We start from the raw sequence: 128,340 nt of genomic DNA, 5'->3' as shown, positions 1-128,340 counted from the left end.
TGGATTATTGCCTTCCAAATACAAGAGATGCAAATTTTGCCCTAAAGCAGGAGACCTGGTTTAGTGAAAGGGTTAACAATGTCAACACTAGAGAAAGAGAGAGTGTGCTCAAAACTAGTCCAGAAGCTGCAAACTCAAAGGGTGACCGGCAGATTAATATTGAGACATTGCTTAAAATGCAGTTAGACAATGTATTATTACAGTGAGACCTGAGGTGTACTGTAGTCCATGGCTTTATTTATTATGCAAAACAAGTTCAGATTCATGTGAATTCTCACCAACATCTGTTGCGCATAGAAACTGCCAAATTCTTAGCTAAAGTCGTGTGCACGGCAAATCCCTGCCTCTGGAATGAATTGCAGTAAAGTATAATTAACATCAAACTGTCACGTTTGTCAAAATAGCTGCTATTCTATACGTTTCTTACTCGATTATTTCTTATATCTTGCAAATGTGGTCATTTGTTTTCTCATCCTGCCTGTTCCCTTGCATAGTAATCCAGCTCAATGAAAAATAACTGATGATAAAATGTAGTGTGTGCACGTGACAGTGTTATGTGACAGAATTGGGAAAGAACCTCTCTATCATGGACTGGTTTGAAACATAGAAAATAGATAGAGGAGGAGGCCATTTGGCCCTTCAAGCCAGCACCGCCATTCCCCCTGATTCCGCTAGCCCCTAGAGCTCTATCTAACTCTTGAATTTGTAACTGGCTCCTGAACAGAGGTGGAGCTACAGATACGTACAATATATTACCATCTGATTATTATTTGAATCTTTGAAAAAGCACGTACTGTAAATGTTAACTGCTGCAGATGTTGAGGACTGATATTTGTGCCATTGTTGGAGAAACAAAGCCTATGTTGATCCATTCACTAATTTTTGGTTAAGGTGGATACTTGTGTAAAATGTGACATTTTTTCTTATCATTATCTGATTAAGGTAAACATATCTATGGGAGGATCCATTTCACATTAGAAATGTCTCTTATTCATTGTATGCAGCAATTTCCACATAAATCTATTTGTACACTCCAATCACGTTCCAGCAATTAGTGATGATCGAAATCCGTGTAATTTTTCACAGTAGAATCTATTGATTTCGTCAACAATGGGAGCTGTCAAATAACATTTGGACACAATTAGAGCCTTTCCTTCTAACTGCTTCTGTGTGCCCAAGATTGGTTCTGTGCATTGCTGTTGATAAGATTATCTCACAACCTCAAGTGTTCTGTTGATTGAGACTTACATCGAATGTCCACTGAACTATTGAAGGGGAAAAATGTGAAACAAGTTACAATGATTAGCGTGTAATTTATCGGCTTATCTTAGGCAAGGGTCCTTTTCTCTGTATTCTAAATGCACCAATCTATTTTAACCGACATTCTTCCACTTAGCAATAATAAGAATCCTGACCTTATGAGTACTTCCAAGTGAAAAAATACACATTCAGAGGCAACTGTACAAGTTAGCCAAAGTTCTGTTCATGAACTCTTCTGTGGACAGTGGTCATTGACAAATCCACACCTGATTCTGATCTGTCGGACAGGTGTTTGGTGGTGTTTATTATAGAGAGAATTCTTCTGTCATCAGCTGTGGAGGTCTTCCTTGTCCTGCCAGTCCCATTGCGATTAGTAAGCTCACCAGTGCTCTCTTCTTAATGATGTTCCAAACAGTTGATTTGGGTAAGCCTAAGGGTTGGGTGATGTCTCTAACAGCTTTATTCTTGTTACTCCGTCTCATAATGGCTTCTTTGACTTTCATTGGCACAACTTTGGTCCTCATGTTGATAAACAGCAATGAAAGTTTCTGGAGGAAAGACTGGGTTCTGAGAGCTCTCTTACACCTGCATTAAGGAGGCAATTAAACACACCTGAGCAATTTCAAAAACATGTGAAGCCATGTGTCCCAAACATTATGGTGCCCTGAAATGGGGGGGGGACTATGTATATACAGAGCTGTAATTTCTACATGGTGAAACCAAAATGTATAAAAATGGCCTTTAATAAAATCTGACAATGTGTACTTTAACCACATGTGATTTTTTTTCTATTACAAATATTAAATTGTGGAGTATAGAGGTAAACAAATAAATGATGGGTCTATGTCCCAAACATTATGGTAATTGCTTCTAGTCAAATGTTACCTGTTGTGCTCAGTGATTTGACACATGGATGCAGATTTATATGTGTAGGAATCTGTCTAGGGACACATTTATCAGCACCAGGCATTCATGCAACCTGCAGCTTATGGAAACTCATTAAGTGACTGAAGCTGTAAGTCTGCTTTTCAAAACAACTGAAGTCACAAAGGGAATACTGAAAATAGCTGACATAAGATGGACTAAACACATTTTTAAGGGTAATGCATTCTGCTGCTCTGTAATGTGAGATTTGGGTTTTCAAACATGATGCTCAGGTATTTGGCATATTAAGAACTGGTAAATGTGATTTATAATTATAATAAACCTCTTTGATAATTCTGCTTCAGAGAGACCATTATGTGTTTGCAATTGCAGGAGACTTAAGACAAAATACAAAATGAAGATATTGCTGACAATGCCACCACCGTGCAGTGTTTGCTAAATGTACAATTTCTTCATTCCGAGCGATGCTGGAATTTACTTCAGGTGAATAAATGGTAGTTAGTGTAATTGCTCTGTGATAGATGTTTTCCATGATATTGATGATGATCTATAAGGTTCTCAATATAAATTCTCTAAGGTCAGCAACTATAAAGTATTCACATGAAATTGACTCAATTATACATTTCAATGGTGTATGTGCGTAAAATAAACATTGCAGAGCCACATAAAATGACAGCTGGATCATTCCACTGATTCGGGAGATTGGTTATCGTAGGATAAAGCTTTAAATTTCCTTTACTGATCTATTAGCTGATCCTAGCTTGAATTCAGAAATTCTATATTTGATTTCCATACATCATGCAAAATAGTGTAAAAGTAATGTATTAGCCAATATTCCTGCTCAGGATTGCTAACAAGTAAATAAATTTGAAGAAGGGTCTCTACCCGAAACGTCACCCATTCCTTCTCTCCTGAGATGCTGCCTGACCCGCTGAGTTACTCCAGCATTTTGTGATACAGTAAATTCATTTAATACTCCAGCATTTTGTGATACAGTAAATTTCATTCACTAATAAGTTATAAACGGTACTTGCTAAAACTGATATAGTGTTTTATTTCAGTAGGACCAATACAGTAAGAAATAAAACATGAATGTTTCAGTTTTCAAAAGCTGTGAAAAACCCTGAAAAAACATTTATATGAATGCTTTGGTTTTAACAATAGTACCTTGTAAAATTTGAGCTCGGAAGATGTAATGATTTGGCCCAGTAATTATCTTTAGCTAAATTGTTCCATTGTCCCAGATTAAAGATGCAATTTTATAATTTTTTGTTATTATTCATGTTGATCTTTAATAGATATTGGTACTCTTTCTATATCTTACCAAGTGGCAGTATTTCATTGAAATAATATAAGTGAAATACCATCAAAGAGACAAGGCACTGGATTAAACTACTAATGTAAGAAAATAACTGCAGATGCTGGTAGAAATCAAAGGTATTTATTCACAAAAAGCTGGAGTAACTCAGCAGGTCAGGCAGCATCTCAGGAGAGAAGGAATGGGTGATGTTTCGGGTCGAGACCCTTCTTCAGACTGCTAATATCATTTCGCATTTTACAATCAGATGCCTTTGGAATGCCAACTGTCACTTGTTTAGCCCATCAGGTTTTATGTGGTCTGGATGCTTTAATGAATTGTTAATAACTACATTCTGTATACGACTATTTTTTAATTTCTTATTCTGCTGCAGCTGCAGATTATATTGCACTTATTGCATATTGCATTAAAATGTTCTCCACAATTTGATATTTGTACTCCACAATTTGATATTTGTAATAGAACAACATCACATGTGGTTAAAGTACACATTGTCAGATTTTATTAAAGGCCATTTTAATACATTTTGGTTTCACCATGTAGAAATTACAGCTGTGTTTATACATAGTCCCCCCATTTCAGGGCACCATAATGTTTGGGACACATGGCTTCACAGGTGTTTGAAATTGCTCAGGTGTGTTTAATTGCCTCCTTAATGCAGGTGTAAGAGAGCTCTCAGAACCCAGTGTTTCCTCCAGACTTTCCATCACCTTTGGAAACTATCATTGCTGTTTATCAACATGAGGACCAAAGTTGTGCCAATGAAAGTCAAAGAAGCCATTATGAGACGGAGTAACAAGAATAAAACTGCCAGAGACATCACCCAACCCTTAGGCTTACCCAAATCAACTGTTTGGAACATCATTAAAAAGAGAGCACTGGTGAGCTTACTAATCGCAAAGGGACTGGCAGGACAAGGAAGACCTCCACAGCTGATGACAGAAGAATTCTCTCTATAATAAACACCCCCAAACACCTGTCCGACAAATCAGAATCAGGTGTGGATTTGTCAGTGACCACTGCCACAGAAGACTTCATGAACAGAAATACAGAGACTACACTGCAAGATGCAACCACTGGTTAGCTGCAAAAATAGGATGGCAGCGTTACAGTTTGCCAAGAAGTACTTAAAAGATCAACCACAATTCTGGAAAAAGGTCTTGTGGACAGATGAGACGAAGGTTAACCGATATCAGAGTGATGGCAAGAGCAAAGTATGGAGGAGAGAAGGAACTGCCCAAGATCCAAAGCATACCACTTCATCTGTGAAACATGGTGGTGGGGGTGTTATGGCCTAGGCATGTATGGCTGCTGAAGGTATTGGCTCACATATCGTCATTGATGAGACAACTACTGATGGTAGTGGCATAATGAATTCTGCAGTGTATAGACACATCCTACCTGTTCAAGTTCAAACAAATTGGCTGGTGGTTCATTCTACAGCAAGACTGCTACAGCATTCTACAGCAACAAGTACTGCGAGGCCCCTTGGGCAAGAGTGATCATAATATGGTAGAGTTCTTCATTAGGATGGAGAGTGACAAAGTCGATAGAGAAACAAGTATTCTGAACTTAAAGAAAGGTAACTTTGAGGGTATGAGGCGTGAATTGTCCAAGATAGACTGGCGATTGATGCTGAAAGGGTTGACGGTGGACATGCAATGGAAGGCATTTAAAGGTCGCATGGATGAACTACAACAAGTGTTCATCCCAGTTTGGCAAAAGAACAAACCAGGAAAGGTAGTGCATCCGTGGCTAACAAGGGAAATCAAGGATAGTATTAAAACAAAAGATGAAGCATACAGATTAGCCAGAAAAAGTAGCATACCAGAGGGCTGGGAGAAATTCAGAGTCCAGCAGAGGAGGACAAAGGGCTTAATTAGGAAAGGGAAAATAGATTATGAGGGAAAACTGGCAAGGAACATAAAAACAGACTGCAAAAGCTTTTATAGATATGTCAAGAGAAAAAGATTAGTTAAGGCAAATGTAGGTCCCTTGCAGTCGGAAACAGGTGAATTGATCATAGGGAACAAGGAGATGGCAGACCAATTGAACAAATACTTTGGTTCTGTCTTCACTAAGGAAGACATAAACCGTCTGCCGGAAATAGCGGGGGACCGGGGGTCTAATGAGATGGAGGAACTGAGGGAAATCCAAGTTAGTCGGGAAGTGGTGTTAGGTAAATTTAATGGATTAAAGGCAGATAAATCCCCAGGGCCAGATAGGCTGCATCCCAGAGTGCTTAAGGAAGTAGCCTCAGAAATAGTGGATGCATTAGTGATAATTTTTCAAAACTCTTTAGATTCTGGAGTAGTTCCTGAGGACTGGAGTGTAGCTAATGTAACCCCACTTTTTAAAAAGGGAGGAAGAGAGAAAACGGGGAATTATAGACCAGTTAGCCTAACATCGGTAGTGGGGAAAATGCTAGAGTCAGTTATTAAAGATGTGATAGCATTACATTTGGAAAGTGGTGAAATCATCGGACAAAGTCAGCATGGATTTACCAAAGGCAAATCATGTCTGACGAATCTTATAGAATTTTTCAAGGATGTAACTAGTAGAGTGGATAAGGGAGAACCAGTCGATGTGTTATATCTGGACTTTCAGAAGGCCTTCGACAAGGTCCCACATAGGAGATTGGTGTACAAACTTAAAGCACACGGTATTGAGGGTTCAGTGTTGAGGTGGATAGAAAATTGGTTGGCGGACAGGAAGCAAAGAGTAGGAATAAACGGGTCCTTTTCGGAATGACAGGCAGTGACTAGTGGGGTACCGCAAGGCTCAGTGCTGGGACCCCAGTTATTTACAGTGTATATTAATGATTTGGACGAGGGAATTGAATGCAACATCTCTAAGTTTGCGGATGACACGAAGCTGGGTGGCAGTGTTAGCTGCGAGGAGGATGCTAGGAGGCTGCAGAGTGACTTGGATAGATTAGGCGAGTGGGCAAATGCATGCCAGATGCAATATAATGTGGATAAATGTGAGGTTATCCACTTTGGCGGCAAGAACAGGAAAGCAGAGTATTACCTGAATGGTGACCGATTGGGAGAAGGGGAGATGCAACGTGACCTGGGTGTCATGGTGCACCAGTCATTGAAAGCAAGCATGCAGGTGCAGCAGGCAGTGAAGAAAGCGAATGGTATGTTGGCATTCATAGCAAGAGGATTTGAATTTAGGAGCAGGGAGGTTCTGCTGCAGTTGTACAGGGCCTTGGTGAGACCGCACCTGGAGTATTGTGTGCAGTTTTGGTCTCCTAACCTGAGGAAAGACGTTCTTGCCTTAGAGGGAGTACAGAGAAGGTTCACCAGATTGATCCCTGGGATGGCGGGACTTACATATGAGGAAAGACTGGATAGACTGGGCTTGTACTCGCTGGAATTTAGAAGACTGAGGGGGGATCTTATAGAAACATAAAATTCTTAAGGGGTTGGAGAGGCTAGATGCGGGAAGATTGTCCCCGATGTTGGGGGAGTCCAGAACCAGGGGTCACAGCTTAAGGATAAGGGGGAAGTCTTTTAGGACCGAGATGAGAAAACATTTCTTCACACAGAGTGGTGAGTCTGTGGAATTCTCTGCCACAGAAGGTAGTTGAGGCCAGTTCATTGGCTATATTTAAGAGGGAGTTAGATGTGGCCCTTTTTGCTAAAGGGATCAGGGGGTATGGAGAGAAGGCAGGTACAGGCTACTGAGCTGGATGATCAGCCATGATCATATTGAATGGCGGTGCAGGCTCAAAGGGCCGAATGGCCTACTCCTGCACCTATTTTCTATGTTTCTATGTTTCTAAGACAATGATCCCAAACATACTGCTAAAGCAACAAAGGAGTTTTTCAAAGCTAAAAAGTGGTCAATTCTTGAGTGGCCAAGTCAATCACCCGATCTGAACTCAATTGAGCGTGCCTTTTTATATGCTGAACTCCCCATTGGATTGCAACCTTGTCGTGGTCGGGGAGCTTGTGTGTCTCAGTGACCCCTAGAGCTATGCCAGCGGGAGATTCGTCTCCTGTTAGGGTTACCCAGGCTGGACAGGTCGAAGGGTAGAGACAAGACGAAGAGCGATCCATTGGTCCTCCAGGTTGGGGGTTGAGCACAGGGCTAACAACCCCGCCTCGTAAAACGAATATGTTACGGAAACACCAGCTGAAGGAATCAACACTACTGGGCGTGACTGACTTCCAGGGCTATCGACAGACGCTAGGATGAATGTCAATGGTGAAAGCCGAAAGGAAGCTACCGGCAGGAAGGTGAAAGTTCTGAATGCCAAACATAAGACTAGGATAGGATTTTGGAATGTACGAACAATGTACGACACAGGGAAACTAGCACAAGTGACATCAGAGATGAGATGCTACAACCTAGACATTCTTGGAGTAAGCAAAAGCAGATGGACAGGATCAGGGAGACTTAGGACCAGCACAGGAAGACAGTGTTGTACTCGGGAAGGGATGACAAGAATCATAGAGAAGGAGTAACCATCCTTTTAAAGAAAGAAGTAGAAAATAGTTTGATAGAGTGGGAACCTGTCAATAGTAGACTCATGAAGATCAGAATGAAGGGGAAGCAAATTAATACAACCATCATCCAGTGTTACGCCCTTATAAACGATAGTGATGATAGTGTTAAGGATGAATTATATGAGCAACTACAGGCTGAGTTAGAAAACGCACCAAGACATGACATGAAGATTGTGATGGGGGACCTAAATGCAAAGGTTGGAAATAACAACACAGTCCAGGGCAGAGCTATGGGCACAGAGGGCTGTGGTTTTATAAATGAGAACGGTGAGACTAATAGAACTCTGCACCAATTACAATCTAGTAATTGGAGGGACCCTCATTCTGCACAGAGATATCCACAAACTAACATGGTACTCTCCAAATGGAAGGGATAAGAACCAGATAGACCACCTGATGATAATGGCACATGGAGACGCTCATTACTTGATGTTAAGGTTAAACGGGGAGCTGATGTTGGTAGCGACCATCACCTGGTCCTGGCTGTTCTCAAAATTAAACTGAGGAAAACAGGGAGCAAAAAGACAGGCAGGCAACAGTTTGTCGTTGAGAAATTACATGACCCAAAAGTGAAAAGTTCTTTCGTGCTACAATTAAGGAACAGGTTTCAGGCACTAGTAGATATGGATGATCACACAGAACCAAATGCAAATAATATTAATATTAATACTGTGTGGGAACAAACCAAAATAGCTTATGTGAAAACCAGTGAAGCCTGCCTGGGGTTCAAGCAGAAGATAAAGAACGAATGGATAACGGAAGACACATGGCAAACCATTAAAAATAGGAGAAAATTAAAGGAGCAAATAAATGAAACAAAATCCAAACGGCTGCAAGACAGATACAAGATGTGATATCAAGAAGCAAACAAAGCAGTTCAGAGGAAAGCCAGAGCTGACAAACGGGCGTACCTGGAAGATCTAGCCGATCAAGCAGAAGATGCAAATAAGAAAGGAGAGCAAGGGAAGGTCTACAAGACAACCAAAATAATCTGTGGGAAACATCGTCGAACCACTGAGACACCAATTGTAGACAAAAAGGGCCGACTCCTAACAACAGAAACGGAACAAGTCGCCCGCTGGGTGGAACACTTTAATGAAGTATTGAATAGAACACCGCCCATAATAGAGGCTAACACTCAACAAGCAGAGGATGACCTAGATATTAGCACTGAATCACCAATTAAGGAGGAAATTGTTATAGCTATTAAGTCCCTTAAAAGTGGAAAAGCCCCATGCCAAGATAACCTCAATGCAGAACTGTTTAAGGCGGACCCAGAACTTGCAGCCAAAGTATTTGTACCACTTTTCACAGCTATTTGGGAAAGAAAGGAGATACCTGACAACTGGTCAGAAGGAGTCATCATTAGGATCATGACCAAAGAAAGGCAACTTAAGAGAGGGTAACAATTGGAGAGGGATCACTCTTCTATCAATTGCAAGCAAGATTCTGGCAAAGATTATAATACAACGTAACTCAGAAGCAGTAGACAAACAGCTCAGGAAAGAGCAGGCAGGATTTCGTGGTGGGAGGGGATGCATTGACCAGATATTTGCCCTGTGAAACATTATAGAACAGTGCACAGAGAGGCAGAGACAGATATACATCAACTTTGTTGATTTCGAGAAAGCATTTGACAGCATCCACCAGGACAGTCTCTGAGGCATTTTACGAATGTATGGGATCCCACAGCACATAGTTGAAGTAATTAAGAGCTTCTACGCCAACTTCTCTTGCAGAGTAGGGAATAGTAACCACACATTCCAGGTGAAGACAGGAGTTGGACAAGGGTGTGTGATGTCAGCGCTACTCTTCAGTATTGCTATTGACTGGATGATGCGTCAGACAACCAAAGATCAAGCAAGAGGCATACGATGAACTTTCTTCTCAACATTGGAAGATCTTAATTTTGCTGATGACATAGCTCTGGTCTCCCACACTCACAAACACATGCAGGAAAAAACATCCCATCTTTGCACAACAAATTGGCTTGAAGATAAACCAGAAAAAATCTGAAGTAATGACACTAAACATCCAATCCAAGTGAATGGAAACGACCTTCCCATAACTGAGGAGTTTATTTATCTTGGTAGTAAAGTCAGATACGATGGCAGAGCACAAAATGACATTAAGAACCGGCTAAACAAGGCTAAGAATGTTTTCAGAATGCTAAACAATGTATGGAGGTCCCAGCAATACAGCACCAAGATCAAGCTGAAGATATATGCCTCTATATCTGAGTCCTCTCCACCCTCTTATATGGCTCGGAATGCTGGAGAATGACAGCGAGTGACATCAACCAGCTGTCAGTCTTCCATACTAAGAACCTGAGAAGAATCCTTAGAATATTTTGGCCAAACACCATAACTAACCAAGATCTCCATGCTCAATGCCAGCAAGAGTATGGATACCATCATCATGAGAAAGCGCTGGAACTGGATTGGCCATATACTGAGAAGAGAACCAGACAGCATCCCAAGAATAGCCCTGCACTGGACACCAGAAGGGAAAAGGAAAAGAGGGAGACCCAAAACCACATGGCGTCGAACTGTAGAGGAGGAAATGAAAACTATGAAATTGACCTGGGGTTTTCCAGAAACTAGCCCAGAACAGACAGGAGTGGAGGACCTTCGTTGTTGCCCTACATGCCAGGAGGGAGGCATAATGGGCAGTAAGTAAGTTTATATGCTGAAGAGAAAACTTTAGGGGACTAGCCCCCAAAACAAGCATAAGCTAAAGAAGGCTACAATACTGGTCTGGCAGAGCATCACCAGAGAAGACACCCAGCAACTGGTGATGTCCATGAATCGCAGGCTTCAAGCAGTCATTGCATGCAAAGAATATGCAGCAAAAAACGAAACATGACTACTTTCATTTACATGACATTGCTGTGTCGCAAACATTATGGTTCCCTGAAATGGGAGGACTATGTATAAACACTGCTGTAATTTCCACACGGTGAAACCAAAATGTATAAAATGGCCTTTATTGAAATCTGACAATGTGCACTTTAGCCACATGGAATTTTTTCTATTACAAATCTCAAATTGTGCTGTACAGAGGCAAATAAATAAATGATGGGTCTTTGCGCCAAACATTATGGAGGGCAATGTGTGTTCCAAAGGACACCTCAATTATCTAATATTATGTGGTGACATATGTACTTTGTGCTTTCTTGGAGTTATGCAGTCAAGTATTGCAGTCACTGATGGTAACTCTCACTACTCTGTTGGCTAAAATACATGATTGTATAATTCAGCTGTAGCAATTTACTGCAAAATATTACCCTGTGGGGTGCAATTTAATTTGAAGCACTGGACTTCCCTTTACAGATGTTCTGTCTGCCTGATTATAACCAGTAAAAATATTTGCATTAAAAGGTGATACTCCAATTTCATCCTTTCACAAGTGCACATAGTTGGGAATTTTGGCCATGGAATTCCTATTAAATAAAGTACGACTGTAAAAATTAAAAAAATCATATAAATATAAAGTATATATGTATACCTCTTCTCTCTGTGGTTTTGAACAGATTTATAGATATGAACAATAATGTTCTGTTCCATGGTAAAGGAATTATTCCCCAATTTAGCAACATTGCCACAAACACTAGTTTAGCAGGTAAATCAACATCTGACACCTATTCAGAGGGATGGAATTGATCTCCATCTGGAAAGGCCAGGATTGATCAGGATTGATTGGACCCCATCCAAAAAATTATGCTCAGTTCTGGATGCCAACTATAAATAATGTGATTGAACTACAGGCAGTATGGAGAAGATTCATATGGAGGATGTTGAATTACCTATCCATGTTCACCAGAGATGCTGCCAGACCCACTGAGTTACTCCAGCATTTTGTGTCCATTTTTTCACGAGGTTGTTGCCTAGAATGGAATATATCGGTTATGTGAAGAGTATAGACTGGGCTTATTCTCCTTGGAGCTGAGGAGACTTGATGGAGGTATATAAAATATAAGAAGCCGAGAGAAGATAGGTACTAAGAAACTTTTCTCCATGGCTGAGGTGTCTATGACCGGAGAACAAATGATTAATGGTGCACAATGGGATCTGGGTAAGATGCTTTTCACTCGACAGATGGTTGCAATCTGGAACGCACAGCCTGAGAGTGTGGAAGCATCACACCATTTGAGAACTGCTGAATGAGCACATGTGTTTCCAAAGCATTGTAGCATTGGATCATGTGTTGGAAATTGGGATTGGTATTGATGGGTACTTGGTGGTGAGCATGGACACGATGCTTCAGGTGTACACGGAAACTTCAGGAAAGCAGAAATCCATAGCCACAATAAATTGGGAACAGACCCAGAGTATAAGTATAAGAAAATAACTGCAGATGCTGGTACAAATCGATTTATTCACAAAATGCTGGAGTAACTCAGCAGGTCAGGCAGCATCTCGGGAGAGAAGGAATGGGTGACGTTTCGGGTCGAGACCCTTCCTCAGACTATTTAGCTAGTAGTTTACTACGTGATCACAATTCACTCTTCCAATTTGATCGTGCTAACATTTGCTTTGATACTTCTGGCCAGCGGGAAGAGATGGAAGAATAAATTAAGTGGAGAACAAGCACCTGCTACTCCTGCTGGGCAGAATTAGACTTAGTTGAAATGTATCTTACCAAATTTCAGGTTGTCACGTGAAACATGGTCATTAAAGGAAGCTGAGAGGATGACAGGACCCAACAGCAGAGAAAACCAGAGAAAGATATAACATTACAAACACAGACAAGCGGAAACAGAAATACAAGTCATTAGATGCATTTTCTTTATTTGAGCTTGCAGGCACTGGCATTAAAGTTACATTTAACTTCTACAAGAAGAAAAGTATACAAACCATTATTTTCACCCCTCCCTGTGTACAGTAATTTAACTCTGAATTGGAATCAATTGAATTCCAGAACTAAAGGTAGCAACAGTAGCAATGGAAACATATTTCCTCATTCAAGTTAACCAGTGTCAAATATAGTCACACTGAAAGGAAAAGCCTTTGCACTGTTTGCTACCAATGTTATCATTTTCAGAGGTCCAAATTCTGGACAACTGAGTCTAGTCCAATAATGTAAATCAGCCTAAAATCTGGCATCTGTCCATTTGCCAAGATCCACAAGCATGGGCATCTATAATATTTATTCAGTTGCACATTGCTTTGTTTACAGTTGCATCTTATACCCACATTCATGAACAAATCATGAACTGAAGTGCGAGTCTCCTGGAGTGGAACAAGTAAATATACAATTTAGAGGTATAACGACAATGAAAGATTAACATAACTCCAACATACAGATATGGTGATTAGACTTAAAGTAAAGTACTAACAATTTCTAAATTAATCCTTTTAAAACACATACAAAAGTATTTACAACCCTGCTATAAATTAACTGTAAAGGAAATTATATTAGATGAAGCTGCATTTCATTTCTCCTTTCCCATACAAAGTAGACTGCACATGCTAAACTACAAAGACTTAGTGGGCAACTGCAATTAAACAAATCTCATGTGATGTCCCCACATGGAATAAAAACCACAGCCTAGTCTCTCTCTTGTTACAGCCAAAAGTTTTATAAAATATCTTAAAGTAAAAACATTTTGAAGAAGCAAGTTATAAGGGACTTTTTGCAATTAATTACTTTTACCAGTCTGAAAAACAAATGTATTTTATTATAGAGAGGAGCTTTTACACCTTCAATATCTGTTCTCTAATTTTGCATTAGGATAGCGTTTTTAAGCATAAACTTTTTATAATACTTCTATGGTCAACAGAACTGGCCATGTGGGTTTGTCATATTCCATTGGTGTCAAAACATTTTCAATTTTATTTTCTGGTAATTCGTTTTAATTGATAGTTAAAAGGATACAGCTGACTAATTCCAAAGCCGCTTGAAATTTAAACTCGCCAGAGAAATCACCAACAATTGAGATTTTTGAGGAGGATAATGGAAAAGCCACAACCAACTAATATCATGAGCAAGAACATATTCAGATATAATTTCAGAAGCACCTTAATGGCAAACAAAAGGGCAAGCCCACCCAAACATCCAAGGAAAGAGGATTGGTATTAATGTGGGTATAGGAAATGATATTTGTTAAGAAATCCTGCAGAAAATGTATATTAGTTTTTTTTGGCTATAAACCAATCAAAATTAATATTAACACCAAGGGACCACTGGAATTCAATGAAAAAATTGTCACTTTAGAAGGTTTATGTTATTAAGCAATGATAGGGGAGATTCCACTTTAATCAAAGAACATGAATAAGAAATGTTTTCATTTTATAAAGTGGAGAGTGCAACTGTTTAATATGTTATGCAATGCAAAGGGAATTGAGTTTTATATATTGTTTTGTGGCTTTGAATCTGGAGTCTAAGAAAAGCTGTTCTATATTAAAATATTTAAAATTATTTTTATTGACAAACAGACAAAGAATATTTTCAGGTTTTTTTCCAAGAACTAAGAATATTTTGAAGAGCAATTTAAAAAGTAGTTATCCTATTTTAAAATCAGTGAATTAGATTTATCAACTTTTGATGCATGCTATTTTATATTGTATTCAACTAGTCTTTAGCAAAATGCACTTAACAGAAATGAACAAATATCAGCTTCAGGGTGCTCTTCCAAATCAGGTACTCATAAAATAAAACAAACCTTTATAACAAAGTAAAATTAGCCACATCTAAAAGAATCAAGTCTAAAGTTTTGATACTTAAATAGGAATTTGTTGTTTTCTGCAGAAACTGTACATCAAAGCAAGCCACTGCCAATCACTAGCAAAGTACGTATCTGAAGCTATTTACCAAAAATGTGATAAAAAATATTAAGTACAATTTTAAGCAGCTTTATTCTTCCTCATATAGTCAGTTAGCTTGGCACTATGAAGTACTGCAGTTAAAAACCCCCAATTCATTGTTACATATCCTGCAGTTCCTGCGTTGTACGTCCACTGCCATAAGCAGAATAAACTGCTGAACAACGAAAGATACATGCCAATACAAATAAAGCATTACTTAACACTACATATCCTATTTTCTACAGTAAAAGGAAAGGATGAACTGCACTTTGGTTTACCATGTAACCCACCCTAAACGGTCTATATCTATTGCAAAATCTAATAAAAATAATATGCACTGGGTTACAGCAACAGCAGTATTATGTCGTCTTGTGCATGACTGATTCGATTTATCTGCACAGCTGCACAATGACATAATTATGCTTTTTTTGTAATGATTCCACTTTCACTGAAAGTTTACGTAGGTAAGCTGAGAGCTTGCCAAGACTGCACCCATACAAAGGTGCTTCATTTATCACAGAATTCTGCAGATTTTAGTCTTTTCTATTCACATGCCATTTGTTTATTTTTCAAAGACAGGAATGTGAATTATAGTCTGAACAGGATAAAAATATCAAAGCCTTTATCAGTACAAGTACTTGTGTGCTTGGTGTATGTGTATATGTGAATGAAGTCCAGTGAGATAATCAATATACCATGCAAAACTTCAGCTCTTTTCATTTTCTTCTAGATGCTCTGAGCTTAGCAGTATTGGAGCAGGAGAAGTCTCTTTATTATTTTCCTCTGTAGATGCAGTTCCCTTTCTCTTGGTGACCGTCACCACACTCCCTTTCTGTAGAATCTCAGTCGTTTCATGTTCTAAAACTTCAGAAGGAGTGAGTGGTTCCAGCTGAATGCTGCCCTGCTCACTCACATCAGAACCAACAGCTTCTGGTTCATCTTTGCTCCTAAAAAACTGGTCAAAGCAAACATCTTCTTTGGGATCCTTATTCTGTTCCACATTTGCATCATTGCTCTTTTCTTGAGTACATTTTTCGTTATCAATTCCCTCATTCCTTGTCTGTTTACATTTCAGTATTAAATCCGTAAGAGTCTTGCAATCTTTAGGTTCATCACAAGCATCAATTCCCTCAACCTCATCTTGAACTATTTCTACATCATTATCCACTGATTTGAGATCTTGTGCTTCATTAGTATCTGGAGGTGCGAGTGGTCGGTTGGAGGAATTATCCAGAACTCTCTCTCCAGCATGTTCTTTCTCCGTAGTCAATTCAGATATCGGGCCATCTGCTGTATTCTCAATATTTTTATTACTTTCCACATTGTCATTGGAGTTTGTTTTGTCTTGTTGATCACTTAGTTTGTCACCTTTTGGTGAAGGCACAGCTTCCACAGATGGATTCTCAGCCTTGTAGTTTAAAGGCTGATCAGTTTTCTCCTGGTTTCTGTTAGAGAGAGAAAAAAAACAGGCATTTCTGATTTTCAAAAGTACAATCAGTGGACTTACTTTCTAATTATAAAAAAATATTTTCAATAATCCATGCACAGACCGCCAATTACTCTATTCAAATTGTACAAAATATTTCAATTACCCATCAGCAGTTAAATCAACTTCCAAAGTTTCTATAGCAAGTAATGCAGAAGATGAATTCGCCTGAAAGTTTGAACATAAATGGAAACTTTTAAGAACATTGAATTAGAAAAATGATTGCTTTACAATTTTGACCAGAACAAAAATGTGATATTTAGAAAATTCAGTTAATTTTAAATTAACAACCATTTTAATAATTTGAATTAAACAAAACAAATTATGCAGTTAAAGGGGGAACACAAAAAACTTTAATCTGCTTATTCAAATAAACAATTTTGACTCTTGAAAAGATAATGCTGCATAGTCTCAAGGATTAAAATTAGAATGTTAGTACCTTTTAGGTGGAAAGTACATATCTAAAATAACTATCTCAGCACTCTCTATCCCATAATATTTCTCATATGTAGATATAACTTTACTTTCCACTTGGCCACTGTTTAATGCAACCTCATTAACTATTTTCTTTTTCCTTCAAGGCTGTTTTGGAGGCGGGGCATTTCCAAAATGGGCCATCTTCTGTCAGCTCCAATGTTAATTTTCCAGCCAATAAAATGCACTGTGGTGCAATTGCCAATGGCTGAATCACAAGCATGACTGAGTCAACCTTTAAGATGAAAAATCATGCCTTAAAGCACCCAGAAATTTTAATTCATCCAGTATGCTGTAAGAATAAACCAGTCATACATGTAAAGAGTAAAAAATAATAATTGAATTTTTGCCACTTCTGAATACTCCACAATTATTTAATAGACAATAGACAATAGGTGCAGGAGTAGGCCATTCAGCCCTTCGAGCCAGCACCGCCATTCTATGCGATCATGGCTGATCACTCTCAATCAGTACCCCGTTCCTGCCTTCTCGCCATACCCCCTCACTCCGCTATCCTTAAGAGCTCTATCCAGCTCTCTCTTGAAAGCATCCAACGAACTGGCCTCCACTGCCTTCTGATTGTGAACTGTAATTTTAGATTTTCATTACTAATGAGTCCATTTAAATGAAGGGTTTAACCATTTGCAATGTATCAGACACAGAATTTTCATTAGTAGCTTGTCAGGTTTCGATTATACAATGCAACAGATACAAAATGATCAAAATTACCTCAGTCTTTATTTCGTCAAGTGTTGAGATTTGCTCACTCCTCCTGTGAGATGAAAAAAAGTTTGCCTTAAATTGTTTTAATGTGGCTACAAAAAACAAGAAGCTGAGAGCTTAAAGAAATGCATCATCTTTCAAAGCAACAAAATATGAGTATTTTTAAGATAGTTTTAATCGGCTAAAAATCACTGCTTCTTCAAACCTACATTTTTTTAAAAAAGTTTATTTATGCCCACTTACTCCTCTTCTGTTCTTTCCTGTTGATCAGATAAGCCAACTTTCAATTCCTTTTACTTCTTGTCCCCCAAATTAGAAAAAAACAGACCTTTCAGAGTGCCTACATGCAAAGTTGTCATCTTCACCCAAACATCCCTATGCTGCATGGATAGTTAAAGTTGGCGCCACTGGTTTGGAGAGCAATTTACTACACAGATGTTGGTCTTTTGACTTCCACTGAAGCACTTGCAGAACTTTACATCATCTGCCCACCTACAAGATCTTAATCTATTCTTTGGCTTCTATAAGCTCCTTCCCATTTCGCTCTAACTCCAAGACAAACATAGGCAGCATCTCAAGTTCCTCTTCAATATATCAGCCTTTTTCCCTCCAAATCTATACACTATGACTTTATTCTGAGCGATTTAAATCTGTTTTGTCTCCTCCAATCATTCCTAAAATGCTGTTATAAATTCAGTCTTGTCATGACCACAAACTGAAGTGTATCATCTTATATGGCCTCTTTATTCCCACGCTGTTGATCCCTGATGTGGCTATCTCTGACCACTTCAACCTTTCACCATTCCCATCCCCTGACCTTGCTGCCAACCTAATTTCCTACTACATCCCCTACTGAATGAATGAATTAATGAATGAACGAATGTTTATTGGCCAAGTATGTGCATATACAAGGAATGTGCCTTGGTGCTCCGCTCACAAATGACAACACAAACATACAGTTAACAATTAAGAATAAAGAATAAACACATCAAAACAATAAGGATACAACATTACGGTTTAAACATGAACATGTGGGTGAAAATAAACCAGAGCAAAAAAGAGACTACAGGCTTTGGTTATTTGAGTAGAACTACAACTTGTGGAAAAAAAGCTGTTTTTATGTCTGGCTGTGGCTGTTTTGACAGTCCGGAGTCGCCTTCCAGAGGGAAGTGCTTCAAAGATTTTGTGGCCAGGGTGAGAGGGGTCAGAGATGATCTTGCCAGCTCGCTTCCTGGCCCTCGCAGTGTACAGTTGTACTGTGTTCACATTTCTAAGAACAACGTCTTTGTCATCCAATGCACAACACCGCTCCAGCTGTCACTATGCAAATACTCCTTCACCTAGTTTTGATACATTTAGTTTCTTATCAAATCTTCATCCATTCCCAATTTCAGCCATTCCATTTTCTCTCAATTTTCAAGAGATTTAAACCTGAACAAGTCATATTGGCACAGATAAGCAGATACTCTGGACACTGTCTTTCTCTACTTTCTGTCCCCCTTGTGCTCTTAGAGATTAACTCCGTAAAACCTAGTTTGCATATACGATCTCATCTATATACTAAAACGCTCGTTTGTTTGTTTGTTTGTTTGTTTGTTCCTGAACTACAACAAAAACTATACACGATAGCGCGGCAATTTTAGGCCCACCTTACTCACCGTTGTTCCTTTGGTGTTAATGGAAGAAGTTTAAATCTATCTCCGAGGGAGGGGGGAGGAAGGGAGGAGGGATGGAGGAGGGAGGTGAAGGGAGGGAGGGAGGAGAAGGAGGGTTGAGGGGGATGGAGTGGGGGGGAAGGGGGATGGAGGGAGGGGGGAGGGGAGGGTGCTGCACCAATGCAGGAGACATTTGGGCCCAACGGGTCCTCTTGGTCTAGTTCCTATAAAATTGCTGATCAACTGTTCTCTTCCTAGTCTGAAAGGATACTATTACTTAGATCATAAATCCAATAACCACAACCAGTGATTATCCACAGCAAACTTGTTTTCTATTTATTTTCATGTCTGATCAACAGAAAGTTTTCCTCTAAACTAATCTGACATGTACTGTACAAATGCAGACTACATGTTGCCTGATTGTATTTCTTGTATCACTACAGTCAGCCAAAAATTCTTAATGTTAAAGCCACAGGCCTCTTTTTCATTCATCATGCACTCCTAATGTTGTACAACTAGATATTCTTTACAAACCTACTACAGATGCTGAAATTAAAACAGAAATACTGGATATACTCTGTAGTTAGACGTATTTGTGACAATAGAGACAGTGTTAACGTGTCACGGACAAGTTGGGCCCATTTCCGTGATGTATAACTCTGACTCTAAAAATGAATTTCTGCCAAATATAGATTTCAGAAGCAGGTATTTGAGTTACAAGGGATGTAGTAAGGACCCGTGCTAAAGAAAGACATCAAGGAAGTGAAGTACATACTGAGATTTGGATGAGAGAGCATGAACAGCACTGAACCCAAGACAGTTCATTGGAGTTTAGGTTTATTACTGTCACATGTTCTGAGATACAGTGAAAAGCTTTGTTTGGCCTGCTATCTAATCTGATCACATAATACAAGACTTAAATATCATATCATGTCATATATATACAGCCGGAAACAGGCCTTTTCGGCCCACCAAGTCCATGCCGCCCAGCGATCCCCGTACATTAACACTATCCTACACCCACTAGGGACAATTTTTACATTTACCCAGCCAATTAACCTACATACCTGTACGTCTTTGGAGTGTGGGAGGAAACCGAAGATCTCGGAGAAAACCCACGCAGGTCACGGGGAGAACGTACAAACTCCTTACAGTGCAGCACCCGTAGTCAGGATCGAACCTGAGTCTCCGGCGCTGCATTCGCTGTAAAGCAGCAACTCTACCGCTGCGCTACTGTGCCGCCTACAATCTAGTCAAACTTAGTATAATAGGTAGAGTAAAGGGGAAATATGCAGAGTGCAGAATATATTTCTACAATTGTTCTGTAGACAAAGTCCAATGTCCACAATGGGGTAGAGGGTAGAGGCAGTATCATAGCCTATGGTAGAACTGTTCAGAAGCCCGATGAAAGGGGAAAGTAGGGAAGTGGGTTCAGGGATCTGTGAATTGACAGACAAACATAGAACATTATAGCACAAGAACAGTCCTATCAGCACATGATTCCAAGAAGGAAACATTATCTGGCTTGAGCTTGAGTGAACAGCTATTTCAGGTTTGAGAATGCCTGTGCAAACTCGTAAACAAGAGCAGCAAGGGCCTCAAGAGGCAAAGCTTAACCCTCTCTTGGGACGTAAGACTAGACAGCTGACTGAAGTGTTAGTAAGATACAAAAAAGGACAGGACAAGTCCAAAAGTTGAAATATTTTATTGGGGTTAAGGCTAATTTTGATGAAACTTTGATAAGTTGACTGGGGGGTGTTGTGTTTGCAGGTAAAGGGACGTCTGATAAGTGGGCAGGTTTTAAACATGAAATACTGAGAGTTAAGGCCAACGTGTTCCCGTTATAGTGAAGGGCAAGGCTAACACAAGAGATATTGAGGCTCTGATCAAGAAAAGGGAGGCATGATATAGGCAGCTGGAATCAAGTGAATCCCTTGAGTATAGAGATTGAGTGGCCAGAGATCCTAGGGTGACAGAGGAACTGGAGGAAATCCACATTAGGCAGGAAAACGTTTTGGGTAGACTGATGGGACTCAAGGCTGATAAATCCCCAGGGCCTGATGGTCTGCATCCCAGGGTGCTTAAGGAGGTGGCTCTAGAAATTGTGGACGCATTAGTGATTATTTTCCAATGTTCGATAGATTCCGGGTCAGTTCCTGTGGATTGGAGGGTAGCTAATGTTATCCCACTTTTCAAGAAAGGAGGGAGAGAGAAAACGGGAAATTATAGACCAGTTAGTCTGACATCAGTGGTGGGGAAGATGATGGAGTCAATTATAAAAGACGAAACTGCGGAGCATTTGGATGGCAGTAACAGGATCGTTCCGAGTCAGCATGGATTTACGAAGGGGAAATCATGCTTGACTAATCTACTGGAATTTTTTTGAGGATGTAACTAGGAAAATTGACAGGGGAGAGCCGGTGGATGTGGTGTACCTCGACTTTCAGAAAGCCTTCGACAAGGTCCCACATAGGAGATTGGTGGGCAAAATTAGAGCACATGGTGTTGGAGGTAGGGTACTGACATGGATAGAAAGTTGGTTGACAGACAGAAAGCAAAGAGTGGGGATAAATGGGTCCCTTTCAGAATGGCAGGCAGTGACTAGTGGGGTACCGCAAGGCTCGGTGTTGGGACCGCAGCTATTTACAATATACATCAATGACTTGGATGAAGGGATTAAAAGTACCATTAGCAAATTTGCCGATGATACAAAGCTAGGTGGCAGTGTGAACTGTGAGGAAGATGCTATGAGGTTGCAGGGTGACTTGGACAGGTTGTGTGAGTGGGCGGATGCATGGCAGATGCAGTTTAATGTAGATAAGTGTGAGGTTATCCACTTTGGTGATAAGAATAGGAAGGCAGATTATTATCTGAATGGTGTCAAGTTAGGAAAAGGGGACGTACAATGTGATCTGGGTGTCTTAGTGCATCAGTCACTGAAAGGAAGCATGCAGGTACAGCAGGCAGTGAAGAAAGCCAATGGAATGTTGGCCTTCATAACAAGAGGAGTTGAGTATAGGAGCAAAGAGGTCCTTCTACAGTTGTACAGGGCCCTAGTGAGACTGCACCTGGAGTACTGTGTGCAGTTTTGGTCTCCAAATTTGAGGAAGGATATTCTTGCTATTGAGGGCGTGCAGCGTAGGTTTACTAGGTTAATTCCCGGAATGGCGGGACTGTCATATGTTGAAAGACTGGAGCGACTAGGTTTGTATACACTGGAATTTAGAAGGATGAGAGGGGATCTTATCGAAACGTATAAAATTATTAAGGGGTTGGACATGTTAGAGGCAGGAAACATGTTCCCAATGTTGGGGGAGTCCAGAATCAGGGGCCACAGTTTAAGAATAAGGGGTAGGCCATTTAGAACAGAGATGAGGAAAAACTTTTTTAGTCAGAGAGTTGTGAATCTGTGGAATTCTCTGCCTCAGAGGGCAGTGGAGGCCAATTCTCTGAATACATTCAAGAGAGAGCTATATAGAGCTCTTAAGGATAGCGGAGTCAGGGGGTAAGGGGAGAAGGCAGGAACGGGGTACTGATTGAGAATGATCAGCCATGATCACATTGAATGGCGGTGCTGGCTCAAAGGGCCGAATGACCTTCTCCTGCACCTATTTTCTATTGTCTATAGTATAGGAGATATAGCAATTCACTTTAGAAGGAAATCAGGAGATGAAAAATGGGACATGAGAAAGCTTTGGTGGGGCTGTCTAAAAGTAGAGGACATAGCTTTAAGATGAGAGGGGAAAGATTTAGAAAGGACCTGAGAGGCAACCTATTCACACAGAGGGTATATGGAATAAGCAACCAGAGAAGTGGTAGAGGTGGGTAAAATGACGGCATTTAAGAGATAACATTTAGATAAATACGTGAATAGGAAAGGTTTGGAGGGATTTGGGCCAGGCGCATATGGGTTGGGCAATTAGCACGGTTAAGAAACTTGGTCAGGATTACAGGTTGGGCCAAAGGGGCCGTTTCTGTGCTCTATGACTCTATGGAGAGACAATATCGTTCAGTGAAGCAGAATGCCTTTCTGTAGGAAATGGGTGAAGAAGTGAAGAAAATAACGGACTTGTTATATTAAGTATGTGCAGTAATCTAAATGCCAATTCTTTTTCCTCTTATTTTTAACATTAAACATCCCGAGAAATAAGGATGTATTTAAATTACAATTTTGGTTAATTTTAACATTCTAAGAGTTCCGAGTGAGCAGGTCTGCTGAAAAAAGACATATTATATGATGCAGCACCGGAAAGAAATTACATTCCTAAATTTGCTACTTACAATAGGTCAGCTGATTTGGGAATTTTGTGAGTCGGGATTTTGTATGAATTTATCAAAATGAACTCAAAACTTTGAACGAAAACTAAATAACCAGTTATAGTCATCACACCAGAAGGTTTGGTTTGATTCCACCTATTGTCTAATATATTTAGTCTCACAAAGCTTCTTACTGATTCTTGTCAGAAAATGAATATGAAACACATTCCAATTATAAAGAATATTGCTTCCTTCTTGCATGTATTGAATTCACATTTGTCAAATTGTGACTTGGGAATTAGCAAGTTTTTCCTAAGTATTTTCAACCTGTTCATTCCACAAGGCCAGATACTATCATCTGAATAAGTACAAAATTAAAATTAAACAAGTAGTACAAAATCCATTCACATAATTCTGAGATTATTTTCCTCAGCGTTAAAAAGTTCAGAAATCGAATTGGTGAGTCCCTCGCCGTAAGCAGAGTTGACAAAGCAATTTATGTGTTATGTAGAGATGACACAAAAAATGAATGAGTATTTGTTTTAATGTTCTGTTATTGTTTACATCTTATTTATGTAAAGATATATTTCAATTCTTGCTTCTAATAACTTTTACATTTGCTTGGAAAATAACAGAGAAAGCACCTTTTAATTAAACAGAATCCAATTTGTAAGCATTACTGCATTAAAAAAAAACATTGAATTAATTGAGCTATTGGGAGAGATTTGGCCAAGACTTTAGTGCCTCAATGCAGGAGGCTAAGGGATGATCTTCCAGAGGTGTATAAAATCATGAAGAAAATAGAAAAGGTTATGACAATCTTTTTCCCAGGGTTGGGGAATCAAAAACCAAAGGACATAGGTTCCCAGTGAGGATGTAGCGGACGTGTCTTTTTTGGACTATAGGCTTGTGACGAATGGTATGCCTCAGGATCCTGGTGCATCAGGGTCCCAGAAATGGTGCTGAGACCATTGCTGTTTGTGGTTCATATGAACGATTTGAATGAGAATGTAGAAGGCATGATTAATAAATTTGACACTAAAATGGATGGTATTGTAGATCGTGAAGATAGCTATCAAACATTACAGCAGCCTCTTGATTGGCTAGACTAGTCGGCTGAGGAATGGCTAAAGATGTTTAATGCAGATACATGCGAGGTGTCGCTTTTTTGGGAAGTCAAACCAGGGCAGGACCTTCACAGTGAATGATAGGGTCATGGGGAGTGTTGCAGAGCAGTGGGATCTCGGAGTACAGGTGACATAGTTTGCTGAAAGTGGCATCACAAATAGAAAGGTTGGTGAAGAAGGCTTTATGAACATGGACTTTCATCAGTCCAGGTATTGAGTAAAGAAGTTGAGATGTGATGTTGCAATGGTGCAGGATGTTGGTGAGTCCACATTCGGAGTACTATGTTCAGTTTTGGTCACCCTGCTGTAGGAAGGATGTCATTAAGCTGGAAAGAGTGTAGAGAAGATCTATGGGGATCTGACCTGGACGAAGGGCTGAGCTACAGGGAGAGGTTGGGCAGGAGGCTGAAGGGTGATCATATAGAGGTGTATAAAATCATGGGGGGGATAGGGTGAATGCAGCAGGTTAGGGGAGTCAAAAGCAGAGGACATAGGTTTAAGCCTGTGAGAGGGACAACATTTAAAATGAACCTGAGGACAACCTGTTCATTCAAAAGGAAAAAGTTATGGAACGAGCTGCCAGAGGAGATGAATGAGGCAGGCACTATAACAGCACTTAAAAGTCAGGTACATGACTAGGAAATGTTTATGGGGATACGGACCAAGCATAGGCAATTGGTTTAGTTGAGGCATCTTGATCAGCATGGAGCAGTTGGGGCGAAAGGCCTATTTCCTTGCTGTATGACTTTATGACTCTTGGACTCAATGACTCTGAATATTTTCAATTTGCTGGACATTGTTATACCAACATATTTATTTTTCTATTGGCAAATATTTCAGTGTAAGTCTGTGTTGTGGGCAAAGAATAGCTAATGGTTACATGTCCTTTCAATGCAAGAGAAACAGTGGATTTCTTTTAAGTGGCTTTAAGTTTAAAAATAACACCTTAGTTGCATATAACAAACAAATGTAAAGATAATTTTATTCTCATATACAGTGAATGTGTTGGCAATGTTTCAATTTTTATCTACTATAGAAGAGCAGAGTATAAATTCCAGATATTAATCATTTATTGCGTGATTCATGACCCTCTGTGTCTAAATTATAGCTCTTTTCTGCCCTATATGCTACATTAAGCATAATAAACAGATACATTGATTTTGTCTACAAGGAAACCTGGATAATGCATAAACATAATATCTGGATCACTAATTTGGTAATAAATTGGATCCTCAGTAAGATGTCTAGTGTAAGAAAAATAGTACAAACTAACCCCACCTTTGAAATTTATTGTAAATCAGCTCAATGGATGAATAATAAAGTAAATTTTCATTAATGATTTCACTTCATTTACAGCAAACGGTAGTCCTTTTGGTGCTATTTTGTAATCCATTCCCATTAGCTAATTTTAAATTGCTTGATTTATGATGCAAAGCTGTATATTGAAATTTAAAAAATTACTCAACCCACATCTGTTGCTGTATTGTCAGGTAGATTATATCCTACAGGTAATTAGCAGTACAAATCATTTATAAAAGTAAAAATAATGAGGAAAAGCAAAATCAAAACAAAATAAATGACACACTCCAGCTATTTTTGGGTCAGGGAATTAGAATCCCCAAATGTACTTAATCATGAACATAATCTTCCAATATGTTAAAAAGCAAGAAGGAATGATATAGGTATGGATTACCTGTTCATTATAACCTTACTATTATTAATCGATAACAGCTAAATGACAAATTTCTAATAGTAATCTATTTCACAATATGTTCTGAAAATTTATGACATAAAAGGTATCCATGCTGGTGGAAAGGGCACAATGGTGCAACGGTAAAGATGCTGGCTCACTCACGGTGCCAGAGACCCGGCTTTGATTCTGACGGTGCTGACTGTGCAGAGTTTATATGTTCTCCTAGTGACCGCGGGGGTTTTCTCCGTGTGCTCTGATTTCCTCCCACATCCCAAAGACGTGTAGGTTTGTAGGCTAATTGACTACTGTAAATTGTCCCTCGTGTGTAGGATGCAAAAGTGGGATAATATAGAACTGATGTGAATGGGTGATTGATGGTCAGCGTGGACTCGGTAGACCCTGTTTCCATGCTCTAAACTAAACTATAAAGGAATTATCCAGCTTAATCCCATCTTCCACTGCTTGTTCAATAGCTTGGAGAAACAAGGAACTGCAGACACAGGAATCTTAAGCAAAACACGAAGTACTGGAGTAATTCAGCAGATGAGGTGGCATCTCTGGAGTTCATGGATAGGTAAGGTTTGGATCGGGGCCTTGTCAGACTGACCACATTTGGTTCAAAACACACATCGCTAAAAGAACTCAGCGGCTCAAACAACATCTAGAGAGGCAAAAGGTACTACATCAGGACTGCTTGACCTACTGAGTTCCTCTAGTGTTCTGTCAACTTTGTTTCTAGGTCTGCATAATTTACTCTATTTAGGCTTCTCAATTTTAGACCACATAGGAACCCACTGGTAACAGTTGTCAAATTGAGAGCTGGTGTTGCCAACTGAAGAAGGGTGATAAAAGTACATCCGGAGGATGAGTTCACAGGAAGAGGCAAATGAAATCTGAAATACCATATCAGAAAAGAATTGAATGTTGGAAATACAAGATGAGGGATGATTAAATGTGGAATTCAGTATCGAGTCTTAAAGGATATAGCATGCCTGGTTGGAGGTGCTGTTCCTTGAGCACATGTTCAGCATTATCACAGTCACTATCCTGCAGAGAAGTCAGAGTGGGAAAGTGACGTGAGTACAAGCTCAAAGTCATTCTTGCGGCCTGAACAGAAGTTTCTGCAAAGCAGTCACCCAAAGTATGATTACTATCCTCCATGCAGTCCACCTTCTAAACACTGAATATATGGGCATTCAAGTAAATCCTTGCTTCACCTGGAAGGAGATCCTAAATGACAGGGTAAATGTTGTATATCATGTGGTTGCATATGAAAGTACTCTAAGTTAATTGGGTGTTGGTGGAAACAGGAAGAGTGCACCAGAATTTTCATGGTGATCTGCCCCTTTCGAATACTGAAAGAGGAGAGGAGGGGAGGGAAACGTTGTCTATGTTCCCATTTTATTAGGAATGTTAGCTGTCTGTCCGTGGGCGTGGGGAAGAGAGTGGAAGTTTTGTTGCCTCCATCACAGTGAGGGGGTGTTTGGAGTCACTGTGATGGACGTTTGTGTTGGGGTCATGTGTCTTGTGTTCTTTTTTGTGTATGACTGCTATGTAATTTCGTTCGGTACCTTGGTACCGAATGACAAATAAAGCTCTGTTGTTGTTGAACTGTTGAAATTGTGGAGAATGGTCTGTGGTAAAAGCTGGTAAGAGGAAGGTGAAGTCAAGTAGAATTCTATCCTGATGCTGAATTGGGGAAGGTGAGAGCAGAACGTTAATAAGTGAAATACGAGTAGTAACATGGTTTCTTAAGTTATCCCTGCACCTTATTACACTTTTCATGATTTATAAAACAACGATCAAATCTATTCAAATTAGGTTACATCGACGATGAATGTTCAAAATATATTATATAAAATGACATTTTTTATGACATTACATCAACTGTAAAAGATTTCCACATGAAAAAAAGAAGCCCCATTGTTTCAGTTTAGTGTGAAAATATTGAGAATATTGCATTTTAATACCTATTCCATGAATCTGTTCTGTGAATGTTGTGATAGATAAATATTCAAAACAAATTGTCAAATGCAGATTTAAGGTGCAAGTGTTTGCTGAATGCAAAATATAATTACTCTAAATAAGTCATATCGTGAGTTCATCCATATTACCTTTTATATATTCCCAGTAGCCAGCTATTGAGGCTTGACAACGAGTCTCCCTTTTCTAAGCTGCTACTCTTGTGCAAATTAAGGGAATTGAATGTATTTATCTATGATAACCAAATAATTGGTTGCAAAACTCTTAAAATAAATTTGCAGTACAACCAAATTAAAAATATACCTATAAATCATAAGCAGTAAGTTTTCCAAATCGGTATTGAAAGTGAAGAAATACCATCCCAAATTTACATGTTGATATTTAAGTTGCTTACAAATTATTTACATGGAGAAAGAAATAGTCACTCAAAACCAGCTAATCCCAACTCTTTAAAATACAATTTCACAGAAAAACATTTCCTCAAAATTATTTGAAGGGTCCAAAATACATTGAAAAAAAGCATACTTACTGGACTATGTTGTCAATAATACTGGAAGCTGAAAGAAAAAGAACCAGAATTATTTTAAAGAGAGTTTTCCTCTCCATCTTTTGTGGCCTTGGATACAAGGCAATCATGGAACAAGGTTGTTCGTGATTCACTGCAACTCCTGTCTTCACAGAAAAGGCTTGTTGGATGTTTAAGTAACTTATTGTGTACCTTATCTTTCCTGTTCTTATTTACATTTTTAATTTAACCATGTTGAATTTAGCTTTCTTTTTCTTCAACCAAAACTATACTCACAATCAGCTCATTTATCCTATCTATCTGAAAATATTGATTATTTGACGATAGGTTATAGAGTGATATTTACTTTAGCTGTGAAAAATAGTAGTAGAATCACAGTTATCATTGAAGAAATTCTGTATATCACTCCCCATAAAAAGAATTATGATTCCAGTAATAGGATCATTTTTAATATTTATCTTTCAAATAAAAGGAACTATACCTACAGCATGCACATTTCCAGATTTACAATCACAAATATCATTTTTAAAACAATTTAATAGTAATCTTTATTAATATCATTTTGCCTATGAGGTAAAATAACATACATCAGGAATGTTAAGCTTTTCCACTTACCATTGGATTTTGAAACAACATGACAGACATGGAACTTGTTTTGATCAAGATGTTTTGCCATATCATCTGAATCAGTAACATTGGCTTCAAATGGACAACCAGAACATACTAGTTTTATATCTCTGAAACAATATGAAATACAGTAATTTACCCTCTGAAAAATGTTCTTAAATTATGGCACAGGTATCACTCAGTTGTACACACGTGGCAGGTGGAAACTATGGTCTCATAATAGAATTGGCTCGATACAGCAGAAAGATGCACTGACTGCATTAATGTGTAATTTCAATAAGGATGACTATGGTTACTAGTTAGGAAAATAGGAATCAATGTACTTTAATGAGATGATGATTGACCTGTTATGCATTGTTTAATTGAGGTATTATTATTTTCATTGTTCATTAGTCAAGATCACTTTATGCATTCATTTTAATATAAAATTCACGAATTAGTCGCAAAATTATATTCTTTTAAAGTCCATATTTTTTCATTGATAGATGTAGGCTTAAAATTATAATGCATTTCCTACCTAAGTTTGTTTGAATACTCTTTGAACATCCAAAAATTCTTTTTACTTGGGACAGTGTGAAAGCTGCAAAACACAATCAACATTTAAAAAACATTTAATCCATTGCTTAATTTTTTTCAATTGTACATTCATGACATCATAAAAACTTAATACGCTTCCATATGATAGCACCCAAGAATAACGTAATATTTTCAAATATACACATTGTTGACACAGAAATTAATGTAAAGTATTAGAAAGTTAGTTTGTCATAAAAGTAACCCATGAAATGGCAAGAAATAAAGCCAGCTTTGAAAATAAGATACAAACTGTTCTCTTGATTTTGCTTTTAACATAAAACTTAAGAGACACTATAGGAATTCAAGGTAAGTGACAGCAAACAACTATGGGTGTATGAAAATAACTGCAGATGCTGGTACAAATCGAAGTTATTTATTCACAAAATGCTGGAGTAACTCAGCAGGTCAGGCAGCATCTCAGGAGAGAAGGAATGGGTGACGTTTCGGGTCGAGACCCTTCTTCAGGCTGATGTCAGGGGGGGCGGGACAAAGGAAGGATATAGGTGGAGACAGGAAGATAGAGGGAGAACTGGGAAGGGGAGGGGAAGAGAGGGACAGAGGAACTATTTAAAGTTGGAGAAGTCAATGTTCATACCGCTGAGCGAAGGTGTTGAGCGAAACGATCGCCGAGCCTGCGTTTGGTTTCGCCGATGTAAAGAAGTTGACATCTAGAGCAGCGGATACAATAGATGAGATTGGAGGTGCAGGTGAACCTCTGCCTCACCTGGAAAGACCGTTTTGGTCCTTGGATGGAGTTGAGGGAGGAGGTAAAGGGACAGGTGTTGCATCTCGTGCGGTTGCAGGGGAAAGTGCCTGGGGATGGGGTGGTTTGGGTAGGAAGGGACGAGTGGACCAGGGAGTTACGGAGGGAACGGTCTCTGCGGAACACAGAAAGGGGAGGGGATGGGAAGATGTGGCCAGTTGTGGGGTCCCGTTGGAGGTGACGGAAATGTTGGAGGATGATTTGTTGGATATGCTGGCTGAAGGGGTGGAAGGTGAGAACGAGGGGGATTCTGTCCTTGTTACAAATGGGGGGAGCAGGAACAAGGGCAGAGCTGCGGGATATAGAAGAGGCCCTAGTGAGAGCCTCATCTATAATGGAAGAGGGGAAGCCCCCGTTTCCTGAAGAATGAGAACACTGATCCGCCACAACACCACTGATGCCCAAGGGTGAAACACCTCATCCCGGGCGCCGATGCGACGTAGACAGAGGAATTGGGAGTAGGGGATAGACTTTTTGCAGGAGACAGGGTGGGAAGAAGTGTAGTCCAAATAGCTGTGCGAGTCAGTGGGTTTATAGTAGATGTCAGTCACTAGTCTGTCTCCTGTGATGGAGATGGTGAGGTCCAGAAATGGTAAGGAGATGTCAGAGATAGTCCATGTATATTTAAGAACAGGATGGAAATTGGTAGTGAAGTGTATGAAGTCAGTGAGTTCTGCATGGGTACAAGAGGTAGCACCAATGCAGTCGTCGATGTAGCAGAAGTAGAGTTCGGGGATGGGGCCAGTGTACGTCCGGAACAGGGATTGTTCGACGTACCCGACAAAGAGGCAGGCATAGCTAGGGCCCATGCCAGTGCCCATAGCTACGCCTCTGGTTTGGAGGAAGTGGGAGGAGTCAAAGGAGAAGTTGTTAAGGGTAAGAACCAGCTCTGCTAGGTGGAGGAGAGTGTTAATAGATGGGGATTGGCTGGTTCTACGATTGAGGAAGAAACGGAGGGCTTCAAGACCATCCTTGTGGGGGATGGAAGTGTAGAGTGATTGGACATCCATGGTAAAGATGAGGGAGTGGGGGCATGGAAACCGGAAGTTATCGAGGAGATGGAGAGCATGTGAGGTGTCTTGGACGTAGGTGGGGAGGGATTTGATCAGGGGGGATAGGATGGAGTTAAGGTAGGTGGAAATAAGTTCGGTGGGACATGAACAGGCAGAAACAATGGGTCTGCCGAGACAGTTCTGTTTATGGATTTTAGGTAGAAGGTAAAATCGGGCCGTGTGGGGCTGGGGAACGATAAGCTTGGAGGCATTAGAGAGTAGAGCGCTGGAAATGGTGAGGTCCGTGATGGTGTTGATGATTAAGGTCTGGTGTTCGTCGGTAGGGTCATGGTCCAAGGATAAGTAGGAGGAGGTGTCTGAGAGCTGTCGTCTGGCCTCGGTCCGGTAGAGGTCAGCACGCCAGACTACCACAGCACCTCCCTTGTCAGCGGGTTTGATGACTAAGTCAGGGTTGTTGCAGAGTGAGTGGAGGGTTGCACGTTCAGGAGGGGAGAGGTTAGAGTGAGTCAGGGGAGTGGAGAATTTGAGGCGGTTAATGTCACGCCAGCAGTTGGAGATGAAAAGTTCTAGTGAGGGTAGTTGGCCAACCGGGGGGGGTCCAAGAGGAGGGGGTCTGCTGGAGACGGGAGAAGGGGTCATCAGTGGGGGGCGAGGACTCCTTCCCATGGAAAAAGGCTCGGAGGCGGAGGCGACGGAAGAAGAGCTCCACATCATGGCGGACCCGGAACTCGTTGATGTGGGGGCGGAGGGGAACAAAGGTGAGGCCCCTGCCGAGGACAGACTGTTCGGTGTCTGAAAGGGGGAGGTCAGGAGGGATGGTGAACACCCGGCAAGTGTGGGAGTTGGGGTCGGATGAAGGCAGGGGGGCAGGCAGAGGTGGAGGGGATGTATGGTGAGGGGGTGGAGGGTTAACAGAGCAGAGGGGGGCATGAGGACCGATGTGGGGAGTGGTTAGGGTCGCCTGAATAGAGGTGGAAGGGGGAGACCCAGTGGAAACCTTGCTGTAGTTCCCAGTAGTAGGGGGTGAGCAGTAGGACCCAGCGGTGCTGTGGGACTCTGCCTGGTGGGGGCTGTGGGCCCAGCGCGGTGTCTGTGAGCCGGGTGAAGTGCGACCTGCTGTTGAGCCTGGGAGCCCGGTACAGCGGCGGCTGCGACCTGTTGCCGGGCGGTGGAGCGGTGTGGGTCGACACAGTCACTGGTGGAGGCCCGTGGGGAACTGGAGCCCGGGTAAGCAGCGGTCGGCCCGGTCAGCGGATGGCCGGGGAGGATGTCGGCGGCAGCGGCGATGAAGAGGTCTGGAAGGTCGGCAGCAGCGGCGGTGAAGAGGCCTTGGACGTCGGCGGCCTCGGAGAGGCGGTGGAGGTCGGCGGCGGCGGAAGCCTCACGTAGGCCTAGGGAGTCAGTGGTGGCGGCCCCGGGGAGACGGTGGAGGCAGCGAAGAGGTTTGGGAAGCCGAAGGCAGAGGCCCCGGGGAGGCAGTGGAGGTCAGCAGCGGCGGCAGTTGTAGCCTCACGTCGGCCTCGGAAGTTGGCGGTGACTTCTTGTCTCCATCTTCCTGTCTCCACCTATATCGTTCCTTTGTCCCGCCCCCCTGACATCAGTCTGAAGAAGGGTCTCGACCCGAAACGTCACCCTTTCCTTCTCTCCTGCGATGCTGCCTGACCTGTTGAGTTACTCCAGCATTTTGCAAACAACTATGAGCACAATTCTAGTAAATAACTTTTATGTTACCTGCAAGATTTTAAAAAATAGAAGCAGCATTTAATTATTTTTTTTAGTGATGAGGCTCTAGCTATTTACCTGGTACTATGAGAAAACTTCAAATATTGTTGTAAATTATGCACACAAGAACAGTTACAACACAGCATATAGAAAACAGCATCTTTGTGCATGACCAGAGTTAAATTTTGATTGGTGGTTTCAGTCTGCAGAGGTCTATCAATTTGATAACTATGTCAATGCTTAACTTTGAACCTTGTTCAACAAGGAATGAATGCTAAAATTTGCTGCAGTAGCAGATTTCAGATCACATTTTAAAGATTACCCAGATTTGTATAAAATGGTAAATTCCTTAAGGCACAGATTTAATACCTTATTCCTGCTAAACACAAAGTCTAAAAATGCATGTGTATCACATCTGATAAACATAACAAGCAAGCATGCAACACATGGGTATTGCAGTTTGTGAGCATGGAAGTCTTGGGCCTGACTTTACATTGTAATGGAGGATTGGTGGTGGAGAAGCAAGAATAGGGAAGCAAAAATTAAGAACAGTTGAAAATTTAGAAGAAAAAAAATGTGATAACTTATTCACGAAAATTGATGAAGAAATAATTTTCATAATCCCTCAAGTCTAAAGTATCCAATTTGAGATGCAATTATTTACTAAAGAAAAACCCTTTACTTCGTACCTCATCACATGGGCTACATAAGATTTGTTGCAGCTACTTCTGAATCGACAAAGGGAGCAACGGGTGTAAGTGGCAAAGTGACTGGTGAATTCTTTAATTTCTGTGTCACATTCAATACATTTGTGAACATCACAGCTTGCCCTGCAATTAAACAAGAAAGTTCACCATTAATGTTGTGATTCCAAAGTACAGAAAAGCATGTGCACTAAATACATGACAAACATAAAATGCAAGCATCTGCACATGTATATGCATTTTTGATCTTATCTCTCACAAATGCATTCTAGGTTCAATTATAAAATAAAACAACTGCATGCCTTTTCCACAATGCTCATTTTATCTATTTTTAAAATGATTCAAATTGAGAACAATCTCTAAACAACCACAATACCATTATTTATGATATTTTAAGTTTGACTTGTCAGATGTTTTGGATGGTCGTTAAACACCCTCTTGAATTATACAAAGAGAGGAATGTTGGTCATGATCTGTGTCTTAATAAAAACTATTTTGATTTGATTAGCCAGGCATTTTTCTCATTGGGAAATTTGTGGGATTTTAACTTTTCAAAATATAGCTGTCACACTTGTCCACATAGGAATAATTTAAAAGAAATAAGGGTTACGTCATGAAAGAAATCGGTGTGTAATTACAAATCGTTCCTTCTTCATGGAAAACTTATATTTTTACTGAATGCATAACAATTTTACATGAATGTATACATGAAAAATGCTGGCTGACAATATCGTATATAATTATTTCTTAGGCTTTAAAGCTCTTATTTAGACAATGGAGTGAAAATGATGTAAAAATTACCCAAAATAATTTACCTGAAAAACTGAAGATCAATATTAAAAGGTTTTGTTACTTTTTTGTTTGCTTGATTTTTCTTCTTTTCCTCTTTAATGTATGGCAGTTGTTGCAAACTTCCCATGGTAGTAACTTGGTTTATAGTTGATGAGTATAATTTAGTGTTTACCGTTACTGATGATGAGCACTGGAGTGTGGAACTAGCTGCAGAATTAACTGAAGGCAGGGAAGATGATCCAACTGGATAAGGTGTCATGGAAGCTCTAATGGTAACCTGCCAAATGAAATAGGCCATCAATCAAATGAAACTGGATTTCCAGCACCATTAAATGATACCATTAGACAACCAAAAAAACGAATAAGACAATTTCAGAAGGCTGTTTTCTTTCATACAATAATACTTATTTCAAATGCAATTCTGCGTTCTCAGCTCCCTACTATACTCGTTATATATTCATTAACTTTGCAGCCAAATACCAATCCAACTCAATTTACAAGTTCATAGTTGATAACATTTGCAGATACAGGTAGTTCTGCCATTATGTGACAGTTGCGTTCCTAAGAAATGTTGTATTACATGGGATGGTACAGAGGCATAGCAGTAGAGTTGCTGCCTTACAGCGCCAGATACACAGGTTCAATCCTGATTACAGATACTTGTCCTGGAACATATGACAATGAAAGACTCTTAAACAACAATACGGCTGCAAATGTTGCCTATGTGGACCAGCATGGCCTTTGATAAGGTTCCAGATGGGAGGCTGCTCTGGAAGGTTAAATCGCGTAGGATTGATGGATGCAGAAATGACAATGGAAGGAAACAGAGGGTGGTGGTGGAAGATGGTTTTTCAGACTATAGGTCTGTGATTAGAAGTCTGCCTCAGCGATTGGTCCTGGGCCCACTGCTGCTTGTGGTTTATATTAACGATTTGGATGAGAATATACTCGGCATGGTTATTAAGTTTACAGATAAACACAAAAGTAAGTGGTATTGTAGACAATGAGGGTGGTTATCAAAAATTACAAAGGATCTTGGTCAGCTGAGCAAGTGGGTTGAGGAATGGCTAATGAACTTTAATACAGGTAAGTGTGAGATGTATTTTGGGAAGTTAATCCAAGGCACGACCTTCATAGTGAATGGCAGGGCCTGGAGAGTTGTAGAGCAGACAGATCTAGAAGTACAGATACATAATTCCCTGACAGATAGAGCGAGTGGTAAAGAGGCTTTTGGTACATTGTCCTTGGCCTTCATCAGTTCGGGTATTTACCAAACTGATCTCCCGGTGGCCGAGCACTTCAACTCCCCCTCCCATTCCCAGTCTGACCTTTCTGTCATGGGCCTCCTCCAGTGCCATAGTGAGGCCCACCGGAAATTGGAGGAACAGCACCTCATATTTCGCCTGGGCAGTTTGCAGCCCAGTGGTATGAACATCGACTTCTCCAACTTTAGATAGTTCCTCTGTCCCTCCCTTCCCCTCCTCCTTCCCAGATCTCCCTCTATCTTCCTGTCTCCACCTATATCCTTCCTTTGTCCCGCCCCCCTGACATCAGTCTGAAGAAGGGTCTCGACCCGAAACGTCACCCATTCCTTCTCTCCCGAGATGCTGCCTGACCTGCCGAGTTACTCCAGCATTTTGTGAATAAATCGATTTGTACCAGCATCTGGAGTTATTTTCTTATAGGGTATTGAGCATAGAAGTTGGAATGTTAAGTTACAGTTCTACGACACATTGGTGAGGCCACATTTGGAGTATTGAGTTCAGTTTTGGTCACCCTGCTAGAGGAAGAATGCAGAGAAGATTTATGAGGATGTTGCTGAGGCTCATAGGCCTGAGCTTTAGAGCTTGGTCAGGCTAGCATTTTATTTCTTGAAATGCAGGAGGCTGAGGGGTAATGTTCCAGACATAACTAAAATTATGAGGGGAATAGATAGGGTGAATGCAGAGTCTTTTACCCAGGGTAGGGGAATCAAAAACTAGAAGACGTAGGTTTTAAGGTGAGAGGAGCAAGATTTTGTAGGATCTTGTGGGGCAACCTTTTCACTCAGAGAACCTTTTTATCTTATTTATCCTTGGAATATTACTGCTGGTGACCCGTTGTCTTGTCAACATTTCATTGTATCGTTGACCCTGTGCCAACCTACATATGACAAATAAACTATTATTATTATTATTATTATTATTAACATGGTAGGTATATGAAATTAGCTGCCAGCAGAGGTAATTGAGGCAGGTACTAGAACAGCAATTAAAAATCACTTTGACGGGTACTTGGATAGAAAGGTTTAGAGAGATATGGGCCAAACGTGAAGAAATGGGACTAGTTTTGATGGGCATCTTTGTAGGCACGGATGAATTGGGCCAATGAGCCTGTTTCCATGCTGCATGACCATGGCTCTTGAATTTGAACTCCTACCCAAGCACTCGTCATGAGAGGTAAGAGTACTCCATTAATTTTCTTTTTCAAAGAAATAAAAGATCAAAGTGGTACACATTACATGTGTTTGTTATATATCACAAATACTTGAGCAAATTGATTGATTGATAATTGATTTTCTGTTTTTACAAAGTACAAACCAATCATATCCAATGAATGTAAAACAATGTTATGTTGAAAACAGGTAAAAAGCCATGAACTTATCAAGTATTAAATAACTATAACATTCAATTAAACAATCATACATTTCAGATCTGTAATCCTACCTTTGTGCCAGGAGGTAGACCTTCTAATTGAGTAGGTTTTCGAAATGTCCTATGGTGTTGAGTCTTATGATCCACCTTTTCTTTACAGGTTAAAAACTGAAGCTTACATTTGCCGCAACGGTAAACTCCTTTTTTCTGGACAAGAATTTAAAATGTTTTAATCGTTTGTTTGAAATTATAATAATAGATTGCCAAATCTACACAATGCTAATTAGAAGATAAATAGAATGCAGCAGATGCTTATTATAAAATAATTAATTGTTTGTGCATTTCAAATTCTAACTATGCAGAAAAGAAAATTCCATCTACTTCTCTTAAAATGTCCTAGTCCAAAATATACATACAAAACATATGAAAGTGGAGCACCAAAAGGCCAAATAGCCCCCCATCATGCAACAAGATCATGCATTATCCAATCTTGGTGCCAGCTTCAATTTCCTGCTGTGACTGCTATGCGGATCAAAAATGGGCCTCAAGTCCATTTAATAATTCAGCACACTCTCTGAGGTCAAGTATTGTGATCATTTGAGAGGAGGAAACCCTCACTTTAAATGGGTGATCCTTTATTGTGAAATTATATCCCCTATGTTTGGATTCCCTCCATCTAGCCTGTCCAGCCCCTCAGACTTCTATATGGTTTCCACAAATCACTTTGTTTCTTCTCAACTCCAACAGTATTTTCCCAACTTATCCAAATCCAGAATCAATCAGCGCACCTTGGTTTATTGTGAAGTTTGCTACCAGTGAATTGCATTTAAACAAAAGATGAGTTCGCATCCGCTTAGCTAAATGTTTTTTGTTCACGGTAACAAAGATGCAACCGAGTAGACACAAAGACACTGCAGTGTTCAATGGATATAATGTTAAGAAAATGTTTAATCTACAAACATTTTTAAATTGTAATGAAAGATATATCTCTCTGATTAAAAGGAATTGACTAAAAGCCTGATACTTCACTTTCTCAGCAGTTTTTAAATATCAACTGCATCCACACAAGATTTCCTTGTGCTGAAGCTGTGCTGTTGCATTTCATTCTCATTAAATTGCAGGATCAAAGTAAATTAGTACACCTTAAATACAAAATATGTTTTGTTTTGTGCTGAATTCCCATTTGCAGCTTGGCAGTCAAGAAACAAAAATATTCAGGATTTGAAGAAACTTTGTGTGTGATCAAGATACGTATAGCTATTTCTCAATGGCGCAGTTTATGAAATGTAATTAATTCAAGTAAAGTAGATAAGTGAACACAGCAGTCTTTAAGTGGGTTTCTGGTTATGCTGACTATCCAAATTGTTCAGCTATGAGCTACAAATAGATTTCTCCCCTGACAGTGACAAACTGAGATGTTCAATAAACCCAACAAAGAATGTCAAAAACAACAATAATGCTATAACTGATTACTGACCTACTTTTTTCATTTAAGTACATCTTCTCTTCTATTCCCCATTTTCACGTGCATTTTAAAATTCAAAGAAAGTGGCGTCCCTTTGCTGAATTTATTTACCCAACTGACCCTATTCGCTGTTCAAAATTCTTCAAGCGATCATCAAATCATACGGTACATATAAAGATCATTGCTTATATCACCAAGTCAGTTACTCACTTTTGGGAAATGTTTTGGAACCTTTGGGAATTTGCAGTGTTATTGCAGAAAGCCACTTGTAAAATTCAATGTAAATCAACATTAATACTATACCTGATGCCTCAGGTAATGCTGGACGTAAGCATTTCCACTTTTAAGGACTTTAAGGCAAAACGGGCAGAGTAACTGCTTGGTATTTTCATGAACAATGCGGAAATGGTTATCAACATCTGAACATGCTGATGAGCGGAAGTTGCATACCTAAAAGAGGGGTGTACAAAAAAGCAAGAGTAAGAATAAGTGAAGGCTAATTTGACTGGAGAATACTTATCATTTTTACATTGTTTTAATTAATTTTTCTAATTTAAGAAATGCACTGACATATTCTTCACGCTAAGGGACATATACATTCCCAGATTTTGCTTACTTATACTAAACATGGAGAATGCTCAGTTGTCCTCTATGAATGGGAAAACTGGAGAATTGAGAGAAGATAAGGTGCTTTCCTATGGTTCATTAATACATGGAAAGCACACTATGTCTTATTAGTTGTTAATGTGTCTGTAGCTGCAACTGACAGAGTTTGGGAGGGATGCATAATGCGGAGTCAACAGTCAATGAAACTCACAGAATGTTCATGACAAAGGTAAATAAATTAGTTTCATAGTTCTTGTAGATTCATGCAGCATGGAAACAAGCCCTGCAGCCCAATTCGACCATGCCGACCAAGATGCCCTATCTAGTGCCATTTCCCTCACATCCCATTTGACACATATCCCTCTAAACCTTTCTTATCCATGTATCAGTTTGTGTCTTTTAAATGCTGTTATAGTATCTGCCTCAACTACCTCCACTGGCCACTCGTTCTTTATACCCACCACCCTCCTCCCTGTAGCTCAGCTCTTCAAGTCCTGGTAGCATTCTTATAAATCTTCACTGCACTCTTTCCAACTTAATGACATCCTTCTGATAATGGGGTGACCAAAATGGAACACAATACTCCAAGTGTGGCCTTACCAAAGTCTTGCACAACTGTAACATAACACATCAATGTCTATACTTAATACCCTGACTGATGAACACCAATGATTCAAAAGCCCTCTTGTTCACCATACCTACCAGTGACACCACTGTCATGGAACTATGTTCATGTACTAGATCCCTTACTTTACAATGCTCCCCAGGGCCCTGCCATTCCACGTGACGGTCCTGCTTTGGTTTGACTTCCCAAGATGCCACACCTCACACATATCTGTATTAAACTCCATTAACCATTCCTCAGCCCACTTGCCTAGCTGTTCAAGAGCCTGCTGTAATTTTTGATAACTATTTTCACTGTCTACGATAACACCCACTTTGGTGTCATCTGCGAACTTATTAATCATGCCTTGTACATTCTCATCCAAATTGTTAACACGAACCACAAGCAACAATGGGCAATATTTCTTGCACATACAATTTCTAGTAATTGGAAAAATGACAGGGTCGATAGGATTAATTTCATGTTTTACGTGAGGATTCAATAATCCTTGATGAAATGATTGTAAGTAGGTGTAAACAAAATCAGTTAAGAAGAAAAACAAGAGAGAGAGAGAGAGAGAGAGAGAGAATGAAATGTGGAGGAAGAAATAAAGGAAGAAGGGACAGACAGAGATCTAGCTGAGGTAGACTACATCAACCTGGTCCAAGAAAGGGATCTGAAGATTTTTTGTAACTGCTGAGCATGATTCAAGTGTTGGAGCCATAATACGCAAAACACACAACAGCTTACCTATTAGAATTTTGCTTAAAACATAAATTTGCTTTTTATTCAATTAAGTGCACTCAGCTGAATATTAACTGTACTCTTGAATTCAGGCATAACTCATCACTTCTAAACAAAAACCTTTAAAAAAAAATCATATACAAATAACAAAAATTACCTGACAAACATATGGCATTTCCCCCGGTTTATGATTGTCCTTCATATGCTGTAGAAGGACTTGCTCAGATTCGTAGGATAACTCGCAAATTTTACAAATTGCTAGAAAGCAACCAAAGAACAAATTACATCTCCTCTAAATTTGATCCTGCAGATACCTTGAATCTTATGAACAATAAGGAAAAATAGAACATGATGCAACTTGAAAAAACAAGCTTATCTATTTTTTTATTATGAAGTGGCCACTTAAGCAAGATCATGGCACCCTCCCTGAGGCACAGGCAGAAGTCTTGTTGGTATTCTACGCGATTGAAAGCAACAAACAATTCTAAATATAAAATATCTTTTGCATTTTAAATGAATTAATAAGAGAAAACAGATGTCAAGCAATTTTACTATTTTAAACCTACGAAAGGCAACTAAAGACTTACTTGTTGACTCGTATGGACAGTGAGCCGTTTCAATGTGGCATTGTAACTGGAAAGGTGTGGGGAACTGACGATGGCAGTGCTGACAGGTGGTGTGGCTTTCCCAGCTCTCACTACTTTGCTTCTCCAGTTCCATATGATGCTTCATGTGGTTCATAAACCTAACAAAGATGAAGCAGTAACTGAAATACTTTTGCAGCGCCTAACATTTCTGTGACATGTATGTAAGTAAATCTAGACAGCTAGTCTAACTTTGCAAAAAAAATCAAGCAATTTTGTTGATAAAATGCACAAAATGCAAAAGATTATAAATTAATGAATTTATAATCTTTGTTCATAACTACAAACTTAAAAAGACATTGTTCTCTTAACATGGGTAAAAGGGTTCTGTCCAGAGTGTCTGCCCATAATGTTAACTCTTAATACTGTGCTGAATTTACCAACTAGGTTTCTTGCAAAATTTATATGGACCAGATGCACATTAAATAAAGAGAATTATATAATGATGAATAATGTTCCATAGTTGCAAGAATCTGGTCCTGCAACATTTTGATATTTACTTGAATGGGATTATGAAGCCAGGGTGGAGTAATTTTGGTTGTGAAATGCAGCATCACAACTCCACAGTTTTTTCCCCCAATAAATCCAGGTTCCCAACTTCAAAACCAATTTGACAAGCTTGGCGGTCTGCCAGACAAGAAATACTCCAGAAGATGATATGAGATTGGAGCAGAATTTGCATTATTTCTTTGCGAGTGGATGAAGGAGCTCAATGTGATTTGGATATGCGAGTGCGATTATGGTTGCTGGGGATAACAGGTATGTTTGGCAGGACTGGGGAAAACACTATGCTTGCTGCAAATTTAAAAATAGTATTTCAAAAACACCTCTTTCACAACACTGGCCCTGCCCTTTCACTGTGGAATTTCTCAAACACGAGAAAGTTTGAAGTTTAGTTTATTGCAAAGTATACCGAGGTATAGTGAAAAGCTTTTGTGTGACAATAGACAATAGGTGCAGGAGGCCATTCGGCCCTTCGAGCCAGCACCGCCATTCAATGTGATCATGGCTGATCATTCTCAACCAGTACCCCGTTCCTGCCTTCTCCTCATACCCCTGACTCCGCTATCCTTAAGAGCTCTATCCAGCTCCCTCTTGAATGCATTCAGAGAATTGGCCTCCACTGCCTTCTGAGGCAGAGAATTCCACAGATAACCAGTCAGCAGAAAGACAATACATGATTACAATCGATCCATCCACAGTGTACAGATACATGACAACAGGAATAATGTTCAGTGCAAGATAAAGTCCAGTAAAGTCAGATTAAAGATAATCTGAGGGTCTCCAATGAGGGAGATATTGCTTTTCTAACAACTGGCAATTTTCAAGGTGTTTATTCTTAATTTTAGATCCTTGTAACTCAGAAAAAAAGTTGGAATAATATTTCTAGAATTTTCTTTTTTCCTTCTATTGTTTTTATTAAATGACAGATGAACATTGGCTATTTTCCAATTTAATGGAGTGGTTTTATTATGTTTCCTTTAAAACCAGAGGACAGAAACCCCTGGACTGGGCATAGGTCGCTATTATGTGGTAAGGCCATGTCCATGGTTCAATTTTAATTTGCTCAGGATAGACTCCTCCAGTTATAAACATTGACACAAACTAATTACACAATTTAACAGACATTTTCTTTCGCAGTACCGTATCACCATTACCCATTTTTTAAAGGCTCGCGTTATTCCGAGCCATTCGTTCTCCTCTGTCAAAAAATAAAGTTTATTTTGATATCCTTTGCAAGATTTTTTTCATGTTTATTATTTCTTTCCAACTATTTTATCAGCTTTTACAGTTCTCTGCAACTCTGCCACTTGCCAGAATTGATGTTAGTTTTGCTCTTTGTCCCAGTTTTGTCTTTATTAATTTATTTCTCTTAACATACCTAAAGAAGCTTTTACTATCCTTCTTTACAGACTTGGCCAGCTTACCCTCGTACTTAATCTTTTCATCCCATATTGGTCTTTTTGTTACCTTCCGTTGTCCTTTGAAAGTTCCCCAATCCTCTGGCTTCCCGTTACTCTTTGCTATGTTATACATCTTTCCTTGAATTTTATTCCATCTAGAACTTCCCTTGTCAGCCATGGTTGCCTCTTGCTCCCCTTAGAATCTTTCTTCCTGCCATATCATGCCAAATGATATGCCATCTCATTTGCAACTTTATATTGAAATGATCGGCAAATAACCTTGATGTTGGTGGCCATGGACATATCATATCACACCTTTTCCAAAAATGGCAGACAAATGACCATAAGCAATACAATAAAAAGTCTGAAGGGTCTCGACCCAAAAAGTCACCCATTCCTTCTCTCCCAAGATGCTGCCTGACCCGCTGCGTTACTCCAGCATTTGTGTCTACCTTCGATTTAAACCAGCATCTGCAGTTTTTTTTTCCTATAAGCAATACAGTTAAAATGTGTGGAGTGGGAATGATAATAGTTGATTACTAACAAAAAAAATTACAGTGTAGTCGGACAGAAGAACTGCTTTCATATTCAATACTTTTCATACATAGAACTCACTAAAGTATTCATTAGCTTTCAGCTGCTCTCAAGACAAATCACTAACACAACTACAAAGGCCTTTGCTTTTAAGTGCATATAATATAGAGATTAAAATTCCGTCAATTATATATAGCTTTTGCGTTATTTAAGAAAGCTCACCTCACCTTTAATAGACACACAACATTTTATCATGCAGGCAATGCTCTCAAAAGCCATGATCATATTTCATTTTTCACATTTGCAATTTCAGCTTTCCTTTAAGGATTTTTATTCAAGGCAACTATGACCTTAACTGCCAGCAAGTGGCTGTGATACAAACGGGTTTGGCTGTTAAAACAGCTTACAAAAGCTTTTTTGCTGCATCTTACAGTAAAGTTATTCAATCACAAGAACAGTTCTTACAGTGTATAAAGTCCCAACTATTTTTCACCATGCTTTCCCAAAGGGAATTCCAACAAAATCTGCTGATAACACCATCAGTCTGTTTAAAAAAAATTGGTAATGAAGATTGTGGAATATCGCACCATCTCCTAAGAGTGAAGCACAATTACACCCTGATGTGCCTCTAACTATACTCACCAGATTTGGTTTTCTGAAGGTTTTGAGTTTTATTCCCCCAAGCGAAATAAGGCTATTTTATTTTTTTGCACTGTACTACTTTTATAGAACAATGCCAAATAAACTAAAAAGGGAAATATCCATGCTAATTGCGATAAAACTGAAACACACCTTTAACATGCGGATGGTTCAACGGCCCTGACCGCGGTGAACAAAGAGGAAGCTGATTGAACTTTATTACCTTTCATCACAGTGAGGAATGTGGATTCCGCTGTGGTGGATGTTTATGTTAAATGTTATTTTATGTGGATGGGTGTCTTGTTGCTTTTTACTTAGTATGGTTGTATGGTAACTCAAATTTCATTGAATCTTGAATCTTGAACATTTTAGTTCTCACTCACACACACACATATATGGCCCTAGCTACGCCTGCCTCTTTGTCGGGTGGGCCCTAGCTACGCCTGCCTCTTTGTCGGGTGGGCCCTAGCTACGCCTGCCTCTTTGTCGGGTGGGCCCTAGCTACGCCTGCCTCTTTGTCGGGTGGGCCCTAGCTACGCCTGCCTCTTTGTCGGGTGGGCCCTAGCTACGCCTGCCTCTTTGTCGGGTGGGCCCTAGCTACGCCTGCCTCTTTGTCGGGTGGGCCCTAGCTACGCCTGCCTCTTTGTCGGGTGGGCCCTAGCTACGCCTGCCTCTTTGTCGGTTGGGCCCTAGCTACGCCTGCCTCTTTGTCGGGTGGGCCCTAGCTACGCCTGCCTCTTTGTCGGGTGGGCCCTAGCTACGCCTGCCTCTTTGTCGGGTGGGCCCTAGCTACGCCTGCCTCTTTGTCGGGTGGGCCCTAGCTACGCCTGCCTCTTTGTCGGGTGGGCCCTAGCTACGCCTGCCTCTTTGTCGGGTACGTCGAACAATCCCTGTTCCAGACGTACACTGGCCCCATCCCCGAACTCTACCTCCGCTACATCGACGACTGCATTGGTGCTACCTCTTGCACCCATGCAGAACTCACTGACTTTATACACTTCACCTCCAATTTCCATCCTGCCCTTAAATATACCTGGACTATCTCTGACATCTCCCTCCCGTTTCTGGACCTCACCATCTCCATCACAGGAGAAAAACTAGTGACGGACATTTATTGCAAGCCCACCGACTCGCACAGCTATCTGGACTGCACTTCTTCCCACCCGGTCCCCTGCAAAAAGTCTATCCCCTACTCCCAATTCCTCCGTCTACGCCGCATCTGCACCCGGGATGAGGTGTTTCAGACTAGGGCTTCCGAGATGTCCTCGTTTTTCAGAAAACGGGGCTTCCCCTCCTCCATTATAGATGAGGCTCTCACTAGGGTCTCTTCTGCATCCCGCAGCTCCGCTCTTGCTCCCCATCCCCCCACTCGCAACAAGGACAGGATCCCCCTCGTTCTCACCTTCCACCCCACCAGCCAGCGGATCCAACATATCATCCACCAACATTTCCGACACCTACAACAGGACCCCACCACTGGCCACATCTTCCCATCCCCTCCCCTCTCTGCATTCCGCAGAGACCGTTCCCTCCGCAACTCCCTGGTCCACTCGTCCCTTCCTACCCAAACCACCCTAACCCCGGGCACTTTCCCTTGCAACCGCACGAGATGCAACACCTGTCCCTTTACCTCCCCCCTCAACTCCATCAAAGGACCCAAACATTCTTTCCAGGTGAGACAGAGGTTCACCTGCACCTCCTCCAACCTCATCTATTGCATCCGCTGCTCTAGATATCAACTTATCTATATCGGCGAAACCAAGCGCAGGCTCGGCGATCGCTTCGCTGAACACCTGCGCTCGGTCCGCATTAACGCAACTGATCTCCCGGTGGCCCAGCACTTTAACTCCCCCTCCCATTCCCAGTCTGACCTCTCTGTCATGGGCCTCCTCCAGTGCCATAGTGAGGCCCGCCGGAAATTGGAGGAGCAGCACCTCATATTTCGCCTGGGCAGTTTGCGGCCCGGTGGTATGAACGTCGACTTCTCCAACTTCAGATAGCTCCTCTGTCCCTCCCTTCCCCTCCTCCTTCCCAGATCTCCCTCTATCTTCCTGTCTCCACCTATATCCTTCCTTTGTCCCACCCCCGACATCAGTCTGAAGAAGGGTCTCGACCCGAAACGCCACCCATTCCTTCTCTCCCGAGATGCTGCCTGACCTGCTGAGTTACTCCAGCATTTTGTGAATAAATCGATTTGTACCAGCATCTGCAGTTATTTTCTTACACACATATATATATATATATATATATATATATATATATATATGTATATATATATGAGGGGAAAAGAATACAGTTCCCATAGATAGAGTCATAGACAGCACAGAAATGGGTCCTTCGACCCACTACATGCATGCTTATTATTTTTCTCATCTGGACTAATCCCATTTGTGACATATCTAAATCTTTTCTATTTGAGTGGTTAGCTAAATGTCTCTTAAACATATTGTTTGTATGTGACTCTACCATTTCCACTGGCAGCAAGTTTCAAATATTTGCTGTGTAAAACAAAATTTGCCCCTAAAATTCCCCTTATAACTTCTTCCTCTTAAATCTATGTGCTTTTGTTTTTGATACCCCTACCATGTGAAAATGATTTTGCCTAACTACTCAATCTGTGCCTTTCTTAATCTTAAATACGTTTTTAGTCACTCCTCAGCATCCTTTGCTCCAGCGAAAATAAACCCAGACTATCCAATCTCTCCTCAAAACTAATGTCCTCCAATCCAGGGAAAAACCTGCTAAATCTCCTCTGCACTATCCCCAGCAGAATTAAATTCTTCCTAAAGTGTGGCAACCAGAACTACACACAAAAATCCAAATGTCGTCTAACCAACATTGTGTAAAGTTGCAACATAGTATCTGAACTTTTATAGTTTAAGCCCTGATCTATGAAGGCAAACATGTGTAATATGCCTTTTCCACTATCCTATCTATCTGTTAAATAAACAAGTATATTGTTGCATGTTAAATAAACATGTATTTATTTTCATGAATATAAACTATTGTGCAATATTCTGAATAGTTTTTTTGAACTTCATCAACCTACAATTCTCTAGGGATGACAAAAAGTTAAATATACTACAGGAGTACCAAAGCAAGACGCAAAAAATCGAATTAAAAAATAAAATTGCTGTTAATACCCATTAACATTAATCTGAAACATTAACACTGCTTTGCTCTCCACAAAGGGTGGCAGACCTATTGAGCAATACCAGATTTTTTTGTTTTAATCTCACTTTCCCGGGTTCATCCATCTGTCACTGTCATCTGGAAGTACTCAAAAATAATCCATGGTCAAGCACTTTTGAAGACTATCCTGTGGTAGAGAAAAACTTCAATTCTGTGCAACATTCTGCAATAATAGGCAAAATAGGAACAGATCCATGTTGAAAAATGTGGGCATGCAAAAATCCATTTGATCAAAACTGGATTTCAACTGATTCTACTGACCCTCTTTGATTTAAAGAAAACATTCTCTTGCCCACAACAGCTAATTACTGTGACAGTATGTCACAATTCAATTATTGTGAAGAGAAAGTAATAGCGGAGGAAGGAACAGAAATCAAATGCAATAGAAAAGAGAATTAGTACCAAGTCACTAAAGTCCTTCACTACTGCACAACACTGAATAATTGCAAAACACCAACAAAGGTGTTGATTAATAATATATTAATTAAATAACCTGTGACAGGATGTTCCAACAGCACAGTCAAAATGAGCATTAAATAAATATCATTAAGAATATTCCCAAAGGGGATATGTTAGCTTATGCTGTGTAAAAATATTATTTTGTATTTTGTAAGATACTTTTGGTTCCTTTCACAGGTTATTTTCTATTATTTTCTCAAAATGTATTTTTGTTTCTTAAAAAAATTGTCTGCCAAATTCATAACATCATATAATGTAATCAGCTTCTATAGTAACTTTCTGAAAAAGAAAATAATGCACATTCAAAAACACCCATTATTATCTGAGATTTTTACTGATTTGGCTTTCCCCACACCCCCACCAACTCTCTGCCTTATAAACTCCTAGAGTTCCAGACTAACCATGCAAACAGGTCAATTGTGGCAAGGTTTGCATGCTATAACAGGCCGCATAGTGACGGTGGGTCGAATCACTGGTAACAATGCTTTCTTCCCTGATAAGCTCAGTGCATTCTATGCTCATTTTGAACAAAAAACTAGTGGACGATGTCATCTATCCCAACATCTGTACAAAGGGTCACTGTCGCAGATATTAGATCAGCCTTCCCGAGAGTGAATTCAGACAGGAACTGACGCCAATGCAGTCCCTAGCCTTATAGTCAGAACCTGCACACATCAGCTGGTGGGAGTATTCACAGACATCTTTAACCTTTCCCTACTCCAATCTGAGATTTCCAACTGCTTCAAGAAGGCCACTATCATCCTGGTGCCAAAGGAATGCAAGGTTATGTGCCTCAATGACTACTGCCTGGTGCTCTTACATCTACCATCCTGAAGTGCTTCATTGGGCTGCTGATGACACACAACTCCAGCCTTCCAAGCAGCCTAGATCCACTCACTGTATCGCCTATCACCAAAACAGGACTATCGCAGACTCCATCTCCCTGGCCCCACACTAATCACTGGAGCATCTACATCAGACAATTTATTGACCATGGCTCTGCCTTCAACACACTAATTCCAGCCAAACATAACTCCAAATTCTGGGACATAGGACTCAGCTGCTCCCTCTGCAACTAGATCCTTGACTTCCTGACCTGCAGTCTCCAATCAGCAAGGATAGGACACATCACCTTCTCCACAATAATCTTCAAAATTAATGTCCCACAAGGCTGTATAGATACCCCTTACTATACTCCATATACACTCACCATTGGCTAAATTCAACTCCATCTGCAAGTTGTGTAGGTAGGAACTGCAGATGCTGATTTAAATTGAAGATAGACACAAAATGCTGGAGTAACTCAGCGGGACAGGCAGCATCTCTGGAGAGAAGGAATGGGTAACATTTTCAGTCTGAAACATTACCCATTCCTTCTCTCCAGAGATGCTGCTTGTCCCGCTGAGTTACTCCAGCATTTTGTGTCTATCTTCCATTTACAAGTTTGCAGATGTCACCACAGTAGTAGGCCAAATCTCAAACAATGATGAGACAGTGCAAGAAGCAGATAGAGATCTTACTGGCATGATGTCAGGAAAACATGCTCTCTCTCAATGCCAACAATAAAAGAGCTGGTCATTAACTGTAAGAAGCAGGATGGAGCACATCCCCAAATATCAATGATGCTGAAGTGGAGATGGTCGAGAACTTCAAGTTCCTCAGTGGAAACATCTGCAACAATTTATCCAAACACAATGACACAATGGTCAAGAAAGCATATCAACGACTCTACTCTCTCAGAAGGCAGAGGAAATCCAGTATGACACTTCCCAACTTTTAACAATGCACCATAGAGAGCATCCTATTCAGATGTATCACAGCTTGGTATAGCAATTGTTCTGCCTGAGACGGCAAGAAATCAGAGAAAATTATGAATGCTGCCGAGTCCATCACACAAACCATTTACAATTCCTGCTGGCTTAGGAAAAAAGCCAACATAATCAAGGACTCCTTCCATCATGGCCATACACTTGTCAGGCAGTAGATACAAAATGTTTGAAACACATATTTCCAGACTCAAGAACAGCTTCATTCTTACTGTGATCACTCTTGAAGTCCTCTCACACTCGAAGATGAATTGAAAATCCTACCGAACCTCCCTAGTTCCAGCCTTTTTTTACTCTTTCTGCAGTTGTAACAAAATATACTGCATTCTGTGTTTTTTAAAGCTCTTTTGCACCACCGTGATGATCTGACTGGACAGAACACCAAACAAAAATTTTCACTGTACATGTGACAATAATAATAAAGCTAAATCTTAGCCCAATTAACTCACTGACACATCAAGTCTTCCACATACAAGTGCAATGTTAGCAGACTGTACACAATATCCAGTATTTAAAACTGCATGCTTAAAGCAAAATGCATGGATGACATTATAAAATATAAGTCTAGAAAATGAATTAGAAAAAATATTTGAACCTTTTTTATATGCATAAATTATACACAAGATATAATTGGTACATATTTTGAAGTGTTCATCTCCATTAATGGCAGAAGATACACCCACTGGAAAATTGGACTGAATAGTTTCTCTTGTGATCCACCCTGGCATAGATATAATTTCCTGGTCCTATTTTGCTCGTGTGATTATGTCATCATTGCAAGCGCTGTACACTTTTGAGGTCACACCTGCAACCTTCACTCACAGTAAAACATGAAGCAAATCACACAAAAAGTCCACATCCATACAAGATTTTAATGACTCCTGTTGGGACCTTTGTTTGTTTGCCACCGAGTCCTCCATATTGATTTCCGAGCTGCCCTTTTGCAGACAAACACCATTAATAAAGATCACGACATCTGTGCATGTCAATCCAACCTACTGTGATATATGACTCTGATGATCATTGTGGCAATAGTGATGCAGCTCATCACATATCAACGTTTAATCCCCATCCCCTACTTCTTTCCTACTCTTCCTGTATGTCAACCTATGAGCAACCAGGTTATCTGCTGACCCGATTCCCAGCACACAATGTTTAAATTAGACACCTACTGTCCTTTGCAAATGCATAAATCAGGTTCTATCTCCTATAAATTGAAGCAAACTACAACGTGCGATAATAATGCAATGACTACTAATCAGGCAATAACACCAAATGAAACAGGTAAAATCACAAATCTGGACAATATTGAAAAACAAAGACAATATTGTTTTCTGTATAAAATGAAAACAATAATAACCAGTGTTTTTCCCAGTTTCTACAGGAAAATAGTGAAAAATTCTAGCCCAGTCATTCAAATCTGGTTTTATTTTCCAGTTTTCAAAGCATCAAATCAGAAACTTGCAGTTGCATTAATGAATTTCCTCTCACCAGGATTTTCAAATGATTTAATACAATTGGATGGAACCTTTCTCCAAAAATATAAGCAATAATGCAGGCAGTTTCAATTGTTGAAATGGCCCCTTCATGCAGCAATTCCATGAAAGTGCAATGCCTGTAAGAACCAGACACACCAAAAAATACTCTAACATAACCGATCACTTTTAGTAAATTAATGAAGGCAGGGTGGATATGAAAATACGCACATGGGTCCTTGCCATGAATAAAATACAAATAAGAGCTACAATCAATCACAAAATGGTAAAGTACATAATATATTCAGCACGAAGGATTGTCATGATAAAATAACAGAATATTTCCCATCATAACTTATAAATCTGAGTTTGCTGTCAGTCATATGGAAGCACCAAGTAGAATGAGAATCAAATCATGTTATTCTCATCTAGCCTTCTTCAGAGCAGCATAGATGAAACTTAAAACAATAATAGCTAACGGCCAGCAGAAGACCAATAACAAATAGGGAATCTTGGACAAAATAATTAAAATATTTAATATTATTATCTCAAGCCAATTTGAAAGATGCTGTGTAATATTCTTCTAATTGCAGAGCATCTGGTTGAAAAATTAAAATTTAAAGAATTTAAATTAATTGTAGATTTACTGGATAATTAAAGTTATAGCACCTAGTTAAACAAACTGTCATTTTGAACAACATGCTATTTTAGAAATATGCGACAAGCCGTATATTTGAGCAATTAATTTATACAAAACACATTATAGTACCTTATATTATTCTTAAGAATCTTCAGACAGCTGTGGCACTTGAAAGTTGTATTTGTCTTCTGATCTTGCTGATTTAGGTGGGCATCGCCATCATCTTTTCCATAATAAAAGTCATTGACCAACATTATAAGTTTCCCCTTTTCAATTTCTAAAACCTTAGTTGGAGACTGCTCAGCTGATGATACAGGACAGTAGCTCGATACCAGATCTGGACAGCAAAACTCAACAGACACAAAATAGTGGCATCATTTATCAGTGGTTATAAGATAAATATATTTAGATATGATCATTCTATTTTTTTCTTGTGCACGGCATATATTAAAACTAACGTTTAAATAATGGTTGCCCTGATTATTACGTATTCAGAAAGGCTTTATCAAAACAATAGGGTAGAGAAGTTAACTATGTTCAATTATTTGCAGTCAACCTCAAGTTAAAGATTACATGCTCTTACTTCTTATTCAAACGAATAATTAAAAGAATATACTTACAACCATATGATGTCGTAAAGAATCCAAGACATTGAAGTGAATGTTGCATTTTGGACAAGCTCTTGGGACAGGGACATCATTTTTAATATTACTTGGTGATCCTGCCAAAATAACATAGTATTGAAACAACAAACATCTTTAATAATTTAAGTAGCAGAGTTGAACGTACATATTTTACAAAAATCATCAACTTTCTCATTTATCTAAATATAGTCTTCAATTCAATGCACAGGACATTGGCATTGTTTTCCTACTACTAAATCCAAGTTTATTTTTCCACAACTAAACCCATATAGTCTTAAATGTTACTTTATTTTGCTGCCATTCTTGTGCATTATTTGTTGCTGGAGCTTAAATTATAAAACAGACATACAATTGCTTACCAATATCAAAATTTAACTGTTTTACAGCAGCACATGAAAATGAAGATTTGAGAAAATATAACTTTCTAACAGAAATAAAGATCATAAAACAGTACAAGTTTAACACTGTTACAGTGGTTAGCTCACAGTGAACTTTGCTTGGATATTAATGACAGAGTGAAGGATATGCCAGTCATGCAAATCCAGATTGAGGTACATTTCTGGCTCTGATAACGACCCAGTGTCCCATATCATATCATATCATATCATATATATACATCCGGAAACAGGCCTTTTCGGCCCTCCAAGTCCGTGCCGCCCAGCGATCCCCGTACATTAACACTATCCTACACCCACTAGGGACAATTTTTACATTTACCCAGCCAATTAACCTACATACCTGTACGTCCATGGTTGCTCAGTTGTGAGATCTACACCATTTAGTAGATTAACAGAACCATGTGGAGTTTGTTCTTGATGTGAAGATGGGATTTTGTTTCCAGAGGAGTTTAAAAGTTATTTCTACCAATCTACCATGAACAACATGGAAAATTAAAAGGTTGGCTCTGATCAATGGAATCCCTGCAACATGCTGAGGATGTAAGATCAGCAATCTATACTAATATAACTGAAATTATTATTTAATATTGGTGTAAACACTGAAAGAAATAATTCCATCTCACATCATCTGAAGTACTAGTTCATTCCAAATTCAACAATGACAGAGAACAGATGATTTTCTTAAGATGAAAAAAGACTAATGAAAACCTTTTGATGTACTGCTATATGTTGAGACCAATGTGGGACATTCAGTTGAAGATGGTGATAAACTTGATGTATTATTTCCAGATCCAGCTTCAAATGTTTTTGATTTCTTTGAACCAATATTGTTTATCTCACAGGCTGCTGGGCGCTTGGTACTGACATTTGTGCTCTGGGTTGCACTTGCTGTGAGAAAGAAAATAAATTACTTTTTGCTACGTTAAAACATATTACATTAAAAATTAATTTAATTGGGTTTATAATGCAACTTTTTAAAATCATTTTGATTTTTTAACTACTGGAGCAAAGAATAAACAATCCATTGAAATGGTTGATACTGTCATATTTAGCAATCAATAAATTTGGTTGACCGTTAAGGAAATTCTAATCTAAACTAATTACAGAAAAGAAAAACTTACTACGAAGATTTTGAACTGATAAAAATGTGAAAACAATTCAAGCTTGGTCTCTCAGATGGAACTCAGTACCTTGGAATTTTCTGATAGGACCCTGCCTATAACCAGGATATCAACAGCTTTGCAGTTGCTACCGCTGTGTTCCAGTTTACTGTTTGGATGGTTAACCAAATAGAACAAAGTCTAATGTAAAAGGGACTTGCCAGCCTCCACTCGAAGTCTAAAGAAGAGCCTTAACCCAAAACTTTGTCTGTCCATCTTGCAGCTGAGATGCTGCCTGAGTTCCTCTATCAGTTTGTTTTTTACCCCGAATTATTCGGTATTACTTTTATTCTCTCCCCAATAATACAACAAACATCACATGAATATCTTAGCCACATAAAAATAGGAACAGATAGAATCTGATCAAAAGCTATACCAATTCTGGAACTATGTGCCTAAACTGTCAGGATGAGGATATGCAGTGTTTATTTATCAGAACAAATCTTCTACTCCAAGGTTAAATTAGATGGAAAACCTGTAGAAGCTGTGATAATTATTACCCAGAATTCATAAAACTGTAAAGGGACCTGTTTATAACAAATTTCGATTATAGCGGACGAACCTTCCGACTCCACCCCTGGCTCGTAAGGTGCACCAGCGAGCCCCTCTTCAGCCACGACATGGTCCAGTTGACTTGGCTGTTGTTGCGGCAAACATTGTAGCCCCTGGGGACATCGCTTTCTTCGGACTACCAACAATGACAGGATGCGCTTGGTCACTGTGGGGCTCCCTCCTCTCTCACCAGCTACCACTTCTTTCTATTGGTCATCGCTTTGTCCATTTGGCCTCCCCCCACTATAGACCCTCCTTCTCCCCCGGAGTTGCCGATATACTCCATCTTAAAAGATGTCAGCGACTCCAGGGGAGAAGGAGGATGAAGCCGCAGGGGAGTGGACAAAGGGCAGGCTAGAGGGGAAGGAGTCCCACGGTGACCAAGGATGTCCTGTCGGTAGTGGCCGTCTTAAGAAAGCACATCCTGACTGGGGGCTACAAAGTCAGCCGTAATAACAGCCGTGTCAACCTGTAAAGAAAGACTCGCTGCTGCAGACCAGTGGCATCGGTGCCTATTTTAAGGTGAAACAACATAAAGTGCTGGAGTAACTCAGCAGACTGAATCAGTCTGAAGAAAGGTTCCGGCACAATTAAAGCATGGAATAGTCTTCACCCTACTATAGTTATTCAACCAGACGCAACTAAATTTAAGGCAGCTCTTCTCCAAGAAGCCCTTCTTGTTTAAGTCCGTACTCCGCCACCTCCAGTTTAAATTCCATTTGGAATATTTTGGAGGACCAAGAACCGATGTTGCCTATCCATGATCTCCAGAGATGCTACTTGACCCACTAAGTTACTCCAGCACTTTGTGTCCTTTTATGTATAAACCATCATCTGCAGTTCTTTCTTTCAACTCCATACAATGATAATAGCATACTCGGTTTTAGTGGACTCGATGTAATAATGAACACCTTTCCCCTCCACCCCATAGTCCATTATAACAAGGGTTTACTGAATTAAGGATAATCTGATTCAAAGTTTTCAATACAAATAGGAAAAGATTGGTAAATGGAGTCCAAGGATTGATGGGGACATAAATAGAGGAACCAAGTAATTCAGGTGTGAAGTCAGAGCAAACAGAAAATGGTAGAACTCCCTTCTGCAAATGGAAATTGATGCTAGGTCAGTTGCTGATGATAAATCTGAGATTGATGTATTTGTATTACCAAAGAGCTATGTGGGAAAGACAGGTAAATTATATTATGTCACAAATCAACTATGATCCTACAATGGCAAACAGGGTTGATGGGGGGAATTCAAATGACAAAAGTCCTGCTCCTGGTCCAATGTTCTTCTTCTGCTTTGCTGTGGTTTATTTAATATACTTCAGTCAAATTTTTGTTCCTTGGTCTCCAAATCTTGATCCTTTCTACCCTTGTTTTACTATTAGATACAAATGTTTCATGGCAATCTTTCAACGTTTATGTAACCTCTCCCCACCTTCAAACACTTCTTGCAAATTCTAGAAATAGCAGTTTTTAAACAGTGGGTTTGATTGTCTAAGATTGTCTAAGAGCAATTCCTTCACTGCCTGCTCCACGATTCATGCTCAGGCTCTTGATCCAGGATCGCTTTCTCTCCTTATATATTAAGACATTTAGCAACAGATAAATGTTATCACAGATAAATGTTATCTTCTGGAAATGTTATCACAGGAAACTGCTGCACCTCATAACATAATGGAGCGGTCTCTTTAAACATCCTTTAGTTTTAATAATGCACATTTCTAATAATGAGACAAAAGTAATAGAAAAACGGTTAGAGGTTTGCAAATGGATTAATATTGATTTTGCAACTGAGAAGAACAAAGATAAATTAAATCCAATACTTCATTAAAAGGATCACATGTAAACAGAACTACACTCTAAAATACAGGAAATACAAACCAATTTTTTTGCATTTTACCTATTCCACTGGCATGATTAAGGATTTGAGTTGTTTGAAGAGGTTTGAGAGAGTTTTTCTGCCCCAGCTTCTGTCCACTTACAGATACACTTGGTACAGATGAATTTATTTGAGTAGGATTGTAACTGATATTTGGAATTGCTCTCCCAGATCCAACTGATTTTAACTGAGAAAGCCCTGTTCTTCCTGATTGGGAAGTAACTCCTATGGATAAAAAAGGGGGATAAAAAGGATCAAATCATCATAAATTATCAATTAACTACTCAAATCAAACTACAGAGAGCTCCGTGAATTTAGTTTTGGTTGTTTGAATGTATAACATTTAACTTTCACATCAGTGGCTTTAAACCTTTCATGTGAAATGCCACTTTCCAAATCACTGTACAAAAACAACTCTTTCATTGAACAAAAAAACAAAGTGCTGGAGGAACTCAGCAGCTCATAAAGGACAACTGCACCAGCTTGATTACAGCATCTGCAGTCTCGTGCGTCTCCAATAATTTTTAATCCGAGAACAATTTGCTTTGGTGTAGAAAAATCCTAATTTTAGTTTCAAAATGTTTCCACTCCTTGTGGCCTCACAGCTGAACGTGTCAAAAGGTACTTCAGTTTTCAATGCACTTCCATAATGGGAACTTGCAGTAGACTATCCAGCTGCATTGGAAAAAAAATTGGCAAGGAAGTTGTGATACCTGAAGAAGAACTTGGTGGGAGCGGAGTTTATTTGAGTCACAGCTTGTGTTCCAGGTAAGTCACTAGACACGCAAATATTATAAATTTAATTCTAGAATTTAATGTGATATCCAGCAAGTTGGTCAGGTGTCGATTGTGGCAAATTCAGCCAAAAATGTGAATTACAAGTAAGGTAATGAGCTAATGATTGAGGGTTCTAAATACAAATATAAATGCAAAATAATGTACTTCTGAACGAGGAACCTAAACCATGAATGCATAACTAAGGTGACTAAGGTGACCATTAATTAAGCTAGACAATGGAAACAACTGAAACGTCACTGCACTGGATGTGAATCTAAACTCAGCAAAGCTGATTAAAACAAAGTGGCAATGTTCAGCCTAGTTAAATGTCAATGTTTGGACTAATAACAGAAGATTTTGTTTACAATGAGTGATCCCAACTGAGTGATCAAGGCAAGATTCTTAAATCACTTAGACTGATACAGTAAAGGACATAATGAGTATTGGGTGATCTGGTTAGATGAAGCAAGATGAACCAATGACTTTTTTTTGTCAGCAATCAACTTTTACTTGAGGATTAAGTTAATTGGATGGATCCACAATGGTCAACAGATGTAACCATCTGAATGGGAAATTAATGTTTCCCTTTGTATACATTCGTACATACTTATTAGACACGTATTCATAAATAATTTGTGAAACAGCAAGAATTTAGCAGCAAAAGCCTTATAAAACATATTTACCAGATAATACGGGAACACCTGGTTGGCTTTGATAATGTGCATTCTTTACATTGAACATCACGCCACCTGAACTCTGAGATGCAGATGTTGGCGAAACCATATCTTTCACAACAAAACCCTAACAAAGAAAATAGTCTTAATAAAATCAAAGATTTGTATTTTTTGAAAAAGGAGCAAAAAATAGTCACCAATAATCACAATAACAGCTACGGTTGCAAACCTGTATGTTTGCAAAGATTTAGTTATACGAAGGAATATTGCCAAGAAAAGTTCCCTTTCCTCAAGTTAATTCATTTTGAACTAGACTTGTAATAATTGATTTTGGTGGGCTGTACAAAAGAAGAATAAATTTCACTGAATTAAGACTTTTCAAATTAGCTTTTTGAATTATAGAAAACTATGTACAGCTCCATTATCAACCCCTCCCCATGGTATTTATATATAATGAATCTTTATTTATCATTCAGAATCTATTAATCAACAGATTACTGAACTTAATCATATGCTCTTGTAGATAAACATGTTATGAGAAATAGAATAGAGATTCACAAGTTTGGTTTCTGTTTCTCTTCAACTCAAAGAATTTGGGCTGGGATTAGGAGTTACAATTGATCTCAGTGCTCAAAGTCTAGGGTGGAAAGAAGAGTGATGGGAGAAACATCAGCCAGAGCTCATCGTATGACTGCTATCCAAAACGACCTCATAACAAGATCACTTAATTCTAGTTTCTTCCAAATCTAAATTTAATCAACATCTGTTTATAGAGGACAGGATCAACTAAGGTGAATCTAACGGCTAGAAACTTAATATATTTTGAAAGGGCCACAACCTCCACAAACTAATATTTTCTTTTGCCCATGTTTAATACTAAGAGAATTAAAAAACACAAAATTACGACTGAGACAATTATTTGGACATCTTAAAGGATCCATAAAACTGAGCAGATTTCAAGATAACAGACAGTGAATCTAATGCTGTTCCAGCACGTAGGTAGATATCTCCAAGTTCAACAAATGTGAAGCGTATTTAAGTAAACAAGTTAGAATATATCTTTTATTACCTGCGATAATACTATTGGCTGTGTTGTCAATGAAGCAGGCATACTTCGAGATCCTGGCTGATATGCAGCCATTGTGCTTGAATTTGATGGGGAAGAAGTGATAGATTGTTGATTGACCGACTGAATTGTAGAAGATGCGTCTGGTGCAGAAAAAATAGAATTAAAAAAAATTAATCAAGTTGCAAAGGATTTGTTTTGACTTGGAAAGGAGATCACTTAGAAATGTTCTCATTACTTAAATTACGCTTCAAATTACAATTCAAATTATGTTTTGATTTTAACAAATATTAAACAGGTAAAATTCCAAGTAATATCCCAGAATTAATCTGTGAAGGTGCAAAAATAAAAAAAATCTTAGTATCACTTACCACTGCTAAAAGACACCATCATGCTTTTACTGAGTCCACCATTTTGCATTCCGCCTTGCTGTGCCAAATGAAATGTTGTGCCTCCTGTTTTACCTTGTAAGTAAATAGATAAAGCTAATATTAGTCATATTCTGCACAGAAACCTGAAGGACATTCTGTAGTCATATTGTGGTTCTCCTTCAATCACTGTCCATCTCTCCTTATTCTTTGTAAATTAGAGGTAAACTAGCTCTGGAACATGTAAAATACAAGGATTGTTTTAAATAACTACGTCACTGATATTTGAAATAATTTGCTTACCACGAATCCCCATAGAGAACAGTACAAAGATCTAATCCCATTGGGTATCATATTGATATTCTCATATTTTATAAGATGACTCTCTTCCCTGCTTGTTGAACTTGCAAATACAATGGGATTATTTTGAACTCCATTTTCAATCGCCCAAATAAAAAGATACATTTTGAAAAGAGTGACCCTCCTCAAGATTGTTTGAGGAGTCAAACTGTTCAAGCTCGATGGACCCATGTCAGGAAACCTGCAAGATTCGCTTTGGTCATGATCTCCTCAATCACAGTTCTCTCAGAGACACTCACCAGAGATTTGATAACCAACAGGAGAAAGGGGCAACAAGCATGAACATTTTCATGGATGAAAGTAGAGTACGAAGGAAACTGACCAGCGAGATGTTTTGAACTGTGTCTACTCAAATGTTTCAGGCATTTTATCATTAATTTCCACGGAGTACTGCAACCATTTGTTAGGTGTGTATTTCATGAATCTGAGAGAAATTCTGCAAGTCGGTGTACATGTGGCTGAGTTCTTTACTTATAATGAATAGAGTTGGATTTAGATGTGCTAAATGCATGTAGTTTAATTTAAATAATATAATGGGATTATGAAAAGGAATATAACGTTGGATTCTGAAGTGATTTATTTTTCCCCTGCCCATCTATTCAGCAAACGTGGTATGCTGTAACATGGAAATTCAGTCAATCCTAGAATGACAAATCTAAGTATTTTAGAGGTACTTTGTTTTCAATGTAAATAATTCCGTGCTGAAAGGTATATTGTAAAATTCTAGAATGTTTCAAAATATGTTCTGAACAGTACAAGATACATAATGTGTATTAACTTAATATGTTTCTCTTGCATACTGCTTTCTAAATATGGTGGCCTAGTTCTAGTCATCACTGAACAGTATTACTTCTATTTCCTTTGTTCATTTCCACTGAAAAATGTAAATCAATCAATGGATAAGGAAAATGTCACATCTGGACCATCGTATGAGTTCATAAAACTTAGATGACATTCTTGCAATACAAAGTGCAGAATGAACATAAACCAGAATGAAGACAGTAGACTAGAGACGGAAGAAACACTTATCTTGAAAAATAAATTTACACTCCACTATGCACTATGTAGAGAGTAAGTTTAAAAGACCCTAACGCTGACAAATATTTATTATCAAAGCTTTTTAGTGAAATGGAGCAGTCCATCAACTGCTCAATTCTGAATGAACTAGATAGTTTAAATGCCATCTCAAAATTAACATGAGGAGTCATTCTACTTCACCAGACAAAGATTTTCAAAGCATTGTCACTGTACTACAGCTAGCTCACCAGGGAAATTGTACTTTGAGCCTGTGGAAATATGTCTCAGTGGTACATTCACAACATGGAACTGTTATTCTGTCAATGCAATATCAGTTCTCTCTTTCGTCTTAATGATGTTCCAAACAGTTGATTTTGGTAAGCCTAAGGTTTGGCTGATGTCTCTAACAGTTGTATTCATGATTCTCAGTCTCATTATGGCTTCCTTGACTTTCATTGGCACAACTTTGGTCCTCATGTTGATAAACAGCAATAAAAATTTCCAACGGTGATGGAAAGACTGGAAGAAAGACAAGGTGCTGAGAGATCTCTTATACCTGCATTAAGGAGGCATTTAAACACACCTGAGAAATTACAAACACCTGTGAAGCCACATGTCCCAAACATTATGGTGCCCTGAAATGGGGGGACTATGTATAAACATAGCTGTAATTTCTGCATGGTAGAAAACCAAAATGTATAAAAAGGGCCTTTATTAAAATCTGACAATGTGCACTTTAACCACTTGTGATTTTTTTTCTATTACAAATCTCAAATTGTGGAGTACAGAGGCAAATAAATAAATGATGGGTCTTTGTCCCAAATATTATGGAGGGCACTGTATGTATACATAAATTTAAAATGACATTGTCAGATCATCTTCAACCTCCAAGAAAATATTTAAGGATAGATGAGTAATTGGCAAGAAATGTGTTCCCAGAGTCTATTTTCATAATAATTTATGATTATTGATCTTTCTTCATAGACAAGATGAAAAAGCAGAACAATTAAAAGTTGAACGCACATTGATAGAAATAGTTAAGTTCTAATTTAAAAGATAATGCTGTTATTCAATATAAAATGCTTTCTTTTTTGAGAACAAATCTATGCCTGCAGAAAGGAAAAAAGATTGCAATGTTGGACTGCTGAACAAAAAATAAAAATGTTGAGAGCATTCAGGTCGCAAGCATCTGTGGAGAGAGAAAGGTAGGGTTAACGTTTGAGGTGCACAACCTATTGTCAGAATGAATTAATGACTGAAGAGTAAAGGTGTCTGGACCAAGGTTAAATGAGTAAGAAAAAAAAGGAATGGACTATGATTACATGGTGGATAATCAAGTAGTTTCTGTAGAGGACCAAATATATCAGGCATGGAATTTCTGGCAAAACTGAGGACCCTCCAATAGATTAAACGGTACAGGAAACAGTAGGTGACACCAAGAATACAGCTCTTCCCACAAGAGAAGGAATTCTCATTCAACAAACAAATGATCTCACTTATTCGTGCTGTACCGAAAAAATGACATAAAGTACACTTAACCATAAAGATACAAGTCAATCCCAACACACTACGGTACTCTCCTTCAAATATAAAATTCCCACTGCTGTTTGGTCTTGTTTGGCTTTACATAACATTTGACAGCTTTACATAACGTGCTGAGAACTCTGTGTTCCTTCAATTCTAATCTTGCAGATATCACCAGCTGTTCAGACCCCAAGCTCTAGAATCTCCTCCATTTTTACATCCAACTCGTCTCCTCCATCTCTCTCAAAACCTACCATTCTGTCCAATGTTTAGAAAGTTCTCCACAGTACTTCTATACGTAATAGCATTAAATTTTGTCTTGAACGTCCACAAAATATTTTAGAATATTTTAAGTAAAGAGGTTTTTTTAAATAACAACAATTTATTGTCATTGTTTATTGTCAGACATTCAATATGAATATCTTCATATTCCAGAGATGAGGATCATATTGCTTTGAATATTGAACTATTGGGGAAAATGCCTCAAAAGCTTATTCTTGTCGGGAAATACTCCAATGAATTTTTCACCAAAAAAGGTGAGCTGAGGCATATCACAAAGCTGAAGCCTTGGGGCCTGTTTGAAGTGCTGGTGGAAAAGTACGAATGGCCACAGGAGGAAGCTTCTACATTTACAGAATTCCTGTTGCTGATACTGGAACTGATACTGGAGAAGAGGGCTACAGCAGCAGAATGCATCACACACCCTTGGCTTTACTTATAGCACCCAAATTAATTGCTACCATTTTTTTGTCTGCCCATAACTCAGTAGAGCACCTGGTTTAATGTCTTAAACATGTACAAATACACACTCTTTCAATCTTTAGGCAGATTTTACACATTCAATTGAAAAATTATACATACTGGAAAGAGGGAGTTGCAGGGGTTTGGATTGGTTTGGTTTGGAATACGGAAATTTGCATAGTCATAGCTGCCATTTGTTAGTTGCTAATGGAAGATCATTTAGTCCACATTCAACAATTGTGCTGTTCACATTTATGATAAGTGTGAGTATAAGTTTAAAGTAATTTATTTATTTTGTCAAGGGATTATAAAATTTGGAAGGTTTGGCCACTTGGGAGAAGAAACCAGATGAGATTTTATACTCGTACCAAAGAGTTAACCAACTATGTTTTGCCCGATTAGTATATTGCCCATTTGAATTGGAGTAAGGTATCTAGTATATTCATTGCTTTTTGCTTTGGAATGACTTCTGGCCAGTCAGCATGCTTTCAAGTTAGCCTGCTTAACATCTAGGCTGTGTACTTGGTGTTTTGACCATGTTTTCAATAGAGCATATTCCCTTGAATCCTCATAAAATGACTTTCTGAGCAAAAGGAAAAACACAGGATCATTGAAAAATATATGATTCAATATTTATAGATTTAAAACGTGCAACAAGTTAACTGATTCATAGCTTATATGTATTTACAGTCCATCCCCGTGAATCAAGTATGATTTTCAAGAAAGTGATTAGTAAATTTTTTAAGTTTTTGTTTAGTAAATTTAAATCAGATACAGAAACCAATCAATAAGTTACAAGATTTTATCCAATTACCTTTATTTGTTCACTGAAGATGCACATTGCCATGGATGCACACTGAACCAAATACAGAAACAGATTCAGATGCATCCAATTCTTGTGGTTTGACAGAATGATTTAATAAGATATAGTTTTCTGTAGTGTTCGTCATATTAATAAAAATAATTCAAGTCTAGGGTTAGAAGAAATACTGCTCAAATCTTTTATTATAACGATTTCTTCAATACAATAGCATCAGCTGAACTGTTTAATTTTGAAATAACAACAGCTTATCTATTGAAAGTTAATCATTTGACATATGTAGTTTTTCTATTGTATTAAAATGATCCAATGCCAACAGTATTGCTTTTTAAAAAAATCAAAAAAGAGAGAAATGTATTCAATGATTCAATCAAGTGATTCCATACTCTCTAGCATTATTATGCAATATGCTGCTTGCAGGATTCGGTACAAGAACTTCATGGATTTCACCCTTATAAAACTAAGCGACATTGATTTCTCGATCAACAACAATATGTTATAATCAATTTCACAGAATATACATTTGTGGTAAATAGTTTGTCATCAATTAAATAGATTGCTCATTCTTGGAATCTCAATTAACCCTAAAAAAACAAAATATGTGTCATACTTAGGTAACTGGTGTTTTTGGAGCTTGTAATCTCTCCCACAAAAATAGGCTCATCATCATCTTCATCGTCTTTATTCCCTTTTTGCCATGGCGCCAATTCTTCTTCTTCACATTCCATAAATAGTTCTGCCATTCTTGATCTGTCCTGATTTTGGAGGGGGAAGGAAAAAGTTTGCTTCACTTATAAATGATTATTTGAAAATCAACATTTCACACCTCACAATGAGAAAGATTTTCTTCAATTCCCAAAATTACTAACATAGAAAGTAGGTGCAGGAGTAGGCTATTCGGCCCTTCGAGCCAGCACCGCTATTCAATGTGATCATGGCTGATCATCCAGAATCAGTACCCTGTTCCTGCTTTTTTCCCCATATCCCTCGAGTCCGTTAGCCCCAAGAGCTATATCCAACTCTCTCTTGAATACATCCAATGGATTGGCCTCCACTGGTTTCTGTGGCAGAGAATTCCACAGATTCAAAACTCTCTGGGTGAAAAAGTTTTTCCTCAACTTAGGCCTAAATGGCCTACCCCTTATTCTTAAACTGTGACCCCTGGTTCTGGACTCCCCCAACATCAGGAACATTTTCCTGCATCTAACCTGTCCAATCCCTTAAGAATGTTATATTTTCTATAAGATCCCCTCTCATCCTTCTAAATTCCAGTCGATTCATTCTTTCATCATATAACATCAACCAATTCTGAATAGAATTTGGAAATATTTCTACTATACCTCTTTAAATTTTATTTTATCATCCTTAAGCACATTAAGTACAGGTATGTAGGTTAATTGGCTGGGTAAATGTAAAAATTGTCCCTAGTGGGTGTAGGATAGTGTTAATGTACGGGGATCGCTGGGCGGCACGGACTTGGTGGGCCGAAAAGGCCTGTTTCCGGCTGTATGTATATGATATGATATGATATGATATGAACTGTCAGTTCCATAATACATATCAAGTGAGGAAACAATTATTGAAATACAAGAAAGTTACTTCACAACAATACAAAGACTCCAAATGTTAAAGAGAGTTACGGACCAAACAGGGTCATATCACGTTTTTTGATCATCCCCGAGGTGGCTGCTTGTCATATCATGAAATACTTTAAAGTTATAGAGACATGAGAAGCTGCAGATGCTGCAATCTTGAGCAAAACACCAAGTGTTGGAGGAACTCAGCAAGCCAGCATGGGTAAGAGACCCGAACCAAAGCATTATTTGCATTCACAGATTCTGCCTAACCCATTAACCTCCTCTAGCACTTTGTGTTTTGCCTTTAAAGTTTGGTTTCAAAGTCCAAATCATTGAGCCTCTATAAATAACTAGTTGAATAAAATGTGATTTGTCTATATGACAGGAAGCAACTTATTTTAAAAACAGTTATATCAATGAAGTGAAATTTATGAAAAATTATGGGGGGGGGGAGGGGGAATAGAAGAATTTAATAAAATGGCACTGTGTGAAATGGATGCAAATAGCCTGAAAATTTATACAAGGCAGCAAGTTAAAGCAACTAGCCCAAAAATGAATAATAGTTTAATATCATTTACGCTGGCCCAGGTATTCCTAAGTGGGCACACAGCCTGCATTCCTTTGAACTTATCTTCCATGGATCCATAGTAAGGGTTTAGGGGAGAGTCAACACCACTGCAGCATTGCTTCAAAATTATATAAAGGGCTGATATGTGTTCGCAAGAACAAGCTCAAATCATTAAATCCTTCTCGAAACACATGGCGAAAACCACCCTCAGCAGTTTCCAATGTTTCTGTATTTCCCACCCATTCAGAAATATTTTGGAACTATTAACAATCAAATAAACAATACTTTTAAAAAATCAAAATGTTAACTGATTTTAAAAAATAATTTCCATATGTCTTCTACATAGACGTACAACCTTATTCCTGTAGTTAGTTAGTTTAGCTTCTTATTATGTGTACTAAGGTACGGTGAAAAGCTTTTGATTTTAAAAAGTAATTTCCGTATGTCTTCTGTATAGACATACAATGCTATTCCTGTGATCCATAATCCTGGAAAATGTGGGTCACTTTCCGTGCCTCGAAGACAACCTAGCAGGCATCAGTGTTGAAACTCATTATTGCTTTTCTATGTGCTGCATATTTTTTGATCAATTGAGTAAAAGGGAATCTCAAGATCTTGAAACCTAACAAAAATGCATGGTCCTTGGCAGCAGTGATCTTTGTCCTATCACTTTTAGTCCAAGGTAGACACAAAATGCTGGAGTAACTCAGCGGATCAGGCAGCATCTCAGGAGAAAAGGAATGGGTGACTTTTTGGGTCAAGACCCTTCTACAGACTGATATCAGGGGAGGGACAAAGATAGGATGTAGATAGAGACAGGAAGACTAGTAGGAGAACTGAGAAGGGGGGGGATAGAGAGGGGAAGCAAGTAAACACCTTCCCTCAGTCTGTCTCAACCAACCTGATCTCCCGGTGGCTCAGCACTTCAACTCCCCCTTCCATTCCCAATCTGACCTTTCTATCCTGGGCCTCCTCCATTGTCAGAGTGAGGCCCAGCGCAAATTGGAGGAACAGCACCTCATATTTTGTTTGGGCAGTTTACACCCCAGCGGTTTGAACATTGACTTCTTCCACTTCAGGTAGTCCCTACAAACACAAGTGTTGGAGTTGTTGTTCAGAAGCCCCAGGGTGAGCGGCGGCGGCGGCAAAGAGAGAAAAATCGGCGACAAAGACAAACATGTCTCACAATGTTTCCGGACTTTTAATAAAAATATGCATTATAAACGATGAAAAAACGCCACATTACTCTGCATGAATTACTTTCATCATAAAAAGTAAATTTTCAAGGACTTTCAAGGACATGATAAATCCAAGGACTTTCAAGGCCTTGAAAAACAGAGTTTCAAATTCCAGGACATTCAAGGACCGTACGAGCCCTGTATTTAAAAACGAATCAGACCAAAATAGAGTGAAAACTGCCAAATGTTAAACTAGTCAATTGATTTATTATATTCATGGGAACATGCATTAGGTCATCAAGTTTCTTGGAGCACAGTTAACAATTAGGTCCAAGAACCTCCATGAAGCTCCAAGTCTCTTTGCGCAAAGGTAACAAATCCATCCTTTTCTTTTATTTTACTTTCACAGTAAATGCAAGTATTTTGCTCTTTCCACCTGAAATCTTATCAGACTACATGGACTTCATTGAATTTTCCTTTCATTAACCATCAATGGAATTTTAACAACCTAACCCCGATGCAACTGTGTGCAGAAAAGAACTGCAGAGGCTGGTTTATACCAAAGATAGACAGACACACAGGCACCCCCTCCACAAGAGCCATGGGATCGGATCATCTTAATTAGATTTGTGGCAATTGAAAAACAATTAAAGAAGACAACAAACTCTGAACAACAAATATATATATTAAAATAATGAATTCCATGTCAAATCAGGTAAAAGTAAAATAAAGATTAGATTGAAAAATAGTATTTTTTTTTAAAAAAACTAATATTTTAAAATCGGTCTCTAAGTTGCTGGAATGCGAGTGCATGCCTACAAAAATTTACTTTCAGTGGTAGAAATTGTTTGGCAGTAATTAAGTTATACCACACCATTAAAAAGGCATTTAACTTACGTAAAGTTACAAATGCAAGGTGCCAATGTGTGCAAATGCAGCACAACTCAGACTAAAACTTCCTCATTCACATTTGCACTTGCAAGATGTCACTGATCAATTTGTGCATTAATAAGTGAACACACCTAGGTTCACCATTACTTTGACAATGAAATCTAGGATCTATACATACCTCATAATGCACTATTAACATGATAATTTATCTGCAGAGTGAGTGTATGATTAATTTTTTTATGAACAATCAAAATCGCCTGAACGATGTGTATTTAGGAGATGGGATAAAAAGTAAATGTTATCCATATTAGTGCTGTAACGTATTCTGGCACCACTTTCTGCAACTTCATTCATCTTTCAAATCACTTACCGAATAAAATACAACAATTTTTAAATCAAAAGCACTGTGTAGCAAATAATTATTTTCTAATCCACTAACACTTCAATGCAAGACAACTGGGATAGAATACTACATGGGGTAAGAACTATTCCATCAACAGCTTGGTAATTGCTGTTCTGGAGATGTGGAGGATGGTATCCACTCAGACCATCAGGTGTTTTACCAAGGATCAGTTTTATTCTGCATGCAAATTTCCTTTTGTTAAAATGTGGACGCTATGAAACAATAATACTTATAAAATATTAACACTGAAATATACAGTAAGATTAGAAATTTATTCAGCTTTATTTTGATAAATTCATTGGAACATTTCTGGATGTACTGTTCAATTTGTCATTTTCTACATTCCAGATAAGTACATCTGCACATGGCACTTTGTGTTGGCCTCTTAAGGTAGTAACCTTCTTTGAGTGGGAGGGAAAGAAACAAAGGAAAAGGAACCATGGGAAAACACAAATAGCAAATACTTCAAAGCTACAGATCCTTGCTCAGAATGTTATCTGGACTTTTAGAAACTTGATTTCATGATTTTAACATGATTTTAAAACAGCGTTGAAAGATATTTCAACAAACTCTTTGATTGTCTATCCCAATTATTTCAACTAAAAACAGTCAAACAGTAGAAGGAAAAGCAATTTTCATTCATTGCATAAATCTTCATCCATAATCACCACAAAGTGAAATTACAGTTCAAGTATGTGTTCATTTTAGGCCTTCACCACAATTTTCAATTTTGATGAGAAACTGTGCTGCTATTCCATAAAAAAACTTATTGTTTCAAGGAATTTAGAGCTGTTAATTTTTAAAGCTGCAATAAAATACACAAAAAAAACAGCTATGTTTTTTAAGTTTTGCATGAGATCCATCAACAATTCAAGTTAAAATATTATATTAATATGCAAAATTTAGCACAGACAACTCTACAACGCACATCTGTAGAACATTTAATGTACAAATTACTTAGGGTAATTTACAAAGTAGTAGGAATAGAATGGAACATCAAATGAGAACAAGAATTTAGAATGAAGGCTGAGCCAAAAATATGACCTCTGAATCCGGCCACTTTTTTTTTTAACAAAGAAAGGCCTTGAGCAAAGCCAAGATGCTTCTTCCAGGAACAACCATTCCAGGTCAAAGATTCACATACACCACTTCCAAACTTGTTTTAGTGCAATCTGCAATTAGTGCTTCAGATGTGGCCTCCTGTACATAGTTCTCACCGATATACCCAAGCTCTGTCCGCAATGGTCATACTGATCTCGAGTTGAATGTCATTTCAATTATTTTTCTAATTCTCTCACCAACTTCTTTGTCCTCAAATTTCTTCACTGCCAGAGTGCAGCCAAATACAAATTAGAAAAACAGCACCTTATATTCCACCAAGGTGGTCTACAACCTAATGGTACTTTCCAATTTTAGGTAATCCACACTACTCGTGCTCTGTTCTCACTCCTCCGTCTCCCACCCCTCCCCTGTCTTGGTTTAGTTCGCCTGTCCTTTTTTATTCTATCTGCACCATCTCCCTCTTACCTGGTTCTATTTATTACTCTCCTTAATTATCAGATCCTAACATCGGCTTCCTCTTCTGTCTCTACTTATCTGTCAGCCTCTGTCTTGATCTACACTCTCCTCCCAACCTACCCGTTTTTAAACCTCTTTCTCCTGCCTCTCACCCACCAGCCAGCATCCCCCAACATTACCCATCAAGACTCTTCAGTCTGAAGAAGGGTCTCGACCTGAAACGTCACCCATTCTTTCTCTCTGGAGATGCTGCCTGTCTCGCGGAGTTACTCCAGCATTTTGTCTCTCTCCCCATATTCTCATAATGATTTAAGGAATGATCTGAACAGAATATTTAGACTTAAAACATGAAGTTTTCCATCATGTATTCTACATTTTCGATGACATTATATTCTACTCATCAAACTCATCAAACTGTAACAATAATCTTTAATCATTAGCCCAAAATTTTTGTTACAATCTCATCCATAATATTTTAGATTTATGCATATTTATTTTGGCTAATACATAGGTATCACCAAATGCTGGAGTAACTCAGCAGGTCAGGCAGCATCTAGGAGAGAGGGAATGGGTGACGTTTCAGGTCGAGACCCTTCTTCCTATTTTTGACAGTATTTGCTAATACATATGTCACAGACCTCATTCTGATTGTCCCCACACAATTCCTCATATTTATGTTACCTTGAAATGTCACTGTTTTGTTAAGTAATAAGCATTTTGTGCATGTCTGAAAGGCCTTTTTGAAATATAACTACACTATATTGTCGTAAATTTCACAAAGTCTCTTGTGCCAAGCATGGATGCAGAGTGAAATTCAAATTGTGTACAACTTTATCCATTGCTCCCACATTTGGTTACAATGTAAATGCAATGCAGGACGCTAATTTGATCAAAAAGTTAGAGTGGGTTCAGTAGTAAGTTGATTGATACAAATCATAGCATTATTCTGGTGGTACAGTTTTGGTTTTTTTTCTCAACAAAATAGAGGAATGGCAAGGCTCCTCAATCCTATTTAATGCACTTCTGTTTATGGGTAATGCCGGATGCTATTCACATCCTGGACAACTGCAGATGCAAGAAATGATATCAACTGGAAGAGCTTAAAGATTTCAGTCCTTGGGAAGCATCACTTACCAGATCCATGTCTGATCATTATCAAGATTATACGGTTCAGGAGAAATCAACACATAGCTGAAGTGGCAACATGCAGAGAAGAAATGAGTGCCCACTAATCAGACACAGAAAACCAGCAGGTGCAGTCTCCCAAGTGTATCACATTTGCTAAATGGTCTTTACCTCCAAATAGTGGTATTCCCAATGGTTTCACAAATTCCATAGCCAAGGCCAGAACAAACATAGGTAACTTAACTATAAAAGGTAATGGCAGAAAGAACAATTACACTGAAACAGTTAGGGGAGCAGATAGGTAGGTACTCTGTGGCCACAGACATGATTCCAGGGTTAAACGCAGTCTCCTTGGTGTCAGACACAACAATGTCACTAAATGCCTTGAGAACATTGAGGGGTATACCACCAGAGCCCATGACAAGAGGAATTAAAACTTGCAGGCAGATTACAGGAATAAAAAGATTAAAAGGCAGGACCTCAAAGGTAGTAATTACAAATTACTATTGGTATCATGTTTCTTCAGATACAGAAATACATCATTGCAAAATCAATGTATGGCTGAAGGGATGGAGCAAAGAGGGCTTTAGATTAGTTCCAGATGGGGGTTGGGGAAAGCAAAAAAGTGCCGAATCTGGATAAATGGCATCTTAAAAAGATGGCTGAATATCCTTGCAGGAGGTTTTATTGATAGCACCAGGGAAGTTTTAAACTAGCTTAGAAGAGGTAGTGGGATCCTGACTAAAATCATACAACAGGAAGAGAAAATTAAATACAAAAGCCAGACAGTTAACGACACATCAGGAAGGCTGAAATGCAAAGAAAACAAAGGCTGTAAAAATAAAAGGTATGGCAGGGAAAATTGTTCTCGATGAAATAAAAACAATAAAATGTGAAAAGCAAGGAGAGAATATGATGTTGTGAATCATAGCCGAAAGACAGGTTTAATAGTTCTAATATCAGCATTTTTAGGTGACGCAAGAGGGGTTAAAAACTAGAGGGATGTTGGTTAGGGAAAATAAATATATTAACCAAGAAAAATCAATGAATGATGTAATATGGATTAAATTAGGGAAGAAAGGAAAAGGCAATTACAATGTTTGCAAATTTACTGTAGAGAAACAGAAGAGCAAATATATCTGCAACTTTCAGCAAAGTAATAAGACACTTTATTACTTATATAATAAAGTAGGAGACATCAACTCCTTGTGTCTCAACTACCCGAACATTAATTGAAACAGTAACACAGTAAAGAGTGGAGAATGTACAAAATTGCTCAAATACATTGAACAAAAAACTTAGGGATAAATTTTAGTAAGCAGCAAACCCCTCAAGCGAAGGATCAGTACTGACCTTAGTTTTAAGAAATAAACCTGGGCAAGAGGAGGCAGTGGGAGTACATCATGATGATAGCAATCACATTCAAATAACTAGCATAATTTCACAGATCAGAAATACAATAAAATGTCTCAAAAGGTTTCCTTTTGAAATAACATTCTCATGTTATTTATAATAATCTTATTTCCTGTTTTGTGTACAACATGGCTACCAAAACCCAACAATCAAGTGCCAAACATACCCCCACCAGCAGAAACTCAAGAGTATGCTTATCATTAAGACTGATCCTTGGGTGAAAAACATTTCCTAAACCTAGTCTTCCAATCGGATAGATTTAGCAATATCATCACAATTTAATCTGGTCATAGGACCCACATATAGTATAAAACCAAGGCCAGCATTCAATTTAATGCAATATCATTTGTGTTATATTTTCAAGTAAGATGAGAAAAGTCCAGATCCCTTTTAGCCAGTTCAACATATATTCTGGTTAATTCCAAAATATAGCCTTGTTCTGTAATGTCAACAATTTGCATTGTGCCAACTCTGCCTCCAAAATGACAGAGCAAAAATGAACATATCAATTTTTCAACATGCAATGTAATGCCGTTCTTGAGCATTTTCAACATGTATTTAAGTCATGGATTTTAATTAAATTATTAAGTTCATAAGTTATAGGCCCATCAAGTCTACTTTGCCATTCAATTATGGCTGATCTAGCTTTCCCTCTCAACCCGTCTCCTGCCTTCTCCCCATAACCCCTGACACCCTCACTAATTAAGAATTCTTAAAACAATTGCTCCTGTACTTTATAAAACCCAACATAAAAACAAGAGATTTTCAAGCTGAATCCCTTTCTGAAGGGCAGGTTAAGGATTTCATTCTAAATAAAAGATGTCTTTATTCACAATAACTGATACTCAATCAATAAACCTCAACTAAGTAGCTCTGGTATTTAAATCTGTGGCTTCAGTTAAGCACATCAATAGAATATTGCATTAAGCATCATCATTTTTCCCCATCTTCCATTTTTAACTTTTAAAAAAACAATGTCTTCGGTGTAATGCTTGTTCTCTCTCGCCACACTATTTTTAATGGAGTGGCACTATACTTGGATATGCAAAATTAAACATCAAAAGTTCTTTTAAAGATTAGACTAGGTCCACCCATTTCAGAACTTTTGCTACTTAATGTGCACGTTATTTTACTGCAGGTGGTACTCGAGTCCAATTCCTCAATGCTTCCAAGCACCTGATTTTGAGCAATGAATTTGTATTTACAGTTGAAAGACATTTAAGAATTATTCTCCAATGGAATGTCCTTTGTACACGCGAGATCCCTTCTACAAATAGTATTCAAACATCCTCCACGCGCAATTAGGTGCGGTAAAATCCTCAGCTGATAAAATGATAAATCCGAAAATAACAGCTGCCTTCCTAAAGTTTTCAATTTAACTTAACGTCATTTAAAAATAATAGTTTAAGAAATTATAAATTTCAAAAAATTACATCACTTCTACTTTGCTTTATGAAAATTGAATTTTGCCTGAATTTTACCCTTTATCCTGTATCTGTACATTGTGGACGACTTGATTGAATCTTGTACAGTCTTTTCGCTGGCTGGTAAGCAGGCAACAAAAAGCTCTTTACTGTCCCTCGGTACATGTGATAATTTAACAGATAGAAAAAATCAAATGTAAAACAAATGACAATCATTTTCCAAGCTGGCAGGTTATTTTGTACACATCACTTTCAAGATTTCAAATTCAACATTTTTACCAAAATTATGTTCAACAAATACGCAATATAAAACTCGAAATAATTATGTTTTTCTTGATGTTTCAGGTCAATCAATGGAAAATTGATTTGTCTACTTGTTATGCTTAACATTAACTAAAATCTCTGGCCTTTTTTATCTGCCAATCAAACCCCTCCCCATCACCTAAATCCACCTAACACTACCCAGGCTCTGTCCTGCCCTCCACTCTTCTCGGCCCATCCCCTCGATCGCATTCAGTCTGAAGAAGGGTCCCGAAACGTCACTTATCCACATTATTCACAAATGCTGCCTGACCCGCTGAGTTACTCCAGCATTTTGTGTCTTTTTTAGAATACGGAAGGCAGGGCCAACAAAGCTAGGGAAAAGCAAATTATATCAGACCAGAATCAGAGCTACTGAAAGCTTGGGCAAATAATGAAGCAGCAGAAGATTACTGGTACATAAAAGATGGGGGAGGTGCAACGGTTTTTCCAAACAGACAAATAAACATTTTCAATGTGAATTATCGGAAGAACAAGGAGTTAAAATTAATGGGAATGTGGCATGAGATGCTAAAGGCAATGAGTTAAAATTAATTTAATTCTCAGTAGAACAGAGATGTTTGTTCAAGGAGCTATCTCCCATGATTCATTGATGACTAAAGAAAGCCAGCATAAATCACATAAAACCTATCAAATATTGTTTTGGCACAAACTAACTAAATTCAGTTTGCTTATATAACTTCATTATCGCCAATGCAGCTAACAAACAGCACCTTCGGCCCAATTAGGCCATACCAACCAAGATGCCCCATCTACAATCGTCCCACCTGCCCACTTAGGGCCCCTATCCCTCAAAACCTTTCCTATCCATGTACCTGCCCAAATACCTTTTAATTGTTGTTACAGTACCTGCCTCAACTACTTCCTTTGGAAGCTCACCACCTTCGATGTTAAAACATTCCCCCTCAAGTTCCTATTAAATCTTTCCCCTCTCAACTTAAACCTGTGTTCTCTGGTTCTTGATTCCCCTACCCTGGGTAAATTGGCATTTACTCGATCTATTCCCCTCCTGATCTTATGCAGCCCTATAAGATCACCCCTCAACTCCTGCATTCCATGGACTAAAATTTTAGCATGCCTAACTTCTCTCTATAGCTCATGCCCTCAAGCCCTGGCAACATCCACATAAATTTTATCTGTTCTATTTCCAGCTTAACAACATCCCTCCTATAGCAGGGTAACTAAAACAGAACACAATATTCCAAATACAGCCTCACCAGCATCTTGTACAACTATAACATGATATGTGTAAGAAAGAACTGCAGATGCTGGTTTAAATCGAAGGTAGGCAGAAAATGCTGGAGGAATTCAGCGGGACAGGCAGCATCTCTGGAGAGAAGGAAAGGGTGATGTTTCGGGTCGAGACCCTTCTTCAGACTGATGTCAGGGGACAATAGACAATAGGTGCAGGAGTAGGCCATTTGGCCCTTCGAGCCAGTACCGCCATTCAATGTGATCATGGCTAATCATTCTCAATCAGTACCCCGTTCCTGCCTTCTCCCCATACCCCCTGACTCCGCTATCCTTAAGAGCTCTATCTAGCTCTCTCTTGAATGCATTCAGAGAATTGGCCTCCACTACCTTCTGAGGCAGAGAATTCCACAGATTCACAACTCTCTGACTGAAAACGTTTTTCCTCATCTCCGTTCTAAATGGTCTACACCTTATTCTTAAACTGTGGCCCGTGGTTCTGGACTCCCCCAACATTGGGAACATGTTTCCTGCCTCTAACGTGTCCAACCCTTAATAATCTTATACGTTTCGATAAGATTCTTATCTTCTTATCTTCGATAAGAATAAGAGGAGTGGGCGAAACAGAGATAGAATGTAGTCGGAGACAGTAAGACTGGTGGGTGAATTGGGAAGGGGAGGGGATGGAGAGAGAGGGAAAGCAAGGGTTATTTGAAGTTAGAGAAGTCAATGTTCATACCGCTGGGGTGTAAGCTAACCAAGCGAAATATGAGGAGCTGTTCCTCCAATTTATGCTGGGCCTCACACTAATCATGGAGGAGGCCCAGGACAGAAAGGTCAGATTGAGAATGGGAGGGGGAGTTAAGTGCTGAGCAACCGGGAGGCTGAGCAACCGGGAGATCAGGTCGGCTGAGGCGGACTGAGCGGAGGTGTTCAGCGAAACGATCGCTGAGCCTGTGCTTGGTCTCGCCGATGTACAGGAGTTGACACCTGGAACAGGAGATACAGTAGATGAGGTTGGAGGAGGTGCAAGTGAACCTCTGCCTCACCTGAAAAGACTGTTGGGGTCCTTGGATGGAGTTGAGGGGGGAGGTAACAGGACAGATGCTGCATCTTCTGCATTCGCTGGGGAAAGTACGTGGGGAGGTGGTGGTTTGGGTGGGAAGGGACGAGTTGACCAGGGAGTTGCAGAGGGAATGTTCTCTGCGGAAAGCAGAAAGGGGTGGAGATGGGAAGATGTGGCCAGCAGTGGTATCCCGTTGGAGGTGGCGAAAATGTTGGATGAAATGCTGCATGCAACGGCTGATGGGGTGGAAGGTGAGGACAAGGGGGACTCTGTCCTTGTTAAGAATGGGGGGGGAGGGGGAGTAAGAGTGGAGCTGCAGGATATCGGAGACCCTAGTGAGATGTAGCATAACATCCCAACTTCTAAGGCCAATGTAATGAAAGCCTTGACCACCCAGGCCTTAAAAAAAATCCCAGTTAAACATCAAGACTAGATAGGTGCCAGGATCAATACCAGACCAGTGCTGAATTAACTGATCTCGGCAAAGCCACAGCAGGAGCACCTCAATCATCTTGGTACTCTTGAATTTCATGTTTTCTCTGTGGACAATACACTGCCTCTGAAATAGTATAAATATCTTATCTTTGTCCATAATTTATATATGTATTCGCTTGGATCATTTACGTGAGAAATAATTTCTAGTTTAGTTTCTTTTCATGTATACCGAGGTCCACTATCTGCAGTGCCTTAGTTTATCAGCCCAAGGCACTGCAACAACAGAAAAACTGATTTGAAAAACATTTGATTAAGGGAATATGAGAAGGAGAATTATTTACAAGCCTGATGTTGATAACATCATGGTGTCCATTTCAGTTCCAGGTATCAATAATTATTTTCCATTAAAATGTATTCGAGAGTGAGTTAGATATAGCTCTTAGGGATAGGGAAAAAAAACTGCAGATGCTAGTTTAAATCGGAGGTAGACACAAAATGCTGGGGTAACTCAGCGGATCAGGCAGCATCTCGGGAGAGAAGGAATGGGCGACAAAGCGTCACCCATTCCTTCTCTCCCGAGATGCTGCCTGACCTGCTGAGTTGCGCCAGCATTTTATGTCTAGCTCTTAGGGATCAAGGGATCAGAATCAAGGGATATGGGGAAAAAGCAGGAACAGGGTACTAATTCTGGATGATCATACTGAATGGCAGTGCTTGCTCGAAGGGCCGAATGGCCTACTCCCGCACCTACTTTCTATGTTCCTAATATATTAGATAAAACTGTCAGAAATATTCATGTAACTTGTTTACATTAACATGCTATTTTTAAAGTTTTTTTATATATAAGATCAAAATATCAAAACATATAAAATTATAAAAGGACTGGACAAGCTAGATGCAGGAAAAATGGTCCCAATGTTGGGGGAGTCCAGAACCAGGGGCCACAGTCTTAGAATAAAGGGGAGACCATTTAAAACTGAGGTGAGAAAAAACATTTTCACCCAGAGTTGTGAAATTGTGGAATTCTCTGCCACAGAGAGCAGTGGAAATCACTGGATGGCTTTAAGAGAGAGTTAGATAGAGCTCTAGGGGCTAGTGGAATCAAGGGATATAGGGAGAAGGCAGGCACGGGTTATTGATTGGGGACGATCAGCCATGATCACAATGAATGGCGGTGCTGGCTCAAAGGGCCGAATGGCCTCCTCCTGCACCTATTTTCTATGTTTCTAAAAAAGTAACTTTATTGTTTCAATCTTTTCTCATGAAGTTTCCTGAGGGTAGAATTTTTCTGGAATTTGCTATAACATAAATGGGACAGATACTTGAAAGAATAAACTCTAACAGCTTTCCTTCTTTGTGTAAGAAGGAACTGCAGATGCTGGTTTAAACCAAAGATAGACACCTTCTTCGTGCCTGGAAATATTCTCCAAACCAAAATTCCAGAAAATGAGCACTCTTACCATCATTTTTTAAAACAAAAAGAGCACTAGATATATTAAAAGTGCTATTGCAATGTGTAATATCTTTAAAGACATATCATTAAAAACAAGTTTTTATTTGAAATGAATTAAAATAAGTAAATTATTCACCAAAATAAGTGTAAAATAAGTGTAAAAAAGATTACACAAAGTTTTGAATAGGACTGAGCACCAGTATACTCCCACAAAATATAAAGTTATAGCCCTAGCTACACAAATTGCTGTAGCTCAAACGTACAAACTAATCACAATAAACTTCAATTTTCACCTTCAATAATTAAAAACATCTGATCTTTTCAAAAACATTCCCTTATTTTAATAAAGCCTTGCAATAAAATAGGCACAAAGTGTACTCTAAGACAGGAATATGAAACTTCAAAACCCCAAAAGGTTAACCCAATAACCAATTTGGAATTGCATAGTATTTTTAGCATTAACCATTAATTAACAGCATGAAGAATCAGCCTTTACCAAATTTGATTTAATTGAATGCAAGAATTGGAACCAGACCATTTCAACAAAACTTTAATTTGACCATCCCTACTTCAAATCAGCAAGCAATTGCTAATTGGCTTCTTTATTAGAAGTGAGTAAAGACATGTTACTTCAATTAGGGAGGGCCCTATAGTAAGATATTTATGTTTTCTTTTTTTATTCTGCATTTTGTGGAACTCATAACTATCCTAGCCCAACTAAATAAACTCTTCTCTCTGTGTTTTCCTATCTGCAATAGTGACGTCTCGTTGAAACTTAATCATTATGTTGCCAATGTTTATATAATAAAAACACGTGCAATTTGCAACAATCAGGATACAAATCTCTTTAAATCAAGTGTTCCATTCTCGCAGTTGAATGTGACTCTTTGCAATGACTGGTATAAATACAACCGATAGCGCATGAATCGATGGCACATACGTCATCAAAATAAACAAGCAATTGAGAAACCAAAACAAAAAAGCAACAGTATTCATATTCAAGTCAAGTCAAACAAAAAATGTCAGGCCTATTGTGAACAAATATGTTTTAAAGGTTTGTGACCCATGTTTCCAGGAGGACTCGTGCACGGGTAACATTTCTACGGTCTCCAATATTAATCCATATTTGGGGGATATACTTCCAATAAACACAGCGGGACTTAAAGAACAAGACACGTGCTGTTCTTGTGTGGTGAAAGTTACTTTCGGAGAGGATAAACAGTGCGTGTTTTAGCGCCCGCTATGTTGAGTAACGATGGACGAACCTCAGCGGGCAGCTCTGCCCTGCCCTGCCTGGATAGGGTCGCCCAACCCCGAGCTGGATGTATTTCTATTTTCTGTTGCCGGAGTCGCGGTGTTTCTCTACAGCAAAAAATCACCGCCAAAAAACAAATTCACGAAAAACAAATTCATTAGTTGAAGTGAACACAACGGCGGAGGAAGAGGCTGCTCAGGGGGCGGGGGAGTTGTACAATGAGGCCTCATTAAGTGTGAGTCAGCCGCCGATGGCGCGCTGCTGGCCTTTAATGTCGCCGTCCGGTTGTTTCGGTGAAGCAACCACCAAACATGGCGCCCGCGGTCCGTCCGTCAGTCCGCCCGCCCGCACGCCAGCCCGCCTGCGCCACAGGCCCGCGGATGCCGTACGGCCGCCGGCGTCTCCCGCTGCCTCCCGTCCCACCTCGCTAATGAAAATACGGAAAGGCTGACTCACCGCCTGCTTATCCCCCAGCTAAAAGCGGATGGTGGGTCCACAGTAATCCGCCACCATGATGGGGTTTTTTTTCCCGTCGCTTGTGCGCACTGGGGAGCTGGCGAGGAGCCGGCGGAGGATCATGGGTAGGAGGCAGCCCGTGCGGCGGGCGGGCGGGCGCGCGAAGCGTGCACTGCTGCAAGTGTGCCAGTGCCAGCCTGTGGCGGGGCATGAGTGAGGGAGGGGGGGCGGGCGGGAGCCCTACAGTCACCATGACCTTATCCAGTCATAACCTTCTTTACCCAGACTAAATGGGGACAACACAACAGAAGAAATCTAACAGAAAATAATAGACACAAAAAGTTGGAGCAACTCTGAAGAAAAGGAATAGGTGATGTTGTCTCGGGTCGAGACCCTTCTTCAAACTGAGAGTCTGAAAGGGAGAAATCTACTATTTTTATACCACAATATTTGTACTTATGATTGAGCCTTGAAATAGTTGACTACTACTTTATTAGTGACACCTACCTGGAAACAGTGAAATTCTTTGTTTTGCCTAAAATCTGGTAAAATAAAGAAGCATGGTATTATTTGTACAAAAGAAACTGATGTTGGTTTATACCGAAGATAAACATAAAATGTTGGAGTAACTCAGCCGGTCAGGGCCGCATCTCTGGAGAAAAGATGACATTTTGGGTTGAGACCCTTTTTTATTTCACTGGATTGTAGGCAAAATAAAGAATTTTGCTGTTTCTATGTATGTGTGACTAATAAAGTACTATTTAACTATTTCAAGGAGTATGAATGAGTTTTCTCATCTAGAGTGACATTAATACAAACCAGAATAACTCTTCCTCACAACTCTTAAGTAAAATGAATTAATTTTACTGAGTAGGAAAGAACTGCGGATGCTGGTTTAAAATCGAATTCTATTTTTAAGATATGACATCTTATAACATGACTATTTATCCAATCCAATCTATGTACAAAAACCTGTTTGTTCGCCTGTTCCTGAACTACAGCCAAAACAGTACACGATAGCGTGCCAATTTTAGGCCCACCTTACCGTCGTCCCGTGGTCCTATGGAAGAAGTTTCATTGAAATCGGTGTTATATTTTTAAAGTTAATCACATTTTAAAGTTTTTTAAAATGCGCATGCGCAGTTGGGGTTCCGTTGATCTGGTACTTACGTAAGATGGCTGCCGCATCTGCAGAACAATCGCGTCCGCGCCTGTGCAGTTGAGGCCCGTTGAGCAGGGTTCGGTCACCTATCTTGGGGGCGGGAGAGGGTGCTGCACCAATGTAGGAGTGGTTTGGGCCCAACGGGACTACTTGGTCTAGTAAAGGGCCTGTCCCACTTAGGTGATTTTAGGGCGACTAGGCTGTCACCGAACGTTCGCCGGGGTTTTTGCCGGCATGATCGTGAGGAGTCTTCAATGAATCGTAGCAGATCTCGGCGCGTCCCGGAAAAAAATTCCAAATAGACATTTCTCAGCGACAGCTGGCTTGTCGCCAGGTATCGTAGCTTATTGGGGTCGCATGCTGTCCCCAGGTTTGCTAGGTTGTCGCAGATGCATTTAGAAGCACGTAATATTAAATTAAGAAAAGGCATTTGAAGATACCAGAAGCTGGTTTTGTTTAACCAATTTATTTTCCATCAGGACATTTGACAAGGTAGATTAGACCTGATGGTCAGGTAAGTGTGGGAATTTTGCGATGTTTCCGAAAGACGGTGTAATCTCTTAGCCAGGTGCTAGTTTCACAAGAAAAGTCATTTGTATCGACCTGACTCGGCATTGTCGTGGTCATTGTCGTAGGGTAAAAGAGGGTTGTCTCAAAACTTTAAAGTTTGGATTAAGTTTAGTTTATCCGTTGGTCAGCTGCATTATTGCAGAATAAAATGAAACTTGCTGAACCTAATATTTCATTTTAGTCAGCATGGGAGTGAAAAAATGTACGTTTTTGAATGTATTGTGAGTATAAATTTACCTGGATTTTGTAAGATATACTTACATTACTTTCATTTTCTTTTCAGCATTCAATTGCTGGTTTATTTAATTCACTTCCATGAAATTCTTAATTGCATTATTGATAATGATTAGAAAATTTAATGCACGGACTTTCTCAAACAGTTGAATCCTTGATCGTTTTAATGCAAATAAATTTGTTACATTTTCTTTTTTTAATCTGGCAAAGCAATTAATACAACATTAATCACTTTCTTTAGATTAATCATTTTTGGGATTCATTGTTTTGTCAGTTAAAACATGATGCTACTGTTGTGCACTTTCCTTGAGCTCTGATCTTGCAGAATGAGAGATGGAAAGATAGTCAGCAGTCATAAACACTTTGAACAATCACCTTCTATCATTATGTTAAATAGTTCACAGTTGAGCAATAAATATGTTTAAAGTGTGAAGTGCTTCAATCAGTTATGCAAATTTTACATAGTGTCATCAGCCCAAAGATGATCGTGGTATTTATTCTGGAATATGATCCAATGGATTTTGGAAACATTATGTGAACATTAAAAAAAAAGACAAAGTGCTGGATTAACTCGGAGGGTCAGAGAACAAGGAACAGAGGATTTATTGAGTGAGAGGTAGGAAAGTATGAGGTAATTAATATTGTGAAGTATTTTTATTAGCGCTCAGTTAAAATCATTTGGGAAATGTTACAATTTAAATGGAATTACCATTGCAGCTTCAAGTTATACTTATGTTTTGCGTTGTTACTCCTTCACTTTGCTGTCAGTTGCCTTTCAACTGGAATGGATTTTAACCTGCCCTGGAGAATTGTGTTAGATGAGAAGTCGGACATTGAAGGATGACCACACCACTAATGTACCTCTAGTTTAACAGATGCATGCATCGTGTGATGTTGATGCGATAATTAGTACAAATAGGTGAGTAATTCATTCACTTTAATGTATAGAAATTAGATGATTTTTGATTAAATTTAACGTTTAAAACCCGCAACGTCACTGGCAAACATTTCATCTAATTTTTCTAGTAGATTTTTATCCTGAAGAGAATACTTGTTTACTGAGAATTATGAATTATTTATTTAAATGTTTACTGTTGTTTATCTACTGTCAGGTCTTTCAACTGAATACTTCATAAACAGAACTATCCTGGCAGACCCATTGTCTCTGCCTGCTCATGTCCCACCGAACTTATTTCCACCTACCTCGACTCCATCCTATCCCCCCTGGTCAAATCCCTCCCCATCACACGCTCTCCATCTCCTCGATAACTTCCGGTTCCCAGGCCCCCACTCCCTCATGTTTACCATGGATGTCCAGTCACTCTACACTTCCATCCCCCACAAGGATGGTCTCGAAGCCCTCCGTTTCTTCCTCGACCGTAGAACCAGCCAATCCCCATCTACTAACACTCTCCTCCGCCTAGCAGAACTGGTTCTTACCCTTAACAACTTCTCCTTTGACTCCTCCCACTTCCTCCAAACCAGAGGCATAGCTATGGGCACTCGCATGGGCCCTAGCTATGCCTGCCTCTTTGTCGGGTACGTCGAACAATCCCTGTTCCGGGCGTACACTGGCCCCATCACCGAACTCTACATCCGCTACATCGACGACTGCATTGGTGCTACCTCTTGTACCCATGCAGAACTCACTGACTTCATACACTTCACTTCCAATTTCCATCCTGCCCTTAAATATACCTGGATCATCTCCGACATCTCCCTTCCGTTTCTGGACCTCACCATCTCCATCACAGGAGATAGACTAGTGACTGACATCTACTATAAACCCACTGACTCGCACAGCTATCTGGACTATACTTCTTCCCACCCGGTCTCCTGCAAAAAGTCTATCCCCTACACCCAATTCCTCCGTCTACGCCGCATCTGCGCCCGGGACGAGGTGTTTCACACTAGGGCTTCAGAGATGTCCTCATTCTTCAGGAAACGGAGCTTCCCCTCTTCCATTATAGATGAGGCTCTCACTTGGGTCTCTTCTACATCCCGCAGCTCCGCTCTTGCTCCCCCTCCCCCCACTCGTAACAAGGACAGAATCCCCCTTGTTCTCACCTTTCACCCCACCAGCCAGCGTATCCAACAAATCATCCACCAACATTTCCGTCACCTACAACGGGACCCCATCACTGGCCATATCTTCCCATCCCCTCCCCTGTCTGCGTTCCGCAGCGACTGTTCCCTCCGTAACTCCCTGGTCCACTCGTCCCTTCTTACCCAAACCACCCCATCCCCGGGCACTTTCCCATGCAACTGCACGAGATGCAACACCTGTCCCTTTACCTCCCCCCTCAACTCCATCCAAGGACCCTAACAGTCTTTCCAGGTGAGACAGAGGTTCACCTGCACCTCCTCCAACCTCATCTATTGCATCCGCTCCAGGTGTCAACTTCTTTACATCGGCGAAACCAAACGCAGGCTCGGCGATCGCTTCGCTCAACACCTGCGCTCGGTCCGCGTTAACCAATCTGATCTCCCAGTGGCTGAGCATTTCAACTACCGTTCCCATTCCCAGTCTGACCTTTCTGTCATAGGCCTCCTCCAGTGCCATAGTGAGTCCCACCGGAAATTGGAGGAACAGCACCTCATATTTCGCCTGGGCAGCTTGCAGCCCAGCGGTATGAACATTGACTTCTCCAACTTTAGATAGTTCCTCTGTCCCTCTCTTCCCCTCCCTTTCCCAGTTCTCCCTCTATCTTCCTGTCTCCACCTATATCCTTCCTTTGTCCCACCCCCCTGACATCAGTCTGAAGAAGGGTCTCGACCCGAAACGTCGCCCATTCCTTCTCTCCTGAGATGCTGCTTGACGTGCTGAGTTACTCCAGCATTTTGTGAATAAATACCTTCGATTTGTACCAGCATCTGCAGTTATTTTATCACACTTCAATTTATTCTGTAGTTGGCTTTGTTTGAATTTAAGAACGATCTTCTTACTTAACTGCAGCACTGACACTCTCAAAGTTAATATGAAATGTTTATTACTCTTCACTAGTGTAACTATTCCTCTTCAATGATGAAGACGCCAAGTAAATTGTTGGACGTTAATCATTATTTGATATTCGGCCAACTCCAGTCATGTCTTATCTCTCCCTCATTTTATACATCCCTTCAATTACTTTATTAACCTTTCCTCCAGAGGAATAGACCTTTTCTAATAAGGAACGGGTGTTCCCCTCTTCCACCTTCAATGAGGCCCTCACAAGGGTCTCCTCGGTATCCCGCAGCTCCGCTCTTGCTCCCCCAACCCCCAGTCACAACTAGTCCTCACCTTTCACCCCATCAGCCGTCGCATACAGCACATAATCCTCCGACATTTTGCCACCAGCGGGATCCCACCACGAGCCACATTTCCACCCCTTTCCACAGACACCATTCCCTCCGCAACTTCCTGGTTAACTCATCCTTCCCACCCTAACCACCCCCTCCCCAAGTACTTTCCCCTGCAACCGCAGGAGATGCAACACCTGTCCCTTTACCTCCTCCGTCAACTCCGTCCAAGGACCCCGACAGTCCTTTCAGGTGAGGCAGAGGTTCATTTGCACCTCCTTGAATCTCATCTACTGTTCCAGGTGTGGACTCCTATATATCAGCGAGACCAAGCGCAGGCTCGGCGATCATTTCGCTGAACACCCCTGCTCAGTCCGCCTTAACCTACATGATCTCCCACTTTAACTCCCCCTCTTATTCCCATACTGACCTTTCTGTCCTGGGCCTCCCAATGTAAATTGGAACAGCCCCTCATAGTTCACTTGGGCAGTTTACAACCTCTCTCTATCCCTCCCCCATCCTAGTTCTCCCACCAGTCTGCCTGTCCTCCTGATTAAATTTTATCTTTGTATGCTTTGTTGTCACCTTCCCCGAGCTAACAATGATCTATTCTACATTTTCTTTGTGCCCTTTGATGTCTCGTTTTCACACCTTACCCTTCCATATCTCTGTGTCTCCCTCTCCCCTGACTCAGTCTGAAGAAGTTTCTCGACCCGAAACATCACCCATTCCTTCTATCCAGATATGCTGCCTGTCTCGCTGAGTTACTGCAGCATTTTGTGTCAATCTTTGGTGTAAACCAGCATTTGCAGAAACTCTGCTATGGTGTCATGACAAAAGATCCCATTCTTCATAATCTGACCTGAAAATGAAATCTTGCTCAGATATTATTGAATCTCCAATAGAAATTTGATAAGTCTAGTGATCTAAAAAAATACCATTCAGTGGGTTAAACGACCTTCGTCTCATGCTTTAGTGCGAGTTGAACCACAGTAATTCCATTCCCATGTTCCCCGACAGTGCAGAAGCTGAGTTCAGAGTGTAAAGAGTTAGTAATCTGTACATTGGCTTTAGGCTTTTTGGCATAATGCTTTACTTGCTGCTTTGATTTTGAATATAGCTATAACAGAATCCCAATTGCACTGCTCCAAACCATAAACACCATTTAGAAATTCCCTGGTGGATATCATCTCTTTGCTTCTTATGTGGATTCAAGCTATAGTCATCTATCTAATTAACCACTGGCTATATTTATATGATCAACATTTGCACAGGATATCTTGGTGAGGCTGAACAGGTATTGCCACTGTTCAGCTTTTCAGTATACAGAAAACCCTTGTTATAATGGGGGGGAGGAAGGGTGTCTATTATTACCGATTGTTCACTGTAACCGGTATTATTGTATAAGTAGTAGAAACAAACAACTGCAGTTGCTGGTTAATAGATAAAAAGCACAAAGTGCTGGAGTAACTCAGCAGTTCTCTGAGTGACGTTTCGAGTCGAGACCGTTCTTCAGTCTCTTGGTTCGGAACCGGGTCTGGAATCCAGGTGAGTTGATGGCCATGGTACCATCAATTTTCAGGCAGACTTCAAGGACAAATGTGCTGTTAGTGGCAATGCACTTCCAGGTAGTTGAAATTTGAGTTTTGCAGTTCTGTTGCAAAGCAGAAAAGTAATCAAGCAACATTTAATGATTTCCATATAAAACAAATGTGCGATCAAATATGGTATTGGTGTTTTGACTGAACAAAGGTAGCATAGCCCCTTTGGTGTTAATTGATATGAATTCAAATTTTAATTTATAAATCTTAAATTATATTATGTGAACTTATCACAAAATTCAACATTAACTTGTGAACCATTTATTGATTCATCTAGTTCTTTGATCTTTATTCAGCAGCTTAAGTACACATCAATTATTTTCTTTGTCACCTTGTCTCATATTTTAAAATAAATCAAATGAGTAGGAGCCAGGGAAATAAATCAAGAGCTGTTCAGGCATTGACCCCTGCCTTTGGACTTGCTCCCAACCTGACATCGCCTTGGATTTTATCAATTACATGTAGAATTCTGATATACAAATTCTGCACCCATCAACCTGAATGGTTAGTCTTCTGAGCTGCCTGAATTAGAGGTATTAACTATAAGGAGAGGTTGGACAAACTTGGACTGTTTTCCTTGGAGTGTTGGAGACTCTTAGAGGTATAAACGGTGTAAAACCTGTTAGAAGCATATAAAATTATGAGAGGCATGGATAGAAGAATGTTCCATTTTGAACCTGTTCCATTTTGTGTAGTCAATCTTGCCTTTTAGCCACCAGAAATTAGATAATTATCATTCTATTCTCAAATGTTGCCTTGGCTCCAGCCTGAGGCTAACAGGGTTTTTAATTTCCTTTACTGAGCTGTCATATGCCGTTGAGAGTAAAATTGTTATTTCATTGCAAAATCATGCCAATTTCTAAGTTTTGCGTTACTGGTGCATGGTTGTTGAAGCTAAAGCTGCTTGCTTTAATTCCATATACAAGGTTTATATACATCTGAGACGAATTTGAAGAATATTCCCAAGTGCGTGACTAACCTTTCAAACTAGTTAAATGGAAAGTTAACCATCTCTTGGAGACCTATAGTCGCTGGAGTATGCGTGAGGGGAAAGGGTTCTATGGCACACTTGCACAATTAATCAAAGACTGTTTCATGGCAGGATCAGGCCACACTTGCATATGTTTGGCTGTTATTATGCATGCAAAACAAAACACCACAAGCTTATGATGCCATAAAGAGTTTTAAACAGCCATCCAGTTAGTTACATGGCACTCCTGCATATATTTCTAGCCATATGCACATCTGAGAAACTATACTCTGGAGGCCAATGTCTCAATAAAAAAGGAATAATTTACTGGAATATTGTTGTATATTAAACCACGGGAGCAAGTGGAGGGGCCAGCAACACAAACGGATAATTTATAAAATGGTAAGAGTGATCAAGTCTTCTGGATAGAAGAGGGATAAATTAAGAAATAATTCAATGCAGAAATGAAGAAATATTAAATCATTCCAAAAAGGCGAAATTATGATGAACAGGACATACTTGCTAATGTGTATAGTTACACCGAAAGGGTATTGATTGCTACACAGCTTAGAAGGCAGTAAGATTTATTCCTCTAGGCAAAACCTTTTGATACATCAATGCTTATCTTTCCTCATTTGCGTCGTACAAAATAGCAGTACGGATTTCCCTAACTGAGGAACACCTTAATCGATATGGTTCAATGGTCCTTTATTGTCACGTGTACTGAGGGACAGTGAAATTTGATTTACCATACAGTCATACCAAAAAAGCAACAAGATACAAAACTACGTAAAGATTAAACATAAACAGACACCACAGCGGTGTGTGAGAATCCCTAGGGCACACAGCATAAGTGGAGACCCACAGCCATCAGTTCAATGTCCGGGCCACACACACACTCCTTCACAGTGATGTGACCAGAGTTGTACCCACCGCTGTCACTCTCCCTGCAGTCCCTGTCTGCCCGAACAGCCAGAAACCCATTCACTCTCGCACCAGACTCCAGGATGCTCTCATGGCGCGATGTCCCCGCAAACACCGAGATCACTGCACTCACGGCAATCCCTCCGAGCCCCCACCAGTGCAGGCAGCGCGTCCATCTTGTTTTTTGGCGACATCATCTTCCCCACTGTGATGGAAGGCGAATAACTTTTACCACCTTCCTCTATTTCTCCCGAGGTCGGGGCGATCAAAGCTCCCACAGTCGGCGATCGAAGTCCCCGCATCGGGGCAATCGAGGCTCCCGCATCGGGGTGGTCGAAGTTCCTGCGGTTGAAGCTCCCGCAGTCAATCCTTAACGAAGGGACCGCCAGCTCCACGATGTTAGGCCGCAGTGCGGATGGAGATACGATATGGAAAAAGTCGCATCTCTGTCGAGGAAAGTGATAAAAAAAGTTTCCCTGCACCCCCCACATAATACAAAAACTAAAGGTACACTAAAACATACAAATAAAACAGACTAAAAACAACAAAAGATGAATGGGACGAGACAGGCAGTTGGCGAGGCTGCCACTTACGGTACCACCCGGTGTTTTTGAAAACAAATCCATTCATGCCAATGATAACAATATGTAATATTAACTAGTAACAAAGCCATTATAGGCCATGGTTTCAGTCCATGCAGAGCTGGTTGATCTCAAGACTGGAAATGGGTCCCTCAACTAACTCTGTGGCCTGTGTTTAATAGGGGGGAAAGACAAATATATCTGCTCTATCGGCACCCCAGTTGGCAAGTGCTTTAGCATCGGCACATGGTGGGAATGGGTCCCTTAGTGTGGGCCTGCCAACACAAATATGAAGAATGTTCATTAGCATATTCAGGCAGCTGCAAATATAAGGAATAATTCTGCAATAATCATTGGCTTCGAAAAAAGTGAGAAACTTGACTCAAAATACATTTATTTCACAAAGGTTGTATTAACATCATTTTTTCTATTTTCTGGCAGTTCGTCATGGCTGTGGCTCTGTAGCATTTCTGCATGTGTGAACTGCATTTCTGTGGGTAGTTTTATAGCTCTCTGATGGCATTGCATTCAACTGCAACTTCTATTAAATACTATGAGTGGCCAACCTGGAATTTGTAACATTGTTATTGGACACATCCACTCTTCCTAACATTGGTGAGTTGGCTAACATTGTCATAGACAGAGGTTACAAATAATAAGGCATACATATTCATCAGGAGCTCATACTTCCCCTCCTGGATTGGGTTCAAATGTCCTATGATAACATCACCACGGACACAATGAGCCTGATTTTCCACCAATATCTGCATTGACAAGGGGGCAGATTTGTCTGTATTTGAATGGAAAAAAAGCTGATTTTATGTCTGGCTGTGGCTGCTTTGACAGTCCGGAGTTGTCTTCCAGAGGGAAGTGCTTCGAAGAGTTTGTGGCCAGGTTGAGAGGGGTTAGAGATGATCTTGCCCGCTCGCTTCCTGGCCCTTACAGTGTACAGTTCGTCAATGGGGGGAAGGTTGCAGCCAAGATCCGTTGCAGCCTCCGGATGCCGTGCTTGGTGGCTGAGCCAAACCAGACCATGATGGAGAAGGTGAGGACGGACTCAATGATAGCAGTCTAGAATTGGACCATCATTGCCTGTGGCAAATTGTGTTTCTTCATTTGCCGCAGGAAGTACATCCTCTGTTGGGCCTTTTTGACTGTGGAGTCGATGGTGGCCCCCCATTTAGGGTCCCTGGAGATGATGGTTCCAAGGAACTTAAATGACTCCACAGATGTGACTATGGTGTTGTTGATGGTGAGTGGGGGGACGGGAGGGGGATCTCTTCGAAAGTCATAAAAATTAGATAATCTGCAGAGTGCTGAATCTCACAGTCACTATTTCTGTACAAATCACTATGCACAATGTTTTACAGTCTATCTTGCCATTTCAAATGAAATCTTTATCTGGCATGTTAAAAAGCCTAATTATTATATGAAGATAGTTTAAGTGCAGCTATTTTCATAAAATCAAACTTCACATTTCAATACTGTATCCTGCAGTAAATTGGTTAAAAAAATTCTAATTTCTGGGGATTAATTATTTCTGTCGGCCACAGCACTGTTTCTCACATTTCTGCAGCTGCTCTGGGTACAGGAATATAATGGATAAATTACTGGATTGGATCCAAAGGCCTGAACTATTGATCCAGAAACAGAAGTACAGATCCCACAATAACAGCTGGAAAATTTAAATTCAAGTAATTAAATATATTTTGGAATGTAAAGTTAGTAGCAATAATGGTGGCTTTGGAAGTACTGGGTTGGTGTAAAATCCCATCTGGTTCACGGAACCCTTCAAGGAAGGAAGGAAGGCTACTTTCTTGCCGATCCACATTTGCAAATCCAAACCCAGCAAAATGGTTCAGTCTCAACTGCCCTCTGAAAGGGAGAAACAATGAACTGCAGATGTTCGTTTACAAAAAAAGACAAAGTGGTGGAATACTTTAGCAGGTCAGGCAGCATCCTTGGAGGACATGGATGTGATGTTTCAGGTTGTGACCCTTCTTCAGACTCCGAAGAAGGGTCCCAACCCAAAACATCATCTAAACATATCCTCCATTGATGCTGCCTGACCCGCTGTAGTTTTCTGCCCTCTGAAATGGCCTGGTCAGGTCAAAGGGCAATCAGGATGTAGAATCAACAACATTCATTGCCTGTGATGAAATTTACAATAACTTCAAGAAGCATAGCTCAACTACAATCTAGACAACAGAGGATCAAAAGCCCTGCATCTTAGACTACAGAATGAGTCCTAAATAAGATCACCAGGCAGGTTTGCACTGGGTCCTTTCTTCCACCACAGATTTGGATTATGGTTGCAGCTGCATAAAGGAAAAGTCACGTGCTGTACAGAGAGTACACGTGCCTAATCGCACCAAATGCATAGACTAACACGTACAGATTTCTGAATTGGCAGGCAACATCTGGGCACTCTCAGATCTTTTGGGATAAAAGCTTGTAATTAAAATCTCTGTAATAATAAAATGTAAATTATCAGTACTGCACTGAGTTTGGCCTCACACCATCAAACACATCTAAAAATGTTATTGCTGGCACTTGCTGCACTGTATTAACAGGAATTTGCTGTTGTTAACCCTCACATGACTTATGGAAAAATCCTGCAATGCCATTAACAAGGATTAAAATGTGACACTTTGTTTGTGTCTGGTAAATTGCATTGATGCTGCAGATTGCAGCACTGAAATTATGTATTTGGAATGCATTTGTTATCAGATCAGCAACTGCAACGCAAATCTAACATTTGACTATAACCGTGTTTAGACTGAATCAAATGTGAGGAAGGAGAGTTAGGTTAAGCTTGTTGTACCAACTATACATGATCTAAAGGTAAACACGATCTGAGCAGTCAAGACAAGAACAGCAGTCAAGACAAGAACATCAGTCAAGAACTTGATGACAATAAACCGCCTGAGTTTCACTCTTCCATCTAATGTAATTCAAACCCACTGGCTGTGCGACTTTCTGGTACAGTGCTTCTAGACATCATTTATTCCCCAGAGAATGTTTGTTGAGTGAGTTCTCTGCTGTTTGAACGCGCTGCCTGAAGACTTGCACATTGTAGTAAAACATTAGGCAGGCATGTGAGAGGCATGTAGTGATGTTGTCACTGTTTCTACCCGGTGGGTTCCTTATTTCTGCTTCACAGAACGCGCAATTTTAATGCAGTATCTTGAGAACTGGTTCAATCCAGTTCTGCGCTTAACTAATTTATGCAGTGACCTCTTGAACTCCAGAAGCTGCACTGAACATAATGATCCCAGGTGTTTGCTGACTCTAATCTGAGTATTATGCAAATATTATTACAGAGGTGAAGAGACTACCACTATGCTGTCAAACAGCAGTGACATGCAAGCTCCATACTTGAGGCATTTGAAGTAGATAATGGTGCAAAGAATTCAGAACAAATTAGTGTTGAATTAGAAAGTAGAGAGTGCTGATAAATGGAGGCCTCCTCTGTAAACAGTTGCACCAGGGTTTGTTCCTGGCATTCTCTGTTTACACATCATATATGACAGAGCGCAGTACAGTAACATGTTTAAACAAATCGTTAATGACATCAAATGATGTTGCTTTGAAACTGGAGTAGGAAAGACTAATTATGGGAAAAGGAACTGCTATAAACAAAAGAGCAAAGTAATACTTAATGGATTTTAATGTGGAAAAGTGCCCTGTTATTCAAATTGGAGCAGGGCACACGTTTGTTAACCTAATGAGCATAGGCCATTTAAAATAAATTGTTGGGTTAAGGCAAAAATGGCCAGGGAAGGGTGGCACATCAGCATTGATACAAAAAAAGGTAAAATTGACCATGATTTTAAAACAAGGTCAAATCATGGTGGATTGGAGGGTAGCTAATGTAACTCCACTTTTTAAGAAAAGAGGGAGAGAGAAAATAGGGAATTATAGACCAGTTAGCCTGACATTGGTAGTGGGGAAGATGTTTGAGTTGATTATTAAAGATGTAATAGCAGCACATTTGGAAAGCAGTGTCAGGATGGGTCAGTCAGCATGGACTTTTGAAGAAGAAATCATGCTTGACTGGAATTTTTTTGAGGAGGAAACAAGTAGAATGGATAGGGGAGGGCCAGTGGATGTGGTATATCTGGACTTTCAAAAAGCCTTTGACAAGGTCCAACACAAGAGATTAGTGTGCAAATTAGAGCACATGGTATTGGGGGTAGGGTATTGACATGGGTAGAGAACTGGTTGGATGACAGGCAGCAAAGTAGGATTTAACGGGTCCTTTTCAGAATGGGAGTCAGTGTCTAGAGGGGTGCCACAAGGCTCTGTGCTGGGACCCCAGTTATTTACCATATATATTAACGATTTAGACAAAGCAATTAAATGTGACATCTCCAAGTTTGCGGATGACACAAAGCTGGGTGGCAGTGTGAGCTGCGAGGAGGCTTATATTCACTGGAATTTAGGATTAGAGGGGATTTTATAGAAACATACAACATTCTTAAGGGATTGGACGGGCTAGATGCAGGAAAACGTTCTCGATGTTGGGGGAGTCCAGAACTAGGGGGTCACAGTTTAAAAATAAGGGGTAGGCCATTTAGGACTGAGATGAGGAAAAACTTTTTCACCCGGAGAGTTGTGAATCTGTGGAATTCTCTGCCACAGAAGGCAGTGGAGGCTAATTCACGGGATATTTTCAAGAGAGAGTTAGATATAGCTCTTATGGCTAATGGAATCAAGGGAGTCTGAAGAAGAGTCTCGACCTGAAACGTCACCCATTCCTCTCCAGAGATGCTGCCTGTCGCGCTGAGTTACTCCAGCATTTTGTGTCTACCTTCGATTAACCATCATCTGCAGTTCGTTCCTACACATGGAATCAAGGGATATGGGGAAAAAGCAGGAACGGGGTACTGATTTTGGATGATCAGCCATGATCATATTGAATGCACCTATTTTCTCTGTTTCAACAGACATTTACCCTTTGGTCGCCACAGCCACAGAGGATGGAGGGCTAGTAGTTTGCCAGGGTAAGTGCAATTTGGACTGATTCAGGACTACCACCAAGGACCCAGTGTGGACAAGTGCATGGAATTGTGATATTAGGCAAAACTCAGGTATATGAATAGAACAAAGACCATTGCAAATTGTGTGAGTCTGTAAATGAAGCGCGTCAGTGATAAGGTTCTTCTGGAAAAGGTAATTCTGATAACATTTCTTTCTGTGTCGCTTGCTCGAATTGATTTTAAAGCAAACCACGATGGACTAAAATTTTAAATAGAATAGAATAGAAAAAGGGATTATATCAAAAATTTATGAAGCACTACAACATGAATCCAAAGAGAACAACTTACATATCAAAGAAAAATGGGAACTGGAAGCGAATATCATAATATCAGAAGAAGGGTGGGAGGAATCATTTAAAGAGGGACATAAACTAACTAAGAGCCCAACATGGAGGGAATTTGACTGGAAAGTTAAAATGCGTTACTTTTATACTCCATTCATTACATCGAAATATAGTAATACAACTGATTTATGTTGGAGGGAGTGTGGAGAAGTTGGGGACTCCACTCATATATTCTGGGATTGCCCAAAAATACAGGATTTCTGGAAGAATATTCAAAAGGAAATTAAACAGATTATGGGCATTAACTTCCCTCTGGAACCAGCACTTTACATTTTGGGTATAATTCCTGACAGTATGACAGATAAGAGTTCGAAACATTTACTGACAATCCTGCTGCTGATAGCAAAGAAGACGATAACAACTTCGTGGTTGAAACCACAGCCTCCAAGCATAATGCAATGGAGAGATAGGGTAAAAAATGTGTATATAATGGAAAAAATCACAGCAAGGTTACAGTTGACAACAGACATGTTTGATAAAAGATGGTCATTATTAATACAGGCAATGCCGGGACTCGAGTCTCTTCCGTTTTTGGGAACTTAAAGTAAGGGTATTTACATTCAATATGCATCTCCTATGGTTGTTTAGTTTGTGTTTGTATGTATGTAAAAAAAAAATAATAAAAATAAAGTAAAAAAAAAAAAAAGAATAGAACTGTCTTTTACATGTCTTCTATAGTTAAATCAGATCAGAATCCACACTTCCCAAGTCACCGTGGATCCCATACATCTAAATCTTCTGGATCAGCCTACATTGAGGGACTTCATCAAGTGCTTAATCAAAATCCAAGTTAACAATATTCACTGCCTGTACTCATGAATCACCATCCTCACCTCCTCAAAAAACTCAAGTTCGTGAAACAGGACACGCTGCAGACAGAGATATGTCGATTGTCCTTAATTATTCCATTCTCTTCCGAATGTGAATAAGTCGTATCCCAGAATCCTCTCCAATAGCTTCCCGACCAGTAAAAGCTGTTGGAAAGAAAACAAATATAATTGCACATATTTTTGGTTCCATTACCTAAGAAAGGATTTACAGTAGCAACAATGGGGGTCGTCCAAAAGAGATTTGTCAGGCAAATTATTTAGATTGTCCTCTCAAGAGAGCTTTAAATAGTTTAGGTGTGTTTTATTTGGAGCTCCGAAGAATGAGGGGTGATCTGAATGAAAATTATAAGATCCTATGGGGACATGATAAAGCAGATGTTGGGATGTTTTCAAGAGGGAGGGTCTCAAATGAGGGGACATAGTTTCAAGATGAAGGTTTGGTTATTTCAAACTGAGGTGCATATGAAACTTTTACTCATATAGGGTGTGGATCTCTATAATTCTCTCACATGGAGGATTATGAAGGCTGGGATCATGCGAAGAATATAAAAGTGCGGGTACATGTTTGAAAGATTGGAGGACTGAGAGCAATGGAGATCTGGCACAGAGAGGAGCTGAGGCCAGTCTGACTTTATTGAATGTTCTTGTGTACGGATGGCTCCTGTCTATCTCATGAATGAAGTATGTTTGTAAATGATCCACTTTACCCAGTATTTTGAAGCCCATCCGCTCTAGAACTCTCCTTGGCTCCAGACGTGGACTTTATTCATCCCCTAAGCCTGAATCTTCTGAACCCCTGATTCTGATCTCCCAACAACCTCACTGGTGATCAGAGACTCTCAACTCACCAACCTCTTCATTGACCCCTCACCATGCCCAAGTGCCCATCATAAGTTCCATGAGTACTATTCATCAACAGCCAATCTTCTCCTCAACCTCCACTTCTGATCCCTGACTGAATCCTCTCCAGCTTCCCCTTGCCCATAGTACCTTAAGTCCAACTCCAGCACCATATTTATCCATTTATTTTGTGTGGCAGGTGCAGGTGGACAATGAGAAGACTATTCTTTAGTAAGCTATGTCTATGGTACAGATGTGGTACAGTGAAAACTTTGTTTTGCATGCTATCCAAAGACAGTGTAAAGTGTAGATGGAGTCTCTGGTAGGATGTCTGGCCTGTGTGATGAACTGGGCTGCATCTACGACTCTGTAATTTCTTGCGGTCTTGGGCAGAGCTGTATCCAAACCAAACTGTTATGCAACCTGCAGTGTGCTTTCTATGGCGCATCTGTAGAAGTTGAGGTATTGATTTTTATGGTTGTTTAGGAACTGGTAAAGTGCGGTTCAGCCAGAAGTGCCAAGTGCATCTTCACCCAAGAACTGAGCACAGCTAGGAATTACCGGAGGATAAACGGCTGGATTAGAGGATCAGATGGAGAAGATGAGAAGCTCCTAAAAAGAAAGTCTATCCACCACAGCCTATCAGGAAACGTTCTTATACCTTATCTACAGAATGGACAACTGCTTTAGATGCTTTATCAATTTGTCCTGGAGCAAACACATTAAAACCTCATCCAAGAAAGCACACCAACGTTTCTACTGCTCAGAAGAAAGTTTGGCATGTCTTCATCGACCCCAACCAAATTCTAAAGGAGCACTGTAGAAGGTATCCTATCAGAATGCTTCACAGCTTGGTTTGGCAACAGCTCTGCCCAGGACTTTGAGAAATTTCAGAGAGCTGTGAATATAGCCCAGCCCATCACACAGACCAACCTCCCCCCATTGACTCTTACATTTCAAGCTGCCTCAGGAAAGTAGCCAGCATAACGTAGGACCCTTTCTACCCTGATCATTCCATCTCCACCCCTCTTCCTTCAGCTAGAAGATAGAAAGCTTAAAGGCACATACCACCAGATTCAGGAACATCTTCTTACCTGCTGTTATCAGACTACTGAATGGTCCTCCCATAAGTTCCGGTGTAGACTTGATCTTCTGACCCAACTCACTTAAATTTTTTCTCTGTAGTTGTAATACTATAATGCTGTAGCACTATAAATTCTGAACTCAGTTGTAACACTCCTCTCTGTACAACCTGTGAATGGCTTGATTGTACTCAAGTACAGAACGATCTGACTGGATAGTGCACAAAGTAATCTTTTCAATCTATTTCAGTACACGTGATAATCAGACACCAATACCAATGCCTTGTCCTCAATAATGGGATGGTAACGATAAATGCCAAATGTTGCAGCCACAACAGCAAACCCAGGACAGGACAAAATCATGTTAATTGTGGCTATTAATGTGACCAGGGCTCTCAAATTCTGTGTTTCTCTCTCCCTCCAGGTGGCTGCTGGTGACAGAAGCAACTTCATGCAGTTTGCAGCATTTGGGTAATTGAGGAATGTCCCTGAGGCACTCTGCACAGAGAGAGACAGCTTTATTTCATTCCCTCTTGCCAGTAATAAACAGATGGAGAAACCTCATGGGTGAGCACAGATTTAGCACGGGGTGTCACTGACACTATGCACATTGCCTTTCATTTTGTTCATGCAAGCGATCACAGGCGCAGGTTATCCTTGCAACAGTCTCGGTTCCTGCAGCATGTAAGAGTGCTCTGTTAGGTTTATATTTACCTCACTGAAGCAAGTTCAAGGCTGGCCATTGGGAACAACTGTTATCCCCTGACGATGTGATTCAGATCTCCATTCTAAGACCTCATTAATGTGCTTGGCAGCTGTACAGTAAGAGCCACCATGCTCGAAGAACAACATAGACTGTACAATAAGCAGCTACAAGCTGCATTTCTGGAGGAACTTTGACTGACACAGTTGGACAGTTGTATGGGTTTGTGCTGGTAATCTGTAATCTCTTCAATCTGTTCATTTTAGGATCATCCCTTATTGCAGCAGCTCAGTTGAGGAATGGAGGGGTGGGTGGAGGAAGATTAAACTGAGGGAGACAGAGTGCAATGGGAAATGAGGGAACAGGAACATAAGGGAAGGTACGAGGTAGAAAGCTCCATTTGCCCAAATCATACAGACTCTAAACAATGCTGATGCCAGTAACCTCAAGTGCAGTCTGGCATTCACCAACATTCATGTTTCCCTCCCTTCCCTACACATTGTCCTCCCTCCAATAATACAAAATCAATGACCACACGTCCCTGTCCCTGCACGACAGACTTTCAGTAAATTAAGCATTCCATCAACTTTTCCTTTTGTCTGATCCACTGAAGTGGGCTGCCAAGTTCCTTGCAGCAGAGCTGCAGAGAGCACAATTTCACTCTCTAAGATGAGAGGGGAAAGTTAAGATGAGAGCAGAAAGATTCTCTGCCACAGAAGACAGTGGCGGTCAATTCACTGGATGTTTTCAAGAGATAGTTAGATATAGCTCTTAGGGCTAACGGAATCAAGGAATATAGGGAGAAAGCAGGAACGAGGTACTAATTTTGGATGATCAGCCATGATCAAATTGAATGGCGGTGCTGGCTCGAAGGGCCGGATGGCTTACTCCTGCATCTATTTTCTATGTTTCTATTTAATAGAAACCTGAGGGGCAACTTTTTCACACAGAGGGTGGTGGGTATATGGAACGAGCTGCTAGAAGAGGTGGTTGAGGCAGCTACTATTACAACATTTAAAAGACATTCGAACAGGTTCATTGTAGGAAAGATTTTGAGGGATATGGGCCAAATCTGGGCAGGGGAGACTCGTGTGGATTGCAGCCATCTTAGTTGGCGTAGGCAAGTTAGGCCAAATGGCCTGTTTCTGTGCTCTATGACTCTTTGACCATATTTAACCTCTGCTGTCCTTACTATCAATCCCCACCTAGTCCCTAAGCACTTGAGATAGTGCCTAGATATACTGTATGCTGATCACCTCCCCTAAAATAATTGTAGTAATGGAGCTGGTAGTTCTGACTGTAGGATCGGGTAACAGTTGTTATTCATTTTCACTTTGCTTTTTCCTCACAGCACCAGAGACCCAGGTTCAATCCTGACCTCAGGCATTGTCTGTGTAGAGTTTGTAAGTTTCCCTTGTGACCACGTGGATTTCTTCTGCGTGCTCTGGTTTCCTTCCATATTCAAAAAAATGTAAATGTAAAGGCCTGTCTATGTATAAAGGAAACGTTAAGGCTTTACAACGTATTCGGTACACTCTTCTCTTCAGGTTGCTCTGAAAAGAAAAGGATGGAAATGCATTGAATGGGCTGGAGAGAAGACCAATAAGACATTCAAATCCAAAGGAGAAGGAGCTAGGAGGACATGTTACAAATGCTGGCATTTTGTGGTTTAGGAGAAAGTGGTTATAGTTAAGATTTAAAATGTTAAATGGCATTTCTAGGCCAAGGATATTATTTCAATTTATTCAGAATTTATAAAGGAACAAGTGACATTGGATAAAATGAAATACCAGGAAGAATTCTCTTACTCAAAATGATACTAAATGGTAAAAATAAAATTTCAGAACAGGAATTCAAAGCACATTTGGTTCCAAATCTATGGGGAAAGTTTCAACTGGCTGAATTGGCTAATGACCACAGTGTTTTTGCAATTACAGATTTTTCATTCTACCTTTAAGCTCTTGATTACAGCACACAAAACAAAAGGAATGCATTTCACACAGCAGGCATCTACAAAGACATTTAAGTTGTCTTTTAACTTAAACCTTACATTTTACTTCCAAAAATATTTACTGCAGAAATTAAGCACTTCCAGAACCCAAGAAGTATGAAAACACTAATCCAAAGAGGATTTTCATATTCATGCAAAGAAACCCTGCTACAACTTGTAAGTGAAAATTATACTATTCCTCTATTCTTTGAGTAAAATTCTCATTGAACTTCAGAGACAGAAGCTGTTTTTTTCTGTGCGGTTGGTTTACAATCCACAAAATAATGCAAAATTAATGTCATGCATAGCTGCCTTGAAGCTAACTAGGTCGTCTTCAAATATGCAGTATAGTAATCAATAGATAACTACTGTAAAGCAAGCAAACTCTTTATTCAGTAGACTCATTTGGTGAATGACATGCTTTTGTATTACACAGTATTAACTTATTCTCACCTTACAAATAATAAACAGGGTCAAACCTGTACTTACTAATTTACCACTTGCTGTTCCTGGCAATACCATTTTAGCCTAGAAATGTTGATAATGCTAATTTTTAAGGGTCCATTTGCAAATGGAAATTGTTACTTGCCTATTTTCTAAGAACTAGTGGGTTTCTGCAGAATGCACAAAAAGTTCTGCAAAGAATAGCTGGATCAGAAAATCATTCTTAAGTAAATAGTAATCTATACTGCAGTCGACAGTGGGACGTGGGGCAAATCCTTCAGCATCTGGAATAAAACTTTCATGGCTGAAGATCAGTGAGAGCATCTCTTATGAATGCTCACATTATTCTTCTCAGGCATTCGGCTCAGATCACAGCCTAAAGTTCTGTTGGTAGACAGATCAGTGAACATGTTAATAGAGTAACCAGGAGCAATGACATGTCCCTGGTGAAAATGAATCATCTGTCTCCCAAGGTAAAGCACATCCAGCTCATCCCTGCTCAAATAACTTGGTTTGCTGAAAGTGTGCAGAACCAGCCAGGCACCACACGATTGCACGTGGGTGACTCTTTGTTAGGTCATTATGTTGTAGACCAGAAGGATGCCTAAGATTACCAAGCTATTTGTGAAATTCGGAAGAGAGCCTACACAATTAGACTTTTCATGAAAGAGATCGTGTCGAAAATATACTGATTTAACGTCACACATTTAAAACGAATAAGTCCCTGAGGGAAGAGAATATGGCAAATCAGACTAAAATAATTTTGTCTATTTTATCGTGTCTGTGTGCTTAACTGTGTTGAGAATGAATATATAATTGCTTAGAATAATATACATGGTATCTGGTCCAGGCTGGAAGGGTCAGTCTTCTTATCTATTATATTTCATCAACTGATTCCTCATTGTTTATATCACTTCCCTCTTTGGCATGGCTTCGTGCTTCATTATTCCTACTCCGACATTGCAACAGTGACTAACACCAGAAGTGTTTGATTGGCCATTAAGAGTGCCTTGAAATGGATGTGAATGGTGTGGCATTAATGTAAATATCTCTTTCCATGATAAGGCCTCTTTGTAGAGCAGTATTTAATGTCTTAAGGCGGAGGCAACTTTGACAACCTTTGAGGGCCTATGAAGTGGTTTGTATATCCTCAGGTTATCTTCTTCTTTCGTATGTCAACTACAATTGGCAATTGGTTTTTCAGAGTACTGTAGTTGACGCTTTGCTGCAAATTTTGCCAATTCCGTAGAACTACCCAGGGTGGATGATGAGGATGTAAAGCAGCTCCCACCCTTCCTCAGGTTATGAAAGTCACCATGATAAATATGTTTAAAACAAAAGGATCCAAAGTGCTATAGTTATTCAGCAGGTTAGACAGCATATCTGGAGAACATGGATAGGTGTCGTTTCGGGTCGAGACCCTTCTTCCCTCCTTCAGACGTTATGTCCTTTTGTATATTAAACAACATCTGCAGTTCTTTGTTTCTTATTCAAAGAACAGAACAGGAGCCTAGCTGAGACCGCGAGCCGCTCTTTAGCATGTATGTAGAATATGGGTGCTCCTATTAATCCAATGAATAGAACAATGAAACATGACGCTTCTTGCATGTGGGATTAGCAGGCTACTTCTGTACAATTTGCTAATCGGGGATGTGCTTAGATATGGCAATACACTACTGTATTGTTGAAAAGAAAGAAGTGTCTCAACTCAAAATGTCACCCATACTTTCTCTCCAAAGATGCTGCCTGTTCCACTGTGTTACTCCAGCTTTTTGTGCCTATTTTCGGTTTGAACCAGCATCTGCAGTTCCTTCCTAAAACTGGCATGGAACATAAAAACTGACTGCAAAAGCTTTTATAGATATGTGAAGAGAAAAAGATTAGTTAAGACAAATGTAGGTCCCTTGCAGTCGGAAACAGGTGAATTGATCATAGGGAACAAAGAGATGGCAGACCAATTGAACAAATACTTTGGATCTGTCTTCACTAAGGAAGACATAAACAGTCTGCCGGAAATAGCGGGGGACCGGGAGTCTAATGAGATGGAGGAACTGAGGGAAATCCAGGTTAGTCGGGAAGTGGTGTTAGGTAAATTAAATGGATTAAAGGCAGATAAATCCCCAGGGCCAGATAGGCTGCATCCCAGAGTGCTTAAGGAGGTAGCCTCAGAAATAGTGAATGCATTAGTGACTGGAGGACTGGAGGGTAACTAATGTAACCCCACTTTTTAAAAAGGGAGGGAGAGAGAAAACGGGGAATTATAGACCAGTTAGCCTAACATCGGTAGTGGGGAAAATGCTAGAGTCAGTTATTAAAGTGATGAAATCATCAGACAAAGTCAGCATGGATTTACAAAAGGCAAATCATGTCTGACGAATTTTATAGAATTTTTCGAGGATGTAACTAGTAGAGTGGATAAGGGAGAACCAGTCGATGTGTTGTATCTGGACTTTCAGAAGGCCTTCGACAAGGTCCCACATAGGAGATTGGTGTACAAATTTAAAGCACACGGTATTGAGGGTTCAGTGTTGAGGTGGATAGAAAATTGGTTGGCGGACAGGAAGCAAAGAGTAGGAATAAACGGGTCCTTTTTGGAATGGCAGGCAGTGACTAGTGGGGTACCGCAAGGCTCATTGCTGGGACCCCAGTTATTTACAGTGTATATTAATGATTTGGACGAGGGAATTGAATGCAACATCTCTAAGTTTGCGGATGACACGAAGCTGGGTGGCAGTGTTAGCTGCGAGGAGGATGCTAGGAGGCTGCAAAGTGACTTGGATAGATTAGGCGAGTGGGCAAATGCATGGCAGATGCAATATAATGTGGATAAATGTGAGGTTATCCACTTTGGCGGCAAGAACAGGAAGCAGGGGAGATGCAACGTGACCTGGGTGTCATGGTGCACCAGTCATTGAAAGCAAGCGTACAGGTGCAGCAGGCAGTGAAGAAAGCGAATGGTATGTTGGCATTCATAGCAAGAGGATTTGAGTTTAGGAGCAGGGAGGTTCTACTGCAGTTGTACAGGGCATTGGTGAGACCGCACCTGGAGTATTGTGTGCAGTTTTGGTCTCCTAATCTGAGGAAAGACGTTCTTGCCTTAGAGGGAGTACAGAGAAGGTTCACCAGATTGATCCCTGGGATGGCGGGACTTTCATATGAAGAAAGACTGGATAGACTAGGCTTGTACTCGCTGGAATTTAGAAGACTGAGGGGGGATCTTATAGAAACATATAAAATTCTTAAGGGGTTGGAGAGGCTAGATGCGGGAAGATTGTTCCCGATGTTGGGGGAGTTCAGAACCAGGGGTCACAGCTTAAGGATAAGGGGGAAGTCTTTTAGGACCGAGATGAGAAAACATTTCTTCACACAGAGAGTGGTGAGTCTGTGGAATTCTCTGCCACAGAAGGTAGTTGAGGCCAGTTCATTGGCTATATTTAAGAGGGAGTTAGATGTGGCCCTTGTGGCTAAAGGGATCAGGGGGTATGGAGAGAAGGCAGGTACAGGTTACTGAGCTGGATGATCAGCCATGATCATATTGAATGGCGGTGCAGGCTCAAAGGGCCGAATGGCCTACTCCTGCACCTATTTTCTATGTTTCTATGTTTCAAAGAATTTAACTATGCGTTTGCACATGTGACAATTGAACCATTGAATTTACAAAATAACTTTTTCAGAACATATGCATTATGCTAACAGAAAAACATTTGGGTTTTGTAATTAATATGACAAAGGAAGAGTATCCAAAATAATCTTCAGTCACTGACAGAGCATTTGACTTGTTCTGTGCCAACAGCACAATCAGCATTATATTTACATTCTTGCTCAGCGACCATAAATAAATCTTTATTTTCTGCCCAAGAGATTTATGCTCTCAGAATTCTGGCTTGCATGATTTTTCCACCCTGAATTTCCTACCGATAGATTCTTGATGTGTTCTGCTTTTTGCATCAATCTTTTCTGAAAGTGTTTACTTGTAAAACGAACCTCATGATTATATGGACATTTTGGGGGGGTTTAGAAAATATTGACAATATAAAAAATATTTTGCCTTGTGCTTGCTGTGTGTGTTTGGTATTATTACTCCAGTGGTCCATCTGCCTTCATGGAAATGGATGCCTTCGATGTAATGATACTTGGAGTAATCCTTTTCAACCACCAAGTCATATGGTGGAAGAAAGCTTTCATTATTGATGAGTTTTAATGGTTAAATAAGTGGCACTGAGGACATCTCGAGATACCATTGGTTTGTGGCAGAATCCTTATTACAAAAATGTATAAAGAACATCCTGAAAAGAACTACACTGCTATATTTTAAACAACAGTGAAATCCTTGTGGTGAATTTTGGATGAGCACTTAAAGAACCTTAACTTACTGAAAGTGGGAGTAATCTAAATACTTCAATTTTTGACAGATATGTAACATAGCCTAAATGGTCCCTTCTAAATGGTATATTTTTAATGATTCTATGAATGTGTTAAAAAATGTGACTGGAACACATGTAAGTGATATTTCCGATCTGCATCTGGATTTATATCCACTTCAGCTGTGTTGTACCTCAGCGTCCAAAATGCACTCAATAAATGGTTTGGAATGGTCCAACATCCCATTCTGGTGCCTACTTCTTTGGATACTTTAAATGATAGTTTTTGTTACCTTCAAAACCATATCTGCCCATGTACCTCTCCAAAAGTCTTTCAAACCTGGTAATTGTTCCTTTCTCCACTACTTCCTCTGACAGCTCATTCCACATATTACCATCCTCTCTGTGAAAAAAATTGCTCCTCTAAATCTTTCCCCGTCACCGTTAACCCATGCCCTTTATTCTTAGACTTCTCTATCTTGAGAAAATTCTGTGATGATTTGCGTTATCTATCTCCCTCCTGATGTTATGTATCTCTACAAGGCCCTTAGAACCATGGACGAAAATCCCCCACCCTATCCAGTCTCATTCCTATTCACCATTTACACGTGCTTATTTAAGTGACTGGGCTCAACCCAGCACATATGGAAATGAAACAAAACCGTTTGAATGCTGAGTGTCTTTTGTAACTTATTTGTTTGTTCATTTCCAGAAATGAAATCTTCTGGTTGTGACCCAATTATTACCATCGTCTATCAAGCTCCATCTATACCAGTAACATTGATGCAAATCAACTGGCTCGCACAGAGCCGATCTTTGCTTGGAATATTTAAACGATGCGAGTAGGCAGAAAAAACTGACTTTCATTTCACTGATACACAAATGAGTTAGGAGTTATTTCAAGGTTGACGGTTGGTTGTGATTTCTATGTTAGATGTTCTATGCGCACACAAATATTGCATATAATTTCAAAGTTATTGGCTGGACGGAGAGACTTTTTTTAAAAGCAGCCTTCCGAGTATCTCAAACTGCTGAAGGGTTCCGACCCAAAACATCACCCATCCTTTTTCTTCAGAGGTGCTGCCTGACCCGTAGAGTTACTCCAGCACGTTGTGTCTATCTTCGGTATAAACTAGCATCTGCAGTTCATTTTCCTCGTTTCTTAGAGCGCTTTGCAACGTAAGGAACACATTGAAGTGTGGCCACTATTTTAATGAATGAACCCTGACAGTCAACTTGCGCTCAGAGAAATCTCAAAATAGCGACTAAAAATGTTGACGGAGGGGAATATTTTGGAAATGTTGGTCAAGTTTGTATATTGTCTTGTACCCCAGTGGCAACCCTCCTGGTCTTTGAAACAGTGGCATGGGATGTTTGCGCCCAGCTGAGAAGCTGGAACAGCAGCTCCAACAGCGCTCCTTCAGTGAAGGGCCGACCGAGAACTTTGTGCAAGTCTCTGGGGTAGAATTTAAACCCACAACCTTCTGAGTGAGTGACAAAACTGCAACCGGTTGGGAAGTGGCTGTATCGACCGAGTTCCTCATGGCTGCCCTTGGGACCAATGACCGCCGGCGTTTCAAATTCACAACAGTGTCAAAACTTGAAAGATACTTTTTTTTTTTTCTTTTTCTTGCATTCATCAACACAGAACACGGGGTCCTTCCGTCGGTGAGCACACTCGGTGACTGCTCATCCCAGAGTCAGCTCAGAGCTGTGGTCCTACAGCGTAAGTACAGGTCTCTTTGGGGAATGCAGAGACTGTGCCGGGTGCTGTCTGCAAACTTGGAAGCGCCGTCCGGGTTGTCTCAGCGTTTTTATTCAAGCGGAAAATATTTTAAAATACTTAAAGAAAGTCCAAGAGGCCGTTAAAGCTCAATGGAAATCAACGGAATTCTGCTTTGGTTCTAAAAGATTCAGCGCCCGGCAGGAAAGACAAAAACAATGAGAGACTGGGCTGATTTAACACGTCCCACTTTCTCGCTGCCAACAGGTGACGCTAATTGCATCATTTCAAACCCATGGCAATTGAACAGAAGAAAACCTGATAACGATTCTGAAGTACAATATTAACCCGTCTTCCACAGATATGAGCAGGTTTTATTGAATTTCTAAGAGAGTTATCCTGGACAAATGCTCCAATCTGCAGCCACATTGTAAAGGTAATAAAACGAAGCACAGATTTCGTACTTTGCAATGAAATCATATGTGGAGCAACATCATTCCAGCTTTCTTCAATAACTCGAATCTCTCCGCTGGGATAAACACCGACTGATTATTTGAGTTGTTTAGTTAGAAGAGAAACATCTGAGGTATATGGTTTTCAAACAGACTTCTGTATTAGAAATATATATTTAATCATCCGAAAATCACAGTTTCACTTTATCAGCCATTTTCAGTGCGGAATTTTGCACGGGAATCCCTGCAGATCACTCCTTTCTCCTCGCCCTCTCTGAGCCGGGAGCACCTTTGTTCGGCTGACAATACAGAGACACTAGATGCTGTTGGCAGGGATCGTCTTACTGGCAGAACTTTACAAAGTCTTCCTCTTCATGCTGCACCAATTAGCCTGAATACCGAGGTACGTGCTCTCCTTTTCATTTGCAATGTTCCTGTTTGTGACGGCGTTTGTGTTTTTATTATGTAAACACGTCCAGCGGATGTCAGACATCAACTTTAAGCAGCCCGGTCCGTGCGAGTTATGTACTGCTGTCATTCTATGTTCTCATTCTCATGCAATATCCGAACTCTACGGAAACAGTCGGAACGTGATTTTCTTTTAAACTAACGCCAGTAAAATATATATGCTCAAACCATAATTGAATCACGGCGCAGCGTGAAAAAGGCTACAATTTGTTATCGTTTTAATCTGCTGATGGCACCGTTAAATTCAATAACAAATGAAACATGTTGATAATTCCTGTTTACCTCGTGATCTTGCCGTCTTAAAAATACACCAGCGTGGAACAATTTCCAATCCGCTAATTAAATCTGGGTGTAACGGGACTGTTCTGGTATGTGGCCTTTCTGGTGTTAAACAATTGCGGCAAACGATTCGAATTTCAACGCGGATTCCCGTTTCATTAAATTGACCAACAGAGCCTCCAAAAGGATGCCCACGCTAACCTCCGGCAACTGTAAATTAACACTCAGCCTACCAGCCCGTTAGACACGAGGATTGCTTCACCGGGTTGTCAGTATTGCTGATATCATATTCGGATACACGGAGTAAGATTGACTGCATATTGTGTCAGCGTAAACTGTGGGAGATACTTCCTCTGAAAGCTGAAATTACGTCCTAAACACTGTAATGCAAAGGCTGTGATCAATTCACGATACATTGCCTCCAAGACGCACCGCCACACTTATACTCTGATCGCTTTTATGTGGAAGTGCGTGCTTTATATTTGGGGTTTTATTGATAATAGATAGATAAGTGAATTAGATGTTGAATAAATACCAGGAAATTAAAATTCTTCGTTGCATGCGTAGAAATAATTTCAGATGTGAGCTTGTGGGAGTCATTATCGAAGTGCACATTTCTTGGCAAACTTGTTGGGATAATAAAATCGGATTCGCAACAAAATGAACTTGAAGGTTCAATTCTTAAGTTGTTTTCTTTTTAAATGAGTGTTTCACTCCGCGGGTGAATAAATGACAGCAAATGAAAAACTGTGCTTGGCAGCAGACAATCTCGGTCTGACTTCTGTGACTTGGGAGAATAATATCATTTCTGGCGACGTATCCGAAGCTCCAATGTGTCCATCTGCATTTTAAAGTTTCCCAGATACTTTACCTAAACAAGTTCACAAAGAGACGAATAGACTGCCCTTTAACGCAATCTTTGGTGGGTTCTCTTTTTCTGATGATTATAATAAATATTTCTCTGCCGCCTTAAAGCAAATTATATAGCTGAGTGGTTTACGGGTTTCCTGTCGTTTAAAGACCGTTGCTCAGATTGAAGCAGGAATCAGACATTAATATGGATTGGATGCAAACACGCCATTGACATACTTTCATCTCCTCTTTACACAATATTTAGAGATTGGGTCCAGACCCGAAACGTTATCTGCTTATTCCCTCCATGGATGCTGCCCGATCTGTTGAATTCCTCCAGCACTTTGTGTTTTACTCAAGATTCCAGCATCTGCAGTTTCTTGTGCCTCCAATCTAGAAATTGTCTACTGGAAGGAATTGCAAATTGCCAGATTAATGTAGGCACTGTCATATTTAAGTGCTTTTCAATTAGTTATAGTTTAAACTAGTTAGAAGATAATCAAAATTGAATTCTACTTATCACATTTATTTTGCACACAAATGTATTCTCTTTGTCATATAAAGCATTTTCATACAGAACCCCCCCCCCCCCAACTCCCACGACTTAAGGGCATCTCAAAGGCTTCACGGCCAATGAAGCAAATTATCAGATTATGTTATTGAGAGATGTGATATCTTAGATTAAAGAGCTACGTTTTGCCATGTAATTGACAATAATTATACGGAGTTACAGCTGAAATTGATCCTCAGTGTTCACTATTTGGCTGTCTTTCCTCTGTGAACTGAGGCCATAGCAAACTATTCACTGCCGTTCAGTTTACGGGAAGGCCATTCCTGTTGAAACGGACATTATCTCTCACCAATAGAACACCTTAAAATAGTTGCATTTAGCATTTCAGTGGATGAAATGTCGGGATGTTAAAGTTGCTGGGTAAACTCCACCGAGTTGGAGCTGGAAACGGAGGGAATTGATGTGCATGGGAACTGATATTTTTTTAATGTTCATATAAGAAAATAACTGCAGATGCTGGTACAAATCGAAGGTATTTATTCACAAAATGCTGGAGTAACTCAGCAGGTCAGGCAGCATCTCAGGAGAGAAGGAATGGGTGACGTTTCGGGTCGAGACCTAAATGTTCATGATAGTTTGTTTTTATTTAAATTACTTTGCCTTTTAGCGTGAAAGAATTCCCCACGAACAGCCAGCGATGGGGCTGTGGTTTCAACAGATGAGGAGCGGAGCGGGTGGCTTTTTAACCCTGTCTTGCCGCTGGAAACCGGGTGCTTTGTGTCCAAGGTTCCCAGCGGCGGTGACCGAGGGGGATGCGGCGCTGCCGTCTGATAGCTCGGAGCTGCAGCAGCCGCTGCTCTGCTCCCACCCCGAACCGATTTTGTGGGATGAAAGAACAGGGGATCTTGGGAAAGGCTGGATGGTGCCCGAACTTCCGTTTTTTTTGTTTGCCAGCAGGATTTCAATACAAATGTAGTGTATTTGAACCCGGTTGAGAGCAACGCGCCAAAACCAGTGCAAATACAATAATCCTCTTCCTTGGGTCAACTAAATGGTTCGACAAATGTCACATGTTGCTTTCTGTGTTAGATGTGATGGCCCTCCATAAATCTTTCTAACTTCATTTCGATTGATCGGCTCCCCTTCCGCTACCTTTCAATCGCGTGGGGATCGCTGAGTCCAGCGGCGAACAAGCAGACATTTGAAAATAAATTGCAGCAGCAAACGAATAAAACTGAGCATAAAACAGCGAAAATCATGATTGAACGCAGGTTTCTGTCAAGAAAACTGGCGCTAGTTTCTACATTTGGATTTATATTCATTCAATCTCTTTGAGTACTTTTGTGGTGATTATTGTTAAACTAAATCAGATTTAGAAATCCCACACTCTTAATTAAAATTACATTCATACCACCATCATGTTTGAGAGTTCCATTAAATTGAAAGTAAGATATGTTGTGGCAGACACAAGAGACTGCAGATGCTGGAATCTTGAGTGAAAAGCAGACTGTTGGATATCTTGTTAAGTTCGAACAAAAATGACAAAAATAAACATTATTTCAACTAAGTATGAATAACTCAACACGTTATTTATTGTTAATATGATAAAGCGATTTCCTTTCTAACGGCATCAATTAATTCCAAAGATTGTTTCGTTTGTCCAGATCTAACTTTGATCTTCCAATGTCCATGACAATGAAATAGTTTCACTCAACAAGACACGATTCCAATGCACAGTTAAAATTATTCCAAGTTTAAAAACTGTGTGTATAGCCTATCTTTATTAACATGAACAGTTGCATGATTTATAAGTAACATTATTACCACTGCCATCTATTTGTTGATACGGTTCTGTTCTCTTCTACTGATGCTAGTTATTTCGAAACCTTATATATTCAGTAAACATTGCCTCCAGGATGAACATGTGTGTGTATATTGGTCTCTCCACTGCAGAAAGATAACATCTGACTGGCCATGTGTGTAATTCGACCCCATCAACTAATCTGCCGTCAATCAAATACAGGGGAAAACATACCGCTGCCTACCGCGCAAACAAAGGATCCTTCGCACTCATTGTCATTCATTTTTTTGCACTCTCAACATCCACCAAGATGCAACGTGCAAAACCAAGTGTAGGCATTAGATTGCACACTGCATATTCAGTCCCCTGCAGAGAAGGTGTTCCAGGGCAGGCAGGCAGGGATTGATTCCTCGTTGCAAGCTCGGAGGGATACAACGTCTTCAACACGGCGTGGTGACGCGGCTCAGCCCTCTCACTCTCCCCCCCCCCCCCCCCCCACCAAAAAAATGTCCGCCTGAAGGATCGGCGGTTGCGGAGGGCTGAGGCCGCCTCACGCGCTTCCCGCCCGCCGCGCTTCCCGCCCGCCCGCCCAGCGCGAGGAGGCCGGCACGGTTGCCCGATCGCGGGGTGAGGGAGTCGAAGCCCTCACCCTAGTGCGCTGGAGGTTGGATGTTTGACGGGGAGGGGGAGCGAGAAGGGGAGGGGAAGGGGGACGGACAAAGTTGAGGCGGCAGGGTGGGAGGCGAGTTTTGTTGTTCGAAGGCGGCGGGAGCCTGGGGCTGGGCCGGGCCTCGGGAGGGCAAGAGCGGGGTAACTGGGAGGCCGGAGGGAGGAGAGGCACCATCGCATCGGCTGGAAACGTCGCCCTGTGCCCTCTCCGGGAGAGTGGGACGGCCGCAGCTCCCCCGCTTAAAACTCCCTCTCAGAAAGAGGGAGGAAGCATCTGTGAAGGAGTTCGGCCCCTTCACCCCAACGCCGAGCAAACACCGCTGGAGGCTGCTCTGCACAAAACTTAATACTGGTGATTTACCCTCTTAAAAACACTTACATGGGATTTGCCAGTCGAGGTTAACTAGCCTTTGTCATGTGGAATGATAGCAGATTACTTGTCATTTCTGGTAAAGTAACGTGTGGTTGGGAAGGGACGCGCTTTCTTTATGAGGTAGGAGTCTGATCATGTAGATTTTTACTTGCACAGCAAGTTCCCTCGAGTTTTATTTGTTAGAGAGTTGGAATCGTGGATTTTAAATCTTCCTTCATTCTTCTGCTCCTCGAGTCCCAGCAAACTTTTAGAGCACTTGTTGGGGGTTTTAAATATATATATATATATACAACTAAATGCATTGTTTTTTTAAGTAATGTGGATTATCTGTGTTTTGTTCATAGGTTTAGTGAGAATAATTCAAGATGAATCCACAGCAGCGGATGGCCGCTATAGGAACGGACAAGGAATTGAGCGATCTGCTGGATTTTAGTGCGGTACGATGCTTGAAGGCTTTATCTGTAACATGTTTTGCCCATCACACAAACCATGTGAGATGGTTTAGTCGCAAAGGAGCTCTTGAAGTTTTACATTATGTCTAGACTTCAAGTCCAGTAGTTTTGAAGGGACAGATTCACTTGGAAAGTGCTACAATTTTTTGTGAGATTTATTTAGTACATGTTTAATTTTCAGGTCAGCATTGAATTATTTTAGAATGTTTTCTCCTTGCCTAAAGTTGGCTGTCGATGCTTTGACTAGCTCCAGCTTTCACCTGATCAGTATCGTTAGTGTGGTGGAAATGGCAAATACATTTTTATTTAAATCGTCCAGTACTATGTTTTTATTAGAAGTCTCTCTTCATCAGTTTTGCAATTTCTGGTCCTGATGATCAGTAAAGGCATTCCTTACAATATATTGTAATTGGTATTGATTTTTTAAAAAGTAATTACATCACAGTCCTTGTTTCAATCACAAATGCAGATTTTGTGTATTGTATTATCTTTTTAAATTGGTTTAAATGTATTAAAACATTTGAGTAAACTCTTTAATCTTAATGTCTTTTTTAGATGTTTTCTCCTCCTGTTAATAGTGGAAAAAATGGACCAACTACACTTGCAAGCAGTCAGTTTGGTGGCTCCGGTAAGATTTAAATACTGTCTATAATAAGTCTATAATAAGTATTTTGAAATGATTTCATTAAGAGACAATTTATTTTTCTAATTGTCCGTCATGGATGTATCAGTCTTTTGGAGGTTTGTTAGTGCTGACATGTTCTGAATGCTGGTACTTCAAATGTCTCTTTTTCATGTCTTCATCGTAAGCCACAGTGAAGATGAGTGGGGAGATGTTAAGATCATAAATCTTTGGAGGTTTTCAGGATTAGTGCAGAGATAAGTCATATGGTCTGCTATTTACTGTTTTAGGAAGCATAGATTGAAAATGAAATATTGTTCAGTTTGTGAAATTAAAACTGAAAGATTTTTTGAAATGGCTATTACATTTTCATATGTAGGATTAAGCTGAATTTGTTCTGTCAAAAATGGAATTATCCCCTATACTAATGGTTATTAATTATGTGTACGTTTTGTAATAATGTTTCCTTGGGTAATGTCGGAGGCCAGAGAGTGGACTTGTATTTCGCAATATGTAGCACTAAAGAAGAATTGCAAAATGGACCAAAAGCTCTATATCTATGTTGAGCTACCCCCCCCCCCCCCCAAATGTTTGGTTATCTTGTCGTTTTTCACTGAGATGTGTGACGAGTTGTGAGAGGTTTATGTCGTTGGGTCAATAAAGAAGATTGCTTTTAAGCATACTATTAAGTGTAAAATGGGAAAATGAAACAGTTTTGGTCATGTAATTTTTCTACATGGTCAGCTCTCTAGTTATATTTGTTTAACTACATTTTCGATGGAATATGCATCTTTGTCGGCAGTATTTTGCTCATGGTTGAATGTTGGATAATTTTATTGATTTTTTTTGTAGTATATTAACTGGAGAATCTTAAATTTTGACTTTGTATATATCTTTTGTTTTTGACTATGCATTTTGATTCAAGTTTACCAAAACTAGTCCAAGTTTGAAACGTTATACTGTATTGCCTCATGGTACCATTTGGATACTTGCACAACCGTTGATAATCAGTGAAGGAAATTGTTGACTGTAATTTTTATTTGAAGGAAATAATTTGCCCTCTTTTCCACAGATTTTATTACCGTTTCTTAAATTTTAAGGATTTAAAAAAAAATCTGTGGTAATATTCCATTTGTTTAATTGAATTAAATATTGAGTATCAAGGAGAAAATAGTGATTTTCAAGAAACTAGTTGCACATGTGAATATAAAACAGCAATTTAATTAGGCATTTAAATGTATTGACTTTTGCTTGTTTCACATGTCATCTAAACGTAATCATACATTCCTGTTCTGAGGTTGCTGGTTTAAAGTCAATGAATTTTTGGTTGATTTTGCAAAATTATCATATAAATGATGATTTTCCAAAGTTAATGAGTCTTATGCAGGTTATTGATCTTTCAGATATTGTTGTTAACAGCTTATCTAGCATTGTAAGTAGAAAATCAGGGCATGTTGACATGTCTCACTGAATGAAGATGATAGTACAAAGATGTTTATTTGGAAACATTTGAAATGCACAGTCTCACTTGCACACCTTGACTTGGTTTTTCTGACCAGTTATTGCCCAACTAACTTGAATGCCATTTATTTTCTTCAATATTCTGTTTTTAAGTCCTCATGCCAATATCATTGTTGGCTGTATATCATTTGGTGGATTCTTGTGAGGTTGTGGATTCGGGTCTTATTTTGGAGACTGGCAAACAAATCCAAATTGACATGAGAATAGAATGCTGGAAACAAACAGCGGTCAGGCAGCATTTGTAATGTTAACTGTTTCTATTTCCACAGATGTGCTAAGTCCTGCTGAATCTTTGTAGCATTTTCTATTTATTTTAATTTTCCATTATGTACATTTTTTTAAAGGGACACATTGGTGTAGTACTAACAGAGTGCTGCACTGTTGGAGTTGTTCTCTTTTGGATGAGATTTAAGTTCCCATTTAATTCCAAATGGAGAAACAAGATAATGATTCCTTTAATCAACTGTTTTAAAATAGATGAACAAGCATTTAACTTGATTTTGCTCTATTTACCTCATCAGTTACTTCAGTTTAGAATGGAGATGAAGAGGAGTTTCTTTAGCCACAGGGTGGCGAGTCACAGGTGGCTGTGGAGGCCAAGTCATTGGGCATTTTTAAAGTGGAGATGAATCGGTTCTTGATTAGTAAGGGTGTTAAAAAGTTATGAGGAGAAGGCAGGAAAATAGGATTGGGAGAGAAAAATAGATCATCCATGATTGAATGGCAGAGGAGATGCCTGAATAGCTTTATTCTGCTTCTATGTCTTATGATCTTACCTACATAACGAAAATGTATAGAATACCATGTGGCTTCCCGACCACACAATACAAATGAAAATATCTTTTGAGTTTCGATAATTGACCTTATCTTATAGTGCACTTATTCTGAGATGTGGGAGTCGCGCATTGGGAGTTGGAATAAAGTTTTTTAATCAGCTACTCCGACTACACAATTATACATTGCATAGATTATAGAAATATCGAACTCATTGGTTTAGTTGTAACTTGTATTGTAAAAAGAAAATATGGAATTGGATTTTTTGTAAATGTAACAGATTTCAGTTGTTGTACATAAATCAGGAGGTTTCAAAGAGTGAATAACAGAATAGAAGGATTGAGAACAGATACTTGAGAACACAGCCTTTTTTTTGCTGATATCTGCATTTTGCATATTTACTGGTGCATGGTTGCTTCTAATTCCATAAGTATTTAACAACATTTGTGACAGTAAAATAGTTTATTAAAAATCTTAACTGAATATTAAATTTAGTGCATATGGCAGCAAACGATTGCATGATCGTTGTTCGCAGTTTGCAATTTAAGAGTGAAAGATATTTTGCCAATTCAATATAAAAAAAAATCACAGTTACTTTTGATGACTGCAGTTAACAGTATACCTTGCTAAGCATATTTAGCTCTGAATTTTGAAGTTTTTTGTGTAACATTTTAATTTTTTTTTTAAATCATCGGTTCCAGTGATGGGAAGCTTGGGTGTTTTTTGGGTGAGAAAGCTGAGGGAAGATTGCTGAAGATGCTTGAAATTATAGTGCACCAAATCAAAACATATTGCTTCTTATGGTATGAGTAAGTGGATGTCGCGAGTGCAAAGTTTGGAGTTGACCAGCAAATAGTCCAGGGATAACAAGAATATCCACGTCAGACACCCTATTTATTGATTATAGCTCTGCCTTCAACAAAATCGGAACTAAATTCCTGGACCTAGGCCTCAGCATCTGCTTCTGTAACTGGATCCTTGACTTCCTCACCTGTCGGCCGCAATCGGTAAGGTTGCGCAGTAAAACATCCTCTACGATAATTCTCAAGACCTGTGCTCCGCAAGCTAGGTCCTCAGCCCTTTACTGTACTCCATGTACATTCACAACTGTGTAGCCAAATTCTGCTTCCATCAGCCCTTTCCCCATCTGAATTGACTTCATCTACATGTCAAGTTGCCTCTGGAAAGCAACCAACGTAATCAAGGACCACTTACACCTTTGTCACTCCTCCCTCCCCCTTAGGTTAGGCAGACGGTGCAAAAGACTGAAAGCAACGTACCAGATCCAAGAACAGCTTCTGCTCCTGCTATTATCAGATTTTTGAACAGACCGCTCATGCTAAGGATGAATTCCTAATCAACCTTGTTGCGGCCCTTGCATTTTTATTATCTGCGCTTTCTTTGTGGCTGTAATATTATATTTCTCTTTTAGTATTATCTGTTGTATCGTGTATGGTATGATCCCACTTGTGTTTGATCCGTCTGGATAGCACACAAAACAAAGTTTTGCATTGTATTTCAGTACATGTGACAATAATATACTAATATGGATTCTAAGATATTTGTACCGTAAATATTGAAGTGCCATTAATTATCTTAAAGTTGATAAAGAGCATGATGCATAAATGCTCATAGGAATGCTTTTTACATGGTGTTTAGTTTTAAACAAGGTTGTGCAACCTTGTGCAACATATTTTTGCAAATACAGTTTTGTTCCCAAAAGCCAGACAATCTATTTCCAGTCATTGCTTGCAAAGGGAACTGAAGATTGAACTGCTTGTTTGGAGCATTCCGAATTAAATATTTGGTGCATTTTAGATGCTCATGGATCTGCAATGGCATTCCTAATGACAGTTTAGGTCAGAATTCCATTCTTAGCCATTGACCAGAATGTTGTTTATTTTGGCATAGGGTTATAGGATTCTATGGGTTATAGGATTCTGGATTAGGTCGCTTAATATTTTCAGTAGAAAGACACACTGAACAGCGTTGTAGATTTTGACAATGTTGTTGTCAATGATGACAGACTTGAACAGTGAATATTTACCTTTGAAGACTTGTTACTTTTGATAGATTTGATGTCGTTGAATCAATAGTGGTAGTTAGTGGTATTATGAATAGTGGCATTCTTTCACGCAAAGTGTTTTTTATTTACTCCTCTGTAAGCTTAACATTCCAATATTGAAGTACAAAAAGCACATTTAGTTGAGAGAAAGGGTGAAAGAGTTTTTGTTTGCTGGATAGATTATTTTCCAATATTGTCCATTGATTTTAACAGTTAACTGGCACCTATAGAATGATATTTTATATTTTATTGTCATATTATACTATAATATAATAATAATAGTAATAAAGTACCTTTATTGTCATCCAAAAACATGTTTTTGGACAAATTTCGTTACCTACAGTCAACAATGAGAGGCAATAAAAAAGAAGCAATAAAACACACAATCACAAAAACCAACATAAAACAAAAAACATCCATCACAGTGAGTCTCCTCCAGTCACCTCCTTACTGTGAAGGAAGGCCAGGATGTCTTCTCTCTTCCTTGCAGTTTTCTCCCGTGGACAGGCAGTCGAAATTGCCACGTCGTGGCTCCCGACAATGACATCCCGACATATAGACGCCTTGTGTCCTGGCTGCCTCACCTGGCCTAAGTGCTGCTTTTTTGGGGGGGGGGGTTCATGTATGCCTTTGTAATTTTGTCTGGATTAAAGGAGGTGCCAGAAAATTGTAAGTGGGCCAAAACCTGGAAGCACTGGGGTGATTTTCCCCAATGTTACATCTGCAAAAGCCTTTAATCTTTAAAAAAAATAAAATCAAAATATACTTTATTCGAGAAATAAATATATACAAAACATGATCCTTACAAGACATCATCCGACATTGTTGGAAGCTATACATACATTCAATACTATTTACACAAATTACACAAATTTACCCCTCACCCTTGCCACTCATGTGGCCCACTGGCGTGGAATCCCTTCCCTTATTTTGAAGGGCGTCTCCACCACACCCTGCCACCCATATCCAGCAGCGGAAGGACACTGGACTGCGGCCCTCCCCCGCAGTACCTTGGCGTTGGCTGCACCAAGCTTCAGTGCGTCCCTCAGCACGTACTACTGCAGTCTGCAGCGGGCCAGTCGGCAACATTCCCCGAAGGACAGCTCGCTCCACTGGGAGGTCAACAAAGCGCGGGCAGACCAAAGAGTGTCTTTCACCGAGTTGATGACCTTCCAGCAGCACTTGATGTCAGTCTCTGAATACGTCCCTGGCAACAGTCCGTAAATTACAGAGTCCTCTGACGGAGCTGTTTGGTGGAATATCTCGGAACAGGGACCCTTGCAAACCTCGCCAGACTCTCTTTGCAAATTCACACTCTGCGAAGAGGTTTGTCGACTGTCTCCTCTCCATAGCAGCCGTCCCGAGGGCAGCGTGCGCTGGTAGTGAGGCTCCGGCGGTGCAGGAAGGATCTGACTGGGAGGGCTCCCCTCACCACCAGCCAAGCCAGGTGTTGGTGCTTGTTAGTGAGTTCTGGCGATGAGGCATTTCGCTAGACAAGCTGGGCATTCTGCTCTGGGAACCACGCCACAGGATCCATGGAGTTATTTCCCTGCAGGACGTTCCGTGCTGACCACTGCCCGATGGACGTGGTCAAAGGTGTTGGTCCGGAAGAACCTTTCCACGAACGACAGATGGTGCGGCAATGTCCAGCTGACTGGCATATTGTGTGGCATCTGCGCCAGGCCAATTCTTCGCAACACCGGGGACAGGTGGAACCTCAGCAGGTAGTGGCACTTGGTGCTCATGTGCTTTGGCTCTACGCTCCGCCTGATGTAGCCACACACAAAGGTGGCCATCAGGGTGAGGGCGACATTGGGCGTGCTTTTATCCCCGTTGTCTGCTGACTTGTGCATTGTGGCCCATTGCATCTGGTCCATCCTCGACCCCCAGATGAACTGGAAGACGGCCCGGGTGATCCCTGTGGCGTAGGAGGGAGGGACAGGCCACACTTGCAACGAGTACAGCTGCCCCGAGAGCACCTCATAGCCGATGACCAGATTTTTCCCCGTTATAGAGAGGGAGCGCTGCTTCCACAGCTCCAGCTTCGTCCTCACCTTGGCTATCCACTCCAGCCAATTCTTGTCACATGCCTCAGCCACCCTGAACCAGATCCCCAGCACCTTCAAGAAGTCAGACGATGGTGAAGGGGATGGAAGATCGGTCGGGCCAGTTGCCAAAGAGCATGACCTCACTCTTCCTGCGGTTCACCCTGGCTCCCGTGGCCGACTCAAACTGGCCGCAGACGCTAATTAATCTGCGGATCGACCCTGGATCCGAGCAGAAGAAGGTGACGTCGTCCATGTACAGGAAGGTTTTGACCTGAGTGCCCCCACTGCCAGGCAATGTCACTCCTTTTTATGCTCATTCCTGATGGATTCGGCAAAAGGTTCAATACAACAGACGAACAAGACGGGAGAGTGGGCAACCCTGCCTGACTCCAGACGTGACGGGGAAGCTGTCTGATTCCCACCCATTGATTTGGACTGCAAAAGCCTTTAAATCCACTGGAGGATAAGCAGTCTAATGTCAATAGTCTTCTCCCAAGCCAGTGTCCATATCATTTAAGTCTGAATACATTAACTTGGTTTCAATGGGCAGGTATTTGTTTAAAGCCAGACTTCTGAAAGCCACCTCCCCTTTTGTGCTTATCATGGCAAGCAGTTACCAAGTTGATGGAAGAAATTATTCAAGGTTGTTCTTGATTACGGGTAATGTTCCTTATTGACTCGTGCCAAGCACTCAACTGGAAATCTAGAAATATTGTTGTTCTGTAACCATGCTTTGTAAAAGTGCCATGAATTGGGCAATTGCAAATGGAGAAAGAACAGAATTGGAGAAATGCAGAGATCTAATATCCATATATATTGTGCCTTGGTTCCCAGAAAGTGGGTTCAATATTCTTAAATTTGGTATTTTGCAAGTTGCTTTTAGTAGAACTTTCCTTTTAAATGCTTTTTTAGGGTTTGGTAACCTAATGGAGTTGCCTATTGTGCTTTTGCATCACCTTTAAGCGGTCCAATGTGTGTTATTTAAATAGAAGTTGTTTATTTTTGGGTGCCCAGCTGACCTTTTAACAAGTGTCCTGCTTAATTCTTTGGAAGATATAATTGAAAATTGCTGTCTCTTTGAATGACTGGCTGTTTTTGAAATGTTTGAGTTTGGGCATCATTCGTGTGTCATAGATAATTTCAATCATTCTCGCTGAGGAGCACGTTTCCATGGCAATTGTGATCTATTGAAAGGAAGTGATGCCTCGGGAAGCTGCAGAATCGTTTACTCTATGTGGAAAGATTTGTCTGATTGCATATAAAAGATTAATTTAATATTGAAAATAGGCATTCAACTTTAAATATGGTTTAATGTCTGCCTTAAATTGGTGTGTCTGTTCCTCCTTGCAAATGTTTCCCCATATTTTTGAAAAATACTACTAGTTTATAATGAGTGAAAAGGTTGTTGATTAACGACAGCTATAGCAAATTTAAACAACTCGATACTACATGGTAGTGCAAATTAGATCACCTTTAAGGAAAGGGGTACAAATATACATTGAGCAGAACACTCAGTAGCTAAAATTTGTTTTTAATAAGATCATGGTTGACCTGGTTATAACATAATTTTTGTCTAGCCATGGTAATCTTGCACACCCTTGTTTGCAAGTATCTCCGCCTTAACAATATTCAACGACTAGCCCCTGCAAGTTGCCCAACTCTTCTGAAGAAGTGAAGAAATGTAATCTTTTTTAAATGGGGAAAGTCCTAATTTTTAACCCAATCCTGTAGTTTTAGATTCTTCTGAGAAGGAAATGTCATCTCCACATTTACATGACCTTTTTGTTTTGGTCATTCGCTATTGCTATTCTAAACTCTAGCAGAAACAAAACTTAGCCTATCCAAGCTTTGCTCATTAGACAACTCACCCACTCCAGATACGAGTATGGTAAGCTTTCTCTGAAGTCCTTCCAGCTCATTATGTTTCTCCCTCAATGAGACCAATGATGTACACAGCACTCCAGATGTAGTCTCCAAGATGTAAGGCAAGCCCTCTTACTTATTTATTGCTCACGGAATTGAATACATGAGAACATTGTGGCTTTTCTAATACTTGCTGGGCCTTCGTACTGACACTGCAATTTGCCCACTAAAAAAACAGATTTTCTGCAATCTCTTGCCATTGAGATAAAATGCTGCTGCTTTTCATGTTGAGATGGACAGTTTCACATTTTCCTGCATTATACCCGATTTACCGGATCTTTGCTCGTCACTTGATTAGTGAGCGCAGGGATAAGTGTTCCCTGCAGCAGTATAAGATTTACTTGGTTCTAAATTTGGTTTTGCTAATGCATTTGCACTTTAAAAAAAAAGGAAAGATGCTACTTTTGTGGTTTTATTACATTAAAAAGGAAGCTGAGTCTGCAGCATAAGGAAAATTGCCAGTTGACATTCTGGGTCTAAAAGGCAAATTTGGTAAATTCATGCTGTTTTCAAGTCATCTTTATGAATTCTGAGTCAGTTTTGAGTAAATAATATGCCAATATTTGTGCAAGCTAAATCAGTGTTCTTGAAGAACATAATTTTAGCAAAATTAATTTGACATTTTTAATTGTTATTCTGATTCATTCATTTGCTAGTTTAAATTTTAATGAATTGGCATGAACATAAATGGAATTTCTTGATTCTCTAGCTGCACCTCTAAATATTAGTGGCTTACAATCATAAATATACAATATTTCTGTAATGAAGCATTATATTCGACTATTGAGTAAAATTATAGATGTCAACTGGCTTTTAAAATTTCCTTCAGATATTCATTCATAAACAGACTCTCTCGTAATTCTTCTTAAGGTCCTCCCACCATGATTACTATGATGGATTATTTCCTCCCCCACCCCAACTAGCATGAAGCAGAAGATGCATTTATCCTTGAGGCAATAGTAAGTCGATCCCATAAATCTTTCAATAGCATTGAAACTCGGACAAATGCAGGGAAATGCCTTTAAAAAAAAAAAGAAGACCAGCTGTGTAATTTAAGTTTGCTATAACTTCTGTATTTCACTTCGCTCACCCCCCCCCCCCCCCCCCCCCCCGGGTGAAATGGTTTGGGTCAATTTTGCAGTGTTATGTTTTCTGCGTGATCTTGCAATGATAGATTTTGGAAATGCATTGGAAGGCCATTGGGAACATTTTTTGTGGATGTTAGGCTCACAACATTGAGAATGCATACCGATGCTGTTTGCAGTTAGTGTCATGATTATTTTGATGGAATAGATATCTGCACATTTTTTTTATTTTCCCACCCATTTTTCTATTATCCCTGTTTATATCTCATAAATAGTGTGAACCTGCTGATTAGTTCCTTTGTTTAATTGTTGATTTGGTGCAATAGCCTTATCACCAATTATTACAATTTATACATCTGTGATTGAATCTTAAACATTAATAACTATGTCTGAAAATGACTCGCACAGCCAAATGTATGTCACGGAACTCAAGTCTTCGACAATTTCATCTGGGTTTCCAATAATGCCAATTTGCTGAAACAATTTGACAAAATTGGTGAGAAAGAAACTTGCCTAGATGCTTTAAAAAAAAATGTAGTTGCATCTAATTTTGTAACTTGTATCTCTATGTTCTTGGCATACGAGGATCTATTTTCACCTGATCTTTCTAATATACCGATTTATTTTGATTAGCTTGTAGTATGTGGCATTCAGATCACGGCCCATTTCGTTAGATTAATGGCTCCTTCAATTTTGTTATCGCAGAATTGTATATAGTAGGATTGACATAATAAATGATTTTAATTTAATCTTGGTGAAGAATTCAAGAGGCTAAATTAAATGTTAACCTGAAGCCATAGCAGAATCTGGTCTGTTGAAGCTCTCATTGGCTTCCTGTGATAATTGATTCTCCTAAGTCTTAAATGTCTCCGTAGGTTTCGAAACAAGACTTTTAAAAATATGCCAATTTACTCGTTATATTCAGATCTTTTCGGTATATGGGTCTGAGAATTATTTTCCTTGTCTTTATGAATACGGTTCTGCTCTCATCTAATTTGACAACCAGCGAACAGTTTTATTTTGTTTTGCCATGTTAACTAACCCTACAGATTTTAGGCATGTGCATGTTTTTTTTTGTTTTGAATTTGACAGTATAACAGTATAACAGAACTTTATTGTCATTCGGTATAAATACCGAACGAAATTTCAGCAGTCACAAGACACAGCAAAAAAGAAAAGAACACAGGACACACGACCCCAACACAAACATCCATCACAGTGACTCCAAACACCCCCTCACTATGCCCTTAATTAGAATTGACAGTCACAGCTGAATTCAGAGTGATGGGGGTTGTCATTAAAATATAACTATCTAAACTAGTAATGAAGTAATAGATTGTAACATTCTCATTTTTCAGGATCTCTAACTAGTATCTTCAGTTTATTTGTTTTGTGGAATCTGACCCTCTATGGGATAATTGAAGTAAATGGAGGAAATGGGTTTCACGAAAATGCTGAATGAGAACATGAAGATCATTAAGTAAGGTTAGTTGAAGTAAGTTTTGTGGAAAGCACAAACACTGTCAAAGGCAAGTTGTTTTGAATGGGTTCTGTCTTAAGATTTCTGTGTAATTTCACTGTCTTGAATGACCTGCACATCAGTTGGAATGGGCATAGTTAGATTATTCTCTCGTGGACATTTGGGCAAATGTACAATCCATTTGTGGCAAGAAAAGGAAGACAATAGATCAGAAATTTGATCTCTTGTCTGATTTGGCTGATATTAGTTGATGTTTTGGCTGCTGCAATTTCTCAATGCCCCCAAGTGATGAAGAGCAGAAAATGTGAGCTAGTTTCCAGCTGCTTGAGAAGTATCAATGAGTTGGATGTCTTCAGGATTCTGCCCAGTGCTGAATGTGGTTTGCACAGAAGTGAGCATTTTAAGGAAGAGTCTGTATTTCGATCTTTCTACTCATAAAGTCCTCCACTTAAAATTTGAGTGTATATTCATCCATCCAGTTATTTTTTACTGAAATTACATTGTAGACTCGTTTGTGGTTAATATTTTTTAAGTTTTAAGATACAAACACTTGGACCAATATTTCATGCTTAAAGTTTGATTTTAATACTGAGATACATTCATCAACTTGGTTAAAACAACTGCTGATGCTTGGGGGAAATAAAGCTTTTGTCCCAACTTTCAAGTTGGAAACTCTCGGAGATAATTTTTGCATTCACCATGATCCTTGAATAAACTTGAGGACTTGGAATGCTACTTAATGCCAAGAAATAACTATCATTAGATATTGGACAGATTCATTCTTCAAACATTGAGTAAAATTGCAGTTTAACTGACCGTATAATTTCCCAGCCACTGCCTTGAAACCCAATATTCTGTCAGTGAAGGTCTTCTGTTAAAAATGCATACGAAATCTCCCCTACATGTTAAATGCAGTAAATCCTTTCATGTGTTTAAGTTAAAATATTTTACTATTTTGGTTGGAACGCACAGATCTTCCACTGCCACTGAATCCCAAAATCTTTTGTGGGCTCCAAATATGGCTTAACAAGACTTTTAAGCTATTTGGTTCTTTTGCTAATGAAATTATTCAAGATATTGAATTTGGGTTATCCCTGGGGGGGGGGGGGGGGATTTAATTTTAAAGTGTGAAATTATTCAGCGAATTGGCAAAAGTTCAACCTTTTCCACATCCATGTGTTTTGTTTTAAAAGTAGGTTGCTGCCTCTACTTTTGTCCACATGGTTCAGGGTGGTAAATCCTAATCTCATGCAAATGAAAGTCTTGGTGCTCTGCAAACCTTGCCTGCGAAGTAATCTCCTGGAGTCAGTGGGGGAATATTTAGTTTTTGGTGTTCAGTTGTTTATGGAATGTATCCTTGTGAAAATTGTTGACTGCGAATGCAGATTTTGTGGTTGAGTTTCAATGCCAGAAAAACAAGGGCATTTATTTTTTTTGGCATTTAAATGCTTTATTTCCTTGTGTGTTTTAAGGACATGATATAATTAGTTAAAGATATTATCAGAAAATAACTGCAGATGCTGGTACAAATCGAAGGTATTTATTCACAAAATGCTGGAGTAACTCAGCAGATCAGGCAGCATCTCAGGAGCGAAGGAATGGGTGACGTTTCGGGTCGAGACCCTTCTTCAGACGCAAATATAATTGGTTAAATCAGTAAGACATCCCTAAACATTTTACAATCAGTGAAATATTTTCCAAATGCACCCATTTTTAAGGCAAATAAATTGAAGAATGGAATGACTATGGTGGTGATTGAGGCATTAAATGCAACTCGCATGTGTCTCCTCTGTACCCCGCAGCTCCGCCCCTGCTCTCCCTAGTCGCAACAGAAGCAAGAGTCCCTCTAGTCCTTGCATTTCACCCCATCAGCCATCGCATACAACAGATAATCATCTGACATTTTCGCCACCTCCAATGCAATCCCATCACTAGTCACATCTTTCCATAACCAACTTTCCACCTTCTGCAGAGACCGTTCCCTCTGCAACTCCCTGGTTAACCCGTCACTTCCCACCCAAACAACCCCCTGCCCGGGTACCTTCCCCTGCAATCGCAGGAAATGCAGCAGTGTCCCTTTACCACCTCCCTCGACTCTGTCCAGTGACCCAGACAGTCCTTTCAGGTTAGGCAGAGATTCACTTGGACCTCCAACTTCATCTACCGTATCCATTGTTCAAGATGTGGACTCTTATACATCGGCGAGACCAAACGTAGACTGGGCGATTGTTTCGCTGAACACCTTCACTCAGTCTGCCTGGACCTACCTGATCTCCCGGTTGCTAAACCCTTTAATTCTCCTTCCCATTCCCACACTGATCTTTCTGTCCTTGGTCTCCTCCATTGTCAGAGTGATGCTAAACGCAAATTGGAGGAATAGCATCTCATATTTCGCTTAGGCAGCTTTCAGCCCAGTGGTATGATTTTGATTTCTCTAACTTCAAGTAACCCCAGCATTCCCTCTCTCTCCATCCCTCAACCACCCAAGCCGCACCAGCTTCCCGTTTTCACCCAACAAACAGCTGACAATGGCCCGTTTCTTTTATCATTGTTACTTTTTTGCATATCTTTCATTCGTTGTTCTATGTCTCCTGTTTCCCTTCCCAAGACTTTCAGCCTGAAGAAGGGTCTCGACCCGAAACGTCACCCATTCCTTCTCTCCAGAGATGCTGCCTGTCCCGCTGAGTTACTCCAGCTTTTTGTATCTTCAGTTTAAACCAGCATCTGCAGTTCCTTTCTACACATAAATTTACAATTGTTATTGTATTATACTCACAATTTTTCAGGATTTTATAGTGGGAAATGACTTTGTAGCATTAACAAATGAAATAGAAAGTTGCATGCGAGTTTGCAGTTTTGTAGTTAATTCATTTTTACACCAGATATGCTGGATTTTATTCATCAGGAAGGGAAATATTTTTTTCCTTGAACATTCCACAGCTTTTCACCTTGTGATTTCCCTGTGTAATTTTTAATTCATCCAATTAAAAAAAACCCATTTCTTATGATTACTGGGTGGAATAATATAATTATGTCCCCCACTCAAATATATTTAGTGTAGATCATCAACCCGTTCTTCTTTAACTCTTCCTCTGCCCAACCTGTACATTTAGTTTTTTTGGCAGTCTATGTGCTATCTTAAGCCTTTCCCAGTCATGTTGCTAAAATCAAGGCTTGAACTAAAAGGTTGGGTGCGTGTGAAGATTACAGTTGAACCTCCACACTGGTAGTATAAGAAAATAACTGCAGATGCTGGTACAAATCGATTTATTCACAAAATGCTGGAGTAACTCAGCAGGTCAGGCAGCATCTCGGGAGAGAAGGAATGGGTGACGTTTCGGGTCGAGACCCTTCTTCAGACTGATGTCGGGGGTGGGACAAAGGAAGGATATAGGTGGAGACAGGAAGATAGAGGGAGATCTGGGAAGGAGGAGGGGAAGGGAGGGACAGAGGAGATATCTGAAGTTGGAGAAGTCGACGTTCATACCACCGGGCCGCAAACTGCCCAGGCGAAATATGAGGTGCTGCTCCTCCAATTTCCGGCGGGCCTCACTATGGCACTGGAGGAGGCCCATGACAGAGAGGTCAGACTGGGAATGGGAGGGGGAGTTGAAGTGCTGGGCCACCGGGAGATCAGTGGCGTTAATGCGGACCGAGCGCAGGTGTTCAGCGAAGCGATCGCCGAGTGACCGAGCGCAGGTGTTCAGCGAAGCGATCGCCGAGTTGACCGAGCGCAGGTGTTCAGCGAAGCGAT

The 128,340-nt window shown here is 39.9% G+C and overlaps 2 protein-coding genes across 13 annotated transcripts in view; one reads left to right on the top strand and one right to left on the bottom strand.

Moving 5' to 3' along the window:
* Positions 1-12,764: 12,764 nt before the first annotated feature.
* Positions 12,765-80,666, bottom strand: znf280d (zinc finger protein 280D). 6 transcript variants are annotated; one of them, XM_078427536.1, is made up of 22 exons: positions 80,532-80,666; positions 64,868-65,012; positions 59,799-59,891; positions 59,431-59,570; positions 58,371-58,488; positions 56,932-57,135; positions 54,023-54,202; positions 52,893-52,993; positions 52,402-52,622; positions 41,547-41,704; positions 41,117-41,217; positions 39,309-39,455; positions 37,613-37,747; positions 34,931-35,184; positions 34,101-34,241; positions 29,855-29,917; positions 29,326-29,447; positions 28,714-28,741; positions 17,476-17,518; positions 16,379-16,440; positions 15,482-16,231; positions 12,765-13,211 (listed from the first exon to the last, which is right to left on the bottom strand). In XM_078427536.1, the coding sequence occupies exons 2-21, from the start codon at positions 64,998-65,000 to the stop codon at positions 15,493-15,495; spliced, it is 3,183 nt and encodes a 1,060-aa protein (XP_078283662.1). In that variant the 5' UTR covers positions 65,001-65,012; positions 80,532-80,666; the 3' UTR covers positions 12,765-13,211; positions 15,482-15,492. The 6 variants fall into 6 exon arrangements, with proteins under 6 accessions (XP_078283662.1, XP_078283659.1, XP_078283660.1 ...); XM_078427533.1 differs by having other exon boundaries at positions 12,765-16,231; XM_078427534.1 differs by lacking the exon at positions 80,532-80,666 and adding an exon at positions 80,086-80,508 and having other exon boundaries at positions 12,765-16,231.
* A 26,681-nt stretch (positions 80,667-107,347) lies between these two features.
* tcf12 (transcription factor 12) overlaps positions 107,348-128,340 on the top strand; it is a 178,271-nt gene continuing 157,278 nt past the window's right edge. For 4 of the 7 annotated variants that reach the window (XM_078427052.1, XM_078427049.1, XM_078427054.1 and 1 more), the window contains exons 1-3: positions 112,125-112,238; positions 112,961-113,053; positions 113,624-113,696. In XM_078427052.1, coding sequence (XP_078283178.1) covers positions 112,982-113,053; positions 113,624-113,696 — 145 coding nt within the window. In that variant the 5' untranslated portion in view covers positions 112,125-112,238; positions 112,961-112,981. Of the gene's footprint in view, positions 108,067-112,124; positions 112,239-112,432; positions 112,596-112,960; positions 113,054-113,623; positions 113,697-128,340 lie in introns of those variants that run through there. The other 3 variants (XM_078427058.1, XM_078427050.1, XM_078427051.1) reach the window with 2 other exon arrangements.

Source organism: Rhinoraja longicauda, chromosome 33 (assembly GCF_053455715.1).
Source record: "Rhinoraja longicauda isolate Sanriku21f chromosome 33, sRhiLon1.1, whole genome shotgun sequence".
Classification (NCBI taxonomy): domain Eukaryota; kingdom Metazoa; phylum Chordata; class Chondrichthyes; order Rajiformes; family Arhynchobatidae; genus Rhinoraja; species Rhinoraja longicauda.
This window is presented reverse-complemented; position numbering and strand designations above follow the sequence as displayed.

Excerpts from the sequence above, each read along its gene's own strand:
- znf280d (XM_078427533.1), bottom strand. The coding sequence starts at position 65,000 with ATGGCAGAACTATTTATGGAATGTGAAGAAGAAGAATTGGCGCCATGG. Across the intron at positions 29,448-29,854 it reads GAGTATTCAAACAAACTTAG|AGATATAAAACTAGTATGTT; the intron begins GTAGGAAATGCA and ends ATATTGTTTCAG. Across the intron at positions 16,441-17,475 it reads TTGACGAAATAAAGACTGAG|GCGAATTCATCTTCTGCATT; the intron begins GTAATTTTGATC and ends TCAAACTTTCAG.